Source organism: Pezoporus flaviventris, unplaced genomic scaffold (genome assembly GCF_033815535.1).
Source record: "Pezoporus flaviventris isolate CSIRO_AGI_PZ_B2104156 unplaced genomic scaffold, CSIRO_AGI_Pfla_v1 ptg000082l, whole genome shotgun sequence".
NCBI classification, from domain to species: Eukaryota; Metazoa; Chordata; class Aves; order Psittaciformes; family Psittacidae; genus Pezoporus; species Pezoporus flaviventris.
The window spans coordinates 2166067-2310245 of record NW_026892630.1 but is presented as its reverse complement, the minus strand read 5'-3'; the positions used below and the strand labels follow the sequence as shown (position 1 = coordinate 2310245).

Here is a 144179-nt window from a genome sequence, read left to right as displayed (position 1 = left end):
TATTTTTCACCCATTTTGAACTTTGCAAGTTATTTTTGCAACAGATAATTATTGTGTACCATACATTAGAAAAAACTATATATTAACTAGATGCTGCTTAATGCTTCTTGAACAGTTCACATTTCGGGTTACACCATACAAAGCTTTTCAGCTGAAGAGGAATTCAATAAAGAATGTTTAGCATCTAAAGTCAAGGAACTACTACAAAAGCATCAGAGGCACTTAACACAGTCATTACTAATTAAAAAAAATAAGAGAACATGTGTGCAGAAATAATGAGATTTCCATACATTGTACAACTGAAGCCGGCTCATGTTCATTTTCTCATCAACCAACACCCCCAAGTCCTTCTCTGCAGGGCTGCTCTGAATCTCTTCTCTGCCCAACCTGTAGCTGTGCCTGGGATTGCTCTGACCCAGGTGTAGGACCTTGCACTTGGCAGGGTTAAACTTCATGAGGTTGTCATCAGCCCACCTCACAAGCGTGTCAAGGTCCCTCTGGATGGCATTCCTTCCCTCCAGGGTATCAACCGAACCACACAGCTTGGTGTCATTGGCAAACTTGCTGAGGGCGCACTCAATCCCACTGTCCATGTCAGTGACAGAGATGTTGAACAAGACCGATCCCAACCCCGATCCCTGAGGGACACCACTCGTTGCTGGTCTCCAGCCGGACATTGAGCCATTGACCACACCTCTTTGTGTGCGGCCATCCAGCCAGTTCTTTATCCATCGAGTGGTCCATCCATCAAATTGATGTCTCTCCAATTTAGAGACAAGGATGTCGTGTGGGACAGTGTCGACCGCTTTGCACAAGTCCAGGCAGATGACGTCAACTGCTCTACCCCTGTCCATACCCCTTTGACCATAGTCAAAACTGTTTCATGCTAACATTTCATGCTCTGATTATCTTTTTTTCCAATGCATTGCCTTTTTTAAAAAATAGTAACCTGTTCAAGAATACTATATACTGTTCTTTTCTGTCCGATGAATATTTTGTGCTTATTCATGATTTTTTCTTTATTTCTTGGGTTGATGACATTCATCTGTCACCTCGTCTCTCATTTACATCTCATTAATACCAATTGTGCCCTCAGGGATCAGTTTTGTCATCAGAAAATGGCACAGACGGTCTGCAAATGGAAGAAATGCCAGCCATCAGTGCCAAATATAGTGAAGAGACATCTCATTCGTCTTTCTCAGACCCCACAGATGCTCCTGTATATAACCACACTGACGTTGCTCTAGTCGCTAAGGTATAAGGAAGTTGTGTTTAATGATCATGCCATTTTTACTGGAAAATCAGCTAACCAGCAGAACAGCAAGCTGGCACTGATCACAGCCTGCTGTTCCCTACTGCCCAGGACCTTGCCGCCTATACTGAAAGAGCAGCTACTGAAGACAAGGCTTGATGATTCAGACTGGGAGAGAAGTGCTAGAATGGAACCACTCAGCTACTGTTCAGGTCATCATGTCACAAGAAATGCTGTGTGGCATGTGGTGTAGATAAATTCTCACCAGACCAGCAAGGGTGGGCAGAAATATCATTTCTCTGAACACCCCACATGATCCTTTCATTTTTACAGACCACGAAAGTTTCTATATTCTTATGTAGTGATCCCTCTTAGAAAGAAACTAAGAAGTACTCTTCCAGCCACACAATTTCAGCAGTGCTGACAATCCTCCCCACTGGAAAAACTATGAGACAAACTGTCAGGATCATTGATTGGAGTGGGTAAAGTCTCATGACTCTGATGGGTTGAACACTGGAAGTTTGTCTACAGAAGAACTTAGCCGACTTTCCTGTACATGAAAGCTTTGGGTTTTGTATATCTGTATGACTATGGAACACAAAGATTTAAGAAAATACTGTGAAACACCTGCTAAAACATTGCAGTCTGCTGGGCTGTCATACTCACATGCTCTTGAGCATATTCTGCTTGCAGCAGTAGATCTACCAGCATGCTCAACTCCTTCTTCCTGATGATTTCTATTGTTGAAACATACACCAGTGATGAGTTTCTGTTTCTCTCTGACCCTCTTCCTGGAAGCAAGCCTTTTTTAAAAGTGGGTCTTTTTAAACAACCAGTACTTGCGTTTTCTGTGATTAAAAAGCTCATGCACCATATGTACTAGAAATACCATCATCTTGCACCTACAGAGACTTTTTTTTTTTACAAATAACACACTATGTTCATTATATAAACATTTTAAAAATTCTATTTACTCATCCTTTGCAGTAGTCCCTGCCTTTCCTAAGACAGCAGATTCCTCAGTTAATGTCCATAAATGTGGCACTTGCAGGCCCCTGTGAAAATCACAGCTGTAACAGCAAAATTTTATGTTCTATCAAAGCTACTGTAATGCCACTCTCATTTCCATTTGGACAATGTTGTACTCACTATAGCCACATAATAAACCAACTTTTAAACTGTTTACATGCTTGGTTTATTTGCTTGCAATTATATTTAGGAAAATATGCTGTTGGCTGCTCAGCCACTTGCCTCTGCACCATATTAGACTTAGCACTGTGAGAATCCTCCACAGACTCACAAATAATGCTGAAAAGCAGTCCGTACAGACATCTGCCTGTCTGCATAAAAATGAGCTTACATCCTATTTTATTTCAAATAGTGTCTACCAGATTTTCCAGGAGGTATGTATGTCATGCATTCTCCACTACACTTACCTGCAACCCCAAAACCTTTATCCTAATTTCACTCATCAGCTTCTGATGTCTTTATATATTAGCATCTGGTCTGCCTCATCTTTTCTACTTCAGCGTCCATATCTCACTGTACTGCTGCAGTTTATCCATGAAGCCCACACCTTCCACGCCACAACATCAAGATGACCGCTCATCCAGATAATCCTGGTCAGTACTGTCACAGCTTTGACAACAGATGACTGTACCTGTCACATTAGATAAACTAACCCATTTGCTTCACATTAAACAGCAGGGCAATACATAGATATCATCTGTCACACAAGAAGCCTTGGTGAAAAGACAGCTCTATCACACGCAAAAACCATGGAGAGCAGAAAAAGCCCAGCATCTGGAAAAACTGTGTTTTAATACTTAAAAGATCCCCTTTCTGAATGAAAACTAATTACAAGGCAAAATCACATATATGCATATAGGCAAAGTCACTTCACTCAGATATGGCTTATTCTGTGCTGGCTCTATCAGCCATCTTGTTTCCATCAGAAACGCTCTTAATATGATAAGAATCTCAAAAAAATGAAAGGAATTAGACACAAATCTTCAAACAAATGACAGGCTGTGTTCTTTACATTTGTTTTAACAGAAAAAGGAATTATATGGGTTTGAAAGTCTGTAAGCATAGTCAGAGGAAAGATGCATTAGAAACACTCTCTGAAATATAAACATGTTAAGTATCTCTTTATTCACGTTCACAGTAAAGAAGTTGTATGGAAGTCACACCATTTATGATGTTCTACCCAGACAGATTGATGTGAACGGCTTATATGTAAATTGTCATCAAGTTGCTGCTTTTCTTTACCTAAGTAGACAGGATCCCATTACCATAGACTCTGGAAACACAGGAGCTCTTCCAGCAAAAGTCATTGCAGTAAATGCCTGAAATAAACAAAGGCAACCAGGCTGAGTGGTGGACATCACCTGAAATATCTGTACAGTAGTAACAGCTCATCCATGTAGATTCACTGACATAATTTTGGTTTTGTTCTGATATTTTAAAACTGATTTATGGTATGATACCTATGGATTATTATCAAGTTCCAAATGAGGTGCTAAAATCATTCCTTGTGTGCAAGCAGCAGTGAATTTGGAGTATTTATTCTACACTTAGGAGATTTTATTGTATACGCTCATCTCCTCTACTAGGTGATCTGTTTTGTGAAGGTTCAGATAAGGGAAGTTCACAGTCAGTTAGTAAGGATAGTCATTATTAAGGTCTGGTGGCACTGTCCACTAGGTGGAAAATCTAGGAATCAAGTTCTTTTACAGAAAGTAGAACATTTACAGGTCTCAACATCACCATGCATTTCTTCAAAACTTCAGGGTGAATGTGGCCTGCAGTTCAGAGCTGACTCTGCTCCAGCACCCTAATCAAGGGCTTCAGGATCACTGTAGGATCTCAGGCTTCAGGGTCAAGGCAGGATCTCAGACTTCATGAGTGGTCCCGAACTGCATGTATCAGTTTACATGGCTGATGTTACCAGCAGTACTTATGGATCAGAATAATAAGCATTCTTCAAAGAGAAGTTAGCTAGAACGTGCCAGAATTGCTATCCTCTCACACTACCCTGATCACTAAAAATGCAGGCTCTTTGTCAAAAATATAAGAACTCTCAAGTTATTTCCTTAATTTTATTAAGGAAATTAATTTTATTTTATGTAATAATTTTTGAAGTATTTTACTTAAGATTTTCACTTGAAAAAAATCAGTTTTATATCTAGAAAAGGGTTTTATATAAAATTTTCAAGCAGCTCTTCCAAGGTGAAGTTTATATTTACATGGTAATGAGGATAAAAACAACCAAAGAAGTCCTAGGAGAACCACAGCCTAAATTCAAAAAAGTGCAATCTTCAACCCAGATTGCAGCAGCTCTCTTCAATCCAAACATGAGTTACTAGCTTAAGTGAAGTTCTGCACTACCACATCTGAAATGCTATTCAGATTATTAGCAATCATGTATTTGACTGGAGTGTGTACATACACCAAGCCACTTAGCTTTTAACCCAAGCAATAATATCATCTCAGCAGGAAGCAGGGAGGATAGAAACATTCAAGATCCTGCAGCACCCATATATTATATAGCAGCAAGAGTAATACAAGAATCCTAATAGAATTTTCTGCCTACTACCAACATATTTGTCCATTAACTCTGGGAATGCAGCGAGCCCCACAGGTACAGGGCAACATTTTCAAAACCCTCAAAGTGGTTTAGGAATTCCCACAGGATTTGAGCTGAGTCACTGAGGAGTGTTAAAAATTGCATAGAAAAAAATTTAGCCCAGGAGCTTGTTTCCCACACAAAGGACTTCAAGCTGGGCTCCAGCCCAGAAACAGACAGGAGCGCTGCTGTAGGGAGGGAGGCAGTGACTTGCGGAAGAGAGGGGCTTGGATTAAGTGCAAGATATGGCAACAGAGGCAGTTGGAGTATTCATCTGCACTATCCTGCTTGGCTATTGCAGTTGTTGCTGCAGTGGTCACAGTGCTCATAGATTTTCAGTGCCTGGAAGCAAGATCAACTGGTGTAGCAGCTCTTTCAACAGCCCTTTAAAATGGGTCTGTAATTCCATTTCTGCTAATATGAAAATCATGCATGCACGGCATGACTCTAGGTGCACTAATCACCAGCTACATACTAATAACTGTGATCAATCGTGGATGCAGTGGAAAACCAGACCTAAATGGTGGAATTCACAGTTAAAAGTGACTGAATCAGAGTTGTTTTTGCTTTGACCTGGTATTTTGGTTTATCTTACCAAATGATCATCCCCTTCTGTGAATTGGGATATTCTGGGATGTATCTGCAATGGTTGTTATTACCTGCTCTACAGGAGAACTGTCAGATTTAATCAGTTTAGACTTCAATGTTCTAGAGATGGAAATTCTATGTCAAGCCAAACTACTACTATTGCTTAAGTACTATGAAGCAGGTGCAGCATTTCAAACCTCAGGTGACTAGAAAAGAAGCATCATATACAGCATAATACAAACATTTTGTGGTTTGGGCTTCTGCTGCTATGCTGTTGTTACTATTTCTTTCATTATTTAAATTCAGTGTTGATAAAAAGTCAGTGCATATGGGAAATTACTACTTAATATTTTAGGAACTTCATACTTTTTCTATTTTTTTTTTCTCTTTTGCCTTTGTTTGTGTACGTGGAGTAACCGATTGCTTTTCAAAAGGACAGGTTCTTTTTTAAATGTGAAATGTGAATCACGAGGTAATCTTACAAGGGAGAAGAGGAAATACTCATAAAAACAATTGTGTATTTAGGCACCGAAGAATGTGTAGAGCAAGATAGTGGGGGTGGGAAGCTGAGATAGACACAAAGCTGCTATAGCTTATTTTAATCAGCAAAAATAATACTATAGTGGAAAAAAAAAAAAAAAAAAAAAAAAAAAGCTAAGTCAGCTTCATAGCCAGCAGAGGGAGCCAGGAAAAGCCTGGAGTATCCAGTTAGATAGCAAGGACAAATTAACATAGATGTGTCTTTTTCCACATCTATTCTCCCACCTCCATTTCTCTATTGCAAGTGACACACTCTTGGATTCTTAATACAGTTTATCCATTCCCACTATTGCAGAGGCATCCTAAATGCGATGAAGTGTCTTCAAATGCTTTAGGCTTACTTTCCATCAGAGACCAACAGGATTTATACAATTTATAAAGAAAACAGAGAGCTTTGCATGGACTTGGATGACTTCCCTGCTGTGCGCGTCAACCCTGATATCAGAAATGAAAGTTCCCCTGCAGTATTCTGCAGAGCTGAGCCACAAAGAAGATGCAGGCAGTGATCATTGCTTATGCTTCTCTCAAAATTGTGGGAAAATACTGTAGGGATCTGTTACAGACCGCCTGATCAAGAGGAATCTGCGGATGAAGCACTCTATAGACAGATAGGAACAGCCCTTGTTCTCATGGGGGACTTCAACCACCCTGATACCTCTTGGAGGGACGGTATGGCCCGGCACAAGCAATCCAGGAGGTTCCTCAACTGTGTGGAAGACAACTTCCTTCTGCAAGTAATAGAGGAGCCAATAAGGAGAGGTGCCGTGCTTGACCTCGTGCTCACCAACAGGGAAGGGCTGGTTGGAAATGCGACGCTCCAGGGCAGCCTTGGTTGCAGTGATCACGAGATGGTTGAATTTGAGATCCTCAGGACAGTGAGAAGAGCGTGCAGCAAGCTCACTGCCCTGGACCGCAAGAGAGCAGACTTTGGCCTCTTCAGGAACCTGCTCAGTAAGGTTCCATGGGATATAGCCCTAGAGGGCAGGGGGGCCCAAGACTTTTGGTTGATATTCAAGTATCACCTGCTACAAGCTCAGGAGTGTTGCATCCCAACTAGAAGGAGGTGCAGCAGGAGGGCCAGGAGACCTCCTTGGATGGATAAGGAGACGCTGAGGTAATTTAGAAGGGAAAAAGAGGCTTATAAAAGGTGGAAGCAAGGAGAGGCAGCCTGGGAAGAATACAGGGATGTTGTCCGGGAAGCTAGGGACCAGGTTAGGAAAGCTAAGGCCCGGTTAGAAGTAAATTTGGCTAGGGATGTGAAAGATAACAGGAAGGGATTCTGTAGGTACATTGCAAATAAAAAAAAGACTAGGGACAATGTGGGCCCTCTCTGGAAGCTCTCAGGAGAACTGGCTACCCTGGATTTGGAGAAGGCTGAGGTTCTGAATGACTTCTTTGCCTCGGTCTTCACTGGAAAAGGCTCCGAATACACCATCCAACTCTTGGAAGGCAGATGCAGGACTGTGAGAATGAAGACCTTGGGCCCATGGTGGGAGAGGATCTGGTTCAAGACCATCTTAAGAACCTGAAGTTGTACAACTCCATGGAACCTGGTGAAATCCATCCGTGGGTCCTGAAGGAGCTGGCGAATGAAGTTGCTAAGCCACTGTCCATCATACTTGAAAGATCATGGCAGTCAGGTGAAGTTCCCCAATGAAAGGAAAAAGGGAAATATAACCCCCATTTTCCAGAAGGGGAAAATGGATGACCCAGGGAACTACAGACCAGTCAGTCTCACCTCTGTGCCTGGCAACATCTTGGAGCAGATTCTCCTGGAAGGCATGCTAAGGCACATGAAAATCAACAAGGTGCTTGGTGACAGCCAGCATGGCTTCACTAAGGGGAAATCCTGCCTGACCCATTTGGTGGCCTTCTATGATGGGGCTACAGAACTGATGGACAGGGGTGGAGCAGTTGATGTCATCTACCTGGACTTGTGTAAAGCGTTCGACACTGTCCCACACGACATCCTTGTCTCTAAATTGGAGAGACATCAATTTGATGGATGGACCACTCGGTGGATAAAGAACTGGCTGGATGGCCGCGCACAAAGAGTTGTGGTCAATGGCTCCATGTCCAGCTGGAGACCAGCAACGAGTGGTGTCCCTCAGGGATCAGTGTTGGGACCGGTCTTGTTCAACATCTCTGTCACTGACATGGACAGTGGGATTGAGTGTGCCCTCAGCAAGTTTGCCAGTGACACCAAGCTGTGTGGTTCGGTTGATGCACTGGAGGGAAGGAATGCCATCCAGAGGGACCTTGACACGCTTGTGAGGTGGGCTGATGCCAACCTCATGAAGTTTAACCATGCCAAGTGCAAGGTCCTACACCTGGGTCAGAGCAATCCCAGGCACAGCCACAGGCTGGGGGCAGAGAAGAGATTCAGAGCAGCCCTGCGGAGAAGGACTTGGGGGTGTTGGTTGATGAGAAAATGAACATGAGCCGGCTTCAGTGTGCGCTCACAGCCCAGAAAGCAACCGTATCCTGGGCTGCATCAAAAGGAGCGTGACCAGCAGGTCAAAGGAGGTGATCCTGCCCCTCTGCTCTGCTCTTGTGAGACCTCACCTGGAGCATTGTGTGCAGTTCTGGTGTCCTCAACATAAAAAGGACATGGAACTGTTGGAACAAGTCCAGAGGAGGCCACGAGGACAATCAGGGGACTGGAGCACCTCCTGTATGAAGACAGGCTGAGAAAGTTGGGGCTGTTCAGCCTGGAGAAGAGACGGCTGCGTGGAGACCTTGGAGACCTCAGAGCAGCCTTCCAGTATCTGAAGGGGGCCTATAGGGATGCTGGGGAGGGACTCTTCATTAGGGACTGTAGTTATAGGACAAGAGGTAACGGGTTCAAACGTAAACAGGGGAAGTTTAGATTGGATTTAAGGAAGAAATTCTTTACTGTAAGGGTGGTGAGGCACTGGAATGGGTTGCCCAGGAAAGCTGTGAATGCTCCATCCCTGGTGGTGGTCAACTCTGGGTTGGACAGAGCGTTGAGTGACATGGCTTAGTGTGAGGTGTCCCTGCCCATGGCAGGGTGGTTGGAACTTGATGATCTTAAGGTCCTTTCCAACCCTAACTATTCTATGATTCTATGGTTGTAAACGAAAATACCTCTACATAGATGATTACCCTGGATCAAGTAACCAAGACACTGATACTGCACCTGACCAGAGAAATGAGTTAACACTGGATTAGCAGTGGGCTCAGGTGTTGCTGTTATTCATCAAATAGCACAGAATTTGAAGTCTTATTCAGCCAGCAACATAACTGAATGAAGAAGTTACCAGATAGATTGATAATGTCAGATAAATCAACTCTTTTTCTAAGCAAATGGACCAGATCCCCATAAGCAGTAGGAAAACTCACCTGCACTTCTTTCACTGATAGCTGTCTCATTTACACAACTCTGAAAATCTAACCAAGAGCTTGTTTATGATAAAACCCAGAATACTCCCTTGTGCTGCAGGGGGATCTCTGCATTGCATCACTTCAGCATTTCTTGAGTGTTCATTCTGGGACCTGCTCTTCAGCTACAAAATTACACAGGTAACTTTACTTGAGCAATCCAAAGGCTCCATGCTCTGGTCTTTCTATGAGGTGTGTCAGCACCTTCTGCAAGTAGGAAGCAGGACTGATTTGAGGCAAACTGTATGTGACTCCTTTTGCCCCCATACACAGAAAACTTTCTCCAGAACATCTTAATTTTCATAACTTGTTCCAGTTCCACTTTTGCTTTATCTTGGCTGGTGAAAGATGTAAGGTTTTGTCAGAAACAAGTGATGTTGCAGGCATTCTTCAAATAAAGTTTTCCAGGGTTTCTGAAAACAGATCTTTGTCTAATGCTGACAGAAAGCTATATTCATTGCCCGACAGGTTTTAAAAAAGCATTTAAAACACACCATAATATTCAGGATAACATCACTTATCCCATCTGAAGGACATGCATGGGCTACAGTGAGCCACAGACCAGGATTTATTTGGAAACTAATATCTTGTAAACAATTCTGAAGTGCAACTAGAATCAAGGAAATGTCAGTCTATTCATGGACAGGATTTGTGTTCACAGAAAGGTTGAAATATGGTGAATAAATACCAGCTCTTCCCAAACTGACTATTTTTCGGTGTCCTTTCAGTTGCCACATCAAAAAGTAGGCATTTAAAAGGTTTTTAACTTGGTTATGAGTGCACTTAGGACAAAAATGATTTACTGAAGCTTACATCATGTGCTGTTATTTTCCACTATGACACAGAATCATAGCTGTTCGGCCCATAGCAGTGGTATGCAAACATCTTGTGTCCCAAGCATTTGCTCTGCGGCAAGGAATAGAGAGTACATTATGTTCTCAACTCTAAGAGCAGTGATAAGGGAGTACTCTGCTGGCTGAGTAGAAAATAAAGAAAACTATCATCAGTAGCTTGTATTTATATAGAGTTTTCTTCTCTAATGATATAAATGTTGCATGTTCAGCTGCACACTTTAGATTCAAATGCTGCTTGATCTACCAGACTTAATTCTGAATGCAAACATACTTCACTTAGTCCTCGCTGTCACATATTATTTCCCTTTGTTTTTTTTCCTGAATACTACCTAAAAGTCCTGTAAGAATACTTTACAATGCTGTAAAAATGGTGATAAAACTTAAATGTAAGGACATACTTAGCAAGCAGGTCTGGACTTCTTCTCTTTTTACAAATTAAGTGATTATAATAGTTCTGGTGTTTTTCTGCTTTGCAAAGTGTCTACTTGTTCCTAAGAGATACTGATATGTTTGACTTACCAATGTTCTTTATCTTAAAAATAGCATTAGTAACACACTATAGCAGTTGCTTTGGAAACTGACTTTTCCCCTTTTAAAGGCTGAATAAATAGTTGTGTAATACACATGTAAATTATCAGCATGTATGTGATTGCACTGGGTCTGAAGCAACTTTTATACCATAATTTTTCTGTTTTTGCATGAATATGCATAAATGTTGAGGTATGACATGCTTACTAAGTAAATAACCTGCGTCAACAAGGCTTGTTGTTATTAAAGATGAGCATTTGGAAAACTAGGATTTAAAGTAGAAACTGCAAAATTAACAAGTTTGAGGGAAATAAAACTTCAACTAGTTTCAGTTTCACTCCACAGGTAACCACCTTAATGAAAGTCCCAACTGTACAGAAACTTGGGAATGAAATAATTACATCATGTGTATTTTGAGATGATTTATGTAGTGGAATCCAAGCCTGTTGCTTTGTGATAGTGGGGCGAAACAATAAAAAAATAAAAACTTCTTAAAATGCACAAACTATTTACACTGTGGATTACTCATCTTTTAGAGCAGCCACAGATCCTGGCAGTGCAATCCTGCAGGATTACAGGTATACGAGACTGTTACACTGCAGTATCCCAAGAAAGAAGATGAATCTCCCTCCAGTTATAACACCCTGTACAAATACAGAGAGAAACTAACCAAGGGTAAAGTAATTCCAACTGATTTCATTACCAAAGTCCAATTAATCTTGGTGAGAGGAAGGAAGACACTGTGTGACTCATGGCAAAATGAAACACACGACACTAAGTGACCAGAAGTGACCACACTTCCACTGAGAAAGCACTTGTGACTAATTAAGAAATGAAAATTATTTTTACATATATATGGGCATACTTGGACATAGTTCAGATAAACTGATAAATCATGCCACTGTGTTATACCTAGAAACAAGATCATTTCTCCCCCTAGAATGAGTGCAAATATATTTGATCTCAAGTACTATAACATCTTTCTAGTGACTTACTTAAAATAAAATACTATTTTACTACTAAGAGCATTAAAATGCCATGTTATATACCAAAGATTTAACTAGCATTCAGATTATAATAATAATTTAACACTGAAGTGTAAAGCTAGATTTCTTTTGTTATAAATTTAGATGGGTACATTGGTACAGACACACGTGTCAGAAATACACCACATTTGTGAATTATTACAGCAGATGATTGTATTCTAGTGTCTGCTATTGAATGGCCAAACATCCCAACAACACAGCAAATGCTGCCTGGCAGTGCCAGAGAAAGAATAAGTGTTTCCTAGGAATGGTTTCTTACAAAGATTTACTCTACAGTGCTCATGTTTCTGAGCTACCAAAGTCAACTGAACAATTCCCATTAATTTTGGCATTATGCCCTAAGAAAAGCGGTTGCTTTGGAAAACGGACAATCCTGCCTTAAGTATTTTAGGAATATTAGGATAGTGGGTTAAACAGCAGCTTCAGTCTTAGAAGTCTCAGGGGTCCTTCACAGGTGACAACACAGTAAGAAGGAAAACCAAAACAGGCACAAAATCAAATATAAAGAGGTCTATAAAAATACTCTGTTTTATCAAAGTCCTTCAAAAATGGGACACACGTAGTAGGTGATACAGCTGACAGCAGTGACTTTGTGCATCAACTCCAGAAAAAAAATTTATCCTTCTGCATTGTTTAATACTAAGAACTTACATTTTTCCCCTGAAAAATTGCCCATTGACACCTGAAAGTGTGTTCATTCAAAATGAACAGTACCATGGTTTACCGTCTCCAGCCCATAACCAGATATTGTCAAATATCATCAGTCTTGTGGTCACATTAGAGGAAATACGCAATTTGGTTTTCAAGGTGCTTAATTTTCTCCTTACAGGTCCATATTTACACCTTGGCCTGCACAAGAATTTAGAAAGACTTTTATTCACTGTCATCAATTATTTCTCTGTGTGTGACAGTGTAGAGATCTAAAACATCCTTTTTAACTGGTTTCACACCTTCAGGCACCTGTAATAAAGATGTTTATGTTTTCAAACAGCCATTTCATGTAATCTTATGTCTCATGGGACCCATGTTCAGTTAATGCTTGTTACATGTGATTGCCATGTCTTCTCTACTCCTAACATTCCAGTTTTAAACCCACAGTGTCATTAAACTGCTCTGATACTTTCACATTAACTAGCAGATTCACCAAGCGAAGCACTTCCCTTTTATCACTATATGCAGCGAGTTTCATGTGATATCATTTTCAACAGCAAATTACTTCCTGTTGTGAATTCAACTGTTTGAAACACTGCAAAGAATCCTACACTGCAGGAAATAGTCCTGTTCTATTTAAATATGTGCTAGTTATACAAATTACTTCCTTTCCAAATTGCTTTGCTTTTTTTACTTTTTAAATTGTTCAGTTTAATTATCAAACTGCTTTCAAGTACAGGGTAGCTTGGGTTTTCTTCAGTATACTTTTATTTTGAAGTTATTTCTGTAACTAATACATGTTTTTACTACTGCTTTTCAACTCCCCCTAAAGTTAATTTGAAAATAACTACAGCATCAGGAAAAGTAACAGTGGATATTTAAAGTTTAAGTGACAGCTAAACAGTGATCTTTCCATTCTGATGAATGATGGAGAGAGACCTTGTCATTTCAACCCTTTAAAAAAACCAAAATAGCTAAAAATTTCCTTTCTTTCTTTTCCATACCAAAGACAAAACATACTACAGTTTTATTCCAAATGGAAAAGAAGATAGTCTCATGTTAGATTAAGGGCATTAAACAAGTACTGGGAATATCTGATTAAATGTTTTGGAAGCAAATGCACAGTGACATGATCGTAATGAACTACCTACAGCTCTGATTTGATCCAAAGGACACAATTTCCAGATTATTTAGAAAGGTCACTGTAAAAATCACAATGCATTTTTAGGATTAGCTCTGATACCTGCTTGCTCAGTAGGCCAGCATGCACCAAGCGATGACAAAAGCAGGTTTATGAAAGTTGAGTAGTTAGGGCTTAACTCTGTCGTTTACATCAGGAGCTAATTATAGCCACTGGGTCAGGCCACTGGCTCTGCCTGCTTCCTCTGGCACACCAGCCGAGCAGAGAAGAGGGAGAGACGTCTTCACTGATACAGGCTCTCCACTGCTCAGAGCCCAGGACTCCACTCCTGGTCTGAAAAGGAGGTACATTCATGTCTCATTCCAAGTGCTGACATTTCTAACACATCTCTGCTTCAAAAAAAAAAAAAAACAAACCAAGTTAAAACAAGGTAAAAGCAGCATGGGAAGTGTAACAATCATTCTGCACTATTCCAATCTTTTCCTATTCGAAGTCCCAACACAGACTCTGCTCCCAAATATGTTTAAAGAAATGCAATTAAATGTGTGAAATAAACTATTTCTAGGGTTGTTGGTCTTTTAACACCATCTACTTGATCATCTCATTGGTAAATAAAAGTCCCCCAGACAATTTTCATCCACAAGAAGTCAAATCTTCACAGGGGCTAAGTTCAGACTTCAAGACTGCTTTCTAAATTACACCAAAGACCTGCATGATTTGTCAATTTACAGGAAATTTGGCTGCTGTGCAATACAGTTGTGAAACAACTGAACTGTGTAGAAGGACAGCATTTTCTAAAAGAGGAGGATGGTTCTGAAAAGTAATAGAGAAATCTACTTTTAAGAATGCAGAAAACTCTTTAAGTTCCTTGCACAGAAAGTAGAACAATTACAGCTTCTTTGGAAACTAGCTCCCAAGTTGTCATTGTTAGTAGTGTCCACACAATTCACCTTCTATTTTGTATTTGCTAGGCTTCAAAAATTTAGTCTACTCCTGTTAGCTAATCTTTTAAATTAAGTCCATTGACCACATATTAATCTCACAAGGGCAACAGAGAGAAAGGTCTGGTTAAATGAATCTTCTACAAAAAGGCTGGTCATTATGGATAGCACAAGCACCCTGCAGTTCTGATATCCCTTTTGCAGGTATCACCACTAACCTTTCCCAAGACTTTTTCCCGATTTATAGCATCTTGGGACCTTTACAATAATGTTAAATGTTGCTTTTCGCATAGCTGTCAGTTACAGAATACAAATGAAACAGTTTCTACAATGGAATTTGAAGCCAATTTTTCATTAAGAATGAAGTACACAAACCTATCCAGAGGAAGGAAGTGTAATGAATTTATAAAATCCATATTTACTGAGGAATGAGCCCTGATTCTGACTGGTAAATAATTCCCCTCTGAAGGAACAGGAAGGGTTAACTAAAGAGAGTATATTGCTGTATGAAAAAAACACAGTATCCTCATTCAAGACATCACGGAAGGAGAAGGATCTGAAATTAAGCAGATGGCCATGTGCTTATAGTTTTCCTTTTAATTAAGGTGACAATTTTATATGACTATTAAAAATAAAAGGAGGTGTCTACTCATTGCTGAGAAAATACTGTTTGAAGGTCAAATTCCTTTGCAGCTGCATAGAGGTGACCTGTATTTCACATAAAGGGCAGAACTGGCTCTGTGGTAGGAAAAGAAAATACCTCTAACGTTTAATCTGATTTTTCATCAGCTTATAGATACTTAGTACATGATTATACTGAAGTCATTCCATAAGTTTATGAACCCAAAGGGCCCAGTCTTCGAATAGACAGACTTCCAGAAGAACTAATATACAACCATAAAAGAAGGCAGGCATTTAGGAATGTTATCAAAGCTTTGTCCATACAGACATTTTCTGGCAAGTAAAGTTATTTCATACTTTTAAAGGTTAATGAAGTTAAATGATGCCAAAAGCCAAGAGATACTTCAAATATACAATGATTCTCCATATGTTCAATGAAGGATATTAGTCCTGCATCAGTCAGCTGAACAGTCTTGTGCTGCCAAGTTCTTGACAGTTAATATTTAGAACAGCAAATAGCCATGCAAAAGGATACATCTACTCCAAAGGAGTCCCTCCTTCAAATGGAGTCATCCCATTCTGTAGACACTAGGCCAAAATGATATTACTTTCTAATAAAGGATATTAAGGCAAACTTTGTGTCTTTCCTTCTCCAAATACATGTTAATACTGCAGTCAGGAGTTTTAAAGCACATTGAACTGGAGAAACTGATAGCTTAATACAGGTGGAAAAATTCACATAATGCTGCTTACCACAAAATAATTTCCAGTTCCATAGATGAACAGCATTATACTAGTGAAGGAAGGAATTTTTATCTGCTTTTTAAAATACAGTAACTGTGTATTTAATAACTAATGGAGACAATGACGCTTTAGTTCTATGAGCTCTTAGGTATATGACTGAGAAATATTTTGAAAACCATCCTCCCTTGCTGTTTACAGTTAACTGCAATCCAAAATATTCTTAAGACTACACCATGTTGCTTCAGATTACTGTGAAGAAGAATGACAAGTTGACTGGACATCAATATTAACACCAGTGCAATACAATTTAGCGTTCTCTCTCATTTTGGCAGAAAGCTGCTAAAATAAAATATTTATACAAATATTTCCATGGCGAATACAAGCAGCAGAAACTAATTTTGTTACAATATTTTTATACATCAGTTTTCATGCACTAAACATAAAGCTCACCTTTGAAGCTTTGTCACATGCTTTGTTATTGCAGCCTCCCTACTACACACACTTACAGATCAATGTCACGGCCCCTTTCCTGCTCCAGGATCCCATAATCCAGCCACAAATGGCTGGATGCTTTTGCAGTTACCAGATGCATTTGGTGTGTGGAATTCTGCAGCAAGAAGGTGGCCATGGCAGTGCCAAGCAGGGAACCACATGTCCTAGCAATAGGCTCTTGGTGTACACTTTCCCTGTCATGCTACCTGACATGGCCAGGATTGGTCTTCATGTGATTAAAGGTTGCTGTCACATAGCCTGGTGAGCTGCCACGTGGAATCCACAACTGCTACATGGTCTGACATGCAAATTGTCATGATACCAGTGGTGACATTGAATTCTGGTTGCTTAACAGATCTGGGCTTCCTGCCAAGTTTTTAATAAATCATAATTAGGAGCTCAGTTGTCGAGAATTGGTATGTTGGTCAGATCCAAGAAGATAATTTGGTTCCAATCCCCTCACTTAACCATGCAAGTATAAGAATGACCACCCAGCACTGAGAAAAACTCCATTTAGCAATGTGTACTGCTCAGTTTAACAGAGTGAATTGTATTTCATAATCTTCCCCTCTCAAAACAATCTATCTCCTGAACAATTCTACTTCATCAAGTGAGCTACCTCAAGAAGACATTACTTTAATCTTGGCATTAGAATTCTGGGTAAGACATTTAATACTCACAACTGGACAAAGAAATAAGGTGATAGGAGTCCCTGCTTCTCCTTTTTTATAGATTTTCAAGCTAGAAATACAGTTAAGGAAACCAGTGGACAGAAACAGATCCTCTCCTTGATTAGAGCTCTACATGGTGCAGAAGACAGAGAACATATTAGTAAGGATAGAGCTCCTGGGCTGAGGTCCAGCTTTGAAGACTCAGCAGGGAGTCTTCCTGAGGTAAAGGATTTCTCTTCCAGCCAGCTGTGGCCAAACCCATGCCCTCTATGTAATGGAACAGACCAGAATGTCAGAATCCATTCCAAGAATCATACCAAGCATCAGTTAACAAGGAGACTTATTTTTACATATTTCATATGAAGGATTTGGGCTTTGATGGAGAATAAGTATGAAAGAATCTACAATACTTCCTCCATTGAGGTTGCTTTTCTGGTTCCAACCAGCAGGACTGCAGCAGAGTCAAGATAAAAGAGTAGGTCATGCATAATTAAATATTAATTTCTACCAAGTTTTTAGAAATGCCAATAGTACTATTCTCAGTACGCTTGAGAAGTTGACTATCTTACCACTTTTCTCTGGAGTTTTTTACTTACACTAACCTGTTAGTGGTATTTTCAATAATTTATATTTATTTTCACCTTTTATAACTAATAGATAATTTATATTAGATGTTATTTTTCTTAAGCTGAATATTTTTCCTCACAAAGTCTAATAGTAAAAGCAATTTCAGACTGGCTGCATATTCCAGGGGAGTTAATGTCTTCTCTTGGTAAGTTCTTTCAAAGAATTCTGTGTTTGGATGCCTTCTGCTAACATTGAATTCACTGTTTTCTACCACTGTCCTGGGTTCAGCAGCAGCAGTCATTTTTTCTCCTTCCTGGTAGCTGGTGCAGCACTGTGGTTACTTTCAGCCTGGGAATAGTGCTGATAACACCAATGTTTTTAGTTACTGCTCAAATGTTTAGTCTTACCAAGGACTGCTACTGCTGAACCCAGGACAACCACTGACTTACATGGGGAAAATTAAATCAAAAACAGTATTTTTGGCAAATGCCATCCTGTACACTTGGTTCTGAGCAGTCATCTCATTTTTTTAAAAAGCTATAAATAGATGTTCTATCTAGCAGAATCACATTCCTTGTTCTAAGCCAGCTCTTTAATAGCAAAATATTTGACCGCTGCAACATTTTTCTACTGGAGAAGTTAATGGAAACGTTAGTAAAGTTCCTATTATGTATTCAAACTATTTGCCAATTTCCACTCAGCATGTGAAAACCCTTATTTGTGAGCAATGTGCTTCGTATACTGGAAGTATCCCAGGGAAGGCAATTACTGCATAAACCATGCTTACGGTGTAACACACTCCAAAGTATAAAAGCATTAGGCAAAAAAGATGAGAATAGCTTTTATTGCTACCAGTGTCTGCAAAGCAAGAGCTACCACTTCAAACCAACTGTACCAAAGGCTAACCTTTCTTAAAGTAACTCAATCACACTCCAGTTGCCAACACAGTGACTTTATCAAAACACCTTGTTTTCCTAATGAATCTTGTGAATTTTTGCTGAATTTGCTTTTAGTTAAATTTTAAGCATAGCTTCCCTTTAGGAAATGCAGAATAATGAATCATTTGTTCTTTAAGGTAGAAAAGATAAGGAACAGATTTGTACACATCCGTGATGCCTCCTTAAGTTTTATGGGCATCTACTTCTCTTTAAAATACCTAGCAGACGGCTCACAGGTTTCCAGATACAATCACAGGAGTCAAGTTTATAGGTCAAACCATCCTTTATGAATATTAGAAATAGAATTAGTTGTTATTTAAAAACCAAAAAAAAACCCACAGTCTGATTGAAGGATTCCAATATAAAAATAATATGGACAAATTAAAGCACACTAACACCTCCTCAGAATTCAAACTGCTCACAGAAAGAGTGCAAAAGTCAAAAAAAATCATACCCAGGGAAAGGAAAAGGTGACTAGGGTTAAACAAAAGGAGTTGAGGAACAGTTGTTAAAACACTTTTCAAATCAGGGAAACAAAATGGGAAATAAAATTCATGCTCTAGAACACAGCAAGATGAAAGCTAAAAACATGATGGCAAAATTCTCATATGAGTAGTGTTTGTATGCAAAGCTCAGGAGACAAAGCTAAAAAAAACATCAGTGCATTTATGATTCCTGCAATGCCAAAAAGACACCTTAAATCCAAACCCAAAACATTCCCATCCATCACTGAAAGCTAGATTTTAGAAGCCAAGTTGAAGAAGTCAAAATGACTCGTCAGTTTTTCAAGGTGTTTTGCATGATCAAACTCTGTAATTCACTTACAGAAACAACTTCCTGGAGCTCCTCAGTTCATCAGAAATTGTGCTGGGTGTAAGGTCTGGGGCAGGTTTCCACACCCAGCTATATGATTCATTCCAGCTCCACCAGGAAATAGAACGGGTTTTGTTTTGCTTTTTTTAGTCCTGTCTTCAGTGCTTCTTGTATCACAATGTGCAGTATATGCTCAGCTAGAGAGAAGTGATGCTTTATCCTAACAGATTTCAGGGGACAAGTGGATAGCTTTCTCAGCAGGACTCCACACTGCTATACTGCTACAACCTGCACTGTAAGCTGCCCACAAAGGAAGGTACAAACATTTTTTTCATCTTTCTTTGGAGCTGATCCTTTCTAGGGTAACTTCCTCACAGTGCAGCTCCTGTCTTTTCCTACTGAAAACTTCTTACTCCTTGGACAACTTCTAATTGTCCCAGTCACATGTAAAGAATGGGCTGCGTAATGGAATCTTCCTGCAGAGAGGGAAATCTCTCAAACACAAGTGATAAGCATCACTTTTTTTTTTTTTTCCAAGGGCTTAGGTGAAGTCAGAATTTGGATCAAGGTTTCAAGCTGGCCACAAGGTGTGGCACCCATTTGAAACTGGATGGCAATGCCTGGAATGCAAAAATAACTGACACAGACTAAAAGATGCTGTACTCTACCTGAGTTCTTTCCACTACAGATCTGACATGTTAATGATGGGTTAGACTCAAATATTCCTGTATGGAAACCTTCTTTTGGAAATTAAAAAATTATAGGCTTTTGATACTTTGAGAGGTTTTCTCCCCCCAAAATCCTGTAACATTTTCTAGAAAGCCGTATCACTGCTATAAAATTTAATGAGCTATTTCAAAAGTCTATCTAAGGTATCACTATTTAGTTCTAGGGGTAATTTTGAAAGTTTCTGTGAGACTTTATTAAATTCTTGTAGAATCCCACTATGCTTGTTCCTATTAAATTTCATATCATTTTTCCACAGGGGCTTACTCAGTCTGTTAAAGCAAAAGCCTGGAGTCAGTATAATCTAATTTGGATATTCTGATGAATGAATTTAAAGGGAAAAATTGAGCCATGATTAATTTATAACACATTGCCAGACTTAACAGTAAATACTGATCACCACAGTTTTGGAAATATCTCTCACAAAGCTTATGCGCCAAGTCTTTACTAATTTATTTGCTATCACAAACAAGCAATCTCACTGATTTCGTGTTGATGTAGCCAACTAGGTATCTGCAATGGATCCTAAACCCTTGTTCTGGAAAATATAATTTTAAAAGTCCAAATAATTCATCTTCTTCAATTAAATATTCTCATAGCAAAAACCAAGCAAACAGAAAATAGTTGACTGTTACCTAATTGGAAAGCAGAGACTTTGTTCTGAAACAAACACATTTTCTGACTATCCAGGATGAACAAATTGGGGCAGAGAGCTTATAACTTATGCTAGCACTGCTCCATGCATCAAGGATTTATATGCTCATGGGAAGGCGTTACCAAAATTAGACTAATGTAGCAGAAAGAATGAGTTTGCTCTTCCATTACAGCATTATTCTGTCACTATTGCTTTGCATTTCAGGCAACTTCACAAGAAGCATATTCTCAAAGAGAAGCAAGTGTACCTGCTGACTGGAATTCATTGGGCTTATGCTGCACTGTGGGACTTCTGAAAAATCCATAGCAGATGACAAAAGTCCTATTTGCTCTGTGCTTCCTCCCTTCCATGAAGATAGCTGTGTACTCAATAAGAGTATTTAAAACCTTCTCCAACCTCTTTGATTCTATTGTTAATCGTTGTTTAATTGGCTTCATCCCTGCCTCAAAAGTGTTTATAGGACTGTCTGCCCTGGCACATGAGCATCATAAGGGGACTGACCCAAAGAGTCTCAAATTGCAGATGGGAAGATACTGTGAAAATACTCTGAAAAGCAGCAAGAGATTATGAGAATGAATTAAGGATTCACATTTTGAAATAATTCACTACAAGAAATGAAGGGAAAACATCATATACATGCATTATTAATAATATTAACAGTAAAGTAACTAGATAAAGCCTAGATTTTAGGCAATATACGTGATCTGCTTTGCAGTGATCACAGAAGGCATCTACCTTCAGCAAAATAACCCACGAATGCCCCCACATGTAGTATAAATGACAGGGTTTTGATGCTGAACATATATATTAAACATTTCCAACAAGCATTTTAATGATAATATGATGAGTGATCTACGGTACTCCTCTCCAGACATCAGAATCACAATTTCCAAAGGTGATAAGAAATCAAAACAAGAAGTGGTCTGCAATGTAAATATTTTAGCTGACATTACCACACTGAAGGCAAGCCACATCCCATATCTCCAGCTACAAATAAGACCACCTGCAGAAGTCTACCAGAATGTATGGAACAGTGTTTTGTAGGAGATGCTGCAGTAGAAACTTTCCTGCAAAGTCTGACCCTTTACAACACAACATTAGGAAAGACTTCAAGAAATTGCTCATTGAAGTCAACAGAAAGTCTTTTATTGACCTCCGGTTTCTTTCATAAACTTCCAACTCAGCTGAAAATAAACATATTTACTAAACACAATAAGCAATGGCAAACAGGAAGCAGTTCTGTTACTGAAAAATCCCACATGGATTTGGCTGTCCATTTCACAAGAAAATCTCACTGATGAGTAGGCATTTCACAATACTTATCTTCATATTTTACATATCTATATATATATGGATATATGATAAAAGCAGCTTCTCACATATATGATACAAAAGTTAATATAACAGTGTTGTATTTCATGTTTTTTTTCCATTCAATGTATCTTTGTGGATAAACCTCTGGTCCAGTTAATACGCTGCGAGAGAAGGAATGCCATCCAGAGGGACCTTGACACACTTAAGAGGTGGCCAATGCCAACCTCATGAAGTTAAACAATGCAAAGTGCAAGGTCCTACACCTGGGTCAGGGCAATCCTGGGCACAGCTACAGGTTGGGCAGAGAAGAGATTCAGAGAAGCCCTGCAGAGAAGGACTCAGGGTGGCAGCTGATGAGAAACTGAACATGAGCTGGCAGTGTGCGCTCACAGCCCAGAAAGCAACCGTGTCCTGGAGTGTGACCAGCAGGTCAAAGGAGGTGATCCTGCCCCTCTGCTCTCATGAGACCAAACTTGCAGCACTGTGTGCACTTATGGTGTCCTCAGCATGAGGACATGGAGCTATTGGAGCAAGTCCAAAGAAGGCCATGAGGATGATCAGGGCCTGGAGCACCTCACATATGAAGACAGGCTGAGAAATTTGGGGCTGTTCAGACTGGAGAAGAGAAGCTGTGTGGAAACCTCATAGCAGCCTTCCAGTAGCTGAAGGGGGCCTACAAGGATGATGGAGAGGGTCTCTTCCTCAGGGACTGTAGTGACAGGACAAGGGGGAATGGGTTCAAACTTAAACAGGGGAAGTTGAGGTTAAATATATGGAAGAAGTTCTTTACTGAGAGGGTGGTGAGGTACCAGAATGGGTTTCCCAAGGAAGTGGTAAATGCTCCATTCCCAGCAGTGTTCAAGCCCAGACTGGACAGAGCTTTGGACAATACGTTATCGTGTTAGACATCACTGCCCATGGCAGGGGGCTGGAACTAGATGATCTTAAGATTCTTTCCAACCCAAACCATTCTATGATTGTATGATTCTATGATTCAATTAGTAGCATAAGTGGCATAGTAAAACAACAATGGCTTAAGGAACATCAACATTTTGTCACTAATATATGTCCCATGAAAAAGAATACTAATGAAAGTGCCACTGATAAAAGCACGATTCCATTCTTCTTTCACACACAAAATATCACTACCATATAATTAATGCCAGTTAACTCACAGGCTGTATTTGTGCATTGCTTTTATCCCCCTTGGAATGAAGAAATTCCAATAGTTTCCATCATATGTAAGTCAGTTTTGCTATGACTCTTTTCAATCCAAAAAGAAAAACATTGTTTAAAAATTCATTATATTCTGTATTTTTCAGTCCAGACTCCTGTACACAAAAGGAAAGGGACTCACAGTAAGGGAAGAGGTGTTCCTGCATCAAAGGGATCCTTGACTGCGGTTGCTTTGCTGTCATTCTGTGTGGGACTGGATTCACACTATCACTCACTTGCTCTGGCTGATGAACTCCTGCTGCTTTCCAAGGCCTTAAAAAGTGTCTTCCCACAGCATCAGTTGTTTCATAAGGTTCTAACTCAGCTGAAAATTAAAACATTTGCTGCAAATAAGTAACTGCAAAAGTACCAAAGGCGCTAAGTTTTGTAACTGACTAATCAGCTACCCTAAGTGAAACAGGGCTAATTTCTGTTATCAGCCCCTGTGTCCAAGCATGTGATTCTAGCCCATGCAGTGATCCAATCTGACTGGAATGATGAGAACAGAGGTGAGTCATTCTAGTGAGATGAGATATGCATCTGGAGTACCAGAACAGGCCCCAGTACTGTGAGCTTTGGTAAATGAAACTCAAAGATATGCCCCTCTCACTCAGAAGAGGCAATGCTCATCTGGACCCACTTTTTTAGTGATGCTTCATCCTCCCCTCAAAAGTTACTTGGGCAGCAATGAAGCTCGTCTGACTGCCAGTGCCACTACCAACATTTCTGGAGCAGGGGAAAGAAATCCCTTCAGATGTCTGTGAAAACACAGATATGGTACTTCTCCAAAACAATATTCTGGGTTTATGAATTCCTAGTTTTAAGAAATAGTGATGTGCAGAGTAACATTCTGTTATTTAGTTCCTCCCAATGAAACAAAAGAGCAGGAAAGCTTGGTCACACAATGGGTAACTGTTGGGTTGTTGGGATCTGCATTGTGCTGTGGGTTCTGTCTCTAAGACTGGAGAGGAGGGTAATGAATACTTGTACATGCATATTGTGTATTTGTTAGGGTGAAAAATTATGACACATTACAACTACAATGGAGATGGAAAACAGCTAAAGGAATGTATCCTTTAGGGGAACCACTACTCAAAGAGACTCCAGCTGAATATGCATCCACGAACCACATATAATCACTCATGCACACTGATATGGCAATCTATATTAAAAAAGTCCTTTGAAGAGGATTTTAAAAACCATAACCCAAAAACTTTCAGACAGTAAATAAATTCTCCTTTATATATGTGTCTAGGAAGATTTCTGGCTTCTTAAAAAAATCTTATGCTTATGGAAGTGTGGCAATCCAACTACAAGTCTAGAACATCAATTACAGCTGAGTCCTTGTGCTTGGTCTACAGATTTGCCTGAACATTTGGACAGCAGATACACAAATATAAAAATACTTTCATAAATAAATTTGAGTTTTCCCTTTCTCTTTCCTCTTTCATTTTCATTTGTATGTGGAATTTAAACATTCAGCATAAACAAAAAATACAAAATACAAAAATACTGTCATGCACAAAATTGCAACAAGTATCATGAATGATAACATCCTTTTTCTTGTTAATACAGCAATGTAAACTACTGTTTCTCCTTCATTTACTGATTTATTTAAATGTCCTCTCTCCCCAGAGCCGGATATAAACTGTAGGTAAAAGTTTTCATGCTGTTTCTCTACCTATCTCTTTCAATATTTGACAGATTCAGAATGAGTCAAGTTTGGTTATTCTGCCAGAGACTGTGCAATTTAATGTCAGATGGTTTGGTATAAATAAGCACTTCTAACAGTTTACTTATATTGTATTTCTCCCAAGTTGTGGAAAGGAGATTGATATTGCATTTTTGAGTCATTAGGGAATTGTGACAAAATTAGCTCATGGTAAAAATTGTATTTAACAAGTAGATGTTACTTCTGAGTGCAAGGTTATGCATTTGAAAGCAGATGTGTTTATCAAGGTATCTTCTGTGATGCACTATCAATTCTAGAAAACAACTGTGTTTCCCAAACAGAACAGCATCATTATTCGTTGCTTTTTACTTGCAAACACCTTGCTGCTATTTGCCTATGAGTGGGGTCCTGCTTCTTAAACAAAGGAAAAAAGTAAAAAAGTACGGACTGCTGTTACTTGTGAACACCAGTTCCAACTTCCATTGCTTGGTACAAGGCCTTGTAAAAGAGATCTTGCAAAGCAGAGTTATTCTCTGTGTTCTTCTGCATAGTTAAGACCATGCATCAGAAAACAGTCCCCTTAGAATGTCTTCTGCTGGAAGAAAAAGCTCGTTTCCATGCAGAAGAGAATATGGGAAACTTAAAACGCCATGATAAATGTGACAAATCTTCAAAAGCAAAGAGCCTGCTGCAGACCCTGACTTTCCAGCAAATCTCTGTTCCAACAGCATGAAAAGAAGAGGTGAAGTAGACAAATGATGGTAAATTGAAAGTAGCAGGAGGTTATATAAAATTAAAATGGTAGTAAGTCTCTTGGAAGTAAAATTGTAGGAAAATACAAGAACATTGGAAACTGAAAACAGAAGTGGAATGAAACCTTTATATGCTGTGTGAATCACTATTTGGCTAGAAATCAGAAAATAATTGCTGAAACAGGTAAACAGTGATAAGCCATTATAAGACCCTCAGCAGGAAACAAGCAAGATGACTTGGGAGAAGCCACTGGACTGGCTCTGGACAATTTCCATTGATGATGCAGGTTAACAGAAAACAGTGAGAACAGGAATTAAGGAACAGTCCCCTGCTCATTGTGAGATGTAATACTACAATGGTCTGACTCGATAAACTACAGGAAACAGTACACCCAAAGGAACACAAATTAAATTGGCACGAATTAATCTGCCTAAGCTAAAGGGTAATGATAAAATACCTAGAAGAGAAGCAAATGATTTCTTTCCTCCATTCTTCCAGAAAGTGGGTGGATCTTTCTGGTTTTAAAAGGAGTATTTTTTAAAGTTCTCCATAAAGTGTTGGCTTTCCTTGGAAATAAACACTGATTCATTTAAAAAAAAAAAAACAGCAAGAAAAAAACACACAAACAAAAAGACAACAACTTATCACTGAGAAATCCACAGAGGACATTTATTACTCTTCTGCATGAGAGCTGCAGTGCAAGAGTCTTGTACTTCCATGAGAGGAAAACTGAAGTGTAACTGTACGAAAGCAATAGAAGAAATAAGGTGCCCTGGAAGCACTTTCAAGTTCAAAACTTTGAGACTTTAAACCAAAAAATTTTTGGGTTTTCATTGGGGTTTTTTGTTTGGTATTCCTATTAGCTTTAAAAGCAAGCTTTCAGAATAGCTGACTTTATATCAAAGCAGTTATTTGCTTAGCTTGAGGATTTTAAGTACAGTTGAGTAGGACACTTCTTTAAGAAAGAGCAGGGGGAGCAGATGGCATTAAACTGGGTTTAGTAAAGAAAATGCTATTTTCTCCCACAAGATTATCAAGAGGTTAAAGCTGAAGACATCACTATATTTACAAAACCATTAAGCATAAACATTTGCTGAAAATACAATTTCTGTGAGGTTAGATATCAAGTTACTAGTCAGAGGATGGCTATGACCAGAGGTACTGCCATGGGAATGAGCAACCCAGCACTCCCGTCCAGCGTCAGAGTGTGTTGCCTGTCTTTGACAAGACTGGGTGACCAGAGGTTGTATCTAACCGTGCAATTAATAACAATATCCAGTCCTCACTCTTGGCAAGTCTGACTTCTGGGTGGTCATTAGATATTACAATATTCAGCTCTTTTAACAGCCATGAAGACATACTTAAGCAAAGGAGAATTTAGCATCCAGCCATTAACTTAATTAGCTTTTATTTTGTTTCTCTTTCAGGCCAATTCAGAACACTACCAGCATGTACAATTTTCCCATTTCCTATGGATGACACAGATTTGAGCAAATTGAAGCATCTTGGAAAACATATATATTCTGCTGGAAATACACAGGTCTTGCGCCTACTGACATCTTTGTAATTTCACCCTCTTAGGAGATATGGCAGCCTCTTCTTTTCCCCTTGATGTAAATTGGAAGTACCCTTATTAGCTCAATAAAATAAGAACAGTGAAAGAGAACTAGTAGCAGACCCTTTATACTTGTGCATTACAAAAAAATGGTGCTCTTCAATTGAAGTTTTCCCTCTGACCAGTATCTAGAAATTAGAGCTCTAAGGAGAAGTAACACACAGGATTTCAAGATGTCAAAATTTAACTTCATTCTAAATTAAAACCAAAGAGCAGAGCACTCTATCATACAAAGAGTGCAACATAACGGGGCTAGCAGGAAATGGTATTTCCCTGAATACTCTTTCAGACTCCTAAGCCAGAGATGGTGTCTCTTAAATAGCTGTTAATTGATTTTTCTTTCATAACTTTGTGCCATTGCTTTTGAACTTGTGAAAACTTTTGTTACTGACAGTATCACATGGCAGAGAGTTCCACAGCTGAATTCCATGGATTTAAAGGAGCATCTCATCCTTTGCTTTCTGAACCTGCCAGCTGCTACTTTCATTTAACGCCTCAGATCTTGCTCGAAGAGACACTGAGCAATCTCTTCCTCCATTTTTCCATGCCACTCTGATTTTATGGATTTCTATCTTATTCTTCAGTTACAGACTAAGAAGTCCTACTCTTCACTCATTCTCCAAGAGGAAGCAGTTTCACTCATTTGATTTGGCATGCTGTTCCCATGATTTCCCACATTCTGGATTTCTACTGCATTTTCTTTGAGGCACAGAACCAAAACTTTTATCTACAGTGTTACACATTAAAGTGCACAACATGCAGTGACATTTTAATACTTTTTTTGTTTGTTTATATACTCCCCAATTTTTCTCAATATCCAATTTTAATGTATTTTTTAAACCACTGTTGAGTATTAAGCTGACACACTGAGCTGAGTGATATTCAACTGACTGATATTCTGACCCTACATTGAGCAGGGGGGGTGGAGTGTAATTTCTCCAGATGTCTCTTCCAATCTCAACAATTCAGTGAGTCTGTGATTCAAGCTTAGGGGACAGCAGGTGAAATATTTCTATTTTGCCACTGTACAAGATACTGGAATCACTCCTGTCCCAGCATTATGCACAGCCTCAGCAGCCTCTACTCAAGAAAAATGAAAGCAAATTGGATCAAGCACAGAAAATCATTACTGTGATGAATGGGAAAGGCAGAGCTTATGTTCACAAGAAAACTAAATGAACTTAGGGTCAGCCTAGCAGACTGAAGCCTGAAAAGGTTTATGATTGATGTATGAAGTACATTAGAGAGCTAAGTATGGTGAATGCCTGTTTCAGCTATAGGACAGCACTGAATTAACAACAAACTGCCCAGGTGCATTAACCATTCTCTAAAAAATCCAAGCTAGAAAACAGGAGAAAGAGACTATGAAGGTTTTAAGAAACATTTTTGCCAGTGATTCTGGCAGTACCAAAGCCAAAAGCTCATTATATTTAATATGGAATTTACTGAGTTTTGACATTTCTGTGAGCTCTGTCTTTCTTGAAACTAACTGATGGGGAAGACAGTGCAATTTTTCAATGTGCTTTAGGTTTCATGGAGTTTCACGCTGTAATGAAATATAACACTTTTGATATTTCTCCATCCACATCTACCTCAAATGCAACATATGCCGTTTGAAACTATTAGCTATAGCAACAAGTAAGAGATAGGCTTTCCATCAGCTCTGGAAAAAAACTTAATTTAATGAGGAAAAACTTGAAAACTCTCAGTATTCCGTATTGAAAAAGGCAAGTGCAGAGAAATACAGCTCTTGGGAAAAGCTATTAATGACTTAGAAATAACAGTTTTTATATCTTTCTAAGGAGATGTGACAAATGTTCACACCGCTGAAGCACCACTGTTCAATTACCTTACACAAAGTCCCTTATTAACAACTGGAAATGGCAACAAACTGGTTGCCTATCAGGTCAGAAAATTCAAGACAACAGCTTTTATTTTTTATTCATTTTTATTTAATTATTTAATTTATATATTTTATTTATTTATTTTAAAAATAGGTTTTATTTTGCCTATTAAAACCAAAGAGGAAAGTATGATCAAATTAACCAAACTGAACAGGCTTTTAAACTTGTTTTTTAAAGCTCTGTGGAACACAGGGAACCTGACCTCCCTGTTTATTATGCATTTAAGCTGTACAAACATGGGGCAGAGTTTGGAAACCCATTGGTCTCAGCCCTTGAGAGATGATTACCTGCTGATGTGTCAGAAGATTCAGCATGTCAGATTTTATTTGAGCTGCAAAAGTCAATCTGGTAGTTAGGAAGTACAGAGCATGGGACATTATACACCTCATAAACTCTTTTAGCCAGGGTATTCTACACAAAGGAGTTTGAGTCACTGACTCTTTCAAGATTCATTAAGAACATAAAAGCATGCCCATTGCTGCTGCAATGAAAGCTCTGCCACGCCATTCACATGGCTTATACCTACTCATGAACAGCTCTGTGTAGGATCTCCTTCCCAAAGTGTCCATTTGGACATGTATGCACACGATGGAGCATCACATGCAAAGGCATGTAAACGAAGGTGAAAAACTTGTTTGTTTTCTGAAGAAAAAGCAACAGACTCTCTTCAATGCTTTGCAACTGAAAAGAAAAAAAAAAATTCCCATTACATTATCTTCGGAGAGGACACAACTCTCCCTACAATTCATATCCTGATTTTAATCACTTTTACCAAGTCTTAACCTCACTATGGGAACGAGACATAAGCCACTGGCCTCAGGGAAGTCAGTTTAAGATACCTTTTTGTACATAAATTATTCCTAGAATAGGTATGTAAGGCACATAAAAGTGTGTAACACTTAAATCTTAATTACTATTATTGCAGATTACAGGAATTTCCCTCTTATTACAATGGTGAACTTCTGACAGGCTTTAAACAAATTATTCTTGTGTGGTGGAACAGATCATATCTAGCAACAGCTAGACCAGTAAATCACAATTGTGCCTAAGGAACAATAGTCATGGCACCTATGTTGTAAACCTTCTTCTGAGAGCTCCTGAGGAACAGAAAATGGGTGAACAGGCTCAAGGCAGGCCCAGTTGTTAGTGTTTGCTCACACATCCTTTTTATTATTTTAATTTTATTGCTCAACAGACTTTGTTTGAAAGTCTTTTGGATACCTTAGCTGATGTAACAGGAAAAGTAATTTTAAGTCATTTAGACTTTAGTTTTCTGATCAAAGATTTTAAATTCAAGGTAAATACATTTACCTGCCCAAGTATATTGCCATGGCTTTTTTTTTCTCTAATTCTCCTGTCACTTACTGAAATTTACTTCTTGAAGAATACAGTTCCTCACTTCAGCCAAAAGATCTGGCTCAATCCCATCTCATTCGATGGGAAGTCTTTCAAAGACTTGGCTGAGAGTGAACGGCCTCCTGGGGCTCCCTGAACTAACAGAGTTCTAAGGGGCAGCCCTAGCAATGCTGGCATGGTGCTTTTTTCACAAACCTTAGCCAAGTACCACTACATGTTTTATATTCTTCCTCTGTGTCAACCAACCCCAAACATTAAATGACTTTCTACCAACAAATGACTTTCTACAAACACAAGTTAAAGACAACTTCCTTGGAGCTTCCTGGCATCATGGATAGAGTACAGATGAAGACTTTAGCTCCCCGTTCACTATGCTGCCATTTTAGCCATCCATTTTCTTTAGCTCAAAGATCCAGGATGATCAGAAACTATTCAGAGGCCATAGCAATAATGCACACATAATCCTCAGCAACACATATCTAAATACATAAACATGGTGACTCTTAATTAGCTTAGATTCTGCAATTCCAATATGCTTTTCAATATTCAAGCCAAGAGTTACTGACATCTTGCAACCATTAACTAGTTATTCTTGTACTAGCCTTACGGAACAACTAGGAAAAATTATGTATTAACCTTGTCTCTGCAACATACAAGAACTTCCCATTATACATAAATAGAATCATCTGGGACTGCATCATCCTAAATACTAAAATAAATGTGGAACTAACACTATCACCTAGATGTAACTCTAAATTTGGCTGTATCAATATGTGCCATATTCTACTTAAAATAAATAGCTCTTCTCTTTTCATGAGCCACATCTATAAAATTCTGGTCTTAGATCAAACAAGCTTATTTCAAAGTTATCACTTAGGAAATACTACATTCCAAAGTGAGATTTTCAGCCTTTCTGTAACTTCCCAAGTTTACTTAAGCGTTAATGTATTATGCACTTTAGCTAGATTGTTCTCATTAACACAAAATTTTAATTGAGCTTTCATTCAAGTGCTCAAAAGTCACAAGAGTACAGTTGATGCTGCTTCCATCCTCTCTTTTAGCATCATTTTTTTGAATCTGCATTTGTTTATATCATCAGTCACTTCATTTATGGTCAAACCATGCTACGCATGACAAAGGACCCATTCTATATAATAAAGATCTGTGTAACATACTTCAGACTTACTCTGATAAATATTGTAAATTACTTTTGCCTTATATGTTCAAATAATAAAATTCATGTAGCTTATAAGAGAGTTTGATATTCTTATGTTAATATAATATTGGACACATAAAAATGCAACAGGACTCAAAGAATCCAGCTTTTATCATTTCAGTGGAACTAAGATCTTTGTAACCAAGAGGCAGATAAAATCCAAACCATAAATTTTACTATTTACATGCTTTAGAAACATAAGACAGGAGTAAGTTTACTAGAGCAAAATTGTATAAAGTAAATTTGGACTGAAATACATTTCCCACAGAACAGATTGACATTTCTTTGAAGGTTTGCAAAAGGCAATTTATGACCCATTAGGAATCAAATGTAATATTTACGGTGCAAGTGCATATACTGTTAACACTTATTGAGTCTATTTATCTGAGACAAAACGCATAGGATACAAACTATGAAAGCCATTATAGTTTTTCATCTCCATTTATTTACCTGACCAGGATATCTACAGAATTTCACAACTCGTTTATGATGGAGTCATGGGAATATGGCAATTGCATAAATAACACCCCAAGTCCACATGCAAAGCTGTAACCATTGAAAAGGTATAATTGCTTTTTATAGCAGTTCTTAACCTGCTCTTTCCTCACCACTGAAATATAACACATTAACCATTTATTGATCTTTGATGTCATCATGTGACCTTTAAAATGAAAAGGTCTGGACTTAAACAAAAACTCTGTTCCATAATAGATTAATAGAGTTGGCCTTATTTGCCACATTGTTAGAGCTTCCAGAGCAAGTATTTCTGATGTTGGATGACAACTATAATCACAGCAGGCTCAAAAGGAAAGAGAGGCACCATATCTCAGAAGCACTGGTCTATCCCACGTAATGAAATAGAAAATATCAGGATACACCTAAAATAATTTATGTCTCTGTTGGAACCAATGACTAAAATACATTAAATTAGACATTAAAATAGTTTTTAACTTCCAACTAGGCTGTACCCAGATTGTAAACACCACAAATAAATATATTCCAGTAAACACATATCTCACAGCCAAATCAATTCAAGCTAGGAGTGCTGGAACCTCCACATATAAGAGATTACGCTGACAGGCATGAAATCCATTTGGGTGCACAAGTCTTCTCATCTTGCGCAGACAAATGAACGATAACACTCACAATTACACAACTGATTCTGTTTGTGAGAAATGGTGTGTGCAAGCCAGGTTGAGCTCTTTGGCAGAAATCAGTGCTGCAGGAGGCATCACTAGAGATACAACATGGCAGATGGCAATCAGAGATTCCGTGTGGTGAAATCAGAGCTGGAAACATTGAAATACCTGACTCCTCTCGGTATTTTCTGAATGCAGAGGACGCAATAGCATGTGGATGACGCTCTTCCTGCACCGAGGAAATGAGTGCTAATAATGAAGTCATATACTTTGGTTTTTGCTGCCTTTTTGTAATTGCACCAGTTGTGCTAGAGTACCCCTTACCAGATATGCTGCTGTGTCGGGCAGGATGCACTCATGACTGTTTTGGTTTAGCTGTATGAAAGAAAGGGCTGACAGAAATTGTTTTCAATAAGTAGCTGCAGCTGAATTAGAATCTTCTATCCCAGTACTACTTACATAAAAATAATAATATCTAAGTGCAGAACTACCTTCTTGCCTGCCCAAAAGCTCAATGAGAGATTTACTTGCTAACAGGAAAAAAAAAAAAAAAAGAGAGAAAGGTATTTTGCATAGTCTCAAACAAGTCTCCTAAAACAGAAAAGGTGAGATAAATCTTGCCATTTCAGAAATGAAAGTGGGAAGTTTTGTATCAGGAAACAATCCATGTCTACCACGTATTCAGTCTCAGAATTCTACCACCATTTGGAAAGCAGGAGCAAGCAATGCGGAGAGCTGCTCTTCAGGTTCCAGCATTTATTCCAGAGGCCTCCCCAGCCATTACACTCTCCTGCAATAACTACAGTTGACATTCTACATCTTACTTGATATTTCCTCAAGAGAAGTAATGGGACATATGTTCTCAAGTTACACTAAGAACAATGTGTGGAGAGACAAGACCCTCAGATGATGCAGTGCCAAATACTTTTCTGCTTCAGTGATGCGGTCCCACTGATTTCAAGATGTGGCTTTAGAGATAAAAGAAAGAACAGAAATGCAGCTACATCACAGGCCAGTTTTTGAATGAAGAGGCAAAATACAGGGGAGAGTAAGCAACATTATGAGTAACATATAATTATGTTTTAAAGCAGAACTAGGAATCAAAATACTTCCTAATGGAACCCCTGGATTTATTAATTTTGCTAAAGAGGTAAGCCACTAAACTGTCTTCAAAGTGGTGTTAATATAAAGGTCAGTCAGTCATTAGCAGCATAAGTATCCTCCTGATCTTTGGATTAGTAATGGATGTTAAAAGACAAGCTAGTGTTCTTTCAGCACATTTTAGCTGAAAACTGGAATATTCTTCACACAATAACATACAAAAAGGTAACCTTTTCACTACAGAAAATGCCAGTACTACACTACAGAACAACAGAAACATTACATTTCTATTGCTTTTTTTTTTGAAACATGACTTTGTAAATGTTGGCTAACAGTGAGCAAGGACAGACACTGGGCAAATATTACAAGTACTTTTCGCCCTATTTATTGCAGCTGTAAGGGATTCAAAATTCTCCCAGACAAACTCCACCTGTGAAAAACCAAACAGTACAGAGCAGAGGCAGCTGGGAAGCCATAACTGTTTCTTTCATGGAAAGTTTAAATAAGAGACAAAAATATTTTATTAAATTTGGGAAGGGGGTCTGTATACAACATGGTTTTGATTACCAGAATTGAGAACATTTGTATGTTTTCAGATTTTAAGAAATAAATACCCCAACAAAACTTCTTCTTCCAGCCCAAAAATGCTATTTAATTGAAAAGCCATTTTTGTTCCAGCAAAACAGAAAAATTTTTTGATGAAAAATGTCCTACTTGCAACTACTAGCTTTAACATTCAGACCCAGAGCCTGGAAACCATTGACACTGATAAATTTGTTACCAGTAGCAGTGCAATGCTGAAAGCTTCCTGCAATCCCCACCTCCCTTCAGGGACCCAGAAATAGCTGCCAAAGTCCCAGAATGGGTTTAGCTGATTCATGAGAAACGCAATTAGGGCAGGAAGAAAATGCACTGATTAGTTATCTCTCAGATAGGTTTTGCTGCTATGATTGCAGGTGAGAACTGTAAACTTGGAGACACTTTTGGTTTGTAAGAGCCAAACTGAAGAGGCAATACCAATTGTCCTCATTAACTCTTAATCCACCAGTATAAAGATAATTTGTATTCTGCTTGTAGGGATTAATCTAGGCCAAAGCAAGAGCTCCTAGTGAGCCTAGCACACCAGAAAATCCCAAATACTGAAACAAAAGCTTGAAAATGAGAACACGGTTTAACACATATCATCTCCCAGGTTTTGCAGCCTTGCTATAGAGATCTACAGCTTTTCTGATCCATAACAAGCTGTATGTGACAATAAAGTCTGCTTAATGGGCATGGAGAATTTAGTGACTGAACCAACGGCCTGGACCTAGTAAACATAACAAAAATTCTTTGTAAAACAGATGAAGCATTTTACCAACTAACTAATGAAGAACATTTCTCACAGCTTCTTGTCCGGTTATGTGTCTCCACCATGCTTGTGTACTGCATATGTAATTGCTTACAGATCAGTCTTGGGACACAGATAATTCACATAACCACAGTAATTTTCCCTTATAAATGGATCATACCTACCCTTCCCTGTACACATGATGAAAATGGAGCTTGTTCTTCCTCCCCCGAGTTAGGGGGTAGGATTCAGAAAGTTTTATGAAGACATTAAACATTATTGCTATGGGCAGACCAGAGATTACTGTCTAAAACATTGTATTTTAAAAGACTCCTACAACTGTTTTGACAAGCTACCATTGTTGCCACAGGGCTTTGAAATGCAGAAGGCAAGATGCCCTTAAGCTATAAAAGTGCCTTTCCTTCATCCCACTGAACTGTACTCAGGCTGAGCCAAGTTACAAATTGTTTAAAATTGACATTTTCTACTTTTATTTGAATTGCTCAGGAAAATTTAGAAACACAGGACTGACCTCCCTACTCACCAGAATCAGTCCATAGGCATCATATTGTATAACCCTGTGCATAAAAGTCTTGAGCTTCACCTTAAAACCAGTTGTTCTGTTTCTGAACCACTACCTTATTTGTAGGCTGTTTCAGAACCTCATGTAATTAAAAAACCTTCTTCTGATTTTCAGCCAGAATATAGTCATGGCCAGTTTAGACACATTTTTTTCACAAGCAAATACTGCCATTTAGCTTAAACAGGTCTTTTCCATACCTTGTACTTATTCCCTTATGTATTCTTATTGTCTCACAGTTTTACTCCTCCTATGCTGAACAAGCCTAGTCTTTTTCAGTTCCTTATTCCTAAAGTAAGTCCTTTACTCCGCTAATGAGCTTCAGGACCACAGCAACAATTAACTGTCCATGGGCATTCTAAAGGGCCAGATTTGCACTGCGGCAAAATTAAAGGCAAATGACACACAGCGACCTTCCAAATGTGCTGGGGACCCCTGACTATCCTAGAGCTGCCACGCCACTCTTCTCTAACCCCAATCATCCAGCATTCATCAACAGTTTCAGTTAAGAAAAGGATAAAGCAAAGTCTTGCAGATGCACCTGCTTTAGGAGCTCAACACCACCAAACAACAGGAGGACATCACGGGTGCAAGCTTAGTTTTTTTTATTTCTCAGGCACTTTTGGAACTGATAATTCTTGAAATACTTTATCTAAGAACAAAAGCAGAAAACATCAAGACAGGTTCTTAAATACTCAATAAAAAGCCACTGAAATTAGTCTCAATCTTCCAGAAACTCTCCAAAGGCTTTTAACCAAGGCTAATTGGGGGGAGGTTTTAAAAGTTTAGTGACAGCCTATACAACCAAAGTAATGGGACATGTGTCTATACAAGAACATATTACACAAAGATTGGTATAATTATATTGCCCATGGACTTCAAGATAGATATAATAAACATACTCTGGGAAAAAGAGTGAGAAAAATACAGCATCAGTAATGGGAAAGAAAAAAACAGAGAATATATAATCAAATTTGGTGAGTCAATGTTGATTTTGATGACAAAAAAAAACACACAAGAAAAATTACCTTGAGTATTACAAAAAGCTCCTTATTTGCTAGAGCCTGGCAACTGCAAAACAGTGAATGTCTGAAAGTCAGTAATACAAAGCACTGGATGAACAAACTCTTCTTGACTTGAGAGAAGGAATATTAATTCTGTATCTTTCATTTCTCAGGGTTTGGTTGTGGGTTTGAGTTTGTTTTGGGTTTGTTTTTTTTTATTCTACCCCATCAATTTCCTTATAAATTCTACCCTGAATTTCTCTCTGTAAAGGAACTTCAGAATGATAAATCAGAAAGGCACCGTATCTCTTTCTCATATAGTGAACACGGATTTGATTCCCTGCAGCAAGCAGAGGAGCCTCAGTGCTGTTTCACTATCTCCCATCTAAGTCCATTGCTGAGAAGCATTGGAGAAAAACATCAAGGGAACCAGTGCATTTTCCAGCCTGAAAGGTGAATACTCATCAACAGCATTTATGAATGATGTAGTATTCAGAGTGCACTTGGGAGTCTTTTGTCATGTCATCTATCATGGACACACAGAAAGAAAGACACATGAACTAGAAAATTAATCCTCTATTTCTAGTTTTATCAAGCACAATGTGCCACTGCTGTAGTTCAGTCTAACTTTACGAAATACATTCTGAAGACACTACAGTAGGACAACAGCAATACATTTTACTTAACAAGAGACTTACTGGTTAAATACTATGTTCCAAAGACCTGGGTGAAGGATAAGGTTGGTACACCTCTTCAACATATACATACTTTTTCTTCCCTCCTCAGGTAGTTCTGAAATCTGTAGCAATGAACTACCCCTTAATAAAAAAATAGAAAAAGAGGTATTTCTACTGAAAAGACAGCTGAGTATATGACAAGAGTGTTTAGGACCACCATATCCTTCATAGCTCTCAAAACTAATCAGAAGGCCAAAGGAGAAGTTGCTAATGTAGCTGATTAGACATTTAATTTACAGGTCCTCCTGAGTTATAAGTTTTACCTGTTATTGCTGAATTCTGTTTTAGGCCCCCAACAGTGATTACTCAGGGGACCCAGGTATCTGCGGCCTCTGTTCTTTGACAAGAAATACAGTTTCTTTTTTGTAACTTTACATGTTCTCTGGCCATATATGAAATCTTCTCCAAGTCTGCTTTCACTCATGAGATGTTACTGAGACAAAAGAATATTCCTTGATCTGAAGGAAGATAGCTCAATATACCTACTACATTTGAAACTAAATCTGCCTATGTTTTTGTAGAAGTATTTTTTTTAGCTGTCAAGTGGAAACACTGCTTATAAGGGTGTCGCCTTCCAACAAAGTTAAAATCAGTAGCATGTTCTCAGTGTTCTGTTAAAGCCAGCTCATCAACTAAGTTACTTCTACCCTATTAATCCTACTAAAGTAGGGGCAAGATTTGCCTCGTTAGGAATTTTACTACCCAAGAAAGGTGACAGTTAAGTCCAAACATTTTTCACAGGCATATTTTCCTTTTCTTGTTGGGAGCAGACTGCTATTTTTATGAGCTTTCCTCCATGTTAACTGCTTTTTCAGTCTTTCGACTGATTGAATAGATGGAGTCAGCAATAAGGCAGCTATTGAGCATGGCTGACTGCATCAGGAGGATGCAAAGGCAGCTCTGTCTCTGCTGCTGTCACCACCATGTGAGAGCAGAGCCACTGAAGCAATCGCGTGAGTTAAGCAAAGTCCAGGGCCCAGCTTGTCCATGATCCCCAAGATGTACATCACAGCAGCCAGCACTACACCTATATGCACTGCTGGCCATGATGAGACATAAGGTGTGGATCAGCACAGGATTTACAGAGAAGACAGCAAAGGGAAGGAGATTTCCAGGGGCAGATGCTATGTACATAGACAACCATGCTTTGGCCACTGCTGCTAGATACTGTGCACAGTTACAGCCCTGAGATAGAAGCAAAGCAGCATTTTTGCCATAGATATGGCAAAATCAGTCCTGGCTCTTGGCATCTGCCTACATACAGGAAGGTGGTACACAGTATGGTACACTTTCTGTGGGACAGGAAGTACAGCGCTCAGTATAAGCACCATCTCTGCTGCTTTGAGGAACCAAGGAAACTACCCTTTGTAACCCAGCCCTACTGAGTACTGAACCCTCCAAGAAACTCTTGTTCAGACTGCAGCTTCTGCTAACCAAACAACGCCAAGACTACTAATGTGACTAGGCACATTAACCAACTCTACCACTTCCTGAATGTCAAATGTTGGCAGTTACGTGTAAGAATCAGCAAGCAGTCATCGAACAATCAAGCCCTTGGGTTACACTGCCCCATAACAGACTTGAATTGCTAAAATTCTACTGAAGAGTGAGGCTTTGAAACAGTCTGAAACTTACATATCATGGCATATGAATGAACACAAAGATTTAGAAAACAGACTCCATCATCTTAGAAATGGCAAATGCCCAACTGCAGGTGTGTTTTACTAGCTGAAAAACACTTTTGAACTGTACATCAGTATCATAACAACCACAGGCAGTTCATTATTGTCTCATAGGTTTACCAGATTCCTGCCTTCCTTCACGTGAAGCTCCACTGGTACTTGTACACAATGCAGTAAAGAGCACACAGCAATGCAGATAGCAGTTCTAGCACAGGATACATTCTGCTACCACCCCTTTTAATTACTATTTGCAGTTCAAGGCTGCACAGATTACCTCCACCCACACAAGGTAATTTGAACACTTTTATTTCATATAACTATGTACTGACATGATGTTAACAGTTGCAATTTCAAGAAGTAAAACCCTTAGAACTGCAGTTACAGATCAAGCAGAAAAATCTCAGCTCTTTCCACATGATTCATGGAATCATAGAGAGCTGAGCATAAGAAGGACCTCTGGAGGTCATCCAGTCCAACCTCTTTCTCAAACAAGGGCTAGTTTCAAACTTATATAAGGCAGCCCAGGGCCTTGTCCAGTTGAGTCTTGATGTATCAGGTTTGCATGACAAGGTTTTGGTAGCAGGGGGGCTATAGGGTGGCTTCTGTGAGAAGGTGGTGGAAGAAGGTGATGGCCTAAAGCCAGTGCTCCAGGATGGACCTGCCACTGGCCAAGGCTGATCCCCTAAGTGACAGTGACAGTGCCTCCGCAATAACATATTTAAGAAAGGAAAAATATTACTGCACAGGAGCAATTGCAACTGTAGAGGGGACTGAGATTATGTCAGGGGAACAAATCTGCAGAAACCAGGGTCAGTGAGGAAGGAGGGAGATGCTCCAGGCATTGGAACAGAGGTTTTGTCTGCAGCCTGTGGTGCAGTCAACCCATGGTGAAGCAGGCTGCACCACTCAGCCCATGGAAATAGAGCAGATAACCCCACCTGCAGCTCCGGGAGGTCCACTTTGGAGCAGATATCCATCTGCAACCCGGGGAGGACCTCACACTGGAGCAGGTTTCCTGGCAAGACTTGTGACCCATGGGAGACCCAGGCTGTAGCCCATCAGAAAGACTCACTTTGGAGAAGCTTGTGAAGAACTGCAGCCCATGGAAGGACCCCACTCTGGAGCAGGGGAAGAGTATGAGGAGTCTTCCCTAAAATGGAAGAGCAGCAGACATGACGTGTGATGAATCGACCACAACCGCCATTCCCCATCCCCCACTGCCACTGGTGGGGAGGAGGTAAAGAATTTGGGAGTAAAGCTACACCTGGGAAGAAGGGACAGGTGAGGGGAAGGTATTTTTAAGATTTGGTTTTATTTGTCATTATCCTACTCTGATTTGTTTGGTAATAAATTAAACTAATTTCCCCAAGTGAAGTCTGTTTTGCCTGTGAAGGTAATCACGAATGAGTGATCACTAGTGAGGAGATCACTAGCGAGGAGATCACTAGCGAGTGATCTCTCCCTCTCCTTTACCCATCAGCCTTTGGTTATATTTTCTCTCCTCTGTCCAGCTGAGGGGACTGACTGAGCAGCTTAGGTTGTCATAACCTCCAGCCATGGTCAACCCACCACACCTGAAAATCTCCAAAGAGATTCCACAACCAATCTGGGCATCTATTCCAGTGCTTAACCTCTCTCATTGTGATTTTTTTTTTTCTTATTGCTGTCCACTTGAAGTTTCACTTCTTGCAACTTGCAACCATTGTCTCTCGTTACAACTGCTAGACCCACCTTAGGCTTCTCTTCTCTGGACTAAACAAACCTTGTCCCTCAGCCCAGTCTTTCAGGAGGTTCTCAGTCCCTCAACCACCTTAAAGGCCCAGCTGCTATCATGCTGTATCCATTAGCATGTAGACACACTGAACTGCTTTGCATCAATAGGGTTGAAAGTCATCGTACATAACATAGTGACACCAGCTGCAAGGTCCCAGCCCCTAGGGCACTCCATGAGGCCAGTACTCACCTAAGGCATCTGCCCTTACTGCCAGAACAGAACTAATAGGCAGTCCAGGGAACTAACTGGGTGGAGAACACGTGCCAAAGACTTCAGTGTCAGAGAGGAAAAATAAACAGAAACAGCGATCTGGGAACTGGACAGTCATTCTCAGACAGAAACTCCCACTGACACATGCTCTGAAACTGTGTTGTTAAAACCAGAACAGAAAATTACATGTCTCCTTACTCAGAATTAAAATGAGAATGATCTAGTTTGTGCACAAAAAAAGTGTAACTGAGAGGCTGTCCAAGTTAACAAAAAACAAAGAAAGATTGCTAGCCGATGATATCAATACCAACATTCTCCATTGTCTTGTGTGAAAAATGACCTGTATTGCATACTTACAAACAGTATGTGCATGAGTTCACAAATAAAGAAAACTCAGCTGTTATTTCCATACAGTAAGTTTAGTTAGGCTTATTTGGTTTGGTCTAACTGTTCAACAATAGAAGGAACACACAGCAGTACAAGTCAATGAGGACTACAACCGACCAGAATGCCAAACTGAAACAAAAACACAGCTCTGAACCAGAAGTAACGTATTGAGCAGATGAAGAAGTAAAATTAATGCACTATTACATAACTAAGATAACACGGAGTAAGAGTAAGTGGTGAGATGTAAGCTGGGAGCACTACCAGTATGTGATTAACCTCCAGTTAAAACTCCAGGCCAGAATTTCAGGAGAGGTGAATTGCTGCTGCTACAGTGAAGTCACTACTTTAAATTCACAGAAAGTCCAGCTTTCAGGTTGTGGCTTTTAATATGCTCCAACTTGCTTTGTTCCAACCAAACTGTGTAGGTTGGAACATATAAAAGTGAAGGATGATTCTCAACCTACTCAGGTTCTACGTTCCCTAATTTTTCAAGAATTACTCTCCCATTGACAAATGAATTAGTTTTTCAAATTAAAACTAGGCTTTTTCATTTAATTCTTTTCGCTCTCCCTCTAAGTCAGTCCATTTTGCTTTAAGAACACACTATTATGCAGACTGTGGACCAACCCATGCCTACCACAAGTGGCCTGAACGTCATCTTATCTCTCTGATACACTCTGTTAGAGACAGTAAAGACAGGTTAAATCATTCATTATTTGTAAATTACTATTGCAAATGGATTTTAGATTTTTAAAACTCACTCTGGTGCAGTAACTAAATGGAGTTAAATTCTTGACAATTCTGAAGTTGAGGAAGTTTAAAGGTTAATGTCTGAAAATAAAAAAGAGATTATGGAAAAACAGAACAATGTCTAAGAACAAGACATCGCAGTTTTTAAAGTTCTTTGTCAAAATTGCCTAAATACGCTTTTGAAATGTGCTTTTCCTGCAAATAAATGCAATGCAAATACTAGGTCCTGTAAGGCCTGGTCTATAGCTCTTACCCTAAAAGACAGTCCTAACGATCAGCATAGTTAAGAATGTACTGTAATGTACAGCCTGTTGCATATTTATTCATAGTGGGTATAATTCTCTCCTTAAAGACACTACCAAACTCAGCAACAGCCCCTGCATGAAAATGCAGTTACTCTAGCTTCTATTTAAAAGCATTTATAATAACAATTAATTAACACGCATGATATATTTGCATATTTTTAAAGTACGGACTGTATGATAAGGCACCATAAAACGTATTATTTCAAACATAAAATAACTTAGCAAAATAAATAGTCCTTTAAAATATAGCTTACATACTCCTAAATAAACCCACCTGTAAATACACGCATCTTTTAACAAGTGTACCATCAGTAACTCTAGCTAACTAGGCATAGAAAGGATTTCTGAATACCCCCCAGACAAAATTAATGCTACTCCTCCCTCGGCTACAATAGGCTCTTCCCATTCTATAAGATCTAAAAGCTCTTTGTTTCAAATTTCCAGTCAGAGAGCAGCTAATCCTTTACTAGTTCATAATAACACACTGAGCTGTGTTCCAATATTCAAATACAATATATATGCATTTTCTGGAGTGAAATCTAACGTAAGTTTCAGGACCTGAGAATCCCCTAACTGCAAAAAGAAGTTTCTTCTGAAAGAATGCAATCAGAAACAATGATACACACAATCCAACTAACTGCTGGAGCAAAAGCTGAGAGCTGGGACACAGATTTCATCCCTAACTATGCAACTTCCAATGATCTTGACAATCACGAAGTCGTGATACATTTCAGTTTTCAGATCATCATGTTTAAGATGCTAATATATTTCTAGTAAGTATTTTGAAAGTCTCATAAAAAGTGAACTGGTTAAATTTAGCCTTATGAAATGTAATTTAAATACAACAAAATCTTTTACTGTAAGGGTGGTTGAACACCGGAACAGGTTGCTCAGACTGTGAAACCTCCACCTTTGGAGATACTCAAAACCCAACTGGAGACAGTCATGAACAAATGTGCTCTTAGATGATTCTGCTTTGAGCTGCAGGGTTGAACTAGATGACCTACAGAAGTATTTCCCAAGCACCACTATTCTGTGCTTTTCTAATAATTGCATGTATTATAAAACATTTTTGGTGCATTATGAGTTTTTTTGTTTTGAAACCCAGAAAAACAGACACAGAGGTAACTTCTGACTTTAGACTCTCCATCCTCACAAGTAACCCTTCTCACAGGTTTATCAGGCTACATACTGTCTCTCATTAGACAGGAACGATTCTTTTCATTCTCTGACACATTATGTGTCCTTGCACAGGTTCAGAGTTATAGTTATAATCATGCAATGATATTTCTTTTCATCCTGTGACCCTTGGGAGTAACTAGGCTACACAGAAAAGTGTTTTTCAAGTGGCAAAAACAGATGTACAAGCTGAGTCCATGAATAAAAATCACAAAACACAGTATTGCTTAGCATATAAAACTGTACACCTAAAAACCCCTGCGTATTTGTGTATTAGTTCACTGCAATTTTTATACAGCAAAGCTACAGGGGAAAAAAAATCCATTTGCTTACTAATGTGCTGTAATACACCATGATCACTCTGAACAGTACAAGTACTCCATGTGTAAACTGTACCCAATTTGTCGTATGTCCTCCCTTAAGAGAATCTTTCAGTCAGATAAATCTAACAATTTTCTATCATCTTGCTATTTATGGATTCTTTATAATGATTCTTACACATCTTATCCAGATAGTAGTAACAAAACTTATCCCAACTTCCTTTAACTGGCACTTTCAAGTTGGCAAGTTTCAAATCCCATGTTGCATTACAACTTAGAGCCTTCTGAGGTGTTTACAAACCACCATTTGTTGCTTAACAGAAGAAACCACTTGAGCTATTCACACTTCTGTTCTTACCGTCATAAAAATAAGGCCATAAACCCAAGTCTTTAAAACTGGACTCTTACCTGATCTTCAGGATAGACAGGAATATAAGAAAATACTGTCTGACGTTTGCTCCTGCTTGATGTAGATCATGATTTCCTAAATCTGTTGAAAACTCAGCTGCTGAGCCATCAATTCTGAAAGCTCTGTACACACAAAGAGTTCCCATACAAAATGGACTTCTACATGATCTATGCTTTCCCACTTTTTTCACCTTAATCAGAAAGCTATCAAATACTTCAACAGGAGTGTTCTGGCACCTTCCTATTACCTGTGACAATGTGTCAGGTGAAAAAATGGCATGTGCAAACAAGAGGGAACACAATATGGGAAGATGTTATTTTTGGTGTCATTGGGAGGTACTGGCAAAAGAATCAGTGTGTTCAGACAACGCCAAAGCTGTCTTCATTTCGGTGGTAAAACACAACAATGACTAGCTTCAACTCCTTGTTGCCAGACATGGTTCTAGTAAAGTAAGATGGTGAATGATACAACTATATAGCAAGAGGAATCAGAAGAAGGAGAGATGAAAGGGTGAGGAAGGCACCTAAATACACAGAGATTAAAAGAGTTCTTCCACTTGTTTCCATGTTTTTTCACTGAGGCCCTACATAATCATTTTTGTTTCAGAACAAGTGTACATCCTGGCAATGCATCTTTCACAATGGCTGTTATGTGGCTCTGATAATAATCCATGGAAAACATCTCTTTGCTGACTCACACCAGAAACTAATTCTGAGCCATTTCTATCTGATGCAAAGTCTTACTCACTACCAGGTTTTTTCAGCGACTGCTGCTACGGAACACTCCTTGTACTGGTTTAGGAAAACACTTTTGACAGCAAAGTCTCCTCTTGCAGGTTCATTTCTGTACTCACCTGTTTTTCTTGTAGTGGCGTACATGACATATTGGCCATACTTAACAGAATAGTACAGAATCGCAAGGCTGTAAGAAGCAAAGACAGTTTCCAGAGCAGCTGCCATTAAAATACGCCTTCAACTCTATAACAGTTCTGCTTCATAGCATATGCTGTACACCAACAAGTAAACATTATATTGTTTTCTATATATTATTGTTTAATTCATTATACTGTAGTATTTCTGATTCTATTTCAAATTCTTCCTCTTGATAATAAGTAATTACATGTTAGAAGATCCAAAGAAAGGTTTGGAGAAAGAAATTAATTTAGCACCAGAATCAAATAATAGCAACCACTTGTTTGCTTTCAAAGACAGCACGGCACAGAGCAAAATAATACTGTGCTTTTTCCCAAGTCTGATTTTTCTTGTCACACAATAATGTACATCTAACATTCAATAAAAGGGTGCCTTCCTATTTGCCTTTCACATTCATCCATTCTCTGATTTTTAGTTGATGTATGTAGGCTAAGGACATCCTCATCTTGTTTTGCAACTCTCACTTTCCTTCACATCTTGCATAATTTTTCTGACAAGCTTCCTGAGGTATTTCAGGTCTCTCTCAGACCTAACAGGTGAGTACACAGCCATCACGGTACCAAGCCCTAGGAAATCCATTATCTTGCCTATCACCCAGCCAGAACAGTGGCATCATAAGTGGCTCTCCTCTTCCTGCTGTAGCTACTCACCACTTCCTGTCAACTCTTCCTTTATGAACTCACTAAAACACTTTCTTTCATTTTCAACCTCACTGACTTTTTCCACGTTCTGGTCATCCCCCCTTCTTTGCTTAGAGACAGACATCCTGCTACCTTGTTCCCTGCTTTTACTTCCAGTTGCTGCTGCTGAAATATTCCCTTTTGCCTCGTATTTTTCCACACAGCCAAGGCTTTGCACAGCTTTCTCCTTGTATGCACCTTTGGTTCCTTGTTCTTCTCCTCTTCCTCTCACTTGTGCCTTGTCTTCATCCTTTTCTGATTTAATTATCATACCCTAATATAGGAATTCTCTTAATTTCTTTATTTATCAAATCATCCATCTTCCTCTTCAGGAGTCAATTCAGCCCTTTACAGCCACTCTTCATAAAGCTTGCTGCCAAAATGCACTGCTTGACTGTACACTCCTTGGGGGAACTGTATTATTGACTGCACAGTATCCACAGTATTTGCATAGCACTGGACAGACTGACTAAACAATCGATAACACATCAATGGCACAGCTATAACAACTGCATTTTAGCTTTCTGAAAAAGCATAGTTTTCCTTCTAAGTTTATTCAGTTGGAGAGATAATTCCTGTAATTAAAGTGGTGGAAACCAAAGCACCCACCAAACGAAAAGAAGTGTTCAAATGTGACGTATCACACTTGGAATGCCTTCCTTTCTTGCATTGCTCTCCTGGGATGGGAAACAGGAGAAGGCAACGGAACAATAAGAATAATGAATAATCACATATTTAGCAAAACCATTCAGTTTGGAGTTTGTAATTTGCACAAAAATCTGGATTTTGGGAGAAATTTCATTTAGGAGCAAAGACATTTTTATTTAAGGGCAATTAAATTGGAAAATATTTCCACAAAATCTATTATCAGAAATCTTTTTTTTAAATGGTAGTAAGCTTAAATATTTCTATTTTTTCCAAAAGACTTGGAGGTGTACAGCATGACTTGACTACTTACAGTAGAGACCTGCTGGGAAAATGAAGGCCACGTGGATTTTTTTAAACTTGAAATCTTGTTTTCTGCTAAATGACAGAGAAATACACTGAAACCACCATCAGCTTTTCCTGGGTTTGACAGTTGCAAAAGTCCTCTTTCTGCTCCTCACTATTGACTCACACACCACTGCATCCCGAGGGACTGAGTACACTAAAGCAAGGAATGAGTAATCAGGAAAAAGATGTTTCCCTTCTTCGAAGTATTCACTAAAGCATTCATCCTTTCAGGACTTCCAAACTAGTATTTGTTTGGGTTGTAAATCCAATATTGACAATGTCTAACATGATCTCAACTCTGTACCATGTAAATTAAATTTCCTAAAATATTAGATCAGATCAGGTCCTGAAGAGTTCTTCCATTATGGTGCAGGGTGGGTTCTAATTTAAGTTCTCTGACAACAGAGTTAACAGCAAAGGCCAGAAAGAGCAATTTGATTATTACACTTGTCTCAAAAGACAAGACATATATTCTTCTACATTGGAAAGGGACATTTTTCAATTAATTCAAGACACCTTTGGAACAAGTTGATGCGATAAGGAAAGCCAACAGTTTCAGACATGGAATATTTTAGAATGCATCTGAAAAATGATTCACTGGATTTGACTGCCACTTTGTTTACTGCTGGGAAGCAGCAAAATAGTAGGTGTAATGAAGCAGACTTTGAAAAGAAATGTATTAAAACATTTACTTATCGATGGAACATTCTGCTCAATGAGCACCCCAAAGAGCTGATTTACTTCTGTAAAAAATAAAAGCCACTTTACAATGAGACAAAATAATTGATTTATAAAGAAGCAACCATGGGGTGTGATTATTAAGTAATGCATTTCTTGAGAATTAAAAAGTTTTCGCTGCATTAATTACTGAAATTGCTACAGGCATGGGTAGCTTGCAGTATTTCTTAATCCTTTCACCATTTTACTCTTCAAATATAAGATAAAAAACAGTTATGTTTTATGTGAGCAGAGTAGCTTGTCCTTATGAATGCACACCACCCAGCAGACCACACAAACATCTTTGAGCTCCAAGCCACCACAAGATAGTTTTTATTGAATTATAAGTCAATACTAAACTGATTAGCCAGCAAGTTCATAATCACCAGAGGTAATATTCACAATTCAGGAAATGGGGTCAATCAAGAGCTAGACGCGCATGTGTTATTTCCTACTTTCATGATATAACGTGACAACATTCAAAATACTCAGCATCAGTATTTCAAGCACGATAACCTCAGCCAGAGGAGTCTTTGGCTTCACCTCACCAAGAGTGCCCAGGATTTTTGGTCATAAATTAAATTTGAGAAATAATTCAGCACTCGATACCAGCAACATTTATGCCAAGACTTACTCTATAAAACTCAATAACCGGCTCCAACCTGCTGCTCAGATAATAGTCAGGGCAGTGCCAAGTCCCACATTAACATGGAGTGCAGCGCTACACAAAGCACTGAAATCAAAGAGATGAAAAATGCCAACGCAATGAAGAAGAACGAAAGCCATGACCATGGCAACGCCATACCTCACAGCATTCAATGTCTCTTCCAGGGTCCAGGAGAATGGCTACCTGAGGCCAGCTATGAGGTGAAAACACGGGGTCTAAAAGCTGGTAACGCTACGGCAGGTTGTCCATGAAGCCAAGGTGTGAAGAGCTGGTCAGAGCTAAACCTAACAGCACTCTTTCCTATCAAGAACAATATCGAGAGGACACTCAGCACGCTACCTGGAGAATGAAATCCTTTACAGTGTGAAGCCACAGGAACACAACTTGATACCCAAGCAGCCTCCAAACAGCACGGCCATTTGCTTCACAGTGGCCAGGGCAGCGTGCTAAGAGCTCTTCGCCACACACCAGTAACTGCATCCCAAAGACACCATCATGTGCAGTGTAAAGTGGCGCTTCCTCTCACGATGACCTAGTTCAGCTTCACTTATAGCCAAGCTCGTGTGAGAAAACCTCCTCAACCTGGGAATCCCTAAGCAGGAAGCGTTCAGCAGTGATGGTGCCTAGCAGGAGGTTGACACGCCGCCCGGTTTGCTCAGCACCACCTTCACACAGTTGCCCTTGCTCAGGGAAGCCGCATGAAGACACCATCAGCCATGAGGCCACCCTTTTCCTCAGAGAAAAGGCTCTAACCTGGCAATGGGTGAGGACGTCGTGCTGCACCTCGTCCACGATCACCGCATTACACCGGCCGCCCGCTGCCTCCTCGTGAAGCCCATGTGGCAAAAGGGCGGTGGCTTCCATTTCCGGGAGAGGGCTGGCTAATTGTCAAAATGGCTGCAAGGGGTGCGGGAGGGTGGGCGCTGGCCGAGGCGATGGGTGTCCCCGCAGCCCACCGCGCTCATCGAGGCTCAGAGCCTTTCCGCCACCTCCATTTCCTCGGCGATGGCCACGGGGTGGGTGGAGAGCCCATGAGGCGCCGAAGGGGCGGGAAGGTGGCTGGCAGGGCCGCCCGACGCCGGCGGCGGGGAGCGGGCCCCGCGCTCGCTTCTCCCTGTGGTGACCTTGGGCGGGCGGCGCGGCCCTCCCTGCCGCGCGGCCGCTCCTTTCCTCCGCCCCCCTTTAATTTTTATTATTATTATTATCAATTTTAATTTATGTATTTTGGCCGCGGAAAGAGTTTGAAGCGCTCCCGGCTCGGAGCGGGGCGTGGAAGGAGGCCGCCCTCCGAGCGGCCCCGGGACTTTCCCGGCCGGAGGGCGCCGGGGTACCCGTCCCGATCCAGGTCCCCGCCGTATGTCCCCCCCCCGGCGGGCGGTGAGGGTGTCGGCGGGAAGGGTGTGTGCGGCGGGGAGGGGGGCAGCACAGGCCCCGCTGCCGCGGGGAAGACGCGGCTCCCGGCGCTGTGCGCCCGAGCTGCTGCTGGTTACGCCAGCCCCGCCGCCTGCCTCTGCCTCTGCTCGCCTCTGATTCTGCGCACAGCCAGCCCCAAAGCCTGTCATTCTGCAAAACACAGTTTACTCAACAGAGCGAGTGGGGGAGCGGGAGAGGTGGAGAGAGGGAGACGGCGCGGAGGAGCCCAGTCCCGCAACCCAGCATGGCTTCAGGGGACCTTTACGAGGTAGCGGGGGACCGCGGGGCTGCCGGGCGGCGGGGGGGGGAGCCGGCCGGGCGGCACGGAGGGCAGCGGTACCGCGGCTGGGAGCCGCTGCTCCGAGCCCTTCTAGTTGCCGAAGAGCGGAGGAAATCGCCGAGGGAAGGGCTGGGGTGGGGGTAAAAGGGCTGGCGTGTTCGCCGGGTGGGGGGGAGGGAGGGATGGAGCGGCTGCCCTCCCTTCGCTCTGCCTCTCTCTTTTTTCTTTCTCTCTGTACTTTCCATCGGGATTGATCTTAGCAGGCCTTGCAAGAGAGAAGGAGGAAGGAGTGAAGGAGAGCGAGAGTTAGCGGTAGGATGGGGAGGCGATCGCAGTGTGATGAGCCCGGAGAGTGGAGAAAGTCCAGGTAAAGTCATAGGCGCTCTGGACGTGCTGAATGTGCAGATTAGTGCGAAAAAATGCGCCTTAGCGCTGCCGGGAGGCGCAGGGATGGAGGCGGCTCTGCGCCCGCTGTGCAAAGTGCAGGAGCCGGCGCCAGGTTGCTTCACCTACAGCCCGGCGGGGGCGGCGGCCGGGCCGGGCCCCCAGCACCACTTCGCACAGCGCCGCGCCGGGCGGCAAAGTTTGGTGGGGGCCCCGCTGCGGTGCGGCCGGGCGGCCCTGGGGTGCGAGGTGGGGCCGGTGCCGGCCCCCCGCAGCCCGGCGTGCAGTGCCCCGCGGGGAGCGCGGCGGCGCATCGGGGTCCAGTCGGAAGAAGGGGTTGAAGAAGCAGCTGGTAGGCAGTCGTGAGACAGCCGAATTTTAACCTCGGGCACCCAGTTCTAATGCCCAAACTGAGAACAAGTCAAGCCGCTCTTGCCGTGCCAGAGGAAGGAGAAAGTAGAGACTAAAAATAAGACAGAAGACCTTGGTGTTTAAATATATAGCTCTAGTAAGTGGAAGCTGAAGTGGAACCGGGGTGGAAGTCTACCATTTGAAAAGCCCAAATACGACTGGACATCCAACGGCTCTCGATGTGGAGCACCTCCTCAGGCTCCATGGTTCCTGCAGAAACAGCCGTTCGTGGTGTGGTCATCCGGAGCACACAGTTTGAGGGCTAGGACAGAAACTATCTCCGTCTGGTTGGAGCTGTGTGCCAAGGATTAGGCACTGCTCAGCCATCAGCGTGTGCTTGGGTGTGGAGCTGCTGCTGCAGTTGGTTGGACATGGCTGGATTTAGTCTCCATTTGGTGATCAGTTGTAGGGTCTCAAGTGCAAGAAGTAGAGGATCTGGCAGATTTCGCATAGACAGTGATTACTTTGTCATGGTATTTCAAAGTCTTTAACAAAGGTCATAGTTAAGTAATGGCATTACTCTGTTAGGACTGTATTTTGTTGTGTGGGACACACAGTTACTTTGAACAGTGCTTACACTTTACTGTGTGTTGCTAAATTATCAGAAGTACGTGATGATTTTAATATGTCATTGACCTTTTCCCCACCATTTTGCAGTATCTGTCATACTACTTTGCATTTTAAAGATATTGCATGTCAGCTGTATTGCTGTTGTGACTCTGCAATAGCTGGTAGGAGCTCTGTGAAGAACAATTTTGACCCAGAAATGTTAACAATACGGTTTTGTGTAGAGGATCTTCACCTGGTATTGCCCAAGTTTTCTTTAGATGTTGTGATTAGTTCTAGAAAGAAGTAAAACTAGTACCTCTCAGGCAAATGGTAGCCATGCTGGTTTACACTTACTTATCATTAAAAAAATTCTGCTTTTTTATGATCTTTGTGTTATTTTAAGACAGTGGATGTTTGACACTTGGATGTGGGCTGTGCACTGAGTGTGCTGCTGGATGGTATGCAAGTGACATTACTCAAGTAGTAACCTGGCATGTAGGGTTTCTGTGGGAGAGCATTCGTTCAACCCACTTTGCAGTCAGTTTTTAGGGCCAGACACTGCAGGCATTTGAATGGATGAATGTGATTTTTTTGTGCTGTAGTTCAAAGCCCCTGAATCACACTTCCTTTCTTTGTTACTCTATTTGAACTACTTTTGCTTATAATTGCATAATACAGAAGGATTGTATCCACCAGGACAGGTAAGTTAAAGAGGTATGGCTATTCATTTCTTGTTGTGTAAGGTTTTTGGAATATGACTCTCTCAGCTGGTCATGGTGTAAAATCTACACCTACACGTTGGCATGTTGGACTTGTGGGAAGAGGCACGTGCAAGGCTTTGCTTATCAATCGATCTACAGTTTGCATTTACACTGCAACATTCTTGATGACAGAGGACAGAAGGAACATCTAGAAAGTTGAAGAGTTTGTATGTGTAATAGGTGGCAAGTGTGTACATGGTAGTAGCTTCATTTCAAAAATGACTCCGCTTTGCCCCCCTGCTCCTTTCCATCCCAGAAAACCAACTGCGTGAAAGGGACTTGGTAGAAAGAAGCTCTTGCAGGTGGGTGTGATGTCCCACACCAGTTAGCACATGAGGTAAAGTGTGTTGTGCCTTCAGAGCTGATACCTTGCATGCTTGCTTGGATATATCCCTCTTTTCTCTCCTCTTGAAGAAGTAAAATATGATCTGGATGGCAGGATGACTATTAAACAGTTCCATGATTTTAGCTTCAAATAATTTGAGTCTGTTGGTGTAATATAAATAATTTGGGGCTGTTGGTGTAAATAAATAACTTGGGACTTACGGTGGCATTCCAAAGGTGTACTACACTCCCCTTCGACTGCCCTTCAACTCCGTTAGTAATATCTGAGTTCTTCAAGGGTTCTTACTGAACTTCAGCAAATAAGACAATAATTAGCTGTGCAATTTAGAGTATTTAATACTACAAAATTATTTTGTTAGAGCCAGTCATGTTCTAGGAGCCATGGTAAAGCACATTAAAAAGTGCAGTGTGTATTACCTATATTAACTTCTCCTGTTTTGGTGGCACTCAAGAAGAAACTTAAGCATAACGTTTTAAGTTTTGGAAATTGATGTGCATATTTATCCTGTCAGTTTATTTATTTTCTACTGCTTTGTAATTTTAAAAGGCCTTTCAGGCTTTTAAACTTAAATTCAGTTTATATCTTTACGTTGAAGCAAAATGAGATCTCAGAGAAAATACCAAACTCAGTGTTTGGTTTACAAAGTGCCTTTTTCTAGTTAGAAATGGCTTCTAACAATCTGAAAAGCCTCCTATTATATTTCTTTTAGGGCTGTGAAACAGGTAGCAATTTATTCTAGAAGCAAAGAACACCCATTGTGAGTTCTGTGTTTACTGGTAGTCAGTTCTAGATACATGTATTAGAACCAAGAAACTTTACATCCAAAGATAATTGCTTCCATTATGTGATAGAAGGTAGGTGTTAGTTTTGAAGCTTTATTTTTAAGCAGTGGGATTTTTTTCCTTAAAATTAACAGTAAGGAATGCAGTATATATTTTAGTGTAATTTTCAGGCAATAGAAAATACTAGTTTGGCTTTGCTTAACTTCCATGTGCTTATGGCTTCAAGCTTTTCTGAGTGGGTGAGAGAGTCATGGAATTTTTCTCATAAGAGGTAACCTGTTAAATATTAAAGAACTATGGTGCATATTCCTTAGAAATAACAAACTGAAAATAAGGGATTGACAAAAGGGCCTTTTGGGAGTAGCACAGTGGCCTTCAGGAAGGCAGTCCTGATTTGATTTATAATTCAAATACATTGTTGGATGCAGTGATAGGAAATCCTCATTCATTTTGTTAACAAACAGAAAGGGTAATATATTTACTTATAAATACCAAGTTTGTTGATTCTCATTAAAGTTGTTGTCAGTAATTTGAAGTAATATTTGTATTTTCTGTGTATAATTTACTTTTCACATTACCTAAACCCAAGTAGTTCTCTCACAAACCCTCTGGTATTAAAAGTTATGAGATGGCTTTGGAAGGGAAAAAAATTTCCATATGAACAGTGCATCTAACTGTTTTTCGCAGCGCAGATCACCCCTTTTACTGCAATAAAACTCCACTTCTATTGATGAATATATGAATCCATTATCAGTAACACAGAAGTGCTCATGAAACTGATGCTTATTTAATATTTTGGGGGGTTGCATACAGTGAACACAATTAGATACTCAGGGACGATGATGTTGAAATTTAAGTCTTATTTTAACATTGGGTCAGATTATATTGCACCACCTTGGGTAAGTGATCTACAGATTATAACTAAATCTGTGAGAGGGAATGTCTCATGTGTATTTCTGGATCACAATAATAAAATCGGTCTTTAAAACTCAGCAGTTTTTGCACTGAAGTGTTGCTCTTTGATGAAAAGCGATGTTTTAAAAAGTGGCATCTTCTCACTGAAATGATACAAGCCCATGGATGGAAGCCTTGTCCACCATAGTGACAGGTTCCAGTTAAATCTTAGTGTGTTTATGCAGCTGTGTAAGAACAGGCTGTGGTTTATTTTGGCTCCTGTGATCCACTAGAAAGACAGTGTATTTCCAGATGAGTTCCAACATCTCACTTTTGTACCTGCACTCAGGTACCATCAAAGTCAAAACTTGAAGATAATAATGGCACTTTTTGGCCTGCTGAATCCCTGTTACGTGTAGAAACGCATAGATGGGAGAGAACACAACTGAGCTAGGTTTGATTTGCAGATGCAGAGTTTAGAAAATAATTCCTGTTTCACAAAAGGAGGAAATGCAAGTTGTTAAGCATTGTGGCTTTTCATCTTGCCTGTCTGTCAATAGAGCCACGTTTTAGGAAAGATACATACTTACACCCACTTATTGAACGCTTATGGAAAGCAGAAATCTATTTTTGAAATATTGCAGGCATGTATCTTCTAAGACAGAGGTGACTCGCAAGATGGTACATTTAAGTAAATGTTATTATTTCTCAGGTTAAATTAACCTGTATTGCTGTAACTGTTCCATGGTGAAGGAGCAAGACTGATTTAACAAGCAGAAAACAGTCTGCTGTTGAAGTAGGATCTGGGGAATATAGAACAGAGTCAAGCACCTGCTTGTGTAGAATGGCAAGGTATGGCTGTGATGCCGATTTCAGTACTACCAGGCTTGTTCCCACCCACTAAGCACTTGGTCATCTGTAATTAACACCTTAGTTTTCTTTCAGTGGAAAAGCTTTACTAACAACTGTTTCAAAAAATCAGCTATTTATCTATTTGTTGTCATTGATCTGTTATCAAAATCCGTATTTAGTAGACAACTATCCTCAAAATTCAGTAACCTGTGAGCAGTGTGTTACTCTCAGACAGCAGAAATCCAGAAATCTTATTGCCTGATGAAAGTTTTCAGGACTATATTCCAATTTAGGTGTGATTTACAGTGTTCTGGGCAAGAAGAATAGTAAACTGTGCAATTATCTGGACAATAGGTTAAATTGAGATATAAAGCTAATAACAAAGAGTTAACCTGAGTCTCCTCTGCCTGAGTCTTGAAATTGCCTAAATTAAAGATCCTGAGCAAGTTTCAAAAGCGTAATTGGATAACTCTGGCAATATTCATTATCTTACTAAGAAATTCCAGTGTCGAGCCGCATATGGAACATTACAATGCACATAATGACTGTCTTGTTTACCTACAACGTCATTCTGTTACTACGATTCCAACTTCCTCATTACACTCTAAACTGCTGGGCATATTCTGGGGTACTGAAAACCAGTTGATTTCTTATGCATGTTACAGTTCTTTTACAATCCTGATGAAATGTTTTATCTGAATCAAGTGTAATTTATCTCTAAATATATGTCATAAGCATACTCCTGCTTGGAATGGCTACTGAAAAAACACTCTATACCACTCTAGAAAGCCTAAATATTTGCAGTGAAGACTTTCTCATTGCCAAAGACACTGAGCTGAACATGCTTCCCTTTGTTGCCCAGGTTCAAGTGTTCATACCTGTCCGAATATTAAAATGACAAGAATATTTGTAACACTTTCTGAATGACAAATGTAGTGCTTTACTTTGGGCTGATCTTGGATTCAAAATTAAAATCCAGAAATAAACTTATTGTTCAGTAATTTTTTGTTAAAGTTAAAAGAGATGAAACAGTTCAAATAATGGCAAAATTTAAATGTGGTCTAATACTGACAGAAATTGGCTATTTTTTTTTTTTTTTTTAAATCAAAGGAGTAATTGTGATGGCTAGCTATGTTGTCCATCATTTCCTTGTCCACTTGTTTGACTGTCAGCAATGCTACAGTTTCTTGGCTCCGTATATTTTCATCAGTGTTGTTCCTCTCTACCCATATATTTTTCAGACAATATCTGCAGGACATTTTATGGCAGTGGCATCTGGACACTGGCAAAAAAAAATTAATTAAATAGTTAACTGTTTCCTGTTAAAACTATTAGAACAATATAATGTATCAAACAATTTAAAGTGAAATATTTGGAATGTAGGGCAACTAGTAGTGGGATATGTTAATGCTGTCTGGCTTTACATTCATGCAAATAAGAATATTCTGGTTTTGACAGGAGGAAAATCATCCTTTTTGTCTGTTGAATAACAATGTCACATTCTGTGTTTATTATCAAACCTTTAGACTGGTAATCTTGCAAAGCTGAAGGGGAATCCACTTCAATCTGATTTCTTCTGTCACGAAGAAAATGTAGATTCTGAAAGAATTTCAATACTACCTCATTAGGAGTCATAACATAAAATGTTGTTGCCAATCTGATAGGTCTCTAGAAGCTTTCACAAGAAGTTGATATGATTGACCTCTGTAGGAAAGAGTTACTATTCTTGGTGGCTCACCAAAGAAGGGGAAATAGGTTGACACTTGCAAAATTGTAAAGGGTAGCAGCATGATCAGTAGACTGCAACAAAACACTAAAACAAAACCATCATTGAAAACATACATTGAAAGGACATGCTTCCTTCAAAATACCAGTTTCCCTGCTTGGGCTTTGCTAGATTTCTCACAGTCTACCCACAAAACTTGCAGCCCATTCATTCAGAGGGACACAACAGGAACAAAGGAGGGTATTTTCCTCCATAAAGCACTTCACTGCATTTAGTTAGATTTTGTGGGGTTTATATTAAATCATCTTAGAATAATGTAAGCACTTACGTGTGCTCAGCACCCAGTGGATTAAGAAGGGATACAAGGGACTACATACCCCTAAGTCTGAGCTCTATGGCATGCAATTTAGTAGTACCTATAAATAGAATCAGTAGATACATGTGAACATGTCTTGATTTGGAGAAGAGTTAACAATTTTTAGAGGAAAGGCACATCTCACAGAACTCTTAGTATCTGGATGAGAATAGCTCTGGCTGGGGTAAATGGATTTTCAAAAACCCTTCTTGTAAGATCCCACAGTAGCAGCTGCTAATGAACCAAAACTGTGGTCCAGAAGGACTGGTCATCTCTTAGACTGCCTGGTTCACAGAAAGGAACGAATGAAGGGAGGCTGTGATAAGAGTTTCCAAACATCAGTGCTGAGACTTGTGCTGTACAGCAGAATCATTAATTATCTGAAAATAATTACACTTACTGCTGATAACTTCTCGATTATTGTTAGCATTGTCAAGAGAAAGGTTGACAATGAAGAGCTGGATGACAGCAGCTGAAATTCAGTGTTTATAAATGCAAGCTAATAAAGGAAAAATAATCCTGACTATACATGCATAACAATGAGCCCTGAAAAAGGAGAGATTTTGGAATTACTGTGGAAAGTTTTTGGGTGTGTCCACATTAGCATTTAAATTTGGATCAGGTGCTTGCTCTCAAAGTGAGTCTCCCTGTGATCCCCATTTACCACACCTCCGTTTGCATCACAGAACTGTCTTGGAGAGCAGTAACCACACTCCCTTCAGATGCAACTAAGCCAGAAGATGTTCCAGCTCCTAATGGGTGTCTGATCCATGGGACCTGACTACTGCGTAATGGAAGTGAACCGCAGGCAAACAGAATTTTGTGTGTTATTAAAGAAGGAATTGAGAATGAAACAGAAGATGATCATCTTCATGTCACTGGGGAACACTTGTGGTTCCACATTTGTGGTACTGCACCCACCTCAAGGAGAACACAGTACTAGCAGTAATGCAGAGAAGAGACAGCAGGGTCTTGCACAGTATGGAATGGCTGTCAGTGAAAAAACACGTTAGGACAGCCTCCTGGCTCCAGAAGAAGTGATCAAGAGAGATACGAATGCTATGGAAAAGACAAATGGGGATGATTAGTTAATTCAGTGATGAATACTGTTTCTCATTGCATGAGAAAAGACATGCAGCAAATTAAATTATTAGACACATAACTGAGACAAAGGAAGCACTTTTTTGCACTGTTGAAATCTTGGAACTTATTGCCATGAGATGTTGTGGAAGACAGAACTATATATGGTTTCAAAGAACAGTAAAGGATCTTCTTGGAGGTTAGATCCCTTTAAGCACAAAAAGAATCTTTGAGGTGCTAATCCCCAGAAGCCCGGAGAGTAGGGCAAGGGCAGCACCTCCTGTACAGATGCCATTTCCTAAGCATTCAGTACTGATTTCTGTTAGAATGTACATGTTGAGCTAAATGGACTTTCAATCCAACCTTGTATGGCAGTTCTTAGTTTTGTAAGTACTAAACAAACATAGGTATTGACTAAGGTGTTGATACGGTCTGCAGAGATCACAAACGTACTTGCCTTACAAGTTGTATTCTGGTATTCTAATTGCTAGTCATTGGCAGTTAGTATCCTTGCAACTAAAGGACAAATTAGAGTACTGGGTTCAGTTTCCAACACAGAAGACGTGGTTTATAGAGATCTCCCAGGCTAGACTGCTAACAGGATGTCACAGGTGGTATAAGCAAACAGGAGAGGGAGGAAGTGATGAAGTTGAATTGGATCAGACATGCATAAAAGTGAAATTTTGGCTCATCACTGTAGCTCTCGTTAATACATGATGTAAAGGGGATAAAAATAATCTGGAAAACTGAGTTAATGCATGGAATGAGACAAATGATTGAGTCAGTGTTCTTAGAAAGTTATATTTATGCAATGTTTTGAATTAACAAAATGAGCTTTCTCCTATGAGAAAAGGATTTCAGCATCTAAAAGGATTTATCCACAACTTACCAGTATTTACATTTTTGGATGGTCTTCATACGCTTGCTTAACGCTGTACAGGGTTGTTGATACACAGTTATAAATCTTTAAAAGCCTTACCTGAGTATTTGTTAAAAAGACACTAACTTTTAATAACTCCCTCAGGTTGCTATTGTGGCATTTGTTTTTCCAGAACTGGTGATAAGCAATACCCTGAAAAATGAACAGTGTCATTTCTAACTGACCAGTTCAACCTCTCAAATTCTTTCACACAGACAAAATTAATAGTTTTTTTGACATCGCTTCACAGTCACTGCATTGAGCAGTGGTATTGTAGACTGTCTTTGTGAGGAAGAGAGCATTGCTTATGTATTAATCTTAGTAAGTAGAGAGAGATTACAAAATAAGGTGTGACATTGAATAGTTTTTTTTTAAGACTGCTTTGTAAAATTTTCTTGGCTGTACTAATAGACTTCCCTTTAAATGGTAAGCAGTTGAAATTTCCTCTAATAATATTTTTTAAACCATTAAATCATTTCCCGTTTTGGAGAAGGGACTGTTTTGCAAAATATAAAATCCCATTATCACATTAGTACACCTGATGAATTTGTCTTTCAGAACTGTTTTTAAGATAGGTTTCAGGTGGTTTAGTACAGGAAATCTGACAGGAAAGGTGCTGGGGAATTGCTACTAAATATGGTCCACATGGAAAGAAAATGCACAGTAATGCTTACTGGGCTTCTGAATGGATTTGGAGACTCTTAGACTGCAAAGGTGTTCATCACAAAATCTTTTGGTCATTAATGTGAGTGTGGAATAGTGAACTACAGTGCAAATGTGAATGCATGAATTCAGGATGACACAGCATGAGAAGACCTCTTTTATGACAAATGATTGAACTTAGCTCTACCTAAACAGAGGATGTAGCAACCTTTTAGGCTCAACAATGGTATCATCTAACAGTATAGCTTCAAATTAAATAAGAATATGACAAAAGCATCAAAATCCTACAGGGAGAAGGAAGGAGGCTTTGTGTATCCCAAATTAAGTACTGTGGAATTATATGGAATACCTCATTTATGTAATAAAATGCCTTCACATGACTCGAGGGGAAATAACCTGGAAGTTCTTGAAGGAATATATGCAGGCTACTGAGGTGCATTAAAACTTCACAATTCAACTGCAGCAACTGGAAGTCAGACTGTAACAGAGTCTGGGTGCACAAACTCAAGCTTTTTACAATCCAAAAATGTGAAAAGCTTCCACTCTTGTGTAGTTAAACATCACCACTGGTTCATCATTTTCTTCTCTGCTGAAATGCTAGAACCAACGTGCTGTAACAGTCAGAAAAGGAGGTGGTAGAGATGATGAGAAACTTGACAATGTTTTATGAAGTAGTCACTATTATATACCTAATATTAAATGCTGCTGATTAATACCTAAGAGAATACAATATTTGTATAGTCAGCAAAATACACGTTAGTATGGAAACAGTGATAAAAGTAACAGGAAACTGACAGAAGCCATGGGTATCAGCTTTGGCTCTTCAGCAGTGGAAGAGGAGAATTATATTTTTTTTTTACTTCTTTTCTTTTTCGTTTTTACAGTGGAAATGCAAGGTGTTTTCTGTCTCTACATATAAAAACAAAGTGTGAGACAGGCAATTAAATAAGAAATAGGCAATGCAGGCTGCAAAATCTAGTAACACTGAATGTTCCCATTGCTTCCCTTAATGGCTTGATAATGCCTTATGTACAGTAGAAGCCCTAATCATCTGTGCACTGATGATATACTAAAGATGCAACAGAAACACCAGAGAAAGCTGTATTTGGTAATGTATTTTTACATATACAGTGGAAATAGTGGCTCTTTTACTTTACACCCACAGAAACTCTTTATGTTTCTTAATAAAAAAGGGTGAGGCCCACCGCCAGCTTTTATGGCCTTCTCATGGTTACGTTTTATTTGCCTCTTGGTGTCAAGAATTGTCAGTTAACTGTGGGAATTAGGGTCTTTCAGAGCAAAGTTGTTTGGCATCATAGGGCTGAGCAGTGCTTTCAGAGCTCAGTTGATTTGTATCAGCTCCATCTCTTAACTTTCCTTTGGTTTAGGACCTGCTGAAGCATTTTGTACATAATGCTGATGTATTGGTACTTTTAGAGAGGCTGAGGTGTTAATACGCCACCAGACTACGCGGCAGGTAGGCTGGCAGCAGCTAAGGAGTATCAAGAGTGCTCTGCTTCTCGTGTGTCCTCATTCCCCAAGGACCGTTTCAGAGGCCATTGCAAGAAGACTCATCTGTTGCCCTCATGCCATCTTCCCCACTGCCTTCTCACCAGCCACAAATGACTTCAGCTGCCTTATACACATGAGCTTGCATCAGCTCACAGACTTTACACAGCAGTGCCAAGGTAGCCTGGTCATCTCTCCCTGCTGACTAAAGCCTGAGCAAACAATATGTTGTATGGCATTTATCAGTCATATCAAGATAACAAAAATTCCAAGCTCCGTGGAAGACACCCGTTGTTTTTCATTGTACACATTAGAAGCTTTGGATTTTCTCATCAACCTTTTGTTACACTAAGAATGCATGTTCATCCGAGAACAGCATGGCCCTACCATGGACTGCCTGTTGTAGTTCATGATTTTACATAAACTGGTGTTCTTGCTACGTCAGGAAAGCTCAAGAAGAATGAACAGAAGACTGCTATTTGTTCCAGTTGAGTAACATCAGCTTTGTCATGTGGACCACAAAGGATGCTGGATCTTTTTTGCCGCATTGTTTGACCATCATACGCTTTGGCTTTCTGACATGGCATTGCTTACAGTATTTCTAGTGAGTGCCAGTGATACCACATTTCTCACTCTTAGAAATGGTATCAAGTATTGCAGTGCATGCCTGGTTACCACTTACTTACAAGCTGCTGTGGGCTGTGATTTGAATCATTCTGCAACAGTGCTGCTGTTACTTTTTGTGCTTCATCCACTTGTAGCAAATGCCACTGACAACCTGTTCAGAAGACAAAGGCAAATCTTATAATGTGAACTGGACATTGTATTTGTACAGCTTACTTTCCCTGCTATTAACTGCTGCTCTTGTAGCCTACTTAGTGTACAGGGGTAAAAAATGTCTTCCTTACTGATCAGTTGTGTCAAGGACTCTTTTACTTTGGCTAGGCAATCTGCATTGCTGTTGTATCTTAGAGGATACACCCCTTGATTTTCTAGTCTATATGTGGGCAAAGTGCAGGTGACAAACCAGGACAAGATTCTTTAATGCTGTTTTATTCACAATGCAGAGTTCCTTAGGTAGCTGAAATAATTTCTGCCTTAACAGAACACTTCTGTAAAATTTCTAGATTTCGTTATTAATTCTAGGGGTTTATGCAGCTCAAAGCAGCTCTAACAGAACTTTCCCTAAACATCTTTCTTCATGTCCAGTTGCTGTTGTTCCTCTTACTACCAAGAGGCAGCCATTCTAAGATCACAGGCTTCTCTGGAAATCAAAAGCTGCAGTGTAATGGCAGTTGATCTTTCAAAGTGCAGGGTTAGGTCCTGAGGAAGTTGTTTAGTACTGAGAATCACAAAGGTATGTTTTGGCTGTGTACTTAAATGCATACGCTTTTACAGGCTTCGAGGGGATATCTGGGGATTGCCTACAGATATTTAGTATTTGATATATTACTTATTTAAGATTTGGAAAGTACTTGAGAAGTACGCTTCAGGGTTAGGAGAGGAACTGTGTGATAAGCCTTAGATCTCACAGGAGAACTGATAGCAAGACCTACCTTTCCGTTTCCCTTCTGATTATACATTAGTGTGGTAGGGCTTTGCAGCGGCAGATATACTCTGTAACTGAGGGAGACAGATGCTCAACCAGAGCTGTTGTACAGTCAGTTTTGGTTTGTTGTTTTTTCCTTCTTTTGAAGTGACTAGTCTTTAGCTCCGTTTCTGAGAAGGTTACTTGAACCTCTGACTCAAAGGCGGCTCTGAATGGTTAAACCAGTAGCTGCAGCACTCCTGGGACAGAAACTGCAAACTGTTACAAGCACCCTTTGCTAACATGGTGGCAGCTGCTTTCGATCTGTGGCTTCTTGCTGCTATTGTGTGAGGGAATCACACTCTCTGAGCTTCAAGAGCCACAACAGAGAATAAGTAAAGCTGTGGCTCATTTAGGACTGGGTGTTATTTTAATGAGCTTAATAAATCCTGTATAGGACTGAGAGTTTCTTTGGAGTTCTCAGTCCTGCAACACAGTGTACTCAGACTGACCTTTGAGCCTTGTGCACTGTAGAGCTCTAAAAAACTGCATAGTTCTATACTAGACCAGATTCAGCAACATCAGCAACCCTTGTGTAAGTAGCTCACCCGCTTCAGCAGCTGGTTTCAGCATCAAGTTGATCAGACTTCTCTAAACAGCTTAAATGACATTGTACTGCACATGGCTTCCACTGCCCCAGGTCACCATGTTCACAGAAGTCCTGGAGGTTTGTGCTCATGTAGAAACAAACTGATTTGCTTGGTGACGTAAGTAACCCACAGAAGGTAAGGAGTTGGCATTTTTGTTGACCAAACTCATCACATGATTAAAGCTGAAACATTCATGAATGTTAGTATGGTTCTTGTAAAACATGAATGGCAAGGATTTGTTTCATGTGCAGTATGGAAACTGACCTTCAAAGGGCAAAATTCATTGCAGTGCCATTTATGTCACTTTTAGCAAAGCAGGATGGAAGGAGTTACTTAGGAGTTCCTAAGTTACTAATCCTACAATCATGGCTATCAACTTCTCATCATAGTCACCCACATCATATCATCACTGTCATCAAAGGAGATGTATTATCTGGACAGACTCTGTCTTAAATGAGCAGGGTTCTCACCTTCTCCCCCAAAAGTTAAAGGTTGATTTTGGAAATCGTTTCTCATGCCTACCTCCCAGGTGGTTAGGACTGAAAATGCACTGGACAAAATACTCAGGCAGCAAGCAAACTCTCAGGCCACCTCTGCAAAAAAAAAATATTCACCTTAAAAACCTAAAAATTACTGAGGCTGTTGAACTGGTATAATTTTAAAAGCAAAGCATTACTACACCAGTTTTCTGGCTACACCAGTTCTATTAATAGATGGGTATTGTAAGTTATATATTCTTGGACAGTCTGCTTTGGAACACACAAAAATTACTTTTATAAAATTACTCCAGGGTGCTTTAATACCAAAAGATGAGAAAAATGGTAGATGTACCAAGAAAATTAAAAGCCCTAGGGCTAAATATTTTTATAAAAGTCATTTAAAAACCAGAACTTCAGCTAACCAAGTTGACCTTACTCATTACAGCACTAAAGAGATTTGGTTGTGCACTATGAGTATAGCACTGTTTAAATAACATACCAGAATCTGTCAGTGGAGTAATGCTTTGTGACTTCTGCTAAGACAAAATCTATAGCTTTTGACTCACATGGTGTCCTGGGTTCAGCAGTAGCAGTCATTTTTCTCCTCCTTGGTAGTTGGTGCAGTGCAGTGTTTTGACTTTCAGCTTGGGAACAGAGCTGATAGCGATGTTTTGGTTTGGCCAAGGACTTTGTGAGCCTCATGCTCTGCCAGGGAGGAGGGGAAGCTGGGAGGAAGCAGAGACAGGACACCTGACCCAAACTGACCAAGGAGGTATTCCATACCACAGCACGTCATGGCCAGGAGTTACCCAGAAGGGCTGGGGGACTGCAGGGTTGGAGGAGGTATGGGTCGGTGCTTGGTTGGGCTGGGGGGAGGCGAGTTATCAGTTGGCTGGTGGTGAGGTGTTGTATTCTCTTCCCTTGTTATTTCCCTTATCATTGTTATTATTGGTGGTAGCAGTAGTGATTTGTGTTATACCTTAGTTACTAAACTGTTCTTATCTCAACCCGTGGGAGTTGCATTCGTTTCGATTCTCCTCTCCGTCCCTCCGGGAGTAGGGGGAGGGAAAGAAGGGGGAGAGTGAGTGAACGAGCCCTCTGCCTGGTTTTAAACCACAACACATGGTTAGGAAAATATCTGATATGCTGCGTTCTCCTGTCACTTACAGGAAAATACAGGAAAATAATTTTTATATATGAAAAAAATTAATGCTATTCTACTATTCCATAAAGCTGTCTTTCCCTTCCTTTTTAATTAAGCCATTTGAAAAGGATTTCAGGTATCTAAAACTAAAAGGCACCTGAGTGTCTGGCCCTTAAGTGGACATATTCATAACTTTCTACAGTGCTCATGGTGCAAAATGTTGTGGCTCTCTTTCAGGAAAATTAAGGCAACCTAGCACACAACAGGACTGTTGTACCTTGACTCATGATAGATTCATGCTGCTCATTCATGTGTGTGTGTAGCTCAAGAAAGTGGTAGATCTCCCATGTGACATATGGATAAGTCAGTCACTTCACCAACAGGGACTATAATTTAGGCAATATGTACAGTCATTTCAAGATTATTCCTAATCCCTCACTGCTCGTTTTACTCTGAAGGCTCTAAGGCACTTACATGGCCAGCCCTGCACCATGTTCTTCCCATCCTTTCCCTTTCTGCTGCTAGTGGAATTTCTCTGGGTGTTGCTGGCCTTGTCTTTGGGAAGTCATCGGCAGCCCTGCAACCCCTGCTGCCTGTCTCTGGCTCTCTAGCACCCCACTGCCTCTCTCTGCTCTCTCTATGCATAGGAAACCCTGGAAAGTTAAGACAGGTTGTCCACAGAGAACTTGGCTTCAGAATGAAGCTCAGTGTGTACAGTTTCCTTGTGGACTACAGAAGGACAGAGAAGTGTAGCTTCTGTACTTTCATCAGAGTGAAAATCTCAGTCATACTCGGCTGCCTGGACCAGTGAGCTCATCTACCACTAATGCAAATGACTGACTGAATTTACCCCATGGAGTTCCCTGATCTCTGAAATGCAGAACTGGGTTGTTTTAGTAGGAATTGATTCATTAGTTGTGAATTTCATTTGAGAAAAACATGTAATTTCTGGTTCACTGTCTGCTCTGAAGTGACAGCAGTTCTTTTACATACCCCAGTAGTCTCAACAAACTATTTAACAAGTTTGAGGTTGAGAAGAAAATGCTGTTATTTCTTTATTTCGCCCAACACAGTTTATGGTGAATCACTTGTGCTAGTGAATGGTTTCTCAAGTCAGTAAAGCCAACTCATTTCTTATTTTGGGGGTCTGTGTATCCAAAAGATACTAATCCTTTGGATAAAAAGACTTGATATGGTAAAGAAAATGTACAAACCAGTAAGCTCAAGGTATTTACTCTTTTCTTACATTTGATTAGTGCTTTATGTGCCTGCTTTCAGAACATTCCTGAAGTGTTCTGGTTTAATTCGTTTAATTAGCACTTTTGAATTCATGGCATGTGGTTTTAAAAAACCCAAACACTTAAAAATTCTTTTTTTTTTCATATGTATATTGTTACAGTTTTACAGCACGTGTAACTTTAATGTCATTTTTTTTAAGGTTTTGCACTTACGGAGTATTATGTATTACATATTACCTAAATAAATTCAAATTAATATTTAGCACTTCAATTTTTCACAGACAAATGGAGATATTGTTGTCTTGTTTCAGAATGGATGTAGATTTATGCGGATGTAAAGCAGTTTGTAGACAGATGTGGGTAATTATATAGTTGTATGCAATGATCCTGTATAGCACAGGGAAATCTGTTCTCTTTCTCCATATGACTGAACACATGAGTACAGATTTGAGACAATAAGTAGTAAACTTTTTGCATAGCAGGAATCAAACCAGGGCACAGAACCAAACACTGCAGATCTTCCTTACATTTAATTTTTTCATTTTCTTTAGTCAAAATTGTACCTTCTTTAAGAAGTTCATTATTTTTCTAAGCAATAAAACAAAGAATGTAAGTGACTTGTATTGAACTGATGAATGCAGTTATTATAGTCCTGTACTTCATAAAATTGTTCTCCCTCTAAATTACATGAAGTAATGCAAATTTGAACTTTAAACACAAGTGATGAACCCTAACACTTATATTTTTAGAATATGGCTTCCAAAGCAGCTACAAAATTTTAGACAGTGCCATCCAGTAGCACCCAAATTTTACAAAACTTAAAGAAATTTGGAGACCATCTGTTCAGTTAGCTATAAATCACTTCACAGGATTTAAGGTTTGGAAAATTAAATTAGTTAACAGGTACAATAGGCAGCAGTGACTGGAAGTTTATCCTTCAGAAACTGGAAATGAGATGTACTTTTTAAGAGTAAGGTTACAGCATTTTATTTGAGGCATTGAGAAGGATTCCCTAACAGCAATGTGTGCTTTCTGTGAATCACTTTAAATTAAGATGTGATGGTTTTCAAATAGATATTGTGCAGCTAAACCAGAATCTGAGACCTGGTGCAGAACTGCTGAATAAAAAGCATTCCTGTGTAACCCAAGACAGGCTAAGTGGATGTAACTGTCCCTTCTAGTCTTCAAATCTGTGAATCTGTGAGCCTGTATGTCATGGCATGACAGACAAATAATCAAGTCTGAGCCATCATACTGAAATGGAGCGTAGATAGGTACCTCTTAAATAGAAGAGGCATTGGTGCTTCTTCAGTGCCTTGATGCATAAAACTTGTTCTAGATTGTATTGTAGTTTAATTCTGGGGTTTGGGATTTTTTTTTCAGGACGTTGTCAAGGCACTACATCCCCAAAAGTTTATAGCCCCAGAATAATAATTTGTCAAAAAAAAAACCAAAAAACTACAAACAGAAAACTCTGGTGACATTGACAAAATGTTGTAGTATAGTATGTCATTCACATTCAGTACCATTTCAGTAGTTTTGTATTTTTTCTTTTTAGACTACACACTGTAACACCTAAATTGCTAGAAAGCTCAAGCTCAAACATGCAGACTCTCTTTCATCATTATTATTATTAGAACATCTGATGAACAGGACGTTATCAGCTTTTTCTTTAAAACAGTGGATCAAACTGTAGTTTTATGAAAGTTACAGTGACCAACTGATGGAGAAGGAGTTCTGGTGTGTGAATGAACTATAAAGTGCATGTCACTCTCATGTATCAGAAGTTTTCAGTACTTTATACTGTTAAAAATAGCAAACTATTTCAGGCTCTAATTCTTCAGAATTGTAAATGTTTTCACAGTACACAAAGTTTATGTAGATTATCAGAGGATTCCATTCATTTAACAATGCCCCCAACCACTTAGGTAATTAGATTTCATGTTGCTGACCTATGAATCCTGTAACTAGACAGGCATTAGACAGGGGAAGAAACCTAAATCCTAACGTACAAACTCTGGGAGAAAAGTCTCTTTCCTCCCTAAGAATCTACCGTAAAAAACCTGAAGCCAAACAGATTTTTGTGTTGGAAGAAAAAATGCAGTTATGATCCTTACACAAAACTGAAGAGCTTATTGATTAACTTGGACAGGACTCTCCATGGTTAATATGTATAGTATTATGAAGGGCTTAAAAATAAGAAAGTAAATAGGAAAGTACACCACCAAACAAACGAAAATGGAAAGATTCCAGACATTTTTATTATCTTCAGTAATGTGGCTATCAGACAAATTCACTAGACACCTCAGAGTGCTCATCTGAGTAAGGAAGAATTCCAGCAAAATGTAGGAGAGGTACAGGTGATTCTTACACTTTGTTCTCCTGTACTGTCACCTTCAGAAGACTCTTTCTAGACATTTAGAGAGAAACTGAATAACGTTCTGTTCATTTTTCCCCAGTGGCTGTCATCTGACTAACATATACCCTCACACATGTTATAAAATATCTCAGATTCCCTTTGAAAGTAATTCACAGGTGTGAACTAGCCTTTTAAAATCTACCCTATTTGTAGTTGTGTGCATCAGCACAATCAACAAGGCAGAAATTGTAAAGATCATGTAGCATATGGTACTGCATGTGTTGTATTTGCCCTGTTCTGCATAGTGCATATTCTGAATACTGCATGTGACATTCAACAGCCAAGGGCAAGGTCTTTTCCAGAATAACACCGAATTTTTATACTGCAAAACTAACATCTTTGTCTTCGGGGCACATTAAGCAATCATTAGCACTTATCTGGAAGACACTGTAAACCAAATTTTGTGATTAACATATTCTGACCATTTCATTTTAAGAACAAGTAAAACATTATGGCGCACTACATATTAAAGGAAAGTGCTCACTGCTCTAAGCTCCACATGTTAGGCTGTTAAATAATAATGATCATTAGTATCTATTTAGTAGGATAGATTTGCATGGTGCTTTGTAACTATGAAAATAATATTTCAGGGTAGCGGTTGGGGAACTACACACTCTCTAGGGAAATTCTCTGATTATTTAAAGACAGACTGTCAGTTTGTTTAAATCCTTCTTCCAAGACCACCTGAAGTTTCTTACTTCCTTGGAATTAAACTAAAAACTTTAACCACGTGCATACCATCTTGAAATCTTCAGAACATCAGAACATAAATTACTTCCTTCTTACCTTTCGTCTGCAAATCTAGTTGCATTCTAGATACTTCATCAAGCTTAGTCAATATCCCTAAAAGTACCTCAAAGGGATGAGGTTTATGTTCCTTTATGAGGCTACAGCTGGCAAGCATAATAAAAGCAATACTAATATTAGTATTTCTGTTGAAGTGGTAAGAATATAACACTCCATCCTGTGTGTTACTACTCATTTCTTCATTATTTTTTCTATGTATGACTTTGTGCACAACTGCTCTTTGGAGAAAAAGAAAGGTTTGAGTGTTATCAGAAGTGCTTTATGTCATTCCAGAGCCATCTAATCCAGGTGGATTCTTTCTCCCATCGAAAGGAAATACTGTAGTTATGAGTCTCTTACCCCTCCTAAGTATGCTGTAAAGCTTTTGGTCTTGTCAGGGCATTATGCCGCATGATCTACTACAAAACTGCTAAATACAAGCAGCAACTATCATAAATACTAAGTGCAGATACAGAGCACATGTTAATCTTTGGGGTTTTTTTCCTATTTTTATGTTTTTATATATAGGCTTCAAAACAGATTTGCTTCATCCACATTTTCGTTTTGTACACTGCTGTACAAAGAAATTATTTCAATGCATCTTTCTGCTTTTCAACACCAGGTCTGAAATCACTTTACAGAGGGTGTTCTTTTCAGATAAGGCACATAAACATGAAGAAAATAGCTCAGGTAGTGAGCAGGACTGGAAACAGAAACTCAGACTTCCAAGCTCCATCTAAGCATCCAGTTCTGCAGTGCATCGGTTACTATCTTATCACAAACCAGGATAGATATGAGAACTACAGGTGTTACTAACATGGCTTCCTGTTATCTTCATGGTAAATGAATGGTAGCATCCCTCTTATCCTTGTCTTTAATTCCTTTGTATTGGTTGAAGAGCAAATATAGAGCTGTTATCATGGAACATGTTTTATATTCACACCCTAGCTTAGCACAGTTCTTGTTTTGCTTGTACCATGAATACTGAATATTCATACAAACACTGAAAATACACTGAATAATTACTTCATAATTTATCTCAGTATTAAAAAATGTCCATTTAATGACTAAGAAAACCTTTTTAAGCTTGTGATTGGCTGACCTTGGTCCTCCAACCTATGTCTCCCTTGTACAGCTTAGAGAGTAAATTGTTCTTGTCTTATGACCTGAAAGTCAATAAACCCTGATGGTATCAAGTCAAGGAAAGAAGGAAGTTCAGAGCTGCTGGTGGGAAACTCCCTTCCAGCTGCCTAGTAAACCCAAACTGAGTTTAACTGAGCTATTTCATACACCCACTTCCATAGATTGCATAGAACTCAGTTTTCCAAATGGAGCTACTTCTCCAAGTGGAAAAGAATTAATAAAGAATTAGTAAATTTCTAGTAAATATTGAAGACAAAATTTATGTTTCATAGGACCATAGAATAATGTCAGTTGGAATGGACTTTCAGAGATGTGTGAAAGCCACTTGCTTTAAGCCCCTTACTTAAAGCAGCACCAACTTAGTTGGGTTACTCAGTCAAGTTCTGATCATCTGGAAGGGTGGATGTTCCACAACCTCTCTGGACATCTGTTCTACCATTTGAGTACATGTGTAGTTTGTGCTAGGGATGATGGCAAGGACATCAAAAGATTATCATGGTCTCACTAGAATTGGGAGACTAGTGAGGTGGGATTCATAAGAGTATCTACCAACTTATTAGACATTTGTTAAAACTCCTTTTTGTATTTTTGTAAACCCTTTGCAAGTGAGATCTCAGTAGAAGTAAATCTGACTGTTTCTTATGCTGAAGTGTGAATTTAAGCTCCATGAATAAAGTGTCAGGAAAACAGTATGGGTGTTGGAGCACCAGTATATGTTGGTCTCTGCACTAACCCTCAATTAATAACAAGCAGCAGCTGCAGCTTTCCAGGGCTTCAGTTTGTGACTGGCATAGTGCCATGGAGAGAACACACTAGCCTAATCCCAGTGACACAAATGTAGGGAATTAATCTCAGAAACCCTACATTTATAAGAGAGCTATACCTCATTCTACAGAGGCACATGGAACAAAGCCCTTTGCCACATCATTGCTGTAAATGCATCCAGGAGCAGCTGAGGTATTAATACAACCGCCAAGTTAGGAATCTGACTAACAAATACATGGAAAATTTCCTCAGTAATATATTCACTATTTACATATTCAATCCTGCTTCAAGCACAGACATATCTAAATGGTTCCTTAGCTTCATCAGAGCTCCAGTCTCACCCTGATTGGTCTGCATCATCAACAGAAAGAGAAGATAGCCATCAGCACATGCCTCCCCAGTAACCCTCTGAGTGATATGGCAGGAGTTTTAAGCAGGATAGCAGGATCAGTAGCTCTCCACCAGAGAAAGCCCAGTAGTGTTCCTAGGACCTCTCTGAAAGGAGTAATGAATTCCACTCTATAGCAACCCTACAGCTGGAAGTACTGCCAACACTTGGCTGAAACACTGTCAGCAGGAATAGTAGCGATCTAAAAGAGCTCCAGACTCATCAATTAACACTTCCTTACCTTGTGTGAATTACCAAGGCTGAAAAAGGACCCGCTGAGGTCAAGGAATGGTGACCATCTGTGGCCAAAGACATCTTTCAAGAGGACCCAGGGCCTGAGGACAGCAGGAGGATAACCTGTGATTGTCCTCTCCATAGCATATCACTCTGATAGCAACTCCCAGAGGACTTTGCCATAGCCAGAGGAGTTCATGGTAGCACATGGCCAGAGCCTGCCATGCAATGTGGTGTAGTCTGTCTGACTCACTGCAGGCATTTGTACAAGCACAGATATGTTAGTGCCTTTCATCTGCACTGTAAGCAGTCTTCCTCACAGAGAGTCCATCTGATTGTTCCAAAACGCTCTCTTAGGTGAAATCAGTGAATATGTTTTTCATGCCTTTGCATCCCTATGCTTAAAGCACTGCCCCCTCTTTTTAAATGCAAATTTCTAACTAGCTGCACTCTCAGATTTAAAATTTATCCATCTGATGAATGCTGACAGCTTTCGTAGCTGTATTTGCTACTCCCTTGTCCTGGTTTAAACCCAGTCAGGTAATTTGTTCGCTCACTTCCCCCCCTTTTCTTGCCCTCCCCCTGCTCTCGGAGGGACGGAGAGGAGAATCGAAAAGAATGCAACTCCCACGGGTTGAGATAAGAACAGTTTAGTAACTAAGGTATAACACAAATCACTGCTGCTACCACCAATGATAATGATGATAAAGGAAATAACAAGGGAAGAGAATACATCATCTCACCACCAGCCGACCGATAACTCGCCCCCCCCGGCCCGACCAAGCTCTGACCGATACCTCCTCCAACCCTGCAGTCTCTCAGCCCTTCTGGCTAACTCCCAGTTACATCCTGGGCGTGACGTGCTGTGGTATGGAATACCTCTTTGGTCAGTTTGGGTCAGGTGTCCTGTCTCTGCTTCCCCCTGGCTTCCCCTCCTCCCTGGCAGAGCATGAGGCTCACAAAGTCCTTGGCCAAACCAAAACATCGCTATCAGCTCTGTTCCCAGGCCGAAAGTCAAAACACTGCACTGCACCAGCTACCAAGAAGGAGAAACATGACTGCTACTGCTGAACCCAGGACATTATCCACCCCTTATTCCATACCATTCACGTCATGCTCAGATCCCACATTTTCAATATACCATCACTCTTATCTTAGTGCATGGACCAGTCCCTATAAAGCTGCTGCGTCCATCTGGTCCATGATGCCAGGCTCCATCTCTTGTAACAGTCTTTCAGAGCAGGAGAGACTGTGTGCAGTGTTCACACTCGTGAATAACCTGGGCAATAGCGTCCATTGCTAAGTCCACCCCTCGATCATGAGTCCATCTCTATGTTGCATCTCTGCTCTGATGGCCTGAAGTGCCATGGGCCCACCAGGCTTAAAATAATTCACTGTCCCCTTCAGCAGTTTCTGCAGCTTGTTGCTGGGGACTCCATACAGCTGCCTTCCATCTCCGACGCTTCCAAAGCACTGGAGGGGCCCAGTGGACTAGATACTTGCCCATACTGTCCCACACACCCTGCCACTCATGACTGTCCAGCTTTGGGGAAAATCTCTTGGTCCCCCCATATTGTTGTCTAACCCCAGACAAGACCCAAACCTGACTCTGCTTAACTTTTGAGATCAGACAAAATGGTTGTGGGTAGAACACAGCCTGTGTGTGTGCCAACATGCTGATCCCCATCACAATCAGCAGGCAGGTCCCAAGGATACCCAAAGGCCATTCAAAACCTTCAGAACTCTCAGTTGATGCTGCTGTGCTTGTCACTGGGGCTGGTGTAGCTGCTGTGCTTGCCGGCTCTCCCACCACCGGCTTCTCTTTTCCTGAGTCCAGCTCTTCCTCCTCTGCCTTGCTGGGAAATGCTGCGTGGTCTCCTGCATCCTCCTGGGGCTCGGCGGGCGGCTTCCGGGGAATGCTCTCGGCCGTCGCGGGGCTGGGCTCCTCCGCGGGGCTCGGCTCCTCCGCGGGGCTCGGCTCTTCCGCGGGGCTCGGCTCCTCCACCGCCTTCTCCCGCTGCTCGGCAGCCGCTTCCTTCTGCTCCTCGACCGCCCTACCTCCTCCACCGGCAGCCGTCCTTTCGCGGCCTCCGGCCCCGCTCCCGCCGCCGCTCGGTCCCCGGGGCCGCTCTCCCGGGCCGGTTCGGCTGCCGCCGGCTCCCGGGGCCGCTCCCCCTCGGCTCCCCGCAGCCTCGCGAAGATGGAGAGTAGGGTGAGGGCCAGGACGGTGAAGAGCAGCCGGACGGCCAGGTACAAGTCCACGGCCACGTCCGTCCCGCCCTGCTGCTGGAGCCCACCCGTGTTACAAGCCATTGCCATAAAGCACAGTGAGACAAGAACCTTAGCCCAGGCCCCACACTTGATAAACACTATCACAGCAAATACCGGCTCTACATAAGTTACAACGGTCTGAAGCTGTGAGATCAACAAGAACAACTCTGAGAGCCAATAAATCAGCATTGTGACGAGTGACTATTAATCCGGTCAGATCTGTCATTATCTCAACCCTTCGTGCCCCACGTTGGGCGCCAAAAAGAACTGTCCTGGTTTAAACCCAGTCAGGTAATTCGTTCGCTCACTTCCCCCCCTTTTCTTGCCCTCCCCCTGCTCTCGGAGGGACGGAGAGGAGAATCGAAAAGAATGAACTCCCACGGGTTGAGATAAGAACAGTTTAGTAACTAAGGTATAACACAAATCACTACTGCTACCACCAATGATAATGATGATAAAGGAAATAACAAGGGAAGAGAATACATCATCTCACCACCAGCCGACCGATAACTCGCCCCCCCCCAGCCCGACCAAGCTCTGACCGATACCTCCTCCAACCCTGCAGTCTCTCAGCCCTTCCGGCTAACTCCCAGTTACATCCTGGGCGTGACGTGCTGTGGTATGGAATAGCTCTTTGGTCAGTTTGGGTCAGGTGTCCTGTCTCTGATTCCTCCCAGCTTCCCCTCCTCCCTGGCAGAGCATGAGGCTCACAAAGTCCTTGGCCAAACCAAAACATCGCTATCAGTTCTGTTCCCAGGCCAAAAGTCAAAACACTGCACTGCACCAGCTACCAAGAAGGAGAAACATGACTGCTACTGCTGAACCCAGGACATCCCTATAAGATAGCCTGTTCCTTCTAGGCACCAGTAGTAAAACCAGTTGGTTTTACACTGGACAGAATTCACATCTTGAACAGAAATTAAATCTGCAGTGAAAAGCAGTAAATAATTGAGGCCAGAACTTGGCTTGCTGACTTTGCTCATCTGAATGCTGTTTCTGAGGGATAATGGTGTATTATTATTCCTTTTTGACAATTACTCCTTCACAGATAATTTTTGAAATGTTATGTGCAGTTTTTCTGTGATGTTGCACTGGTGTCCTGGATACTTCCTTGTAAAAGTCTGTGCTCTCGTCATGCCATTACAGTTGCCTAAAGCATGTTTCTTTATTCCTTTTTTCTGTTCTCCCTTTCCTTTTGGCTCCTTCCTATATGCTGCTATCACATTAACTCAATTTGTGTAACTAAGAAAATGAAGAATCCTACTGAATTCTGAACAAAACCTTTGTGTTTCATGACCTCTCTTGTTATCCCACTACTTTACAAACTGCTACTTCAGCTTTTCACGCAAAGGATTGCCCCTCAACCTTCTATATTGTACAGAATTATCTATTTTTAGCCCTTTCCTTCTAAAACCTATCCCTGCATGGTAGTATTCACAAATTTGACTTTTACTGTCTTTGCTATACGGATGCTCCAAACCAGTTGCCTCCTGTTCTAGCTTGGATAGAGAACATAAAAGGGATATATATGATTGATCCTTCTGACATACCCTTATCCCTGTCAAGCCATTAGTACAACATAGACATAGCTCCTCATTTTCTTCTCAGTGACGAGGAGTGATGACCATCCTCCTTCACATTCAGTAAAGGAACTTATGTCCTGCAAGCTGGGAATTTTTTTTACTTGCTACTCTGATACATATTGGTCACTTCACTTGTTTCTCCCAGTGTACAGCAGCTGGGAAACACATACTGTCATGGGAGATACTGTATACACTGTACCCAAAAATTGTTATCCCCCATCCTGTATCTTGGAGTAACTACCCAATACATGCTCTAATTGTCCATTTTTCCTGTTTTCCAACACAGAGCCTTAATTGTTACCAAGCTATCATTTCAGTATGGGGCATGTTCCTTGCCAGTATCTGCATTACATTGTCCTCTTTCAAAGATCAGTGTAAAATTCACTTCAACAACTTTGGCAAGGAGAGTGTGTTGTACAATGTCCACTTTGACTGACCAGTATCACCCTGTAGCCCCCTCAATATGATGTACCCTCCCAGTGTCCCTTATCTTCACTCTGGCTTTGCAAAGCTAGCATGCTGTCCTCGTCAGTTGTCACACTGCATTGGTAAAACCTCTGACTGGCTGAAGCTCATGCTCCTATTGAAATCCTAAATCCTCAGCACTTGTGGAAACCACAGTATGACAAACAGCTCCCCAAAACCTAGGCTTTCACTTCTTTGTGCGCAAGTTTACCACTTTGCTGTAAAAGAGCTAAGGAGATATTTTCCTACCTATCACACAAGAACATGTGGTTTATTTTATGACAGTCATACCAGTAGCACTTGTAAAGCAGTGAGTCACTGAGCTGTAGTACAGCAGAGTAGTTCAAATATTTATTTATACTAATGTATTATAGCTGAAACTTTGTGTTTTCTTAATGTGGAATCTTCACTTCTGGATAAGCTTTGGGATCGATATAAGTGTTGAAGTCCTGGACTTGAGTTGAATCTGAATGAAGCCCATATTGTGGAGAAAAAGACTGTGTGAACTGTTTGACAGAACACTGAACTGCTAGATCTGAGCAAGGTAAAGGAGAACAAACTGCGAATGAACATAAATAAAACAGCATTAATATTTTTGTAATGATTTCAGGTGCAGCTTTTATGTAAATTAGTAATTGCTTCCAGCATTTCTGGACTTGCTTTAATGTTGGTGAAATTAACTTCAGTGGTAATCGTCTTTTTGTTTTTTAACTACTGCTTACACTTTTCTACATTTGTTTTGGAAACATAAGTATTTTTAACGAATTCCAGGCAGTTTTACTGAAGGAACTGTGATATGTTCACATAAACACTGGTTTGCTTAGAAGTCTCTTCAAGTCCTGCCCCTGGTCCTATAAACTGCTTTTAAAATAAAAGTAAACAACCTCTGGTTTAAATCCTTGTGATTCCTACTTGGATTTTACGGGCATCTAGAGTAAATTGGGAATAACTCTACTGACTTGTAGTACTGTAAAGGAAGCATAGGCAGCATCAGGTCTTTGCTAGGATGTGCTGAACTCTTCTCATAAACACACATATTTCCCATACACATACCCTCAGATGGTATAAAACTGGAGAATCCTGTTGAATTCCTCAGAGAAACATTTGAGGAAGCAGTGAACAGTGTTAGAAAGCTGCGAGCCATACATGTGTCCAAAACAGCCAGCTCTTTGTAGAGCTTAGCAAAATATTTTGTCTTCTTGAATTTAGATTTCTCATTCGTCTTTTACTCATCCGTGCTTATCACAGAAAGACACTGTACAAAAACAGTTCTGCTTAAAGCAAATTTCGTCCATGTCTCAGTGCTCTTAGGTTGGCAGCATACATTAACCATGTGTTAAAATCTCTTCTGAGAGTAAGAGCAGCATTTATTTTTTTACTTTGTTCTTCTGCAAAACAGGTGTCCTGGGTTTAGCAGTAGCAGTCAGTTTTTCTCCTTGGTAGCTGGTGCAGCCCTGGCTTTTGACTTTCAGTCAGTGCTGATAATACCGATGTTTTCAGTTGTTGCTAAGTAATATTTACCCTGACCAAGGACTTTGTGAGGCTCATGCTCTGCCAGGGAGGAGGGGTAGACAGGACACCTGACCCAAGCTAGCCAAAGAGGTATTCCATACCACAGCACGTCATGCCCCGGGGGGGTAACTGGGAGTTACCTGGAAGGACACGGGGTCTTCTGGGTTGGACTCATTTTTCGGTAGGTGGTATCGTATTCTCTTCCCTCGTTATTTTCTCTTATTGTTGTCGTTGGTGGTAAAGGTGGTGATTTGTGTTGTACATTGGTTGCTGGACTGTTCTTGTCTCAGCCCGTGGGAGTTGCATTCTTTCGATTCTCCTCCCCATCCCTCCAGGAGCAGGGAAGGGGAGAGATGAAACAGGTGCTCACTTGTTGGACTGCAAAGGCAAAATTCCTGCTCTTCCTCCATATAAAGAACATTGTCAAGCTTACATTAACGTACTGCTAAATAATATCTTTGGTTTTGTAGTGCACTTTTATTGAACCTTTGAAAACTGTCTTGCTTTCCACATGAAAACCTAAGATATTTTTTACAAAATGATTACATTCAAGACTGAACAGCTATTTGCTGTGCAATCTGTCAACAATAAGCCCAGGCAGAAATATGTTCTGTATCACAAACATACCCAATATGAAAGGGTTTGTATGATGTAATTGCCTACAATGACAGAGACTACACATGTTGGCCAAGAAGTCCCTTCGTGATCCCTTTGTCATCTGTCAATTTTCCAGTCCTTTCTCAAGGGACACTATACAAAAAGGCCCATCTTCCAGTGCAAGCTTCTTGTGTATGTTGTTATTCCTGTTCGCTCAAAACAACACAATGATTGTGGCACTTCCACCACAGGTATTGTTTACACACATCCACTGAAATAGCCTAATAAAATAAAGTGATTTACATTACATCCTTAAGTTTACAGTGGGAGAAGGAAATGGCTTTAACAGACCAGGGGATGTGAGCACTGGAAGTTCTAACCAGGAGAAAGCTGCTATAAACGAAATAAGAGGAGACAAGGGCACAAAAATGGGTTCTGTTAGTAAAGTAAGCAAGAGGGACAGATGGCATCAAGGGAGGAACCACAGCCCTTGTGTGGAGCTGGAGATGTGTCATCAGGGCAGTTTGCAAAAGAGGCAGAAAAGAACAACTGAGAGACCACAGCAGAATTTGTGTTTCAGTGAGACAGTTTCAGAGAAAGGTGGGACTTCCAATAAAAAGGGCGTAAGGTCACTAGAGATGGGAGTCTCCATGGGGTCTGTGGTTGGCTGTTTTTCTGCAAGCTGCATCTGATCTGCAGCTTCATTTGATCTAAATTCATAATAAGGCAAGCTTCTGCCAGAATACCCCTTACATAAAGAGGAAATAGTGTTGCTTGCATAAGGATGCAGTGTGGCTTAGCTTTCAGGTTCTTCAAAATTACCTGGATGCCAGGGAAGGTAAGAAACAGAGCGTATTTAAACAGGTGAAATGGGTCCAGAATAGTCTTAGGAATGTAAAAACACCACTTCCGGTAGCAGTAATTTCTAATCGCTGCATCAGTAGTGTAAAACAGAACTAACTTGCAGTGCACTTCTGGTTTTCTGTATAAGCCTGGACGATTGAATCACATAGCATAAAGCCTCTGCAGCGCTGCTGTCTGTCAGGAGAGGAGGATCAAAGATGCAGGCTTACATCCAAGGAGCAGCAGGAGTTTTCACAGCATTTGTTTGTTATGTCCCAAGTCTTCATATGTGTATGTTGGAGGACACGTATGCCTAACACAGTGGTTTGCAGCCATGATAATATGAGGCTGGTGGACTTTTTCCAGTAGAAACGCAGAGCTCTCAGGATGTTCCTGTTTAACACCCTGTCTGATTCTGAGAAGATTGTCAAAAATCAAAAAATCCATACGCTTAAAAAGGGAAAAGAGGAACTGAATAGAAAGCAGTGTCTTCTTGACATTAAGTGTGTTCACTGAACTTCCTGCTAAGATAGTATTTGATGGCTTGCTTGCAAATTATTTAAATGAGGAGTGTCTTCCCTTTCATTTTTCTGACTAGCTACCACTTTGCTTTCATTTTGACCTACCAGGTAACTCCACAAATTTACTGCTGGGGGGCGTTTCAACACTAGTACATTGATTAGATCTACTCTGGTTTTAAACTGTGGGTCAAGAGTCTGAAGAGAGCATCCATTCCACTGTTACTGTTTTAAAGTGAATGCTGACTGCTTCAGAAAATACGGTGCCATATTTTTTGTACATGTGGAAGAAATGCTTCCTTTACCAGATTTTGAGAAACGAAATACAAATATGAGAGAAACACAGATAAGTTACAAATGCAAGCAAGCAACGGATTTACAACTAGTGAAGTACATTATTTCTTCCAGTGAAGGTAACAAAAAGGAAGAAGTTAGGGCACTAATGAATTTTTTTAAAGACAAATGTTGAATCATATGGCCTTATCTCAGGAAATCTTGCTGCCTTTTTTGCCTTGGCACTCTCTTCAGATACCCTTCCAGCACCCTGAGGCACAACATGAGACAAAGACCATCAATGAAAAAAACACATAAAACAGTACAAGTCCTGTAATTTATAGTAATGAAAAGCAGTTTTTCTAGTCTATGTCATGAAGTTGGTCTGCTGCTCTGTACAGTGCACTAAGAGACACCATCCGAGCATCACAGGTTACAGTTTAAATTGTTTACATAGATGCACATGGCAAGAAGAGATGACATGTACTTACTATGGAAGTCATTAAGTAGATACACAGTCTTCCAAACCTTTCTGGAAGTTCACTATCTCCTCGAAGGTATTTTCTGAGCATAAGGATTTTTATTTATGCTCTTTAGAGCTGTGGTCGGTGAAATAAGTATACTCTGCTTTGACTTTGCAGTTATATCTGAGAAATAATTGAATAGGACTTACCCTTTTTTAACTTAGCCCAGGTTTCTTTCCTTAGAAATGGACAATAACACTGTGGTGGTAAATTAGTGATTTTGACCCTGAATATTGTGAATATTCCTGTGAAGGAAGATGTGTGTGTGTTGTACTCTGCATATAAAAGCACAAGACTAAGTTTTGGATGAGTGCATATTTATACTTAAGTTATTAGGAGATTTGTTTCACATTAAGTTTTAATACCTTTTTTAAAAAAAAAGACTTGTATTACAATTTTCACCCCAGTTCGTGCAGCTGTGTATAAAGCTAGGTTTAAAGCTAGTTGGAAGATGAAAAATGTGTTCCAAATGCATTTGCACAGATGCCATGGTCTTGTTCTATTTGTTCTCTTTAAACATATTTATATGGTAACTTATCAGCACCTTAACTCATCCAGAATTAACCAGGAGGGGCAGGGAGAGAGAGAGAATCCAGGCAAGTAATGGTATCTGTCAATCCTAGCACTTTTTTAACAGTGATCCCCCTGCAAATTTTGTTTGCAGTAATTTCACTTTTATTAAATGCAGCTACTTAGTTTTCCAAACCAAATACAGTGAATTCAAGGATTTGGCAAACTGCAACTACCAAGGTCCCTTTTGGGAAGATGTTATTCAGTTCTCATTAAAGGCAGAACTGAGGGGGGAAATGGAAAGTCAGACACTGAAACCATAGATGTTTTCTGCATGTTCTCAGAACCGTCTATTCCTTATTCTAGGGAGGGAATAAAGTATTTTCTGTTAATCAGTAGCTGTCATAGGATTTTTCTCATTAGGAAAACTCATGAATTTGTGTAACCTTAAGTAAATGCAGAAGGATTATTACTTTGTGTATACTACTTGTTAAATGCACATCATTAGAAAAGCAAATTAATGATGTTTATTATTAACGTGGACTGTGAGTAGAAGGAAAATGGGACAGACAATATCAGGTGTGGATAGAACCCTGATATTTATGCCAACACTGAAGCATTTCACTGCATGCAGTGAAGGAGCACAGTGGCACTTTGAAGGGGATAAATATCAGTGAAGAACTTAAACCCTCAAGAAAGAAAAGGGACCATGTTGAGAGGTCAAGAATCTTTGATGCTACCCTCAAATGCATTCAGTAATGAACAACGAGGCGGTAATGAGGATGAGGCAAATACCTACTCAGCTTCTTTTTGCATCATTAGTCAAGCCAGTGGGTATGATGGAACAAAAAAACTCAAGGAAAATAACCAGTTTTGGATCAACCCACATTTCTTTTTTGTTTTCTGCTGAGCAGAACAATAAACTGAAAAGAGGGTTGACCAGAAATAAAACATTTTGTTTTGTTTATTTAGTCCCTCTTTATTTTAGTTTTGTTAGTTAAATTTGAAGTGAAACATTGATAGTTTTGTTCTGGAAATGCTGTAATAAAATGCTTAGTCTTTCCCAAATATATTTGCTTTCCAAATGCATTTCTGAAACCATTTATTAAATTTTACACAACTTCATAAATACTTTTATTCTCCCTTTATGATGTGTTGAACTGATTAATCACAGTGTCCATTGCCAGTATTTTGTTTCCCAGGAACAAAGACCACTCATGTTTTCTCCTTTTTTTTCTCTTAATTGAAATGCATAATGCCTCAGCACCAAAATACTTGAGTGTTTTCCATATTAAAAAATTGCTCTCCATAGAACCTCTTGCCTTCGCTTTTCCTCCTTGTAGTAGAGCGATAATATGAAAATAAGAAATCAGTATAGTTAAAGATGCTTGCATGAGTGAAAAAAAAAAAAGTGATGCTGAAGAGATGGTTTTTGTGTGTGATTCTGGAATGTCAAGGTATTTGTCCTTTCTGAGGCTCTTCCTTCAGTGAGCAAGTGGGGGAATGCAACTGTTGTAATCCCTCAAGAGAAAGACAAGTTACTCTGAGGTAGCACCAACCCAATGCAGAGATGATTTTCCATCTCCAAACTTCTGATTTAAAAGAGAAGGGGAATGCATGTATTGTTCAGCTAGTATAGAAAGAATAGCACTAACCCTCATTCTCTGTAGTAATGACAGCTGTGGTCTACTGAGCTTAGCAGCAATTTAATGTTTTCCCCAGAACATACATTTATGTGTTTTGCTCCTTGGTATAGTGAGCTGGAGTAATTAAAATAACAATTCCACAGACAACCCACAGGCCACTACAGAGTTCCGCAGTTCAATGTACAGTCTTTATAGTTAGTCCCCTGTAGGAGGATGAGAAGTATTTCAAAACCAGGGATCGTTTGGACAGTTGCTCCCTGTAAAGTCAGCAAGCTCATACTAAGTCTGTTAGTTGATAGTTGAAAGCCACACGTCCCAAATGAGGACAAAAAAAATGACAGTTGTTTTTTTGGTGAGGACTTTTCCCTCTTTTCAGACAAATGATCTCAAGCTTGCCTGGACTGAACTTCAGTGAATTGCTTTGCCACACTGAGCAATTCTGAAGGGGACTGTGCTAAATTCAGAGTAAAAAGGAAGCTGTCCACTATGACTCAGACACAGATATCTTAGCACAGTTCCCATGTAAATGAATTTAGATAGAAGTGTAACGTTTAGTTGCTAATTACATTTAGCCTCCTTTGGGGAACCCACCAAGATGTCTATGAATGTATAGCTCCAGCCAGTGAACAGACAGAATTAATCCATTGGTTTGCTCTAACAGGGGACCTGAAAAGAGCAATTACTTACACTACCATGATTGCCCTTCCTCAAGGTTAAATTCTCTGAACACATTCCACTGTTGTTCTTCCCATGAGGTGATTTTTCTTTGAAGAGTAGTGAAAGCTATTACATTTACTATCCACTTACTTATTTTTCTAAATTAACAATAGTGCTTTTGGTTAATGATAATGATTTTTTTCATTATTAGTGGCATCTTTATCCCTTATAAGCCGCATCTTAAAAAAATACAGAATTTGAAAGTTAAACTTAGGAGAGACATCAAAGGTCATTGCTCATCATAACCTGTTTTTCCAGCAGTGACTCTTCGTGACAGATGTTTGTCTAACAAAAACTGTTTGTTCTAAAACCCCTGTATATCTTCCCCATGTTACCTGTTCTCATGCTTATTCTTAGTGCCATTAAAATATTTTTCCTAATGTCTTGATCTAAGTTTCAGTTGATGCCACTTAAACCCATGACTTGCTGTCCACTGAGTGTGCTTGGGTTTTCATATGCAGTCTCCCTGTAGTTGAGATTTTGCCAGTGCAGAGATGGCACAAACATTTCTTCAATTGTACAGGGCGTTTTCCACAGTAGGATGATATTGTTAATTCACATTCAGCTTGCAGTGCCAATATAGCCCCTTATCCTTTTGTCGCAGAAATGTTCCTTAAATTGATATTTCTCTAGCATAGGTTCTTGAAATTGATTACTTCTATAAAGAATCCTGCCTTTATGCCTTTTATTTGCCTTTTTTTTTCTTTTAAATTGGTGCACTCAGAAATTCTGTTGATTTACTCAAATATTGCACTCATAAAAAATTAGTACAGAGATGTTTATAAGGACATAATGCATGTATGGATTCAGGAGAGTTATCGGTAACTCGCAATATAGCAAAAGATGCTTGCTTTAGCTCTTCCAAATAAGAGGTAGCTTAATAGTCTCATTTTACAACCAGATTTACAAAGAAATCATGCTTTCATAAATGATCTTCTGTCTCTCTTCACATTGTGGCTATTGCAGGCTCCCAGATTAGGTTTGATCAGGTGCTTTATGTCTCTCCTTAATGCTTTCAGAAGGGGATATGGCTTCGCTGTCAAAATACCACTGCGGCTACTGCATTCCTCTCTTGTATTGCGAGGTCTGTTGTTGGGAGTTTCTGTTGAACATAAACATGCAACGCAGATTCCTAAACGTTGTGTTAAGCAGTTTACACACCAAGAGAGTTCTCATCAGCAGTCAGCTGCAGAAGAGCACCATTTATGTGTCCAGACTATTTTTATTTCTAATAACATCCTTTTGTATTTTTCTTTTAGGTAGAGAGGATTGTAGACAAAAGGAAGAACAAGAAGGGCAAATGGGAGTATCTCATCAGGTGGAAAGGCTACGGAAGCAATGAAGACACCTGGGAACCTGAACATCATCTACTACATTGTGAGGAATTTATTGATGAGTTCAATGGACTACATGTTTCTAGAGAAAAGCGATCAAGACATGGGAAACAGGCTCCTAAGTTTTTACGGGAAAGCCGAGGGTCATCTCTTGAGAAAGTATCACATAGACCACCTGAAACTGGGAAGTCTAAAGGGTCAACACACAAAAGGAAGAGAATTAACCCATCTCTTCAAAAACAGAAAAGGGGATACACAGCAAAGCCACCATCTGCTAATGATAGGGCTGCTAAAACTGTGACTTACCGAACTACTCCCAGCGGTTTACAGATTATGCCACTGAAAAAGCCACATAGTGGTCTGCAGAATGGAGATGGTAGTCATGAAAAGGATTCTAGACATTTTGGGAATGGCTCACAACAGCAAAACGCAGATTTAAATGAACATGAAGGAGAACAAAACTTGGCCAGCGTGTTGGAAGTTAGTAACGATTCACCTGTTGTGAATGGAATTGGTATGTGATTTAAACAACTACAGTCTTAGGGGCGGGGGGTGTTAATTGCAGCAACTGCAAATAGAGATCCCACTTGTGGAAAAATCTTGTCATGCTACGCAAGTGGTATGGTGAGAAGCATATAAGCAAGTGTCACACTCTTTCCCTATGTATTACACCATTTTTTACCAGTTTCCTTCTCTCCTTCCGTTTCCCATGGAGTGACACGAAGCAGATTGGGCTTCATTATGTGCTTTTGAAGTAGAAAGTCCTTTTGGGGAAATGATGACAAGGCACTGAGTAGGAATGATGACTGAGGTATGTATAATACTGCAGCTGGGTTTCTCTATCACCAGGTAACAAATTACTTCTCAGTTATGTGTGCTCAGACACATTGGTCTCCAAAGATCAGGATTATTTTAGAAACAGAATTAATATCACTCTTCCTAAAGTATCCTCTGGTAAGTGTGGATGAGTAACATTCAAGTTCTTCAGTATTAGTGCTCCTCATATTCAAGAGTACTTAGAACTGCCAGATTCTTGTCTCTGACAGTGACTAGATATATCAGAAGTCACATTCATACTTTGTGGGAACATACAAAAAAAATGAAGGGAATGAGAAGAAATGGGAGAAATTTCTTTCTAATCGTCATGGTTCCTGATTGTCTTAGTTCTTAAGGAATAAAGGTTTATGTTCTCTATAAATACTACTCAGCTTAATGCAGCTTCTCATTATCTATATGTGTCCAATCTTTTTTTCTTTTTCTTTTCTTTTTTTTTAATTCTACCAAATTTAAAGCCTCCAGGAGTTAAGACAATGAGATGCACATTTTATTTGATCAGTTTCTTGGGTCTGGGGGGTTGTTTGGGGTTTTTTGACCTTTGTTTTCATTGTATAAGCTCTTGTCCTTATACAAAGGGATAAAGTGGATGATGTCCTATCAGTCAGTAGGCAGCCCCAGCCTTTTTAGCCTGCCTACCATGTGGAGGTCTTTCCAGGTTCCTGGTAGTTTTCAGTATCCCTTTGTGCCTTTGGTGTGTGGAGGGTTCTTTTAATACCTTTAAAAAACAGCAGGAGCTGTACCAAATGATTTCCTACTGCTTACTGATACAGTGGCGATTCAGCCTTTTGAGGATTTTTTTTTTTTCTGCTGTTACACACTGCATAAAGGTTTCCATTGAATGATACACAGTAGCTCTGACACTTTTTTTCCTTGCTGGTTACAGTTAATTTAGAACCCAGCTGTATGTATGATTCTTTTCATTATGCATTTAATCTGCTTTACTGTTGCTAATTCACCTTTTCCTTATGACTCAGTGAAGCTCTTCAAAATCTTTCCTAGTTTTTACTCTACTGAATTTGTATTCCTTTCAAATTTTCCTCTCATACTTCTCTTCCCAGTTCATCAATATATGTATTAAATAATCCTTCTGCAGGTCCTTGGGGCAGCCAACTACTAATCATTTGACCTGATGAAAAGTAAGCATTTGTTCCAATTATTTATTTTTATTAGCCACTTTCTGTGGCCCATGATAGCGCTCGTTTCCCTGACAGCTTCTTGTGAATTGCCCTGCCAAAAACTCCAAAAGTCAACTTAAATTATATCACTCCAATTTCCATTTTCCACCCTACTGGCAACCTAGCAAATGCTGCTTGATTTGCGAAGTAGAACTGGCCTTGCATGGTCTTACTTGCGACATCCTGTGACTACTGGGATGTTTCAAACCAGACGTCAAATACCTTGTTAAGACTCCCAAGACAGCAAAATGTGTAGTCAGCTTTAAATGCAGAAGTAGCCCTGATGATGTCTATGACACTTAAATTTAAGAGTGCAAGCTTTTATATTTTGGTGAGTTTGAGCTCATACAAGACTGCTTAAATAGCTACCTGCTTCTTTAAAAAGACTTGCATATCTAATTACAGATGTGTGTAAGGTTATTTTTCTTTGCTTTCTTACTGTTTCTAATGAAGATTTTTAAATAATTTGTTTTGTGTTACTCATCATGGAAGTTCTAATATAAAATGCATCTTTAAAATGCATTAATTGCCATATTTTATAATCTTTTTTTTTTTTCTTAATGAAGGACTTGAGGGGCACAAAAAACCATAAGGTGAAATGAGCCTTTCATTTGTCCCCAGAAGAGCTCACAAATGGCATCCACCAGCCCTTGTTTGAATAAGCTCTGTAAGACTGCTCTAATTCATCAGAAGACCGCTTTAACTAAGCAGCCAGGTGTTCTGCCAGGCACAGAGACATGTTTCTGGCCTAACAGCTGATATATGCACCTCCTCTAAAACATTTCTTTATGGTGGCTTTTGCATTCTCCAAATCCATCACATCTCTTTTGTATTCTGCTCTCCTTTCTCCCTTGCATTCTGGCCTCCCTGTAGGCAATAGCAAGAGATCTTTAAATCCCTACCTGCTTCTCATCTGAAAAGCCTATACTCAGCAGCACTCCCAAGGTCAGAAGTCCCTGTAGTCCTGCTTTGTGATACCCAGCATGTGCATAGTGGGGAAAACTACAAAGAGGAGAGATGAGACTGCCAAAGGAAGAGCAGGCAGAAACTGGTGAGGAAGGGTCAAAATCAAAATACTGGGGTTTTTCCTAAAATTGTCCTACAAATTTGAGAGAAGTAACATTTTCTTATACAGGGTTTTGCATCATTTGAAATGTCAAATTGAAGAAACTTGCACTACTCTTCAACAAGCCCAACAGTTTACTGAATTCCCTCAGTATTCACACTCCAAAGGAATGTGAATAGTGAGCACAGAAGATGCCACTGTGATTCTGCCACGTGTCCTGTTAGTATCACAGACTCATTGTCATCAGGATAGATGTCACACTAGAAGCGGTCTGAAATTTTACACATGACAAATGAAGAAAGTTTCAGAGGAAAGTGCCGATTTGTTGAATAACAGAAGGTTTTTCCAAACGTTTTGAGTTTCAAAACTTTCTCCAAATCCAAGCCAGTGTCCCAAAGCTTCGTCCCTTGAGAGCAGGAGCAGTGTGGCAGTCTGCTTGGCAGGACTCCCGCACTTCGCTCTGAGGCAGCCAGCTATGCCAGAGGTTTCAGGCAGTCTGCCACAGAGTCTGGAACTCGAAAGCCTGGCATGCACCATCAGTGCTTCCAGGGCACTATATGTAGAACAAAGAGAGAGCCTGGAGGACCTGGGTTTGACTACCAGAAGCTGTGGCTCCCAGGCAGCCCCAGGCAGAATGTGAGGAAGCAGACATTTGTGTCAGCTTTGAGATTGCCTGTAAGGAGCCCAAGTGAATGTCAGACTCACTTCACAGCTGTGTGTAAGAGTGCACAGAAAATGCATATAGGAATTTTAAGATGAAGCCTAGATTTGGAAAACAAAAATACCTCACAGTTTGAAAACCCAGCTGTAGGCCCAGCTCTGCTGCCAGTGTTGTATTAATCGTAATTAATAATTTATAAACTATAACTAATCAAAATACATCTGTTTTGTTTGTGGTATGCCAGTTCTGTTGAAACAAACAGTAGCTATTTGAAAACTAGTTTTTGACAATTTTTTGAATGGACTTCCACCAGTCTGTGCTTGGTTTTGCATATATATCCACTTGGGTACAAGTGTTTCCTCCTAAACCTTTAGATAAAACTCTCACCAGTAAGCTGTTTACCCCATAAAGATGAATGTATACCTACAGATGTATGCACAAAATCATATGTGCACCACAGTTGAGGCTTGGAACCTTGCTTAAGTTGGGACAGACCTTTCTTACCAAAACCTCTCTTGACCTTCTACACATCCCATCCTAAGGAGAGTAGATTCATCTTCACCAACAGTTTTAAGACAGTCTGTGAATTGGAAAATATGGGGAAACTCTGGGGGAAAGCATCCACTGATGCTCCCAGGAGCTAACAATACTATTCTTTCTGATATTTGTTGTCTTCTGTTACCACATTTCTGTTTCTCCAGATATTGTAATTGAGAGTGATTGTCTTGCCAAGTTTCTTGCGGCATCAAAGAACATCCCATTTTAATTTTCTCTTTCCTTTTTCTACATAGCTCTGTACCATCTGCTGAAGAATTTTTGCTTGTCATGTAGCACTAACCACTCTTTTTCTCCATTACAAAAATCTTTGTAGTCTCACGGTGCCCTTATTTTAAATATTCTCAGTGAACTTAGTCACTGCTTCCTCTTGGGGTATTTTTTTTTTTAGCTTGTTCTGTTTTTATTTATTCTGGAGCAATACTGGCAGTAAGAGACAACCAAATATGCTTGCTTTCTCAGTTTGGATCAAAACTCATTGCTTTTAGATATCTTACAGATGCTCACTTAGCTGGAGAAGTCTGAAATTATTACTAAATTATCAACAGAACACTGCGTTTAAATATGTACAGTATTAACTATTGCCCACAAGAAAGACGGAAAGGAGGCAGAGAAAAACTATTGGGAAGACTGAGGAATGCCAAGCTGTTTTATCAGGGAAAGTAAGGGAGCATGGTTTATTTCACTTAGAAAAATTAAAGCCCTAGCTCCATGATGGTTTTCATTCACCATGAATGCATGCTGCTAACAAAAGGAACAGTCCAGCTTTCCTTCCTGTGATAACCTGATCGTTATTCCCATCCCTTCCCCTGCACTGGTTATAGCACTCCTGAGGTTACAAGGTGGACCTGATCTGTTTGACAATTAACCATGGGTTTCTTTCCAGCCAGAACATTTCATCAGGTCTGTTCACTGTATGGCTGCTCACCTGGATGCTGGTACCAGCACAAGCACCACTGTGTAGGAGGTGGCACAGACTGCTCCATTAATCTGGCTGCAATCAATGCTAAGAAAGAAAAGGTGTATCTGAAAATAACAGTAGCTTGAGATGTCTTTTTCTACTGGGTAGAAGCAGTGGAAGGAGATGGGTAGATCCAAGTCCACTAATGTATTGAGTGATCTGAGGCTCATTGTCATCTTTTCACCCCTTCCCCTCCTACTTTCTGCCTCAGCTGTTTTGACCATAAACTTCTGTCCAGTATAATGGAGCCCCAGTCTCAGACTTGATCTGGAGTCTTCAGGCTCTTTCTGGTACCAACAGCAGCAGCAGTAGTAACATCGTTCCTTGTTGTTCCCTTTGACAGTGGTGGAATACTAGAGAAGGTGCGCGAACAGGCAACTAAAATGGCGAGGATCACAAAAATAAAAGAGGCTTCAGTTAGGCAAGGGAGAGTCTGAGGGGGACTACGATCAAAGTTTACAAAGTCATCAAGACCTCAGATAAAGTAAATGCAGAACTGTTGTTCACTAGATCCCTCTAGCAGAACTAAGGACCCCTCACTGAAACCGGTAGAACATCAGATAAGAGCACACATCAAAGAAAATTCTTCTATGTGTAGTGGCTGCACAGCTTCTCAAAGTGATACCACAGGAAGCTGTGGAGACAGACAGCGTCAGCAGGCTCAGAAGGGGATTAGGGAAATCCATGAAAAGGTCCATGAGCAAATAAGGAAACAGGAAGGATGAATCCTCTCCTATTCCTGTACACCACTTAGGGATGATACTAGGAGAAAGGACTGCAGAAAGTGGCCAAGCTTGCATTTTCTGCCTTCTTGGAGAAGAATTACTAGAGGCACCAGTGGTCTGGGAGTATTTTATGTGCCTTTAAAAAGTATTGAAGCTTCTTCAAAATATCAGTGTTGGTTTAGATATTCCATGAGTTCTACTAAAGATTAAAATCAAGGTAATTAGATTAAAAGCCCACTAAATGAAGGAATATTTTCACACATTCTGCATTTTTTTTATACTTAGTCTGACTGTCAAATACTTAATACTCAGCCAGTGAACCACACTTACAGGTACCTAAAGCTTCCTTAGTTAATTTGTGACACCCTAATTTGTTTCAGATACAGTATGGATTGCTTTGAGCATGTCTCTTTTTCCCTATGTCGCAATCATTTTTTATCTTGACATATTAAGGTACTGTCACTCTTGTGCACATTAAGCAGCTGCTAAGTATTAATGCTCGTGCAGAGACAATCTGGACAATGCTTTCGTGGTTCGAGCTCCATTGCATCCATGCAGACATGCTCAATGGGCCTGGTTTCACATGAGTCTTGTCTTTAGGTTTTGCTGATCATTTTCTCCAGTTTGTCAGATCAAACAAGATTACAGGGATTACACCAAAACAACAATTTAGTCACTGTATGTTGATCATCCATTCTTACAAATGTCACTTTTTCCATTCATATTTCTCTCCTATTAAATTCAGATCTTTCCTCTGGTTAAATTCTTGTCAGCATGCAGGTAGTTAAAGTACTGTGACAAGATCTATAATTTCTTACATCATACATTAATTCACAAACTGAATATATATCTCGAACAAAGAATACAAGAAAAATTAAAATTATTACTATGAGGCTTTTTTGTTGAGCTGGATTATCTGTGAGAATTAATCTTTCACTATTCTCTTCCCATCAGTATTTAAAATAGATGGGGCATAATCTTTAACAGTAGGTAGTCAATCCATCTTCCATTCAATGTTCATGTGTGCCTTTGATTTTGTATGTTCTTTACACTTTTTTTAGGGTATTTAACCCTTCACATCTTTGTAGCTTATTGCTGGATCAAGCAACACTTTAAGGACTGAATAGATAAAAGTGCAATATTTAAAAGTCTGCCTCAAATAATTACTTTCCTTCGGTATATTCCCAATAATATTAGTTTTCCATTAGTAATTTCACAAGTCCATTTCTGTTTGTAAGAATAATTGTCAAAATATATGCAGTAGCAAAACCTTATGAAAAATAAGAAATTATGAATAATTTTAAAAATTCAAGCATATTGTGATTCCTACCATTGCAGATAATTGGAAACAAATTTCAAATTCCGCTGGCTTCAAATGATGTTTTTTCAAATAGATGATCGGATGTAATTTGTCAGTACTAGTATTGCACCAGTTGCATCCTCTATTCAGTGTAGTGCAGGCAGTGCTTTAGATGGTACCTCTTAATTTAACCATGAAAAAGAGTTTCATGATTGACTGAAATAGCAGACTTTTTAACAAACGTGTTTCTGTGTGTAAATACATGTCTACCCATATGTACATGTTACATGATGAGGCTGAATGATGCACCAGGGAAATACTGTTAAGCATACTATGTGCTTTAGCATCACATATCATAACTGCAGTGTATATATAGGCATTTCACACACTGTGAGCAATTCCACAGGCCATTGCCATTTGAGAGGTATCAGACACTTCACGTACCTACATAAACATCAAATGAAAAAATAGCTAATCCAAAATGAGGGTAAGTGATTTTGGAGAGAGTAATCTGTTGTGAATACTCCATTTTTATTCCAAAAGAGCATTTTTAATTGGATAGTGATCATTTAAACTATAACATATCTATGTTCTAATATTCATGTCATCTGCCCTTTAAAAATTCCTGGCTATTTGATTCCAGAAGCTGGAACAGGTCAGCTTTGGCAGGAGTGAAGAACAGAACAAACAAAGGTGTTTTCATTCAGCTCTTTCTTGGCCTTTCTTAAGTACAGCATCTCTTGGGCTTGTGTCTGTTTAAACAACAAACAGATTTGGAGAATGTGCTGGGTTTGGCTGGGATAATTTTCTTCATCAAAACTGTTTCAATGAACAGACTGACTTTAATCTCAGTTCTTCAGTGACCTGCCTCTGTGTTATTTTTCATGCAATGGCATGAAACATCTGTAATTAGAAAAAGAGCATTGCATTAAAATCTTGTAAAGATGTTTTCAACACTCTGGCTCAGCATTGTTAACAATCATTACATATTGCCTATTAGAGAGAAACTGTAAACATAAGCAAAGTAATATTTTACAGCTCATACACAGTGTAAGTCAGAATAAATTGTCTTTTAAAATTGATGTACTATAACTCATTAGTTTTTAAGGAGAAACTGTATATTCTTTGTCATAGTTCCTTTTTTTCCATACTGCTGGGTACCTTCCAGAAATGGTATCAGCACTAATATTTCCTATATACAAAATCCACTGTTGATATCATACCCATTAGTCAAAAGTCAGCAATTACTGTTTGTGTAAATGTAATGAGCAAGAGCTTGGGGTGAGAGCAGAGGATGGCCAACTGCTGCTTCTAACACTAACACAAGGGTAAGTGAAAGAGAATGCTGGTAGTGTCAGCTTAGTAAGAACTCTCCTAACTTACTCTATGTGACCCATAGAGATGTGCCACAACTGTGTATTCAGGTTGTCACTTTAACATGATAATGACTTTTTGGCCACTGTGAGAGAAGACGTACCTTTTGAAAGAAGGGATTTGGAGTAAACCTGTCAAGTTTTTCCAAAGCTGATCACCCCAAATTCAGATAATACAATCACTTTTCAAAGTGGTTTTTCAAAGCAGAACTGAATCCCATCAATGGTCCCAGTCGTACATGCTATACAATTCAATTGTCTGATGCGCCAACAAAAAGTACTGCATGTTGGAATACAGTAAGAATGGCTTCAGGCTACATGTAACTAGCCAGGCACATTTTTGATTTATCACATTTATCACGTAGAGGCTACTGTAAATACTGAACTGTGTTTAAGCTAATAGAAAGTATCGCTCCATTTCTTCAAAGATTGAGACATAATTGTGCTTTGATTCTTTCCATCTGAAAGGTTCTTCTCTGGCCAATGGAAGCTTGAATCTACACAGCACTGTGAAAAGGAAACTAGATGGGGAGAAAGATTATGTCTTCGATAAGAGACTAAGATACAGCGTGCGTCAAAATGAAAGTAACTGCCGGTTCAGGGACATTGTAGTCCGGAAAGAAGATGGTTTCACACATATTTTGCTGTCAAGTCAGACTTCAGATAACAATGCATTGACCCCAGAGGTAAGTGTGTAGCCATGAAAGCCAAAAAAAGCCATCTTAATGTGTGGGTTATCTTGCAAACACTGCACTTGAACTGGATGTTGTGTATTTTTTCCCTAATTGGTTATCTTAGAAAAGAAATACGGAGTTCAGGTACATCTGACCTTTCCCATGCTTGGGATTCCTATCCAGAAGAATGCAGAGGAAATTAATTTTTAATTTACCTGTCTGAAACCAAAGTCAGAAGTAGAGAAAGAAATGGCAGAATCAGTACTTCCAGCATGGAGTTAGTTGCGTGACAGAGCTTTTCTCATGTTGAAGTTACTGATATTTACTGTCCTAGAGAGAAATCTAGTTTTTTTCATTTTATTATTTAAATAGTGCTCCAATTTTTGCAGACAGAGAATTTCAGGCAATATGCTGAGTCAGTAATTCTAAGTGTATATCTTGATGCCCAATTGAGTTTTATTCTGAATCACTTTATGAGCCCTTACTTGTGAAATATTAACCAATTAGGGGCTCTGTTCTCAGCTGAATTCATGCAGTTGTACAACGTATAAATGATATTAATGAATCCCCTTGTTCCAAACATTACACGCTTACTGTCAGACTTGGACTTGTAGCTTGTACTTACTGCTCCAGTAAATATATGGGTTAGGGAAAGGACTGAGAAGCTTTTCCTTCCATTCACTGTGATCCCAGCATAGCGGGCAGTGATGCCCAGGTGTACCATTCCCATGTCAGAGCTAAAAAGGTGTCAAATAAATGTCAAATCTCTCTCCGAGAGGAGAGAACATGCTTGAGCCCTGTTCCACATGGGCAGCAATGGACTGATTGAACGGGGCTGCTGTAGATCAGAGAGGAAAGAACAGGAGGTGCCTCCCAGCACCAGTTTTGCCACTCCGAGCATTCTGCAGGTAGAGTTCCTCTGCCTGCAGAGGGCAGGCTGCACTGTGGCAGATCTCTGCCTCTTCTGCCCCCCAGACATGCCAGTGCAGCTCTGTCCTACACAGTGACTTCAAGATAACAGGATATGAAATATCAGTTTGAGCACCATCTGAGGGAAAAGGAGACTGTAGCTTTGAGGAGTTATTTTATTCAATAAGAAACTGAGTAACTGTGAAATTAATTACTTATAATGAGCTTCAGATAAAACCACTAGCAGGTGTGATGAGCCCTGAATTTGACTCCCCTTCCCAAACGCACACCTACACAGGTACATCAATGGAGAGAATGAAACTAAATAGTTTTTGAACTCTTAGTTTTTAAATTTTATCATATTTAAAAGAACTATCTTGCTAATTAACACAGAACACCGAACTTTTAATACTAATTCCTATCTAACACTAGCTTTTAACACAAATGCTTTAGATTGCATAAAATCCATCATTCCATCTCCATGTATTAATTACTACTAACTGACATCACAGGTAATTTAAATGAAGAGCTCAAGGGCCTGAAAAAAGTATGAAGTCAAGAACTTGCTATGTTCAGGCTGAACAGCCTTACCTTTATGGTGCTGGCTGTGCTGTTCCTATCAGCTGTGTTCAAATGCTCAAATCAGTGAATTAATTCAGGCTCTTCAGGTCTGCCAAACCAGTTCACTTCATTCCTTGGAAATACTCCATATGCTGGGAAGCCACCTCTGTGGAAGAATAAATGATAAGCATGTAATAGAACTTCTCTTGCATCACTGGTGTAAACTTATTTCTAGAACCTTTATCGGAGCTTACTTGAAAACTACATTACTGGCCAGGATCTGGATAGCCAGGAATTAGTCAAGGTAATGTGTTCCACACATTGAAAATGTCTGTTTAAAACTCATCCAGGCTGAGAGCAATTGAAAGCTCTTGCCTTCTGAAGGCTGCTTCCTGGCACACATGAAATGACTTACTTGGCCTGCATCCAGGCTTCTGCCCATGATCATTCACACACAAAATCCTGCACCTTCAGTATTGGCAATTCCACATCCTTGCTGCAACTACAGCAGAAATCCAAGGAACTGAAAGGAGGAATATATTGAATTCCTTGTTCCTGCAGTTTGTCACCCATAGCCATAGGTGAGGCAAACTGCCAGAGTATTCTAGGGACATTTACAGCATTTTCAGTTTTGAAGGCTCTTACCGCCGGTGAACAGAAAGTACAAAAACAAAACTCCCACAGAGTGAAGAATGGGAGTTTCATTTTGTCAAAAGAAACATTAACTTCAAGCTTAATTAGACATCCAGTAGATTATATTTGCCAAGTAGTAAATGATTAATTTACTCAGGGTAGCTCTACTTGCTGTGGTTAAAATAGTGATGTGGTTATTCTCGGCCATGTATCTATGTTGGTAAAAAAAAAAGAAAAGGTGTGCACTGACCACAATCATAAAATCAAGCTTATACAAAATCACTCTCACCCCTAAACAGCACTGCTTGCTTTTGTGCTTTATCTTAACTTTCAGATGAAATGTAATAGTTTTGTTCAACTATTGGCCTCTGCTATTTATGCCAGTTTAATTAAAAAAAACAAAGAATTTATTTATACCAAAAAAAAAAGAAAAATAAAATCTTACAGAAGTCTCCCTGAATCTCTGTCCTGTTTGTGGTAACCACATCACACCTGTGGGCATGTGCAGGTGATTTTAGCATGAAATGTGCCCATGCTCCTTCTAGCCTTGTTGCACTGATTGAAGTTGGCTCAGTGCCACTCTGGTAATTGAGCTTTTTCTACAGAAATGTTCAGGCCACTATAGCAATTCCTTCTTACGTTTTACAAGGCCTTATAATACTTCCAAGCCAGTGTCATGAAACAGCACAGGTTTTTTATTTCAGTGGCTGAGTCTTGCTACCTTTAAAATTAATTTTCAAAATAGATACAGAAAGTATTTCATCATTATAAATTCCATTAAGACATTTTCTCTCATGGGTCTTTTGCTGGTTCTGAAGTTCTTTCTCCAGTGATGATGTTGGTATTTTAACTCAGCAGATTTCAAGGATCAAAATTCTGTTTGAAAATTAAGATAAAATGGATCCATCCACGCTTTTTACTTTACACTATTGCACTAGGAATTAATATTCCTAGCTTATTAATATATTCATAATATATGAATTAAAAGCAAAATATACCCCAGACAGCTAATGTTTCCATTGAAGACTGATACTACAACCTCAAATACACTTGAATCAGGTTCAGGTCCTAGCCATGAAAGTTAAAGGGTTCAAAGTTCTACCAGGTGCATTTTGGAGCACTGGTTTGCCTTCACTTCTTGCTTACAATTTTCTTAACTTCAAATAAAATAAAAAGAAGAGGCAGGTACGAGTTTACTGTTCTCTCTATTTTTGCTCTCATACATAGACAGCTTGTCAGGTTTGGCCAGTACTTCTGCCTGAAGCCAACCTGACACGTTCCTGCATCCTTCATTAATCCAGCAGAGAGGACTCACAATCTGTTTGCACAGAGTCAGCAAGTAACAAAAAGTGTATCTATGTAGAAAGGTGTAAGTGAGGAAGAGTTTCTAAGAACAACTGAAAGACTTTAAAATTCTGTTTGTTATGGTATTTACAGAATATTTACCTTTACAAATATCAACAGGGAATCCTTAGAGATTCAGAGAAATTAAATGTTTAAAGCAGTATTCCTGTTTATATGAAAGGAAACTTGTGTTCAAGAGACTTTTTGTAATCATGGTGATAAATTCCCAGTTCTGGGGTTTCCCCATAATGCGAGCAAGATTGAAAGCAAGGAGCAACAAATGCCTTTTAAATTTCCAGCATCCAGTAAAAGGCATTAAAATAAGCTCTTAGAAGTTTAATGAAGTTTTCACACATTTTATGTTTATTTTGCAACATGAGGTGTCCTGTAAGGAGCCAGGACTTAATCCTTGACAGGATTCAAAAAATAAGCAACTTTTGAGAAAGCGATAATTTTATTATATATTTGGGTTTCAGTAAAACAGTACATGAAGCGTTAGGCCTGGTCTAAATTTATAATTCAGTTGATTATCACAAGCTAAATAACTGGCCCATACTGATCAGTACATACTTCCTCAGAAATTTTAGTCAAATGTATTCAAATAGAAATACTGTTCCCACAACTGAAAATTAACTAAAAGACCATAAAGAGCTAATTGAGAAAAAAAAAAACAAACATGGAACAGGAAAATACTGCTTATGGAGCCTTGCATGTTTTAGATATGGTCCAATAGGAAAAGTAAAATTTTATTGGACAAATGCCATAGTTACACCAAAATGAGGGCAGGTTTGAAGACTGTGGAAGAGAGGAAAGGAAAATGTAATCTGACATGTAGTATCTCTGTATTTGCAAACTGAATTCACTACATCATTAAATGGAAAACTACATCATAAAATGGAAAACCAGACTGTAGTTCTGATCTAAAATAACATTTATTTCACAGTACTGCAGTTTAACACACAGTTCTACAACCCTATAGACAAACCTTCTTTTTTGTGTTTATTTTATTGTTAGTAACTTTCCTATAATCATATAAACATCTGCGGCGAAATACCCACACCCAGATAATATATGAGGAAAGCCATGATGCCAAGGCATTGGGAAGCAACAATGAGGTTGGCTAGAACCAGGCTGAGTGACAAAATGGATTTTAGACTGTACCAGCAAAGGACTGGGCATAGAACAAGGGAATGAGGGTTGACTTTGCTGGCATTGGTGTATTCCAATGAGTTTCTGAGCACCTTTTGATTATAAAGTTAGTGACAAATTTACAGATTTAAAAGAAATAGTTTTTGGAGCTTGAAAACACTGGTATGTTATGGTTTCCTCGTTTTTGGTACTATTTACTTTTGCTATGAACTAGTAGAGCAGTGGAACTTAATTTCCACTGCTGCTCAAACAGACTATGCAAAATGCTGTTGAAGCATTCCTATTTTCCACCATATCTGAGAAGTAAGTTCCTAATAATGGGCTTTTAATATCACTCTCTCCAAAACATTGAACAGTGATAGCAGAATATTGGGTTTTCCTACCGGTAGTATCAGATTTGCTCAAAAGTTTGGTATACTTTCAGATGGCTTTAACCATAAAGATCAATGAGGGGCAAGATAGAAAAGAAACAGGTTTGGAATGGTAATGATGTGTTTGAAGGTTAGGAGTGATAACATCAAAGATACGGTACAAATGCAAGTATCATTGGAGGAAGGAGAATGGTAAAGAAACTTGCTGAATAATAAAACAACACTCTTATTATATATAAAAATGTTTGACTGGCATTCCCTGATATTATTTATACACCCTCCCTGAGAAAGAGCAGATTTTGAGAATATTTAAAATAAACTAAGAGGACAGTCTTGCATTCACATGGAACTAGGAGTATCAGAATACATGTCTTTGTATTCTAACATCTACCACCTTTTCAAGTTTGTTTTTAACTTTGAACAGAGATTTTAGGTTCCTCTGTTTCCCCTTCACAAAATGTGCAGTTTTGCTGTGGTTTTTTACCAGCTATGGGCTGATACAGCCTCTGAGGCTCTGGGAATACACAGTACTTGTAAAATCACTGATGACGTTTTCATACCTGCACAAGAATTTCAAATACACTTTCAAATTCTGCTGCTTTTAATTACTTCACTTCTACCCACTGTCACATATTCAGTATTACAGGCATTCTGAAGTGCACTTACAAAAGTGAAGCATCAAGAAGTTCACTACCTGCTTTCTCCTGTCCTGGTTTCAGCAGCCAGTAGCAATCATTGCTATGCAAACGCATATGGAAAGCAGGCAGGTAGTATTACACTGCGGGGTTTGAACATACTGGTTCAAGCCTGGTCTCACAAGCCACAGGATTTTTAATTAAAAAACTGTCAGGTTTTGTGTAAACAAACTTACAAGTTTAGGGACATTTCTTAAATAAGGCATTTTGGAGATCTAAAGAATTTTTGGAAACAGAGTAGTGAACAAAAATACTAACAAGCCTAAAGTCTTGCGTTTGTCTCACGTGGAAATCATATCTAATTCCCCAACCACATTTTGCTGTCTTTTGCCTAAATTAACAGCAAATCTTGCAGTACAAAAGAGAAAAAAAATGGACCCAACAGGACCCTGTCTGTAGGAAGTACTTTAACGTGTATGTTTAAGCGTAGGACGTGTCATACTTGTCATACAATCATGGCCCTTCAAGTAAGGAATAAATCACTAAAGGGAAGAGCGGAAGCTGAAATAGCTGAAATAGGTTAACAGCTGAAAAACCATGCTGAATCGTAACTGAACAAGGAGTTCGTAAAATAATATTTCCTTCTAAAAATCATTAGGGAAACAATTCTCTGCTCATTGTAAGAAAGTGAAAGGCAATTTTCTTACAATACGAGCAGTTCAGTTTTGTATGGATTTTAGGTTTGATTTATGGGGCAACTGTTAGCTTTGTCCAGTTGTAAATCAGAGCAGAAATGTCTCTTTTAAGTGGCTTTTTTTGCTCTGACTTTTGTAGACTTCAACAATATCATTGAACACAGAAAAATGAATAATATATTTGTCATGTTGATATGTGTGATGTCCTGTTGTCCTGCTTTACTCTGGTTAAAGTCATATAAACCAAAATATTTGAAGAACTGAAAACTGGTGTTTATAGATTTTGCTCACAGCTTGTTGAGGATAATAGGTTATTGTTGTGATACCCATTTAACTGAAGATACAGCAATGAAATATATATATCCACTGAATAGACACCATGAAAATAAAAAAGTGGTATTTGAAATTATCAGAGTGCAACCAGATAGCATAAGCTGGCTAGAATTTTCCATAGCAAAAAGTAAAGAACAGCCAAAGTCATAAAAACTCTTCGAATTAATAATCATCAACAAAGCACTTCCAAATATACAATATTTTGTAAACTCTCAGTGTTCTCATTCTAAGTATGTTAAAATTAGATAAATATATACATATAATTGATGTAAATATTAATAGTGCCCAAAATTTAAGTCTCTCAAGATCGATAAGGTTTGTAAAACTAGGGAAATGGTATTGCAACGGCATGCATGTCGAATTGTTTACTTTTCTTTATCCACAGATCATGAAGGAAGTTCGGAGAGCATTGTGCAATGCATCAGCTGATGACAGTAAACTCTTACTTCTCAGCGCAGTGGGAAGTGTATTCTGTAGTGGCCTAGATTACTCATATTTAATTGGCAGGTTATCCAATGACAGAAGAAAGGAAAGCACTAGGATTGCAGAAGCTATAAGGTGACCCAAGCTTACCTATGATCTCTAAATTATGAAATGCAGTGTGTGATTATAAAGGTATTTATCAGGTCCAAAAACTGTTGTATATTTAATTGTTGATTGCATTCTAATTATAGTCCTACGGATCTGTTCAGTAAGAACCTTGGACCTTCTCAATGTTAGAAAACAATGCACATTCATTCCAGTGCTGATATCCCACAGGGATTTCTTTTTTTCCCAATTCTCTGTATTTAATATTTGAAATCATTCCTCCAAATTCAAATATAACTTTGTTGTTTATCCAAATCAGTCACTGCTTTATGTTCCAAAGTGGTTCTTGAAAGGCAGATACTTTACTTGTTTTGATGTTCATCATTGCAATGAATTTCAGTACAAACAAGAACCCATGGCTTACTCACATTCTGTTGAAATAGCAGTCTGTCACTGTATTTTAGAACCTTATTAGAAGGGTCTCCACTCTTTTTCTTAAACTCAAATAACTTAATATATATGCAAATGTAGTTTTATTTTCATAACTAAAATGTGACTTTCCTTATATATAAATCACATTACCTTAATAGAAATCCAGGGCTTATGACATGCAGTCTACAAATCAATCTGCACAATACATCACCAAAAATTTCCATTATCCACAAGGTATTTTTTATACATACTTGCCCGATCTTCCAGTATAAATCAACATCAGTCCACTAAAGCCAATGGTATTTCACCAGTCTGTACCAGGAGAGGGCTTGGTCCGTATTTTTGTCCCCCCACTTTCTACAAATAAATATTACTCTTCTGAGAGCTTAAAAACTTTATGCAACAAGTTTGTGAAGCAATATGAAATAATTTGTTTTACAACAGATCTGTCTTTTGCATATGTTAGTATAAAGTAAGATTACATTTAGTTACTACATGACATGTATTAACCACCAATTATCTTTGTTAAAACTGCTGCAGATCAATTTGGATTCCATTTAATACTTTTGAAATTCTGAAGGTAGTAATTACTTTGAAAGAATTTAAAATTAACTTCTTAAATATAACAAATTTTGACATGTTTTTAAGAGCCTAGCTATGCTTGAATATCATATAGAGATAGTTAAAAAAGAAAAACCTCTTGGAGTACGTATCCTAATTTATTTTTTACTTTAATGTGAAGGATTTTAAATAATGCGGAACCAAAATAAGTGAGGAAGGAAAATCACTGGTTTTGTCTGAAAATACAGACATGCTTGCACTGCATTAGAAGATAAAAATTTAATAATATTCATGTAAATGTTATGTAGATAGGTATTGTTATATATGTATACATTTATCCACACATATTTAATACACAGTTGTACTTATCAATTCCACATAAAAATGAGTATAAAATAGACTATAATACTCAGTTTTTCTACCCTTGGACTCACAGAACACTCTTGAAATACTGATTCAGTGTGCTGCTCCTTGTCAAAAACATCGGCTTCAGGCCCACTGGAAATAGATTTTTGTTGTACTTCTGGAAACAATACACTACGTTTTCCGTTTAGCACTCTCTGTGCTTTGTGTGAACAAAGGACTCAGCTAATGAAAATATACTGCAATAAGAGTAGAAAAAAATGTAAACTTTGCTTTTCAGTGGTTAGGATGTCCTCGAACACATTAATGGGTCTCTGCCTGCACTACTGTACGTCAAGTTAGACTTGTAGCAAAATGAAATTAAAGTCTTGATTACTGTATGTTTCCACTTTCTGACGTACGGTTCTCATATAGCGATCACAAGTCAAAAATGCAGTTTAAATACCCAGCATCTGTATTCATCTTATGTGAAAGATTATTTGTTTGGCTCCTGTCCTCATCCACTGCCTTTGGGGCTTGTATGTGGCCCTGTGGCTCCTCTTCAGGTACTGAACATAGATCCATCAGCCCAAGCTGCCACCGTCCAGATGTGTGTCTGGCATTACAATCCGGAAGCAGAGAAGAGGCAGACAGACTGCACTGCTGCGTGTATGTAGCCTACAGAGCCTGGCAGGAGAAAGCCCCATTGGAAAGCATTCCCAGCATCAGTCTCTCATTGTCAGTCAGGCATCCTTATGTGACCCGATACATAAAATTCTGGGTGTGCTCAGAAGAAAACGGAGAAGGATGACTTCACTCATTCAACTTCTTTATAGCCTTTGACATACTTACGAGCCCTGGCCTGCAGCATCCCAAAGTGTATTTGATCGTCAGCTTCCCAGACATCCTCTAGCAAAACCAAAAGCCTTCTGCATTGTGACACTTTTTCTTGTCTTTGAGCTTCTGGTTCTACTGTGGAATAACAGTTACAATTTTAAGTCCTCCTGAAAGACTACACTGAATCAAAACAAGGATCTTCTAGCCCAGAAACTAAGGGTGTGAACTTACGCTTCGAAGATGTAAAAACATGCCAGGTTCTCATTATAAAGACAATTCACTGAAATAGGTAATGTACCAAACAGGGAACACAGCAGCTGAGTGCGGTTCTGTTCACTGCAGCTTCTGTAGACCAAATACAGGCATTTGCTCCCCTCAAAAGTTCCCAGCATCATAGCCCTCGACTCCATCCTACAGGTGGCATATTCCACACCCATCCATGGTACCATTCTCTCTGCTCCCATCCTTTCCTCATGACGGAAGCTCATTGTGTCTTCTCAGTGTTCAGTTCCACTCTGTCCCAATCTCCAGATGCTCTCTTCCTTGCTCACTCGTGAAGATTTCGCATCTCCTTCAACCCTTCCCCTTCACTAATGTGTTCTGCTTTGTTCTTCCTCCCCATCATCTAACTGCTTCCTCTGCACATTCCTAATTGCTTTTCCATATTCACTCCCAGTCCCATTTATCAACACATTCTTCCTGCTTTTCTCCACCACACTGTTTTCTTCTGCCTTCACATGGTCCTCAGATCTGCTGCCAGCATTTATCCATAGTTTGTTCATTCATCCCATCCCCATTCCCATCTGTAGTCCTACTTGGAAGGCTCACTTACTAACGCTGTCAGAATTCTGGAATTAAGGTGCAGTGATCCACAGTCATTACTCAGCCATAAACAGCTGAAGAAATAACGAGATAAGGGAACAGCATTGCTTCTGCGAACAGAAATGAACCACAACTCTTCGTAACCCTGCTTCTAGAAAGGCATGTCTTCAAAGGCCAGATAAGTTCCTTATTTCGTTCTCTTTATCTTGCCACTTATCTTGTGTTTTACTGCTGACAGTGTGAAGAGAGCTGCATCAAGCCCACGAGTATCTATTTTCCCATGGTCAAAGATCAACACTTTACTAGGTAGCCAGAAAACCAGAACTCATTCATTGAATGTGTAATGCTGGCTCACCTCAGGCTCTTTGTTTCCATTTAAAATACAGGCAATGCCCTTGTCCCATAAAACATTTCTCTTTGGTATCTTTTCTGGTTTTTGCCATATGGGCACTCTGACCTGCCAGGCAGAGGCTCTGCTCCCAGAAACAGAAGACTCGGTCTTTTTGACCTCAGTGGCAGAACCACAACCCATCAAAGGGCGCATTTGACAAAATGTTCTTTCCTCAGATCTGTCAGCAAAGATGCACTCTTTGTGTGAACCAGGGCAGGAACAGACTCTCCTCTTTTGTTTCAAATTTGATTTATACATGTCTCTTTTCTAAAGTAATTGAGCATCTCGTTTCCTTCCATGTACCTGTCGTGCACTGAGCTGCTGGAGCCCATAATTTGCTCACAGTTACACTCATGCTTTTTCCTAATTGGGGTATAGGCTGTGTTCAACAGATATCTTTTCCACCGTTGCTGATACGTAGCTTATTTTAAATATCTCCTCACTGCACAGAATTTAACATGTTCTAGTTCATTCGTCTGGATGAATCTGATCACATTAGTTCCCCATTATTTCCTATTGCTTCACATTTACTGTTGTGCAAGCAAGGGCATCTACTTCGTTACATCTCTGCTGAAGACATTTGCAGCGAAGACTCAACAGATCACTTGGCTTATTCTTTCCCGTTCAGACATTTCTCTCGCTCTGACTCCCCTTTTTGGGTCTTACTCTTTCTGCTCGTGAGCCAGCAATGTTTACTATCTCCCAATCCATGTATGGGACTTGCAGTAGCATCTGACCTAGGGTCTTAAGAGAACTTAGAAAAAAATGGATATTCATCAATACACCTATGAGGTTCCTCTCTGTCATGCTATAATATGTCCATCAGGTTAGCCAAACCAGATTGTCAGAAGCCATACTACCCATAGTGGAGCAAACTGAGAAGCACTGTGTGTACAAACTCATGAATTACTATTCCAGAAGTAAAACTAAACCTGACCAAACCATTCTGCAGAAAGTCAGTGCATTCCAGTTAATCAGTTCACATACAACATACACAAAATTATTTAGTATGCCGGGTACTCAAAAGATTAAATAACTAAATATAAACAAACTTTTCCATGTGCAAACTAGAAAGTAGCTTGCAATTCTGACCTCATAAAACTGGGCCATGGCATTTATTGTGTTCATCTGTGATTCTAATTTGCTTTCAGATTAAGTACTTTAAATTTGGCTGGTTATCTGAGACTTACTTTTGTATTCAAGGTCTTTCTTCTATTTTTTGTTTTAGGGATTTTGTAAAAGCTTTTATTCAGTTTAAGAAGCCCATTGTGGTTGCTATCAACGGCCCTGCTCTTGGGTTAGGAGCTTCTATTTTACCACTATGTGATATCGTTTGGGCAAGTGAGAAGGCGTGGTTTCAGACACCATATGCAACAATCCGACTCACCCCAGCTGGCTGCTCATCATACACATTCCCACAAATTCTGGGGGTTGCACTGGTAAGGTTTTCAACCTCAGTTTGCTGAGGAACCCTTCTTAAATCCATGCTCTTCTTTTTCTCTTTAAAAAGTAAAACAGAAAACAACCGTTTCTCTTAATTGGCATGAGTGGAAATGAAATCTCTGGAAAGTTCATCTAATCCCTCCCCGTTTCTTACGACAAAATGACCTCAGAATTCAGTGTATTACACATGCTGTGCACAAGAAGGATTGAACACAGATTGAAAAAGCAAAGATCATCAAGGTCATGGTAGAAACAGGAAGTGATGCATTAGCAGAGTAGTGTTACAGAGTCCTTGTCTGTACCATGGTAGGATTGTGCAGAGACAGACCAAGAAACTGCCCTTTGCTCTCTAAAGATAATCCATAGTAATTCCAGTAAGGTTGATTAGTTTTTACCAGTATAACAAAGCAGAATTTGCCCCACAGAGTGTTATATACTAGGATCCATGACTCTTGGCACAGTAGCACTGACAGTTACTCTTGTAAAATCAGCAATACAGATTCATCATGCATGCCAGCACATTTCTTTTAAATGAAACCCATGCTGTGCTCTGGCCACCTGCACAATCCTTAAATAGCTACCGAAACTCCTTTTAAAGTGTTTTGCAGTATGGAAAGATAGAGGAGACCATTTGTAAATTTAATCCTGAAAATATCAGGCAAGTATGGAAAAACCTTTGAGAGACTGATAACACACAATCACATGTAATCTTTTGGTTTCACAGGCCAATGAAATGTTGTTCTGTGGGAGAAAGCTGACCGCACAGGAAGCCTGCAGCAGAGGACTAGTGTCACAAGTATTTTGGCCAACAACATTTAGCCAAGAAGTGATGCTACGAGTGAAAGAAATGGCATCCTGCAGTGCAGTGGTAAGAAATCACACTCCTTTGTGATTCAACTCATTTCACAGAGCTAATGTGTGCTCCAAAGGCTCATCACGTGGTGGGTCCACAGTTTCTACAACCATACTTGTGAAAGAAGGTTGATAACAGACAATCTGAATAGGGATCCGTGAGTTCATGAGGTTTCTCATTTTTCAGCGTCAGGGAGGGGTATTTATTTTCCCTATCTTCACATTTATTCAATATGAGTGGAACCTCCTTGCCCCAGATTTTTAAGGGGGATTAGCATAGGTTTATTTCATGAAGATGGAAGAGACTGTAGCAATACAACTGGACTGGGAGATCTCTGCAGGGCCAGTAAGGAAGGACAGTAAGAAAATAGATTCGCCTTTCACAGTGTCCTAGCCTACTACATTTCAACTGGATCTGCCTTTTTTTCTGCACCTGCATAGTTCCTGGTTCTGCAGAATGTGCAGAAGAAGGCACCAGAAGGGTAGGAAAGTGCCAGCTAAGCTCTGCTGTGCAGGAGAGGTGAGATCCAGACACAGAGGGATTTGAACACAGTCTGGTCACAGTGTATTATAACTTCCTTTTGTGTACATTGAAGTTGAAAGAAAATCCTTTCCTATTTTTACTTCCTAAGGATTTTCCCTTCAGGCAAATATGCTCCTATTCTGTGCACATCCTTGCTTAAAAAAGAAAACAATGCTCAGAGTGAAGAAGGTGATACTGGCTGCAATAAAACTGCTCCAGCAGAAGTGCACACGGTTGTCATTTTGTGCTATACTTCTTATGCCTGAAATTCTTAGCATCCCTTCATTTAAGAGATCTGTCATAAAAGAGAAAATAGAGACGCACAAGATTTTTAATTAAATCAAGTGTAGATTAGATCTTCTGAAAAGACATTCAGAATGAAACTGCAAATGTAGCATAAGCTTATTTGATCATGCTGATATAATGTATTATATGAGTTGGGAAAACCTCTGGGCTTCACTGTGAATTACTCTTTCCTTCGCTGTTCCTGGCTGTCAAGGGAATTTTCTCTTGAGACCTGTTAGAAAGACTGGTGCTAACTTGTGGTCAAAGATGAGAGTTAAAAGTGTCAGAGACAAGATTTACTCTCTCTGATCCTAAATGCAAATCAGGCTGAAGTCACAAAAACAAAGAATATGATGAGCTCATCTGAGTTCACTGTGGATACTTGTTCACAAACAGACCAAAAAGAACACACAGGGCCTCGGCATTTGCAATGAACACCATCTACTTGAGTTAAAGAGAAATACTACTTTGGAATAGCAGTGTGTAACCTAGACTTGATAAGAACTGGGCTTAGCATGTAAGTATTGACAAAGCTCAGTGGAGAGTGTGTGTCTCCCTTACCATGAACACTGTGTTGGTTCACATTAAATCTTCTACCCTCAAAAGACCAGCAATGTATGAGTTATTAATGGTTTTGACTAGTCAGGTTCCTTGTGAGGTACATGCTCGTGTTACATATTTTAAAAAGGATTTTAAAGGCTGCAATCTGTGTTTAAATTGGGTCTAGGAAATAAACCGTATTTGCAGTAAAGGCCGTTTTGGGTTCATCTCTGTTTTGATAAGGAAATGATGCATGAGGGAAGATTATTAAAGGTGATGGATATCCACAGTGGGGTTTCCAACCTCTCTAACCTTAAAGACTACCTTCCAGAAAGCAGGTAGCCAGTGTATCATGCCTCACATTTTCATTCCAAAGGGTAACATTCTTAGGTCTGTCTAGTGCTTCATGGTTTCAGTAAACTAAAGCAATTCAGAATTCTTCATGCCTTTTTAAAATGTTGGCACTACCACATAAACTTCAAAAGTCCTTAATTCTTCAAGATGCTGACTATCAGCAAGTGGAGTTATGGCTGTAAATCAAATCTAGTTTCTGTGCCCGAAGGAGTTATTTAAATTGTAAAACAGAGTCAGTAGTGTAAAAATTCTGTTCACACCATTATCTGTAATAATTTTAGCAGATGCAAAATGAGATTCTGAGTGATATTTTGGCTTTAGGTATTGGAAGAGTCCAAATGTCTTGTGCGGAGCTTCCTGAAATCTGGACTTGAAGATGTGAATGAGAAAGAGTGTCAGATGTTAAAACAGCTGTGGAGTTCTTCTAAAGGACTGGATTCATTATTCAGCTACCTGCAAGACAAAATATATGAAGCCTGATGTATTGGCTTAACTTAGAAAATGCCCCAGTTGTGAACCAAGTCAAATGTTACCTGTGTTTGAAAAGCAGAGGCAATGCATCAGTGAGGAATTTGTGACAGTGTATCCTAATACATATGGTTGTGTTGATTTCCTTGTGAGATACACAGCTGCTTGTAGCTGGTATGATTTTGTGTAAGCGAGACGTAGGCAGGCTTGTTCAGTGCACATAATCTCAACAGAGGGCTGCATCTTTCACATTGCTCATCCAGGTAAAAGTATACATTCCATGTGCTGAGAAGCACCATTGAGGCCCAGTGAGGCACACCATCTGTAATGATTTATTTTGTCTGTCCTTCTTAACTTATTCTTGCTGTTGCCACACATCTGGGCTGACACAGAGGGCTCAATCTAAAAACTGGGTCAGCCCAGTATTTTGTAGACCCAAACACCATGCTTTAGAAATACCTTGATTTTTTTTCATTTTTCCTAAGTTCTAGCAGTGTAATGGAAGAATTTGATAATTTATATGTATAATATGTAAAGTTAGTTTTACAAAAGCTACTAGGAATTTTTTTCTTTGTTGAATTTATTTAACTTATTTATTTTGTGTTCATGTTCAGCTGTTTGTTGGTCACAGGTCTGATTTTTCATACTGCCCTTGACTGAATTAATGGCATCACATGGGAATGCAAACACAATTACAGCAGCAAATTGTGTAGAAAAATAAAGAATATATCGGAAACACGCAGGATGCTGCAGGCATTAAAAGAAACAGTCACGTGCATGCTCCTCTGTGTTTAAAATTGTACAAAAAAATGTATGGAATAGATTCATTTGTGAGGGTTAGAGGGGGAAAAATGGATTCTGAAGCAGCGAGTCCCCCTTAAGTCTCTCTTCACTTTCTGCCTTCTTGAGGGGCATTGAAGGGCTTGCCAAGGAGATGCTTTATTTAAGTTGACTATACTCCTGTTAGCCGGGTATCAGTGACAGGGTGAGTGGTGCCGTTATGTGGCGTTGTACTGTTTTTCAGGTTTAAACATCCCCTTTTGGTCTGAAGTCTAAAAGCAACTCCTTATGAGCCTTAGTCTAGTTGCCTGATTCCTCAGGTGTGAGATAATTCCTGCTCTGGAGGCCTTTGGGTGCAGGCCAGCAGTTTATACAAGGTGCTAGGTATTGAACTAAATGGAGGGAGCAGTTTTGTTTTGCTCTCCACATCTGGCCACCCCGCCATCTGGTACAAGAACTTAAGGCTATCCATAAAAGCAGTCCACAGTAAACTACAAAAAACCAATCTGCTGTTTTAGAATGTGATCCTAGTACTTTTCAGTGACACTGATTGACTCCTGAACACTGGACCTCCAAGTTCTGTCTCGTTAGTGAAGCAATTAATATGGAAGTAACTCAAGCATGCTCTGTGACTCCCCTGCCATTGCGGTGTGCCCAAACCAGCGCTTTTTGAAGCAGAAGCTTTGCACATTTGTTTGCTTTGTGATTTGTGCACTTGCTCGCTGTCCTTCAGCTCAATTACTTGCTAATGGTTTAAACCTCTGCAAATGAAGCTGCTAGGTTTTCTCCCTCCTGGTATTTCCATGATGAGTTTCAACAAAGCCTCTGTAAAGTTAAAGGTGATTAAAGTACACAGTAACCTTCAACACATTAATATAACATTCTTTTTTCTCAATAATTAGAAGTACTGTTTCTACAGCCTAACTACCACTGAATTTTAAGGAAATCAGCACTTTAAGAACAGAAATTCTCATGGAAATTCTTCAGTAAAAAGACAAAGTCTGGCTTCTAATTAGCCTGTTCAGTGGTTTCCACAAAAAAAATAAAAACAGAACAAGTAACTTCTAAGCATCTGAAACTAAACTCTTTCAGTAACTATTGGAAGTGATGCGTGCACCACTTGTTCTAGACTAATACTTGCTTATTTCCACAACCTGCCAGCAAGGCCTCATAGTGCAGGGACGTAGCTGAGTCAGGGCCGTGGGATCCCCTACTCTGCTGCTATGCACATGTGAGTCACCTGGATGGCATTTAACAAGAGGGGTTAATCAAATGAAACCACTCACATGCAGAACATGTGCTCACACAGTCCAGCATATGACTTCATAAAGAGAAACGAAAAAAAGCAATGGAAAGTACCATGATTCCTCAGTTTCCTTCATTTCCTTTATGCCTATTCAGAGAGCCATAACTCCTAGTCATGTGCTAGTAAGACATTAGGAAGTTTATTATAATACTGTGCTTGGGTTTTGCAGACAGAGAGAAACTGCTCAGCAATGTGAAGGTATGCTTTCCAGATGAGATTTTCAGAGAAGAATCGTAAGTTGTTAAGACCTTTAAACTGCATCATTTCATCTGAATTTTCAGATACCTATATCTTAGCATCTTAGCATTTTTTATGACAAAGGAATGGTTGAAATACATTTTTCTATAATTATTTTTCCATTAAAGCAAGCGCTAACCATAGTTAACATTTTTAATTATTCATATCTATACAGTTACAGTCTAGTTTTCATGGACTCTATTTTCCCTTCCAAAAAGAGTAATAACAATGTCAAAAGCTTCTTTTCCAGTATTTAAAGATCAGAAATCAATTTTCTCTTGTGTTTCTGTCCTTACTAGGTATTCAGATATCTAGATGTACTGTACATGTTAGTCTGGGTACCTTTACTAATATTCACAGTATTTAAGATTATAAATGCAATTTGTTGTTAAGTATGTTTATTCTTGTGTAAATTGTTTTGTACAATCTTTAAAAATCTACAGTTTTGCATTTGTAGATATTAAAGGTAAGCAATTTATTTTGTGTTGTCCTGCATGTATATTTTTGCTGTAGATAAGTGTTGCTTAGATTACTATTTCATTACATTTCTGTTTAAATGAATAAGCTTACAAACTTTAATACAGTATATATTTTCAGAATATAAACTTTTATATTTCTGTGGTAGGTTAGGGTATGCGTTTTAGGCAATCTTTTTCACTACTGTTAACTGTTCTTTTAATCTCTGATATAATGGTTTTGTGCCAATAGTTTTTCATTAGAATAAAATGCTCTTTTAATGGTAGGGATAAACACACAATTTTGGTTGGGGTTTGTTTTGGTTTGGTTTGGGTTTTTTTATTATTTTGCCAGCCTTTACAGTTTGAAAATGTAGTTTTATTGCATTTGTGAATAAGCCTTACCATTAGGTACAAGAAATCTTTAAAGCTATATAAATTGCTTATGATGTAGTGCTAAGGACTTCCCCAAATAATTGCTGTAAGAAAGTTAGCAAATTAGAGTACAGGGCCTTAAGTTTTTCCTGTGAAAAGGGTAATACGGGTTGGTTTTGAACAACATAGGTAGATTTGTCAGCATGGGCTTTGTTATATATAAACTGTGCATTTGTGCTCCCAGCCACAGTAGTTTATCTCAGGCTTTGTGTGGCTGGGTCTATAAAAGTCAAATCTGGCTAAAGCCAGCGCTCTTTAGGAGACACTAAAGAAGTTTACATAAGAGACTTATAGACAATCTTATAGTACATTTGGGTACTCAGTATCCTAGATGTGTTATCTGTGTCTGCCCAATTAACCGTATGTTTTAAGCCATATTAAATCTCTTTACTGCTACTTCAGATACTACACTGAAAGTCATTCACTAGCTTGCTTACTCACAGACGGGATTTCAGTTTTTAGTGAATAAAAATATTATGCCTTCCATAAAAACAAAGGACCAAAGAATTCCATTATTTTAACAAAGCATTAGTTCCTTCACCAGTGAACTGGTTTGACATTTATACTGAAGATCAGTCTATTTCTGCTACAAACACTGCATTCTCATCCATGTCAAGCATAAGGGGAAAAGATGTATCCACGGACCTATAGGGAAAGGAGTGACGTTCAGCTAGGATGGTATGTCTATTGGTAAGGCTTATTACCAAACCTCTGAGAAGAAGCAAAGAACCAAAAATTCACAAATTACATCAATGTAACTTTATTTTCAGAACTTGCACAAAGAATTAATTGTAAAACTTTGCAAATTAGCCCCTTAAGTTATTTTGTCAAAATGCCATGGAACAGACTAAAACGGTTTCTAATATTTGTAACAATGAGTACATATTATAATATGATAAGGGTACAGGCACCCCTATGTCACAGTGTTGTAAATATTTTCTGAAACTGGTACAGTACTGAGGGACTTGTATCTTCTGATATATGAAATATTGGCTGTCTAGATCAAACTGTACACAATTTATTTGTTGATGGTCCTGTAACTAGTGTATGGACACATTTCTGGGTGCCTTAGAAGTTGTATTTTTCATGTGTGTTAATATGCAGTATTTATACATTGTGAGAAGCTGCTTTGAATAAAAACATTGAAACTTCATTTCAATGCGGTGACCTTCAGTTTTACACAGTCAGAATGATTGTGATAAGTAGTAGCCACAGACCCTTGCTTGTATTACATATGATAAAGCTATTCATGGACTCTGGCCTTTCAAAAGGAATCAGGCGTACAGCAGGCTTTTTAAAAGAGAAGTTAAATTTAAAACTTTTGAAGGGCAAAAACCGGGGCACTAAAAGACACTGCATAAGAGCTGTCTGAAATCGTGCATTATGATCCATCTGTTTATCATTTCATTATCAAATCCAAGGAAATCAACAAGACCTGTCCTATAAATACACTTCTAGGACACCTTCTCCACCATTATCACTTCCGCTATTTAATACCTGAATGTCACCCAAAGCATACCTCTCCAGAACCAACTATTTGCACACAGTATTTCAGCTCCCTGTGGAGGAATTTGATATTAAGGTGGTATTTTCCAGGGAGGCCATTTTCCAGAACCCTGTTGGTGCAGTGTGAAGCTGAGTCACCCTATGGCCCTGCATGGTTATAGACACCATGGGGTCTCATGTATACAAGGTGATAGTTTGGCTGTAGCATCCATGAATGCTATTTCAAATCATGTATCTCCCATGATTGGAAGCGTAACTATTTAGAACTATTAGAAGAGTAACTAAATTACTTCCACCAGTGGTAGAATAGGAGGGATATTTCTGTAGGGAGCCAGTGTTACCTAAACCACCTATACAACAAGGTCTGAAGAAACAACCTACATTTGATTCAAAGGACAGCAACAATGTCCTAGCAATTATATTGGTTAGCTTTAATCTGACAGACACCGTTAATAAAAACTGTAGTCAGCTATTTAGAGCAGAGGATTGAGCAATTTAGTCTTGCTTCACTATCAGCAAATCCAATTATTTATTGCGGTGATTCTTGCCAGGAATTAACTTACCATAGCTTGCGCTGGACTGTAAGCAACGTACATACACATGATGGGTATAACACTGTTTCTGCCCAGCAGTTTTATTGATAGGTTCTGGTCTTAACACAGATTGCCAGCATGAGCATTTCATTTTAAATAATTCAACTTTAAAGGAAAGCAAAAATTCTTTAAAATGAAAAAATCCACCCAAATATTTTGTCAAGCCAAGGTTTCTGAAAGCAAGATAAATGTTAGTCCCTCTTGCTGTAAATTAATACATGACCAAACTACATGGAAGGGGAACCCATTAAGGATGCTGAAGAGTGACTCTTCATTAGGGACTGTAGTGGTAGGACAAGGGGTAATGGGTTCAAACTTAAACAGGGGAAGTTTAGATTGGATTTAAGGAAGAAGTTCTTTACTGTGAGGGTGGTGAGGCACTGGAATGGGTTGCCCAAAGAAGTTGCAAATCCTCCATCCCTGGCAGTGTTCAAGGCCAGGTCAGACAGAGCCTTGGGTGACATGGTTTAGTGTGAGATGTCCCTGCCCACAGCAGGGTGGTTGGAACCAGATGATCTTAAGGTCTTTTCTAGCCCAAATCATTCTATGATTCTGTGACGCTATATAAAATAGGTGTACAAATTTAAGAGGACAAAAGACTAGTCTATGAATTGCACGTATAAAAGAACAGGCAGGTATTAGTCCCAAAGATATAAACAGTACTCAAACAGGTCAAAACTCTACATGTATTAAAACATGCCAGTTTCCCATTTTGAGTTTTGAATAACAGAAACAATATTACAGACGGAAAAAACAGGGAGAGGTTCTGAAATGAAAGCATGTGAGAAAACCAGACTAACACCATCTTAAAGATTGTGGGAGCTCAAAGCAAATCAAGTCTTGGAAGTCGGACTCAGGGATAGTTTGTGTGAGGAAGAGAAAATCAGAGGGTGACATTCTGGCCCCGTAACATTATTTTTCATGATGAAAGATGATAAAATTTAATAAAACATAATGCATCTCTTCATGACTGATGTCTGACGACCTCAAAACCAAACCGCAGTCATAGCACGGGGACAGTTCCAAATTACTCAGAAAGCCAGAATAACAGCCCACTCTAGAGTGCAAACCATTTGCATTGTGCTAGCACCACTTTGCTTTAATTTATACTTTTTCCTTGGTTTTACAAAATTTGCTCATTACAAATGTATAATAAAAATAGAACCATTGGAAACTTTGTTGAACTCCAATTATTAAGTCCATCTGGCTTGACACAGTAATTTTCAGTCAAAAGTACTATGGGAGAAAGAATGGAATTTTCATTTCTGGAAAAGGAAACAGTTTATTTTTTTAGTAACTTAAAAATCCTAAGCTAAACTGCGTCATGTTTCCTTTATCACTTCCTGGCATTGGTGTTACTTGAACAAATTGGGCGAATCCAAGTCAAAAGCCACCAACATCAATGGCGATCTTACTGACTTCAGTTCCTTCTAGGTCAACCCTAGTGGCTGACATGCCACAGCAAATTGTTTCACCATAACAGCACATGGAATATCTTGTAGACATCTTCAGAGAGCAATGTGGCACCAGTCAGAAAGACATAACCAGCACAGTAGGCAGGGTTCCATGTCCTTTATTCAAAATTCAACAAGCAGTGACTAAGACATTTTTATTAAAATTCACCATTTTCAACTTTATCCGTGATTCCTGTTAGTAGTAAGTCATGTCTGCTGGGTTTTAGCCCTCCCAAACTCTTTGGTCACATTCATCAGCTTGGATTCTGGATGACTATGTAAAATCTGTGAAACTGACTTTATACCTTGGTCATAGACAGACATATGTTTGTGAACAACTATAAAGAGAAAAGTGAAAATGCTTTTTGCAACTAAGAGTCGTGTTGGAAATAGGGGCTATGGAACTGCCACTGCCTCCCAGGATGTTAGATTAAAAGCTGCACTAGCATTAGTTTCTATAATGAAAAGATTTAAACACTAAGCAGCAATCTTGACTTGTTAGGATTAAGTTAATTACTATCATCTAGAAGTAAGTTATTCACAGTCATCCAGAAATGTGTTTCTGACGTGTCTGTAAATAAGTGCCACAATTTCCATTACTCCAAAAAGATCAGCAATTTCATACTGCTGTCCTGCCAGCGCTCTGGTTAGAGATTACACACACTGCCTACCAGGCTCTCCGGGGTATTCACGTTCTACACGAGCTTCATCAAATGGATAAAGGCATTCATAGAGAACTCTTCCCATGACTAATTATTCACGATCTCCATTATCTTACCCTCTCATTTGTTTATCTTGTATGCAGCTGCAGCAGATTGTTTGTCAAGGACTCAGACTGGCAAACAATTCCCTCCAAGTCCACTTTTTGCCCACTAGGCTTGTAATGAGCAACAACTCCAAACCCCTGCCAGCTACCAGGGATCCCCTCCTGCTTCTAGGGTGAAGGTCAGATCAGCTCTGCTGATCGGCAGCAGCATGCCCACTGGTTAGAGCATGGGGTTTGGAGTCAACAACTGCTTAACCCTGATCCTCCCTTTACTTCTGAAAGCAAGCCCTGATTAGTATCAGCAGTCCAGCCCTCTGTGGGTTTTCCTGCCATAATGACCTTTCATCAGTCCTTTGCACAGGGCTGTGCCCTGGAATGACACCTGGAGCAATGTAAGTTGTTAACTACACAGCAGTCTACAAGTTCCTTATGCCAAGGACCAGGCCATGCGAAAAAAGCAACGGACAAGGCAACCATAACACCCATAGCACCCCCAGCACCATGCTGTGCCTGCATTCATCAGACCAGAAAAACAGGAGATTATACTTTTCATGTATTTACATGTAACAGAATAAAACGGATACACTTAATTTCCCTGCTGCTAATGTGACGCCAGTTGGAAAGAAATATCCCAAAACGTGTTAGACCTGGTAGGATTCCTCTTCCATACATGGCTGTAACTAGTTAAAACACAAAGACACTATCCCTCGCTAAATGGGGTATCTTAAATTAAATCCACCTTCTCTAAAAATCTATTGAAAGATCAAACTGAGCTTTAAAGAAATAGGCTACGATACGGCTGATCTGAAAGGCTAAAACCTTTACCAGCCGTTTCGAGTATGAGAAAATCCAACAGCACTCCATTTGGGATTCAAGCACTCAGTAAACACACTCCACAACCATACCATGGCTGTGTGCCAGCGAAATGGTGAGTCAGCAGGCAGGGTAAGGAATCAAGTGTCAAGAATCCATTTAACCCTCACTCCAGAGAACACTTTTCTTACAAATAGAACAAAAACACTCTGTGAAAAGCAACAAAACAAAAAAATGACCGGAATTCTTTTCTCCATCAGGCGCCTCTCAATTTTCTTCCATCTTAGAGGAGCTCTCACATTTTGAACTGGGGCATATGCTTAAGAGAACAGCAATCAGCAAACTGATAACAAAGAGCTGCATGGACACCAGCCAGTCCAGTCCTATGACAAAAATCCCTCTGGCGATCCTGGCAAGGCTGAGAGAGGAAGGGTCTCGTGAGAGCATTAGAATTGATAATACTACATACTTGCAGAGATGTAAGAAGCAAGTACATTTTCCTAATGAAAATACAGTTCAGATGATCGGCCATACTCCCAAAGGACTCTCTGCGTGTTGCTTTGCTCACAGTGCTCTTGTGGAGCATTTGATGAGATCACAAGATTTCCTAAGTCATTTTTAAGTTAATCTCTCTTAAGGAATTTTGCGTGACCACCCTGGATACTCCCTTCAGGAGAGCATCACAGGACTGAAAAAAAAAGATGAGGATTGAAAAAATAACAAAAAAAAAAAAAAAATGAAAGAGAACCCAATCTTCCACCTGAAAATTTGAACACTCATTCACGAGGCTGTTAAACACTGCCAAACCAGAATGGCAGCATTTTATACCGACTTTCTTACTCACTCTTCACAGGTGTAAATAACCACATTGGACACCTGCGGAGGAGGGGAAAGAGGGGGAAAAAAAGGCTGTAGTTAATTACCTTCACAGTGTTAGTTAAGGGTAATTATAGACCAGCTGTGAACTTGGAGTTTACTCCCGTCAGGGAACAGATACAGCTCCCAGTCAAAGGCTGAGAACAGCCAGCTCTGCCATGCCTCACACTGCTCAATCCTGCAAACACCTACACCAGTGAGTAATTTTTCACACATCTCATCCCCAGTGAACTCCACAGCCTGAGCTGTTCTCTACAGGAACTCAACTCACAGCCAGTAACACCCATCTGATGGTAGTGTTTGTCCTGCCCTGGTGAATGCTCCATCCCCGGCAGTGCTCAAGGCCAGCTTGGACACAGCCTTGGATGACAGGGTCTAGGGTGAGGTGTCCCTGCCTGTGGCAGCGGGTTGGAACTAGATGGTCTAAGGTCCTTTCCAACCCTAAATATTCTGTGATTAAGCCTGAGATGTGAAATCCTGGAGATAAGAATTAGTTTGTGCAGACACCTCGTGTATGACCAGAGTGGAAATACTCATAGTTCTCTGCGTGGATCTGTGAAGCAATTTTTCTCCCATGAAACAGCCCTCATAAAGCCTAAGCCCAAAGTTTAGACAAAACCAGCACCTATGGCACTAAGAGACAAGCCCAGACAAACCCTGCTGGAGTGGTTGAAAAGACTTCTAGCCCCAGCCTTTAGCCGTGTCTTTCTGCCAGATGTTAGCAACTGCAGCAGGGGTGCAGGACAGCCACATCTGCACTGAAGAAGATAAATGTGAGCTATGAGCTCAAATGGTTGACAGAAATATAGGACACTTGAATGATGGCAACCTCCCACAGAGGAACACAGCAGCAGGAAGGAGGTTATTCCCCTCCACCATGATCTCATGGACTAGAAACATAGAAGTATGAGCAAAGAATAACTTTGATGAGAAATCAGTGTCATTCATTGTGAATGACTCCATCATGGCTCGCGTTTGGCTTGCACAGAATCGAGTCCTGCTGAACTTCAGTTCTGAAAACGCATTCCCTATATATATTGCTAAATTCCTCCATCTGAAGTTTATAAAGGAAGAGGAATGTGAAAGACTGTCAGCTTGCAATATTAAGCTTGCAGTTTATAGAAGGAAATCATGACACATCTTTCCTGTATGCAGAAAGATCTAAGTAATCTTCCATCATTATCCCTAATTCCCAGAAATCCTGCAGACTCTAGAACTCTCCAGAGCTCTATCTCACATAACCAGCACTCCTCCATCAAAAACTGGCTAAAGAAATCTCAATTTCGATTACAAATAGAAAACTATTTGCCCATCCTTGCTCTCCCGTACTCCCTGTGTACACCTGGGAAATGCCAACATCTGCAGGTTATGCCAGCTTACACTACTTGCAACATACTGAATGGATCATTAGAGGAAGAGACCAAATGAAATGACACATGCAGCAGCACCACGAGAAAGATACAACTGTTGATTTAGCACCAGAAAAATCTGCACACTTCACAATTCATTGGCTTGTTGTCTGAAAGCCCTTCACCCAGATGAGAATGTGAATTATTGTTGAGAATTTTATTTGTACAATCTCTGCAATTTTCCTGCAGAAAACATAAGCAGAGGCTGTTTAAAGTAATTTCAGATACTCAGCCACTAAATAAGTGGCTTTCAAGAAACAATTCAACAGAACGTCATATATTGCTTCAAATGGGGAGCTCCATTTCATGAGGATGGGTGCTTAAGTGGAGTAAATCTCAGTGTGGGGACTGTTTTCAGGAATAGACGTTAATTAAGTGGCAAAGTACTAATAAAATGCTTAGTCAGGTTGCATTTCAATAGCACTATAATGATATGTAATTACTAAAAAAGAGTAAAAAACCATTTTGCAACAGACTGCATTCAGTTTTCAGGCACTGTGCAAATTCATCTAAAGACAGAAAGGATTCCAATGTCCAGTGTACAGTGGCCAATATACAGGCAAGCTATGAAACTTATGCTCTATGTTACAAGTAGGGGCTTTTCTCTAAAAGCACCCTTGAAGTTTCTCTAACAGGAGCTACAGAAATTAAAAGAAAATTTAGAAATTGAAATACCTGAAGCAATGAAAGGCCACCACAAGCACAGAGAGATGCCACCATAAATAGGCTGAAATTAAATCATAAATAAAAAATCATATTCTTAAGACACACAGTAGCAGTAAGGGGACTTTTTCTGCACGGTTATAATGCAAACAGACCAGGAAAACAGGGAAGAGCCTGTCAGGAAGCTCACAACACACACTGAACACAGCACAGGGACACGGCAGAAACCTGTCCCCAGCAGCACACAGCAGAGGCATTCAATTCAGAGTGCTGGAAGAGGCACCAAAAAGTCTTGCTGTGGTGAGGTACAGTCAGAATGATACAACTCTGTGTGTGCAGCAAAAGAAAAGCAGCACAGCCAGGATGAATTTTAACCAACAGAAAATGCAAATGTTTAAAACTGAAAAATGAGTCCATGAGGGTAAAGGCCCAGGGGGGACAAAGCATAAGGATAAAGTTGAAATGCAGTTCCACAAAAGCACCATCATATCAGATACTAAATCAAATGTGCCAGAGAGAAAAATGTTTATCACTTAGATGTAAGTTATCTTATTATCTGTAGAAGACAACAACCAATAACACCAAGTACAGAGAAGTTTTGATTTTCTCACAGATCCTCTTACTGATTACAGTAGTTCTCTACTTGTGGTATCAATGCAGTATGCAGCTGACAGTCCAGCATGGCCCAGAGTTGCTCACAGATTCTTTATATTCTTTACAAATCTTTATTTTCCTCAGCAATACCCATTGGTGTCTTTTAGACTGCTTAACAATAGGCTGATGTGAACACAGGCCCCAGTTCCAGAAAGGTTCTTTTTGTTCTTAAATCGAAGTAACATTCACAGAATTACTATGATGAAAAATAGTTTATAAATATACATAACAGTGAAAATTTTATTTGATTTTTACTCTATGTTAAACTAGAGCCTGGCAGGCCCTTCCAACCTAAATTATTTTATTATTTGCAAACTAACATGGCTCATCTCTGCGCCATTAAGACCTTCAGATTTACCAAGGCCATAGTACCACTTGTTTTAAAGATGACCTGTGAAATGACACCATGGCAGCAACAAGGCTCCTTCCAAGCAAAGAAAACAGGGCATCCACCATGTGATTTTTACATGTGCATCAACTGAAGTTAGGTACCAAATCTACACAGCTGCATTTGAGAACCTGTCTTTTGTGTATTCACTGGTGAGCTTTGAGAGCTGTGCCAATAATCCCTTTCAAAATACAGAAGTGCCTGGTTTTGTGAGCATTGCCTGACTCCTATGTGTCCGCTGAGGCAGCAGTCTGCACATGTGCTCAGGAACATAGCTTTCAAACAGTCACATTCTTAACATGTAACCACCATATGTGTAAATACATTTCTTGAAAATAAGCCTTCATATCACCTTACAAAGCAGGGGTAGGATGAGATACTGGATTAGCAGAGGCATGGATTATTTCTGCCTGTGTATGGTTTGCATATGATCTACAAAACCACAGTTTTGGGTTTTTTAATTAAAGCAGCTGGCCATATTATAAGCGTGAAAATAACTTCTCCGAACAGGAGGAAGGTCTTGTTCATTTGACAAAAACGATACGTTTTTTAGAGATTCAAATCTTGCCACTAGAAAAATAGGTCATCTTCACCTGATATAAAAAGAATTATAACCAGCCAAGAACAAAACACCAAATCCACATGCTTGGGGTGAGGTTCTCACCCTGTAACTCAATTAATGCTCTAAAATATTCCCATTCTATTCTGCAAGACCTCTCAGTTTTCACTGTAAAACCTGTGCTTTGAACATGAAAGAAGATGACACTGATATTATGGGAGTATGATATTCAGCCAGTTAATGTTCTACTTTGTGAACAGATTAGAGAGAGAGAACCTCCTCTTGTCATAAAAGTCACTTTTTTCCTTCAGATTCAGAAAACCGGTTTCACCACGTCCTGAGTCATCAAGGAGACTGCTGAGGAGCAGCACCGGCCAAGAAGTGAAGACTAGATTGCATCTGCTGCTGCACCTTGCTTTTGCTCCAACCCACCTGTATTTACTCCCTACACTCCACTGAGGACTCCCCTTGTACAAGATGCGCAGATGTTGCGCTGATCCACAGGTGACAGTGTTGAAGCAGAACAGGAACCTCATTTCCACCCTCCCAACAAGTGCCCTGACCACCAAGTCACAGGATATGCTTGCTGGTCTATTGAACATTTAACTGCTCTTTGCAAAGCAGAACAGTTTCAATGGGAGGCACTGAGAAAGCTTTCCTTCACTTCAGAGTATCCTGTTCATCATTTAGGATATATATACTTTTTGATGTTGCAGGAGGTGGATTCAAATCCAGTAAGCAGATGAGAGCATTGCAGCTACACCTCCATATTCCATATTCTGGAGAAAAAAAAAGTGTATCTCTTCACTGGTCTTCTTATATTTATCTTGAGTTTTACTGTTTGGTTATGGATCCTCCCTAACCCATTTCAATGCCTCGGCACCTGGCTTGCTATGGATCACACAGACCTGAAGACTCAGGCTTTGCAGTGGTGGCCAATACAAGATCTAAATTAGCTATGTGTATATTTAGTCCACAGGCTCAGCTCTTCAAGTTTTACAGAAGCAATCTTTGATTTGAGAGATTCTTGCAAGACAGGCCCCTGGAATCCAGTTCATTTTCTGCAGAACTCTATGCTATATTTTTAGGAGAATTATGTCTTCCTTTATTTCATAGGGTTTTATATCTCTTTATTATTTTCTCTGCTTAGCTACAAAGCAGGATGATGCTGTTAAGTTAAATTCAGGGAACCTTCCCAGAGTGATTACTAAATAACACCAAGTCATGTAATTAAAACAAAACCAAAATGGTAAGAGCATTATGATATTGCATTGTCACTACAAACTGATGAGAGATCATGATATTATGTATAGACACAGTCAGCATCAGACCTTTCCCCATTTCTTACTCTGTCCCAGTCTCTGGTGTTGGTGGCACTCAAGGACATGGTTAGTGGTGGACTTGGCAGTGTTAGGGTTACAGTTGGATTTGATGATTTTGAAGGTCTTTTCCAACACAAATGATCCTCTGATTCTACTACAATAGAGATGAGGTCCCAAACCCTGATTTGACTCGTTTGCCAAGATACTGTAGTAACACAGACAAAGATACAGCTGCTGTCTCAGAAGGAGGAAAATTCACCATCAGAAATGCAGAGTTATAAATACAGATACATGGAAAATTAATATTGACCTTGCTGTACTAAAATCAATGACAGATTTTTCTCAAGCTGGAATGGAAATAGGATCAAGCACAGAGATGGTAGGTAACGCCAGTTTTGCTCATCAGACTCCACCTAGCCTTTGCACAGTCTCATTTATTACAATCACCACATTAGAGGGAGGTCGTCAGGAGGATCAATAAGAAGCAGAAAGAGACACAGTTAAGTTTGTATAAGATTTTAAAATGGGGTTTGAGGCTGGGGATGGAGAGCAAATGATACAAAAGAGGAGTAGGAAGAAGCACAGATTAGCAGCTGATACAAATCATTACAGCTCCAGGAGAACTGTGAAACATCTTCATGAGCACAGGGCTAAGAAACTGACAGGATAAAGCACAGAAATGATGAGGTTGAAAACGGGGCTTTACGACAAGAAAAGAGGATGGCTGAGTGCATTTCTTTATAAAGGTAGTTGTGGGAAATAAAGTTTCTCTAGAATTCGAGCTGTGGAATGATCTGATTGATGTATCTATGGATTTGTTGCCAGCCCGCACGGTGAAAGGTATTAAAGAGCTTTTAGTGACTTGAAGGGAATCAGGAACATGAAGGACGGAGTAATGCACTGATTAATTTACATAGTATTTTGAAGTCTGTAAACAACAATTGTTAAAACAACCACAGACATGTGAGGATACAGTGAATTGAGTGTTCTGAGAGTGTCTCGCGATGACATTAGCAAGCAAATGAGCAGTTAGTGGGTATCACATGATTGATTTTTTTGTTCATTGTTATGAACATTTGATTTAAAAATATATGAAGATATTTCCACTGTGACTGATTGCAAGACAAACGAATTAGGGACTGCAAGCCAAAGAATCTGTTTTATCTCAATTGGAGGGCTGCTTACTCATCTCTAGTCAACAGCCCCTTTTTAGAAATACTGGAAGTAATTTTAAAACCCCAAAGAATGATGGAATTTAAATTATTTGTGATGGTAGAAGACTGAGAGGTTTTTGTACATGACCAGTCATTTACCAGAAAGATATCAAGTGCTCTATTGCATTGCTTAATCATACTTATGAGAAACTTATTTTTTCCCCAAATTAAACTCCAGCCAATACAGCTGAACTGATGCACCACAGCAGATCGAATTTGCTCTCTGGTCTTTGCAATGTAAATTTGTTGCAATCCACTATTTACTTTTCTTGTGGTCATAAGTGCATTCCTGCATAAATCCGTACATTCAAATCATTCAAATGAATCAGTTCCTACCTCAAGTTCAAATGAGTTAAGATGAATCAGACAGCTTATAGAGAGAAAACAAGTAGTTCAAGGTAGTAGGTTCAGCAACATAAATCAAGGTTTGATTCTATGCTCCAGCAAAACATGTGGTGTAACATGTGTACTGTGTTTGGCCTCGATCTGCTGATATTTAGGTACTTTTCACTGAAATCCCCTAAACCAGGTTGTGTCAGCGAACCACCTTACTCCACCATCACTTTCCCCTGTGTTCTATATGCACATACTGCTTCACACTTGTGTCTTTTTCTGAGATACTGAAAAATAAACAACATCACACAGACTAACCATTCATCCACACAAGACAAACTCAAATTTCCAGTGAAGGCAAAATAAAGTGACAAAGAAGTCACTGAACAAGTATATTAGTAGATAAATAATACATATTGCACAAACGGTGTCAACAGATCTTCTTTTTGGAAAGGGCATAACTCCATAGGGAATGATACCAGCGATAAAACGTGGGCTAATTTCCACAGGTCAGGATTAGAGCCTTCAAATTCCTACTAAGAACCTGACATTTTAACTGCAGTGGACCAGACCCTCAGCAGATATCAGTCTCCATATCAGTAATATCTAGAGAAAAATCTACCAAGAATATAGAGAAAGAAAAATTAGAAAGAAGTCCAAGAATTCTTTAAAGTCAGATACTATTTGTGGATGGTGGGTGAACCTCAGTATTTAGCTCCAATATAAGGCAGATAGCTGCAAGGGAATACGTACTTCTATCTGGGCACAACTCCAATCTTATATTAATAAACTGGCTCTTTTTTTGTAATCAGAATCAATATCCTGTTTAAAAGTGATTCTCAGAAAAGCACGAAATTAGAAAATATAAGTGTTAAATTAATCACACTTCTGTTCATGAAATATTGTTAATAAATTTCCTTTTGTTCAATGTATACACACATGTACATTGAAAACATTACCCTAAACATGTGAACTATGTGCTCATTTGAACAGGAAACTGAACACGTTTCCTTCATAATAATGGTGATTCCAGGAACACTAAATGAGCGAAATTTCTACTTTGGGGATTATGAATTTAAGGTATAATTTTTCAGGTTAAATCATACAGAATAAGTTTGTTTTTCCTCCTTAATATTTCTCAACAATATTGGATATGCCTCTATAAGTAAGGAGGAGAAAAAGCATTCAGGGAAGGAGAGATTTAGTAAAAGATTTTATTTTACTGTTGTCATACCAAGTCCCATTTCCCTGTCCTTGACAGGAAAATTCAGAGAATCAAATGACATCGGTTACATCACTGAAGGCATTCTAGACCTTGGCTGGTATTTTTACATAGCTAAAGAATTTTTAAGCTCTTTCTTTTGCTGAAGAGTAAAAACCTAAAGGATGAAGTTCTCAGTTTAGAAGAAATGTATCCAAGGTGGAGAGAGGCCTCCCTCGGGAAAGAGCAACAAAAGCAGGGACAAGGAAGGAGGCCACAAGAGTGAAAGGGGGTGAAGTTGTGGGGAACAAAATGTCCAAAGAGATCAGTAGTGTGGTTTGGCTTGTGACCCTGATGAGTATTAAAAACACTCAGAAATTGTTATACGGTCCGAATGTAGATAAGAAAAATGGGCAGAAGAGAGGAAAAGGAAGATTTTGCAGTCCTTCTCAAAATCTAAAATCACAAAAAATCATCTTCTAAGAGGAGAAAAAAAAAAAAAAAACTGCTGAAAATAAATGAGTTTGTAAAACAGCCTTACTGTGCAAGTCTAAATTTAACTATAGCATTCGTGACCAAACACTTTTTAAAATACATCAGGCTCAGGAAAGGTTACTTTTAGAGGAAATCACTTACTCCATCCAGACTGTCATTTTAAACCTCCAAACTCTGCTTACTTGCTGCATCAGGCTATTTTAATGAAGACCTTCAGGTTTTTTGGTATGACCTATGAGGGAAGTTACACCCAAGAAGAATACACCTGAAAATATCAACTGCGTAAACCAAACACTGAGTATCTTGAGAATTACTCACAAGGCCAAAGTATGGTTTTATTTACTGAGCTTGTTCCCTTTTGTGTTTGCGCATTCATGAACAGTACCTTTTTATGAGGTCTACTGGAATCCCAGTGTGAGAGGTCACAGTGATGCCTTTGGAGCCATAACCAAACATTGTTAACTATCAGTGTGCTAGACCAGCTGTGAAGTTCACATCTACTGCCCTGCAGCTGAGATCGCTGCTAACTGACCCACACTCTGGATTCCACAAGCTGGTGAGTGGGAGATGGATAAGACGGTTCAATGACTCATTCACCCCAACATACACTTGGTCTTTTGTTACAACATACATAATTCTCATGGGGAAAGAAAGTAAAGCTATTAAAAGCCTTCAGCATCTCTACCCTTCCAATAACGAATTTTAACAACTTCAAATCATCCCTCTTCTCTCTGCTGCCTTCGAAAGGTTCAGGGGTTCATACCTTCAAAACTGCAGATATCTTCAAAACTGGGCATGTGAATCTCCAAGATTCAGTTTACAGCTCCCAACTTCCACAAATGTTATGGTTTAATGTGGCATAAATGTCCACAAATTAGAACACGAGGACTACAGATTCTCAACTGTGTACTTAACACATTTTGTAAGCGGACAAGTAAAGGTAATTTGTTCCAGAAAAGGGAAACATGAACTACAAACTGGCTGTTGAAAACACTGTGAACAAAACCACAGATCATGGAAAAGGTTCTCTTCTATTGTGCTCTACCATTTGTAAGTGTTTAAAAATAAACACTAAATAGTTCTTGCTTAATGCGCCTTAAATGTGCCTTTGGGATGCTCTGTGGACAACTGCAGAAGGTCACTGGTGCCACAGTACACTCAATACACTTGAAATATTAACTTCCATTAAAATACCATTATTTTTATCATTACATCCATCAGCGTAATTGCCAAATATATTTGTATAGAAAACTCTCTGTGTTGCTAAGTAAGGCTTCCATTATCTCTTCTTTATTTTTTTTCCTACACTCACAACCTACAGTAAAATTCTGAATAGGTAGAGATCTTGCTGTTAAACAATAAAATTATATGCTGCCTGGTTATTCTTATATATTGAAGGAAGTACAGGGATTTAAGCACAATCAAAGCTTAAACTAAACTGTCTTATTGTATACACATATGCAGAGTCAACATGGTAGCGTGTTTTAAACAGGACTATGTACAACCACTCTGCCTTGTCAGTGAAGACCGGATCTTTCACATCTTGACACAAAAATCAAACTCGTCTTCCACACTTTAAGGGAAGAGCACACTTACTTAGCACTTAATTGTCCTTGTTGCAGGGCCAGCCACTAGAACAAGGTATGATCTTAATTGACAGAGCAAGCCTGTCTATTAAAGAGCTTTCATCACAAAAAGTGGTAAGAGGATACACAGAGTTACTCTGATTTCATTTAGGAATAGTACTTAGCATGATTATTTGCTTTATCCTTACACATGAAGGCTAACAAAGCCTCTCTCACAAAACATGCTTGGGTATGGTGTGGTGGCAGCTCACCTATAGCTGTGCTACAGAAATACCCCTCGCCCTGCATCCCCAGTGAGGCAGAGTCTAGCACAGCAACATTGCTTTCTGTGATAACGTCTGCCAGACTTGAAAGTTTCATGCCTGTAGTCTGTCTAGATGGAGAAGAACAGTGGATAAATAGGGAAGAGAACTAAAACACAGTTGGCAGGATATGACTTTGCAGGGGGAAGGGAAAGAACTCGGGAACTGCTATACAGGATGCCAGCAGAACTAGTATTTGGAGAAACGTCCCATGCATTATGTAGGATCGCGTGGCCCTGGACCGTGTATTTCCATATTATTCTTTTCCACACTCCCTATGGCTCAGGACGGGTACATGCTGGGCTTATTTTTACTACATGGTGTCTGGAGAAGGGTAACTCATGTCCTAGGTGTCTCAATATAGGCAACCACCATTAGTATAAACTGTCATTTATTTTCTTTTGCTACAGTTTATCACCCGTGAAATGGGGATAGTCCTTACATTTCAGACTGCTTTGAAAAAACCTGACGATTACAGAACAAACACAATATATATGAAAGCCTCTGAAGGAATTAATCTTGTCTACATGGTTGAGTGTAAATGTTGTGCATAAGTCACCTGAAAAATCAGAAAAGAGCGAAACACCGAGTCACTGGCCATTTTAATGGACAGGAAGTTCATTCATACATTTCACTCTTGAAATTACTACCTTTCTAGCAAATCTCACAATGTGCTTTCAGCAATTTGCATAAAACATTTCCAGAAGGGATACCACACTCAATGTTAAACTCAACTGACATATAAACCTACAATGAACTGGAAACCAGCAATCAAAGTTTCAGATTTTGGATGGAGGCATGAACATATACTGATATTCAGTTATTTTCTGAGCACAGCAAAATGGACTGCATTTTACATAGCATATTTTACATAGCAAATCTTCCTCAATGACACCACTTTTCTTAACAGAGCTTATTTCACTATTCCTCTCACTCCACTACACAGCGGTAAGAACTACAGCTGAATTCTTGCTGTTACAGAGAAGAATTCGACCATAAACTAACACTAAAAACTCCAACCATAACTTGCTCTTTTGAACTCTGTCTAAAAATACTTTAGAAAACACACACACTACCAGATAAGCATGTATTTATTACTGAAAGCTTCCTTACTTACAGTCTTTGTACATGGGTATTACCAGCATCTGCAAGAGCAATTTTCACTACTGCTGAAAGGAGGAGGAGGAAGGACAATGTAGAACACAAAAAGTATGTACACTGCTTCTCACATTAAAAAACAGCTGTGAGTGCATGCATTCATGTGCAAGGATTACTGTAGCAAAGCCCATAACCACAGATAAAATTAAACTGATTTTTTTTTAGCCTCTGTAGTCCTCATGTAATGTAAGATTTTTACTTTCTCTTTCTGACATGCCCTAAAGCTTCCTGTATTCTGATCTCATGGTCTTTTGGCAGTACTTAGAAAGAACCCAGAGCCTCTTGTTACAGTCAGTTGCACTATCAGATCTAGCAGGAGGCACCAATATTCAGATATACTGAGAAGAATCTTAAGCTGCTTCTAGCATTCACAAGATGACAAATGCAGCTCAGTTTACACATTTCACTTACTTCATTCTTTTTACTTCGTACTTCGAGAGGTGGGGTAGATGAGTGACAACTGTTGATTTGACAGAAACTTCAGTACTTTATCTTAACATTTTTATACAACATGAGCAAAAGCACATCATGTTAAAAAAAATATGTTAATCCAATTTCATGTTTCTTACTGATCTGTAAGAAATAATACTAGATTTTTACCAGTCTGTATCATCTGCCAAAACCAGCACTAATCTGTCCAAGCACACCGACACTCAATATCCTCTAACAGGTCTGAGTGAACACAGCAGGAAGCTGAGAGCACATCAATTTCTCAAAGTAGGTTTCTCCATTCTAAAATCGATACATGATCCCAGCTAAGACTTCTGGCATTTTCACAACACAGAGCATGAAGCCCTAGGCCCACTGTAGGAGAGGATCTGGTTCGAGACCATCTTAAGAGCCTGAACGTACACAAGTCCATGGGACCTGATGAAATCCATCCGCGGGTCCTGAAGGAGCTGGCGAATGAAGTTGCTAAGCCACTGCCCATCGTATGTGAAAAATCATAGCAGTCAGGTGAAATTCCCAATGACAGGAAAAAGGGAAATATAACCCCCATTTTCAAGAAGGGGAAAATGAATGACCCAGGGAACTACAGACCAGTCAGTCTCACCTCTGTGCCTGGCAACATCTTGGAGCAGATTCTCCTGGAAGGCATGCTAAGGCACATGAAAAACAACAAGGTGCTTGGTGACAGCCAGCATGGCTTCACTAAGGGGAAATCATAGAATGGTTTGGGTTGGAAAGGACCTTAAGATCATCCAGTTCCAACCCCCCTGCCATGGGCAGGGACACCTCACACTAAACCGTGTCACCCAAGGCTTCGTCCAACCTGGCCTCGAACACTGCCAGGGATGGAGCATTCACAACCTCCCTGGGCAACCCATTCCAGTGCCTCACCACCCTTAGAAGTAAAGAACTTCCTCCTTATATCAAATCTAAACTTCCCCTGTTGAAGTTTGAACCCATTAAATCCTGCCAGACCAATTTGGTGGCCTTCTATGATTGGGCTACGGAACTGATGGACAGGGGTAGAGCAGTTGATGTCATCTACCTGGACTTGTGTAAAGCGGTCGACACTGTCCCACACGACATCCTTGTCTCTAAATTGGAGAGACATCAATTTGATGGATGGACCACTCGGTGGATAAAGAAATGGCTGGATGGCCGCACACAAAGAGTTGTGGTCAATGGCTCAATGTCCAGCTGGAGACCAGTAACGAGTGGTGTCCCTCAGGGATCGGGGTTGGGACCGGTCTTGTTCAACATCTTCATCGCTGACATGGACAGTGGGATTGAGTGCGCCCTCAGCAAGTTTGCCGATGGCACCAAGCTGTGTGGTTCAGTTGATACCCTGGAGGGAAGGAATGCCATCCAGAGGGACCTTGACACGCTTGTGAGGTGGGCTGATGCCAACCTCATGAGGTTTAACCATGCCAAGTGCAAGGTCCTACACCTGGGTTGCAGCAATCCCAGGCACAGCTACAGGTTGGGCAGAGAAGAGATTCAGAGCAGCCCTGTGGAGAATGACTTGGGGGTGTTGGTAGATGAGAAAATGAACATGAGCCGGCTTCAGTGTGCGCTCGCAGCCCAGAAAGCAACCGTATCCTGGGCTGCATCAAAAGGAGCGTGACCAGCAGGTCGAAGGAGGTGATCCTGCCCCTCTACTCTGCTCTCGTGAGACCTCACCTGGAGCATTGTGTGCAGTTCTGGGGTCCTCAACATAAAAAGGACATGGAACTGTTGGAACAAGTCCAGAGGAGGCCATGAGGATGATCAGGGGACTGGAGCACCTCCTGTATGAAGACAGGCTGAGAAAGTTGGGGCTGTTCAGCCTGGAGAAGAGAAGGCTGCGTGGAGACCTCATAGCAGCCTTCCAGTATCTGAAGGGGGCCTATAGGGATGCTGGGGAGGGACTCTTCATTAGGGACTGTAGTGACAGGACAAGGGGTAATGGGTTAAAACTTAAACAGGGAAAGTTTAGATTGGATATAGGGAGAAAGTTCTTTACTGTGAGGGTGGTGAGGCACTGGAATGGGTTGCCCAGGGAAGTTGTGAATGCTCCATCCCTGGTGGTGTTCAAGGCCAGGTTGCACAGAGCCTTGGGTGAGATGGTTTAGTGTGAGGTGTCCCTGCCCATGGCAGGGTGGTTGGAACTGGATGATCTTAAGGTCCTTTCCAACAGTAACTATTCTATGATTCTATAAGCTCTAATGCAGTACTTGGATTGGATATTTGTACTCTGACAAACTGCTCTAATAAAATTCTTCTGCTTGGATTATTTTTTTTTTTCCAAATGTAGTTGTTTTCAAGTTGTTTAGTTTATCATGGCTGCATGAAAGACATAAATATTCATGGCATCAAATATTGTAAAGAATATTATCCCGAACACAATCTCCAAGTTGGACATTGTATACCATGACCTACTGTCCTGGGTTCAGCAGTAGCAGTCATTTTTCTCCTCCTTGGTAGCTGGTGCAGTGCAGTGTTTTGACTTTCGGCTTGGGAACAGAGCTGATAGCGATGTTTTGGTTTGGCCAAGGACTTTGTGAGCCTCATGCTCTGCCAGGGAGGAGGGGAAGCCAGGAGAAAGCAGAGACAGGTCACCTGACCCAAACTGACCAAAGAGGTATTCCATACCACAGCGTGTCATGGCCAGCATGTAACTGTGAGTAGCTGGAAGCGGTGGGGGCCTGCAGGGTTGGAGGAGGTATGGGTCGGTGCTTGATTGGGCTGGGGGGGGGCGAGTTATCAGTCGGTTGGTGGTGAGGTGTTGTATTCTCTTCCCTTGTTATTTCCCTTATCATTGTTATTATTGGTGGTAGCAGTAGTGATTTGTGTTATACCTTAGTTACTAAACTGTTCTTATCTCAACCCGTGGGAGTTGCATTCGTTTCGATTCTCCTCTCTGTCCCTCTGGGAGTAGGGGGAGGGCAAGAAGGGGGGGGAGTGAGTGAAGGAGCTCTGCCTGGTTTTAAACCATGACACCTACTAACATAAATAGGCCTCCAATAATTTACATCCGTGGAGAATCTTGCCCATTATATACTTGTATTTAAATATTTTCCTTTGTTCATGATACAAATATCAATTCTAGGATACTTACATTTTGAAGGTCTTCTAGTGTGCAGTACACCAGAGAAGGTGTCAGAGGAAATGGCACAGGTGATTTCAGAACATGAAGCTGATTTTTATCACTATTCAACAATTCTAATCTCTCATCATAAGATACAAACCACCTCTCTGAAAGGCTAAATAACAAACTTCAGCTGTTATGAAGTAAACAAAAGTCTCTGCTTTATTAAAAGATACTTGCTTTCATAACTTTTAATACATCAGTTTCTGCTGTACTAGATAATCATTGATCCAAGTTTTAATTTCCAAGCTTTGTGTTGTTGACATTTTACAGTATTGTCCGAAAAAGAAAACTGAGATCAAAATGATGACAACAAAGAGGAGGATGAAGATCTAAGAAAATATTTCTGTCAATTTTTTACCTGCCTTAAGTGTGATTTACATTGTGTGTACTGAATACTTGTAATGACAGTTTTCAAGGTAGGAAATTTCACCACAGACTGGCTACTGGTTTGCCTTCTAACAGAATCAATAATTCAAAATATAAGAAGTACTGCCCATGGTAGGGGTTGGAATTAGATGATCACAAGGTCCTTCCCAACCCTAACCATTCTATGATTCTGTGAGTATACACTATACACCCAGAGGCCAAGCCACATACGGGTTATTCAATTATCACTCTTTAAGGACATTACTCCTAATCTTCAGAAATGGAAAGGATTGCTATGTCACAGGGCTGACGGGGTACCCAGACAGCTGTTCAACAACTGCCACCTGGGAGCAGAGGCAAGCGGCAGCTTCCCTTGATCAAAAGATGGGAAAAGAAGGAAGTGTCGTGGTTTAAGGCACATCAATTCATGAAGAAATCAGTCATTCAAATAATAGGAAAAAAAAAAAAAAGAAGATAAAGAGGAATATATTCTCAAAATTTTCTTGAAACTATGAAGACATCTGCCAACTTGTAAGTGACAGTGTGTTCCAGTCTGTTTTCCTAAGACACATCATAGCAAAACTTCCTTGTGTTCTGTATTCCAATAAACTAAAATACTGTATCTGCAAAATAGAAAAGGATAAGAAATAATAAGAGACAGCAAGAAATTAACATGTAGCACTTTCAGCACCAAATGGGTATCTAAGGGTTTTGTGGGTAGCCATCTGTCTTACTGGATTCTTAGTTCAGCTCTGCAGAGAGAAGAAATAAATGGTGTAGGTAAATACCCACCTGGCAAATAGCTGTGTTAGTGGAAAAGGTTTATACCCAGATGTTCAACATCAGCTCAGCTGCAGAGGTTACTGCTCCTTCACAGCAGCTCTCAGTTGCTCACTTTAACTGGCACCAAAACCACTTCAGCCAAAACAAAGTCGATTAGTACAGACCTGCCTCAATACTGCTGGAAAACTCAGACCGATGAAAGCTGGCAATGCATCTCCTGCCCATCCCCCTCCCATCTCCTTCATGCAAGCAACAGCACTTAAATGACCCCTTTAGGCATCACAGGATGCTAAATAGACAAATAACAATTTGTTATTGAACAGTGAGGAAAGCTGGGGGAAGGAGGAAAGCAGGAAGGCCCTCTTCAGTCTTGGTGCATCCTGGATTAAAGTCACCAGGAAGCCACGGCTTTATATTCAGTATATAAATGGGAGAGAGAAGGAAGGTTAATGTATTTCACCTGATGAGAAATATTATGTTTCCTCTTCAACAGATAAAATACAGAAGAAATGGCCCAGAAAAGAGTAAACCAAGTATATTGTAAGTCAGTTTTAAACCATCCCAGGTCTTCCTTTCCTTTAGGATCAAGATTACCCTACCTTTCTCAAGACAACAAAATCTTTTACTGTGCATTTAGAAAGACTATTCAGGTTGTTTTACCTTACATTTTCCAAACCTGAAACACCAGAATGAATAATGACAACAGTGTTCACTCTTGCTATTAGCTTTAGAGCCCTCTATGGCAAGCTGTTTAATTCTTGTCTTCAAGGCTAAAAACCATTTTTCCTTCTGGAGAAGCAGTTCAGAGAATGGCATGGGTTTGATCAAGAAAGATTTGAAATACAGAATAAAAAGAATCCTTCATTATGAGCAGATGCTGGAAATCTCTTCCCCTTGCCTCTTTTTTCTGTCTTTGAGGAAGACAGATTGTTAAAAGTTTAGACATATCAAAAATAACAACAGCATCAATTTTGAGGCAATGTATATTTCAGCAGACAGCACATCCGTCAGTTTGGTTTATAGAACCCAAGAAATGGTGTTTTAACTTTTACTATTGCTTCTGTCAGTGTAGAAAAGATGTAGTTTCTCTGCTTTGGAGTACAACAGATAATTCTGTGATGTTCAAAATTATACTTACTGCATATGCATATAACTACAGCATGTCTTGTATTTAATTTTATGTCTGTGTTCCACTATCTGCTTGGTTAAAATAAAGAAAGAAAAAAACAGTGTGAGAGTTCATGTAAGAGCATTTTTTAGTGTGTAGTTTCTAATTTGTGGAAAAAAAAAAAAACAAAAAGAGAACTGCAATATATTTTACAGAAGGTAATTCAAAACCACTACAGTATTATAAACCTAAAAGCTAATTAAACCTTAGTGATGGCAACTCTGTTTCTTTAACACATTGGCAATAAGCTCAGGCCAAGACTTTCAGAGCTGTTCAGTCTCCTCCTGCCCACTTTGTGGATCACAATCACACCAAGTGGCATTGATCTTTTTTTCACAGAACTCACATATTTTGATGCACTCTGGGTAAATATAGGAACAACAAATCTAACCCATTCACTAAAAATGCTCTGCACAGATTATCTTTTTCTACAGAACGTAAAGCCTGAGCAATCACCTTTTTTTTGGCAAAAACATCAGGTGTAACATAATCTGTATTGATGTGAACCAACAAGGGACAGCTGATCACTTCCACAGTGAGACAGCACGTGCAGGTGATTCCTCAGCCCCTTTCACAGAGTGGTATTTAGACTAGCAAATAAAGCACTGTATGAGGTCTGGCACGCAGTGTGGTCTATGCACTGCAAGACAGTCCTTTCCCTCCCTCCACCTGGAGCCCAAGCTTTTCTCATTCCAGCATTAGTCTTTTCCTTTGGACTGCATACCCAGAATTGCTCAACTCTGTGTCCTAACTCCTGGTATACCATTCCAGAATTATTTCATTCCCATTCTGAAAGCTGGCTAGCCAGTATGATGTTGTAAGTGCCAAATATTACTATTAAGCCAGAAATACATTATTCAGTAAGTCCAACAACACCTTGAAAGAACATGTACAAGTGGCAGCACAGCAGGATCAGTAACATTCAGAGGACAAAAACAGAACAGATCCCTGCTTGAGCTAACTGACAGTCAACATAGACGAGATACACGTATCCCTGGCAGCCAAAGCACTTCACAAATACAATGCCCTTGAACAACATACTCTTTGACCTTGATGGAAGTAACCCCTTCATAAACAACAGCCACTATCCCCAAAAATCCCTACTGTAGACAGTCTTACAAATTATTGATCCTTCCATCTGTTTAAAAAAGGATAATTAATAGTCATTGTTTCACATGCTTCCTTTTTCCTCTGCCTTGTGTACTTTATTGTAAGCTCTTCAGGGCAGAAGCTAGAGGGTTTTAACGCTGCAATGACAAGTACTAAGCCAAATAGAGCTTTAAGCACTACTTTATTTTGAAAACAATAAAGGTCTACTTCATCCAAACATTGCTTGCTTGGTCAAGAAAAAAAGTGCTGTCTACAATCTCCTCCTTTTCTGCTTCTTTGCTGTAAGATTACTAAACATTTCACTGAGTTCATCACTAAAACATGTATCTGATGGAAAGAGGTTCCCTAATAAGACTTCCTTAAGATGCTACTCTTTCCTGCACTTCTACCCCTATGTGGCTGACTTCTCCTTGCCTTGCTGACTCCTGATTTCCTTCTCTGTGTGCGTGTGCTTACGTGTGCATGCACGCATTTCCTCCTCTTCTCATGAGCTCTTCAAAGCCGCTGGTGTTTATACCAGAGCAAGTACAGTGCTCATGATCAACACACAAATGCAATTAAGGGAAACAAGAAGGACGATCGGGCTCAGACTGGCTGTGAAATCGCATCAGTTCAGTGGTTCACTCAGCATCAGCCATTCCCACTCACTGGCTGCTGCCCACAGCAAGAGTTGTGCTGCAGGCCTACAGAATGAATCAGTCCCTTCCCCCTCTGCAAGAAATCCCTCCCTGGCCTCCAGCTGCCAGATGGAAGTGACAGCCAAGGGTCAGATCGTCCTTTGTTACCAACATGCACGTATTGATCTGTGTCCCCCACAAAGCTCAGAACTCCAGCTCAACCTCCGCTCTCAGACCACAAGCTGGTTTAGGTCCTGGGGCAAACAAAACACTGAAGCCTCATAACTGAGGCCGCAGTGCACAATATTCCCTTTCTCTTTACTTCTCCAGCTGGGTTCTTACATTTTACCAATGGATAACTCTGCACACAAGCCTTAATACCATGGCTGCAAGAGTCAGGGCAAGCTGAGAGGAAGAAACATGTGAGGTGATAAGGTGGCAATGCATTTCTTCATTTCTTTAGCTCTCCCAGGCCGTTTTTTTGTTTCTGAGACATGACAATATTATCTTTCTTCATATCCTGGCTGGTCCTTACCTTATATTTTAACACTAAACTCTGAAATTCTGTGCTACTGTCCCAAAGAACAGTACATCTGTAGAGAACAGCAGAGAAGAGTGAGGTAAATGGTAGATAGGAGCACAAAAAATGCCCTCATTCTGACCTTCTTTTCCTGCTTCTCTGTGTTTATGGGCTACATTTTTGTTGGTATGAATCAATATAGGTGACATCTGCTGACAGAGGGGTAGCATCACAAGCCTTGTATACACCCATGTCCCTAGAAAGAATTTGCATCCTCCAACATCCGTTGCCACCGTGTGTGAGCACTGCCCCAAATGCTTCAGCCAAATCTGGCAGGCTACAAGAAACAGCTGTAGAAGAGTTGTCTAATTTCACAGGAATAGGTGGCAGAGCAGGTCCACTGCCCAGGCTGGAAGATGGACACAAGTCCATAGACTACTGGAAACCACAGACAGACATCTTTGCCAGGTACCGATGAAGTCTGCACCCATCTCTACCTTCCCATCATTACCTGCGAGGTCAATACCCTCCAGCAAAGGTGGATTACCACCATTAGGCAGAATGGCTCAGGGAGTCTTCATGCAGTTCTGCTGCAGTATGGAAACCTCCAGCAGAGCTAAGTTTCTGGAGGCAGCAGACTCTCCCGCTAACTCAGCAAAATGAGCTTCAGTTTAGGGCCCAAGAACCTCTGAAGTACACGAAATGATGCAAAAGCAGAAACACTGTAGTGTGGATGGAGGAGTTCCACAGCTGTCCTACTTATGTGACTGGGATATGGGCAATGCAAGTACAGGCACAGGCAAGAAGCAGCCCTCTTGGCCCTTCATCCCATCTCAATAAATGTGTCCCTGTGACAGCAGCCTTTTTGATTTGGTGATCTTCTACCTGTACTTTGCACAGGTACACACTGCTGGCCAGCAAATTAACAAAGGCCTTTAATTGCAGCCTGGAAAGTGCTGCTGGTGCCATGACTCAGTGCCATTGAAAGTGCCTCAAAAACAGTCCCTGTGTCCCAAAACCTGTCTGAAGTACCTGAATCAGCAGCTACTTTTGTGAGTGGATGAGTTATAATGAGAAAGGGTATTTTCAGAACAATTTTAGGTATGGATATGTGCTAAACACTGGCAGTAACAAAAACCATGAAAACTTGGAAGAATGGTACAAACTTTCCAGGCATGCAATATCCAGTTGTCTCTAAGAGGCAACAACAGTGACAGCCAGCAGTGAATGCTGGGAAGCCTCTGCTATCGTTTCAAGTATTGTCTTATCTTAATACAATCTTGCTTTTATTTTCACACAGAATCCAGCCTCTTTCCTGCACCGCTGATTTTATGCCTTCTAGAATGCACTGCGGTCAGAAACACTCAGCATTATGATGCGCACAAGCCGTATTCTAAAGAACTGATGACATGATATTGTCAGCAGCAGTTTGAACACCCATTCAGCTTGGATGCTGATCAGAGCAGGGGACCTTCCCCACAGACATACAGCAACAGAAGGTCTCTGCTGGCTACAGTAACAATACCAGTCTATGTATTAAAGTAGATTCAAAGAAAAAGTAAGCTACACTTCAGAAAAGTCTACGCAAATGGAAAATCAGGTACATTGTTGTATCAGGCAGCCTTTTCTGTATGACAGAAGATGCTGGTGTATCCAAGTTTCTCTCACTCCCAATTTTTGTGGATATTCCCTATGAGCAAGCCATCTCCTTCTGATCATACTGTCTGCCATGTGAATTCCCATGAATCTGATGACACAGAGAAGTTTGCAACTGGTTTTGATGGTAAACTCCTTCCCTGAACATCCAGATACAACACTGCACAGTGACCCTCCCACAAGGGCACTCAGTCTGAAAGCTGCATGGCAGAACCGTGGCATAGCATGAGGTGAGACAGTGCATGTGGCTCCTGTCAGCATTCAGTAATGCACCAAGTAAACCACTTGCTTCAGCAGCTTATAGACTCACCCTAGTTAAATTTATAATACTTAAGTGCGCGAGGTCCTGTCCTTTTGCCTTTTTAAGACTAGAAAATGAGGTTATTGTGGACAGCTCAGGTATCTTGTGTCTGCAGATGAAGTGGATGCCTCTGTGGGGTTTGCACTACCAATTAACTTTCCCAAGTAACGAGGTAAAATCCCCCCAAGAAAGCCTGCTTCATCTGTGATGTACTCCCTGCAGAAATGTGGAAATCTTGCAGCTCATGTTCAGATTTATTAGATTATTTTATTTTTTTTTAGTACTCTTTGAGAAGCTATGGGAATAAAAATTTGCCACATGAGTCCTTCTACTGTTTTTCTCTCTGGAACAAATACTATATAATCAGTGAAGACTGTTTTGACACTAAGACAGGTAATACTATTTTATAATCAGTGCCAAACAAAGCTATGTGTATTAAAAATGTTCAGCCAATCTCAATAGAAGACAATGAAGATAAATGACTGTTGTGAATGACTTCAGGGCTGCTACTGTAAGATGTCGCATTTTCTCAGGTATTATAGGTAGTGAAATTTATGATTTACTCTGGCTTTTATTCACTGCCACTGTAATAAAAAAAAAAAAACAATGTGGCAGCAATATAAAAGGTTTCCTATCAACACAAATAGTGTCAGCCTGTGAATCTGTATCTGTTTTCACTTGAGCTCCCGTAAATCAGAAGTTAACAACTTAAACATGAATTATACTGATAAAAGATCAAGAATGAATGAATCAGACCTAGACATTGATTCTGCATGCCCTTTGCTAATGAAACCATCTCTACTATTGTTTATACCCTAAATAAATGCTATCACAATCATTTGGATATTATAAACAGCTCTTGCAGATGGCTGACTGCTAAAGAGACAAAAAAAAAAGAGGTGTATAATGGCCACACTAAAAGGCTTTGATAACAACATAACAACTTCATAAACTCGTGTCCTGCAGTAATACAAGTGAACATTCAGCAGACCACAAGCAACAAAGGAAAATGTGGGTGACTTCATCAGCCATTAAGTCTGCTGTGCCCTGATCTAACAGCATGATTCAAAATTAAAATCAAGGAAATTTGTCAACAAGCATTTCCTCAGCTCAGAAGAATCCCCAATTGTTGTGGCTTTTGCTCTGCACCCATTTGGGAGTATTAAACAGACCATGAATGGTGAGGATCCTGAGCAGGCTGTCACTCTATTTTTACCAATTCCAAATCAATAAAACCAGTCTTTTGTGGCAGAGGCTTAGTCTGTATCAGTTTTACTTTATGCTAGGGACTGGAGCTGATGTGTGCCATCAGACCCTAGAGTGGAAAGGAAAATAAGCAGTTTCATCTCCTTCTGCATCCAGACCCTCCAGGCTTGTTCAAAACAAGCAGAGCAGGCCCCTGTGAATTTAGTGGTCCCAAGGACTGAAATTCAGAGTGCCTTTCGGTGGCTGTGTAGAGATGCCCTTCAGTGGCAGGAGTTACGTGGAGTACCAGGAACAGATTAGATGAATATTCATAATTCAAAGATAGGATTAAGAAGTAAATGACAGTCTGAGGATGTAATTTATAAGACAGAATGACACAGTCCCATGCCATTTAAAGAGCACCTTCTCAAACTGCCCCCATACATCACACCCACTTTTTCCCTTCTCTTAAATGTTAAAGAGCTGGGGAAGAGGCCTCATGCACAGAAACTGCATATGGATACGTACCCTTTTCCCATGTATTTGTGAAAAAATGGGAGCTGTGGAATACACAGGAAAAATTGCATACAGAAAAAGTTGTTTCAAGGCGTATTTCTAGCCAATAAATATTTCATACACAGAGCAGCATTTGATTTTTCTGATCTGGAATCTTCTCATGTAAATACAGAGCTAGTTTTTGTTACCAAAAAGGGCACATCGTACACATCCTTACCAGCTTCACATTTTACTTTATCAATGAATTCAACCATTTTTTAGTAATTAATGTATTGAAGTGTTATTTTTAAAAACTTCTCATTTTAATCTTACGAACTGCAACATACCCTAAGATCTTTATTCTAGTTCCATCCTTAAAAACCCTGAGTTTTGGCAGGTGTTCAAAGCAGTAAGTATTTCCATAAACTGCAAGTGCAAATATGTCTCATAAAATGTGTGGCACACAGAGAATTGAGGAGACATTTAAGAAAACACCACTGCACAGAGCAGTGATACGGATTACAGGGAAGATTTGTTTTATACATCAGTACTTACACACAGTTTCTTTCTGCCCAAAATGCTATTTTTTCAGAGGACTCTGTTGTGTGACAGGGAATTCTCTTTGTACTCCCAATTTTTTGGCTTTGAAGGGTCTCAGTTTAACATAAAATTTAAGGATTAAAAAAAAAAAAAACAGTAACAGAGAAGCAAAGATAGAAACCAAATTAAAGCATGTGAAGTAACAAAAAGCACTCTATCCATGGCTGCTAATCCCCACTGTATAGACATGGGAAAAGATGAAAAGAAACTGAGTTAACCTGCCTAAACACATACAAACAGGACAGCAAGGCACAGAATCCCATTTCTGCTTCCCAGCCTAAGCACTAAGCTACAGTTCTTAGAAATCAGGATAAAAAAGGTCACAAAAAGCACAGTCCTATAAAAGAGAGGGTAGGAGAGAACAGTTTCACTACTTGTTTGTGAAGATTACTGCCTGTCTCACCAATACCCTAGTGACTACCCTGTCTGCACCTATAATTAGGGCAAGCCCCTCTGTAACTGCATGAGGTCATGTTTTTGTTTCAAGCAGCAGTAAATTACCATGCTTGTTATCACTTCTCTACACAGATTCCCTCAAAAATCAGATTATTTCTAGGGCATCGTTTGCTATTTTGTCACTTTCAGTATTACCCTCAGTATAGCAGGAAAGAAAGCCAAAAAAAAAAATAATAATAATAAGCATCCAGGGTTTGTGAAACATGTATTAGTGGGGATAAAAAAAAGTGAAAGCAGCAGATCATTCTGGAACTGCCAATTTTCTATATCCTTTGAGGATTAGATGCAAGTTTATAATTTCAGTGAGCAATTATCTAAATAGAAATGCTCTAATTGCACCAGGATTGTGTTTTCTCTGGAGTGTTATTTCTTTCAAGTATCCTGCTGTTTATTTATATTCAGCTAAATAAAAGGTACACTGAGCTACCCGGCGATTTACACTGCAGTAGGGATGTTACCATTGGTACACAGGAGATTGCTGGCAAAGCACAGAAAACCCTCTAGGCTGTTCTAACTTACTAGAACTAAGCCCATTCCAGTCTCGGTCTTATAAACTCACAGTTTAATAAAGAAAACAAAGCCATTTTTCCTGCATGATTGTCAATGAACTGCTTTGTTGCTTCTGGAATCATTGCCAACTCAGGGAGAAGCTGGGAAAAAATTAGGCATGATGTGTAACTACCCAAGGAAAGCAGCTTACCTGGCTTGGGACCCCGCATGTCTGGAAGCCGCAAATATGTCAGAGGAGAGACTGTTGCAAAACACAGCCACACACACTGAAGGAACACACATTTTTCCTTCAGCAGTGATAGTAGTTTACACTGATCATTCCAACGTGCCTCAATGGCTGCTATAATCAATATTACAGATACACTGGGAAAGAGAACAGCACTAAGACAAACAGCCAGGACATGAAAGACCTAACACTTGCTTATTAAAGTTGTGTACCTAGGAAGAGCAGAAAGGTTACAAGGGCTGGCCTCTACCAGTATGTACCTTACGCACCACTGCACAAAGTTCTATCTTAAAGGTTAATAAGCCTGTAACATGTGCACATATTTGAGGGGCAATGCAAAAACTCACCTTTACAGGGAACTGTGATGATTGTCCAAAAACGGGTCTAATCCCTCCCTTTACAAAATTATAGCAAAATATCAAGAAGGACAAGCAGCAAGAAGAAACAGAGATTGTTGCATACTGCCTGAGAAACAAAATGAAGCACATTAGTGTAGAAAGTCGCAGTGGCAACACCATGACATGGTAGGTAATTCT

At 39.8% G+C, this 144179-nt stretch overlaps 1 protein-coding gene across 1 annotated transcript; it reads left to right on the top strand.

Moving 5' to 3' along the window:
* Positions 1-50142: 50142 nt before the first annotated feature.
* CDYL2 (chromodomain Y like 2) lies at positions 50143-113931 on the top strand. The gene is made up of 7 exons (XM_061475061.1): positions 50143-50420; positions 85156-85744; positions 94352-94569; positions 101573-101745; positions 106329-106539; positions 107268-107411; positions 109419-113931. The coding sequence occupies exons 1-7, from the start codon at positions 50397-50399 to the stop codon at positions 109575-109577; spliced, it is 1518 nt and encodes a 505-aa protein (XP_061331045.1). The 5' UTR covers positions 50143-50396; the 3' UTR covers positions 109578-113931.
* Positions 113932-144179: the final 30248 nt, after the last annotated feature.

Bases quoted from the DNA above. Each gene is read 5' to 3' on its own strand.
- CDYL2 (XM_061475061.1), top strand. From the start codon at position 50,397: ATGGCTTCAGGGGACCTTTACGAG. The intron at 85,745-94,351 runs GTATGTGATTTA...TCCATCTGAAAG, and splicing joins ACCTGTTGTGAATGGAATTG to GTTCTTCTCTGGCCAATGGA. The intron at 106,540-107,267 runs GTAAGGTTTTCA...TTGGTTTCACAG, and splicing joins AAATTCTGGGGGTTGCACTG to GCCAATGAAATGTTGTTCTG.